At 37.2% G+C, this 144,179-nt stretch overlaps 9 protein-coding genes and 1 pseudogene across 12 annotated transcripts; 5 read left to right on the top strand and 5 right to left on the bottom strand.

Annotated features, from left to right (window-relative positions):
- Positions 1 to 5,693: 5,693 nt before the first annotated feature.
- LOC141816107 (uncharacterized) lies at positions 5,694 to 50,865 on the top strand. 3 transcript variants are annotated; one of them, XM_074703942.1, is made up of 23 exons: positions 5,694 to 5,830; positions 5,974 to 6,081; positions 6,167 to 6,940; positions 9,669 to 9,850; positions 9,934 to 10,005; positions 10,153 to 10,287; positions 17,729 to 17,847; positions 17,959 to 18,264; positions 18,344 to 18,431; positions 18,562 to 18,667; positions 18,746 to 18,859; positions 37,905 to 38,068; positions 38,284 to 38,404; positions 39,277 to 39,501; positions 39,578 to 39,768; positions 42,711 to 42,878; positions 42,954 to 43,059; positions 48,593 to 48,730; positions 48,831 to 48,995; positions 49,075 to 49,275; positions 49,777 to 49,971; positions 50,053 to 50,124; positions 50,237 to 50,865. In XM_074703942.1, the coding sequence occupies exons 2-23, from the start codon at positions 6,034 to 6,036 to the stop codon at positions 50,387 to 50,389; spliced, it is 3,843 nt and encodes a 1,280-aa protein (XP_074560043.1). In that variant the 5' UTR covers positions 5,694 to 5,830; positions 5,974 to 6,033; the 3' UTR covers positions 50,390 to 50,865. The 3 variants fall into 3 exon arrangements, with proteins under 3 accessions (XP_074560043.1, XP_074560042.1, XP_074560041.1); XM_074703941.1 differs by having other exon boundaries at positions 5,694 to 5,813; positions 18,562 to 18,859; XM_074703940.1 differs by having other exon boundaries at positions 18,562 to 18,859.
- Positions 50,866 to 51,383: 518 nt separating this feature from the next.
- On the top strand, positions 51,384 to 57,038 carry LOC141816113 (uncharacterized). Its single transcript, XM_074703950.1, has 6 exons — positions 51,384 to 51,644; positions 52,075 to 52,116; positions 52,198 to 52,313; positions 52,558 to 52,663; positions 52,829 to 52,882; positions 56,620 to 57,038. The coding sequence occupies exons 1-6, from the start codon at positions 51,384 to 51,386 to the stop codon at positions 56,785 to 56,787; spliced, it is 747 nt and encodes a 248-aa protein (XP_074560051.1). The 3' UTR covers positions 56,788 to 57,038.
- Positions 57,039 to 61,572: 4,534 nt separating this feature from the next.
- Positions 61,573 to 70,699, top strand: LOC141816112 (MADS-box transcription factor 22-like). The gene is made up of 8 exons (XM_074703949.1): positions 61,573 to 61,911; positions 69,134 to 69,212; positions 69,396 to 69,454; positions 69,547 to 69,646; positions 69,721 to 69,762; positions 70,085 to 70,126; positions 70,193 to 70,356; positions 70,449 to 70,699. Exons 1-8 carry the CDS (start codon positions 61,730 to 61,732, stop codon positions 70,462 to 70,464), a joined length of 684 nt encoding a protein of 227 aa, XP_074560050.1. The 5' UTR covers positions 61,573 to 61,729; the 3' UTR covers positions 70,465 to 70,699.
- A 964-nt stretch (positions 70,700 to 71,663) lies between these two features.
- LOC141816111 (uncharacterized) lies at positions 71,664 to 74,898 on the bottom strand. The gene is made up of 11 exons (XM_074703948.1): positions 74,882 to 74,898; positions 74,677 to 74,803; positions 74,154 to 74,264; positions 73,946 to 74,062; positions 73,388 to 73,828; positions 72,906 to 73,297; positions 72,723 to 72,822; positions 72,454 to 72,513; positions 72,259 to 72,342; positions 72,067 to 72,186; positions 71,664 to 71,966 (listed from the first exon to the last, which is right to left on the bottom strand). Exons 1-11 carry the CDS (start codon positions 74,896 to 74,898, stop codon positions 71,664 to 71,666), a joined length of 1,872 nt encoding a protein of 623 aa, XP_074560049.1.
- A 17,180-nt stretch (positions 74,899 to 92,078) lies between these two features.
- LOC141816108 (presequence protease 2, chloroplastic/mitochondrial-like) lies at positions 92,079 to 103,439 on the top strand. The gene is made up of 19 exons (XM_074703943.1): positions 92,079 to 92,341; positions 93,252 to 93,432; positions 93,818 to 93,992; positions 94,066 to 94,198; positions 94,305 to 94,375; positions 95,274 to 95,357; positions 97,670 to 97,760; positions 98,237 to 98,757; positions 98,858 to 99,022; positions 99,088 to 99,306; positions 99,620 to 99,747; positions 99,856 to 100,045; positions 100,149 to 100,232; positions 100,465 to 100,562; positions 100,833 to 101,097; positions 101,182 to 101,344; positions 101,436 to 101,616; positions 102,774 to 102,845; positions 102,934 to 103,439. The coding sequence occupies exons 1-19, from the start codon at positions 92,089 to 92,091 to the stop codon at positions 103,073 to 103,075; spliced, it is 3,216 nt and encodes a 1,071-aa protein (XP_074560044.1). The 5' UTR covers positions 92,079 to 92,088; the 3' UTR covers positions 103,076 to 103,439.
- A 2,614-nt stretch (positions 103,440 to 106,053) lies between these two features.
- Positions 106,054 to 106,879, bottom strand: LOC141816117 (uncharacterized). Its single transcript, XM_074703953.1, has 2 exons — positions 106,388 to 106,879; positions 106,054 to 106,320 (listed from the first exon to the last, which is right to left on the bottom strand). The coding sequence occupies exons 1-2, from the start codon at positions 106,859 to 106,861 to the stop codon at positions 106,312 to 106,314; spliced, it is 483 nt and encodes a 160-aa protein (XP_074560054.1). The 5' UTR covers positions 106,862 to 106,879; the 3' UTR covers positions 106,054 to 106,311.
- A 5,308-nt stretch (positions 106,880 to 112,187) lies between these two features.
- On the bottom strand, positions 112,188 to 117,249 carry LOC141816109 (multiple C2 domain and transmembrane region protein 7-like). Of its 2 annotated transcripts, XM_074703945.1 has the most exons (3): positions 117,168 to 117,249; positions 112,488 to 115,539; positions 112,188 to 112,405 (listed from the first exon to the last, which is right to left on the bottom strand). In XM_074703945.1, the coding sequence occupies exon 2, from the start codon at positions 115,504 to 115,506 to the stop codon at positions 112,492 to 112,494; it is 3,015 nt and encodes a 1,004-aa protein (XP_074560046.1). In that variant the 5' UTR covers positions 115,507 to 115,539; positions 117,168 to 117,249; the 3' UTR covers positions 112,188 to 112,405; positions 112,488 to 112,491. The 2 variants fall into 2 exon arrangements, with proteins under 2 accessions (XP_074560046.1, XP_074560047.1); XM_074703946.1 differs by lacking the exon at positions 117,168 to 117,249 and having other exon boundaries at positions 112,488 to 115,615.
- Positions 117,250 to 119,173: 1,924 nt separating this feature from the next.
- Positions 119,174 to 122,855, bottom strand: LOC141816110 (pre-mRNA cleavage factor Im 25 kDa subunit 2-like). Its single transcript, XM_074703947.1, has 7 exons — positions 122,737 to 122,855; positions 121,492 to 121,537; positions 121,234 to 121,327; positions 121,038 to 121,111; positions 119,867 to 119,953; positions 119,678 to 119,788; positions 119,174 to 119,245 (listed from the first exon to the last, which is right to left on the bottom strand). Exons 1-7 carry the CDS (start codon positions 122,853 to 122,855, stop codon positions 119,174 to 119,176), a joined length of 603 nt encoding a protein of 200 aa, XP_074560048.1.
- Positions 122,856 to 124,277: 1,422 nt separating this feature from the next.
- LOC141816105 (uncharacterized) lies at positions 124,278 to 125,284 on the bottom strand (annotated as a pseudogene).
- Positions 125,285 to 139,218: 13,934 nt separating this feature from the next.
- LOC141816116 (E3 ubiquitin-protein ligase AIRP2-like) lies at positions 139,219 to 141,303 on the top strand (the record flags this gene model as incomplete). The annotated part of the gene is made up of 4 exons (XM_074703952.1): positions 139,219 to 139,339; positions 140,645 to 140,795; positions 140,915 to 140,981; positions 141,069 to 141,303. Coding segments are annotated over exons 1-4 (533 nt in total), but the record flags the coding sequence as incomplete, so codon positions are not given.
- Between the last annotated feature and the right edge of the window lie 2,876 nt (positions 141,304 to 144,179).

The raw sequence follows: 144,179 nt of genomic DNA, 5'->3' as shown, positions 1-144,179 counted from the left end.
ATTGACCACTCACTTCAAGTTCAATACTCACTCATTTTCTAAGAAATAACAAACAATTCTCGTTTCTATAGAAATAAAGGATACTGGGCAATTCTCACCTTCGCTATAAAGCGACTAAGCTCGTGTATTAACACCAATTTCACACGATCAACACATGATATGCTTTTATGATACGTTAATCTTCTTTAGGAATGCTCAACGTGCATCACCTTTGTTCCGATCTAGTACCATAGATGATTAAGTTATCGGTCAATAAACATGCTGACATACATGCTCTCCGAAGTTAGTCGTCAGAAAGGATAAAAGAACTTGAAAAACACTCAAAAGAGAGTTAGAATGACACTAGGTGTGAATCCCGATAAATCACTCTGATGCTCAAGTTAGGATTTGTAATAGGGAGGATATTAAAGATTTGGAAAAATTAAGATTCTATGTGTGTATACTCGTGTCCATGGGTATGGACAATCTTTTTATATAGTTATTTTCTGAAACATCAAAACTCATTTAAAAATATTTCGAAATACGTGTCACCGCTCCAATATACATGTTCTAATTGTCCATATTTTTTGAGATATTTTTCTTATTCTCTGAGGGAAACAGCCTTAGAGTTTCATGATCTTAAGGATGAACCAACTTTACGTGCCCCGCCTAAAAGTGAATGATGAAAAATCCAAGACTAGGATGAAGTTGGTACATGAGACTAGGGTGAAACCGAGCAGAGATCGAGGTCGGGATCATAAGCTAAGATGAGGTCGGTGTATGAGATCCCGTAGACGTCGAGGTCAAGATACAAAACTAAGTAGAAGTCAAGATCGGGTTTTGAAGCTGAGATAAAGTCGGCGTATGAGATCCAGTAGACACCTAGATCGAAATCCGAGATTAAGCAGAGGTCGGGATCAGGAACCGAGGTTGAGATGAGGTCAGCGTATGAAATTCAGTAGACGTCGAGGTCGAGATCCAAGATTAAACAAAGGTCGAGATCGGGACCCGAGGCTGAGATGAGGTCGGCATATGAGATCCAGTAGACGCTAAGGTCGAGATCCGAGACTAAGCAAAGAGTCAAATGATCAAGAGATCTCAAGAGATGATGAGATGAGGTCAGCAGAGGTTGAGATATAGGTCGGTATATAAGATCCAATAGATGCCGAAGTCGAGATCCGAGACTAAGCAAAGGTCGAGATCGAGACTCGAGGTTGAGATGAGGTCAGTGTATGAGATCAAGTAGATGTCGAGGTCAAGATCTGAGACTAAGCAGAGGTTGAGATCGGGATCCGAGGCTGAGATGAGGTCGGTGTATGAGATCCAATAGACGCCGAAGTCGAGATCCGAGATTAAGCAGAGGTCGAGATCGGGACCTGAAGCTAAGATGAGGTTGGCTTATGAGATTCAATAAACGTCGAGGTCAAAATCCGAGATCAAGTAGAGACTCAAAATTGAAGTTGTCAATTGGCTACCCTTCAAATTTTATCATATCCTTCTTGATATAGCCTAATAGTTCAATGTAATTCCAAATCTAGGACCACGAAGCAGTTTTCAACTTTCACCGTATCAACCCCTGTAAATTGTCCCATCCGTCTTTAAGAATGCAAATACGGTAAAATAAGGGTTGAAAAAAAGTAGTAGAGAGGACCATTATCCACTGTACAATTTAGTTGAGACTTGTTTATGGATATTGATTTGCATTCTCCTTTAATATGAATGTAACAGTTGCAGAAAGAATAAATCCTAGTCAGTTCCATGTGCCATATTCCTCTCTGTCTCTCCATAGGGGAAAAAAAACAAGTTCTTTTTGTACAAATATCACTTTATCTGAGTGGAAAAGTACAGATAAATATTGATCTTTAGCTGTTAATTCCAGAAAATTAAGGTGAGTCAGAATAATTTAAAATTCAACCGGGCAAGACATTCGATCGATTTGATTCACGGAGTATCATAATTTAAAATTCAACCGGGGCAATAATAGATTTTAGATTTTATTGTAGAAGCTGTTGGGTGAATTATCCTAATCATTTTCAGATTTATCCGATGATTGAATTAGAGAGATCGTTAACTTTTGACTTGAATGAAATCATTATGTTATAATATTTAAAAATATATATTTATTATCTAATTTAATAGAACTATTTAAATTTTTATTAAGTTGATGTTAGTTAGAAATTATTTTTATTTTCGAGTTAACATTATTATTCTGTTAAATCTAGAGACAGATTCGATGCGTGACTAGTTTTCTCTGATTTTTTATAATTTTTTATTAGAATTAGTCACAATCAATTATATATTTAATGATGATTGAGACTTTATTTTTTTTTTAAACAAATAATGACAGATTCAAAGGAACATTATAAGCCAAATAATACTGATTCCACGTAAATCTAAGATCTCGAGTTAACAGTCAAGTTTGGCATGAGCTTAAAATGTTTAAAAAATAAATAAATATTAATAGATTCATGAAAGTACAATGATTGGAACAATATTAAATTGGTACTAATTCGGCACTTTTATACAGCTGGAAATTAATTTTGGTAAAAATAAATAACAGATAATTTGGATGGTAATATATAAAAAAAAATGATAATCCCAGATAGATCACTAAGTCGGTCGAGGAGGGCATTTTTGGAAATCTACAAAACTAGATATATATTTTGGTAAATAAAAAAAATTAAGACCCAATAGGTAATTTAGAGAATTGACATTTAGATCCATAGTTACTTAGTCGCAGGAATGAATTCCATATTGTCCATCTCCATCTTCAATCTCATACGGTTTAGAGGATCGGATATCCATCATCATCCTCATACATATCAAAGTATCGGATATCACCTATATTAATAATATTCTTCATTCTATCTAACTACCAATTTATTTTACTTCGATAATCAATTTTAAATGCTAACCATCAACACTTTATGTATATATAATAAAGTTATGCTAGTCAATGCACGATGCGTTGTCAATTTTTGTTGTTAAAATTTTAATTTACAGTTAAGTCATTTAAGATTTTTGTATTTTTTCAGTTGTATTTTGGATATCTTTTATAATTTACCCTTACTAAATTAAAAAATCCTTATATATTTTTTACAAGGGTTATAACTTATTAAGTACAAAAAATTTTTAAAATAAATGTCCAAAAATTTTGATTTATATCTGGGAAACCTTAAACCAGAAATATGTAAAATAAAAAGTATGTAAGGATGAAATGTGGATAAATTTTATCAAATTCCCTTCTATATCTCAACTTAAAAATTTCTATACTTATTATTTAGTCGGATTAAAAAACCTTTTGGTACTCTCCTCGATTCAAATCAAATATCAAATTTACTATCAAATTTGGAGGATTTTATTATCCCTACTTACATATCTAGTCCTCCTATTGATGAGTAAGTTTAGCCACAATGACAAAATAACAAAATTGGTGAGTAAGTTTAGCTACGCCCGACTTGATATACTTAATTCCACGAACAAATCTAAATTTGATTTGGTTGGTCAAACTAAGAGAATTGATCAAGCGATTAAGAATGGAGTATGCGAGTTAGAAGGATTGGTGTGGATTAAGACATTCAGGGTGAAGCGATCGATTGATTTGGATGGATTGATCAAATAGATCGAGTCGAATGAGTCAATTGAGCGATTAAGTGTTCAAATATATAAAGTCGGTCAATTTGATCTGGCTAGGTGGATTTGGCCTACAAGTGCAATGAATAAAACATATTGCTATATTTGATTGCGGAAAGTAATGCGGTTTCCACGTAGGCAGCCCTCGAAGGAGCAATAAGAAAAAACAATATCTAAAATCATATAATAATATTTATTGGCACCAAATTGAAGGTCACAAGAAGCAAAGGCCAAGGGTGGATGGGAACACAAGCAGTCCTCCTCGGAAACATTGCAAGGACATCACGTGCTTGCCCTGTTTCTCACGTTCTTAACAAAATGACCCATTCTCAATTCAATCCACCATTGCTATGGCTAAAAATTACAATAATATAGCCTCAAGGTTATAGCACGATGATAAAACCATCTGTCCCCAGGTATAACTAAATTGGTTACGACAGAACATACTTGTAGAAAAAAGATAAGAGTTGGAATCTTGACGAAGCCGAGCAACACCTTCTTCTGTCGTGACCAACTGTGCTGAGGGGCGATGTAAGGTCGAGAAAGTAAAAGATGATAAAAGGTGGGGGCACATATGACTTTAAATTTTATATAGGACATATTATATCTAAAGAGCTTAAAAATTTGATGATGATGTGCCATTTATCAAGATTGAAAATTTTATGATGTCGTGTCATTTGTCAAAATCTATGTGTTTCTCGATTTATCTTGATGATCAACAGAAAATTTTCATGAAACCTGATCAATCACCTTGAGAATTAATCGGATCGTAAAAATTGGATATTTAGATTGTAAAAATTTATAATAATGACCACATGGTGATACAACAGTAAGACATTTAATAGATTAATTATGTATTTACAGTTTAAATTCTAACTACGAAACAGTGTAAGATATTTTTTTTCGGTGGAATAAAGCATCTAGGACGGTAACTGTTGAACGAGGAGTCACTCGTATGTATGTTCAAATTTATTCGAAATCAAATTATTTGAGCTGGTATATATACATAAATTATATAAAAAAATCACAATAATAATGTCAACCGTCAGATGAAAATATCTATCTTAATACTTTTATATGGAAATTAATTGAGTAGAAATAAAAAACAATCACTTTCCTTTAATAACAATAATTATCAAGGACTTAATGATAAAACAAATAACTCATGTAGTGAGGATTTGATTTTTATATTAGATACTTCGGATGCCTATGATACTCAAATTATTAATGATGTGATAATAATAATAAATAATAAAATAAATAATTCATGTAGTGAGGACTTATTTTTATTTTGATACTTCAGATATCTATGATACTTAAATTATTAACAATAAATATCTATACTTTTTGAATTTATTTTGACAGTCGAAATTAACATAATCATAAAAAACTAAATATATGTAATAATAATAATAATAAAAATAATAATAGTCACGGGCAATTATCCCGAAGTCTCGTGATTAGTTAAAATTCCGTGGGCAGTTTCGTCATTATCTAAAATTTCAAAGTCGAGACGCAGCAGAGGAAGTGGGCGGTGGGCCACGCCGGACTCCTCCACAACGTGACCGGAGAATAATAATTCGGTGCACTCTCCCGTCCGAAGACAGATCTTGCAGTCCCTATCATCCGCATCCACGTGTCCGGATGAATCGCGACTAACGGTCGGATTTTAAAATATTCCATTACGGCCGCCGAAAGCCCCAGATCACCGCTTTTCCCTACCGTCCGTACCCCCGTTCGTAACATTTTGAATTATCAACCACAAGTTAGGTACCCTTTTGGGTCTATGGTAAATGGTCAGGGAAAAAACAAAATCAATTTTGTCACCGGTTCAAAAACACAGCCGTTACCCGTTAGTCTGCCTCCCTAATCACGCACTCACTTATGGTAATTAGGGGCCCCACTGAGGGTGGTAAAAACTCGAGGAGCCTGAGGCGGTGGGTAAATTTTTCTTTTTAAAACCCAAATTAGTAAAAAGGAAAAAAAAAGGAATGGCAACAAAATTGAAAATGTCAGATAAATCGTAGAAGAGACACTGCGCTCTCTATTCCTCTTCTTCGTCTTCTTCCTTCCGCCTGCCCTATTTCTCGTCGCTCCGCGTTCGAAATCCTCGCCTTCGGCCATCGGCCTTTGCTTTCTACTTTCTCGCCGCATTGGGAGAGTTTCGTGTTCACGCACTCTGCGATCTCGAACTTTCTCCGGTAGCAGTTTGTTCTTGGTAAAAAGTCCTGCTTTAATTCGAAATATATGATTTTTAGGGATAGACGTTCGAAAATTTCTTGGCGTCCACGGTACCGACCGATTTGCTTATTTCGTTCTTTACTTTTTCTGAGTTGTAACGAGTTCATCTTGTTTCTGCAGATCTTTTTTTGGTGCAGGTGAGGAGAGCGTCCTGTTCAGTGATCGGAGGCCGTGGTGGCCATGTTCACCGAAGGGCTCGACCCGCACGCTCTCCGATGGGTTCGTGAGGTCAGGATTGACTACGGTCTTTCTTTCCCTGTGATTTTCTCATCTTTGATGGAATTTTTTTTGCTCGTTCTGATGCTTCTTGTAGGGCCATCCTTCGGCGACAAGCGTGCATCCCCGGATGGATCACTTCGGCAACTTCCGAGACAGTGGAAGAGGGCTTGGGATACCCCCACCGGAGAAATTCCGGAGTGGTCACCTTCCGCCCGGCAGCATTCCTATGTCTCACGCTATCCCGACTAGGGTAGATAGTCAGTCGGGTTCTGATATGGATGAAACCTCCGATACTGAAGCAGAGATCTATGGGATGCGCCATTCTGTTGATTCGTCTCCAGTGGATGAAGTCTCTGGCAGGAGAGTCCCCAACGGAACATTCCGTCCATCTGCCTTTAGCAACCGGTATACAGGTCTTGGTTCTTCACAGAATTACTACTCTAGTGATGGGTACTCAGACATCAGCTCGTCAGTAGACACCACTAGGAAGCAGCCACAGCAGACAAGGAAGCCGATTCAGTCAGAGTACATGAAAGAGGAGGATGAGGAAGACGGACTTTCAGACTCTGGTCGGAGCTCAGAGTTTTCCAGTCAGGTAGAAAGGCACAATGCTGGTGCTACTGTTCCTTTGAGAAGTGGCTATGTTTCTGAGAGCTATTCATGCAATGTGCCCCAGAGACCAATTGCAATTGAAAATGCTAATGCTGGGAAAGTTGGTAGGCATTCAAAATTCAACTACACTCACAATGCTCCCTCCATTGAGGGGGTCAGTGTGTCTTCTGATAAGCTTGATCCGTCCCCACGGACTGTTTATCATTCAAAGGGCTATTCAAAACATGTTCCATTGGTGGTGGATCCTACAGAAAAGGTTTTAGACTCTATCTTAGTGCTTTTATGTCTTTTAGTTATGATATTAGAATCACTGATGTTGTCCTCATTCAACTTCTCTGATCTGTTAACAAAGGCTTAATATAACCAATTATCTCATTTGCCATTATGGAGATGCTATGGTACATTAAAATACTTGGTCTTATGAACTGTAGCAGGTTATTTACATTATGCCTATGATTTTATTACATTGGCAAGAAAATCCAAGCTAAAGAAACATCGAATAAATAAGCAAAATGGTTGTCAAAATCTTCAGTACAAGTTGACAAATCAGTTATTGTATTAGAAGTTCTTATGTTCAAGTAAAACTAAATTAGCTTGATAAAATTTGAACTTTTGTACCTAATTTCATCTCTCACTTAATAGCAATCACTACCAACTCTCACAATCCATATATGTGGATGTGAATCAATTTGCTCTAACAAAAGCTTTGGCAATTCATTTCCATTTAAACATTATTTGTAGTTGAGATGTTGTTTCATGTTATATATAAAATAGTGTTTTCTAATATATAAAGGGTAGTCCGGTGCACGAAGCCAGTGCGGAGTCCTGGAGAATGGTATATTGTATGCAGCTTTACTCTACATTACAAGAGACTATTTCTGCGACTCAAACCCGTGACCACCAAGTCAAATGGCAGCAACTTTACCGTTGCATCAAGACTCCCCTTCTCTCCAAGGAAATCATTTTTTGGGAAATATTTCTCAAATCTTTTTCCAATGAGTTTTTATCCATCCTTTTTCAATGCTATGTAGCTTGGGTGTGGGTGTTGCATCAAAAGGAAATAAGATGACATAAAGATGATCTCGGTTTCACTTTATGCTCGTTCTCTTTAAAGGAAATAGAGCCAGTAGAGGGAGAAAAGGAATAGGAAATCTTTTTTCAGCTTTTCTCAATTTTGCTTTTGTTTTCTTTGGGCACACCATTTGCATGGTATGTAGCTCAAATCTGGTTCTAAAAATTTGTTTTTTTAGGTCTATTTTTGATTTATTTTTAAATCAATCCTCTTTCCATTCTTTAGAGGAAATTGTCAAAGGAAAACTCTATTTCTCTCCTTCCTTCCAAGGAAATCATTTCTTGGGTAATATTTCTCAATCCTTTTTCCAATGAGATCCATCCTCTTTCTTTTCCTAACTATTTTATTAGTTTATTCAATATAGGAAACAAAGCTTAAAAATTTAACATGAATGTTAATTGAACTATTTCAACAGATCCCAGTGTTTTGTTGTCCTATTAATCGATTGGCATGTTGTAATGGGTCTTAATGACTTCTCTGACCTCTTTTCTCCCATATCTGCATTGCTACAGTGGGATTAGCAAATTGCCTTTAGCTTGCTATCCGTTCATTCGTCCAATTCAATATCATATGATTATTTAAAACATAGCATCTACATTAATATCGTCAAGCCATGTTAGATTGCCAATCTCAACTATTTGGGTTGGCTATCCTTCATTGATCTCTATGCAACAATATCTCACTACTAATATTCAAATATTTTAAATCATTTTTAGTTATATTAAGTAGATTTTTATTTGCTCTCCAGCTAAGCTTGGACATCCCAGCACTAATTGATTCAACTTGATGGTTATAAGATTTATTAGTCATCTTTGAACATGCTGCTCAATACGTTAATATATATATATTTCATTTGACTGTCTATTTGAGATATATCTAATTGCTCCTGAACTATGAGATTCTTTGATTAGAATCTTAAGTCTTGGGAATTTAATTTTTTCTTTTTAGAAATCTGCTAATGGCTTGATAACTTTTATAAATAGCCATCTATTTATTTAATACGCTTAAACAAATAAATTTTTCTTGGGAAAACATCAGGTAACATGAGTGTTTGTGAACTGGATCTTCAACCTCTTAATTTTAGAACTTGTGATTTTAAAAGAAACCTGGAACAGAATTGTGTAATTTTAAAGTGCTATTGAAAACCAAAATATATGGTACTAATGTGTTGATTTAGTGTTTGAAACAATCTCTTATGAAAAAGTAGGTCTTCACTTTGAATCCACTAATAGCAATTTTTTTTACTAATTCATCTTTTTATTCAATGGTTGGTACTAATAAAAGTATATATAATATGGTCTGTGAATTGGTTCGTCCAATTGAACCATCAAACCAGTAACCTTACCAGTTCATTATCTGTTTGAATTCTAAGAAACATAGTGTTGCTTAAAGTTTCCAATCATCTCTCTCCAAAAACAGGAATTGGAGTTTAAGAGTTGTTGAGATATCATTACTATTGCGGAATGAAAATTTCTTGTTTCTGGAATATGCTCCAATTCCAAAAATAATGGTGGTACTGATTGATGGTCCTCATTCTGGTGTGATATGACAATTTAGGATCAAAAGTCCTATGCATGAAGAAGGCATTTTCCCCGTTTGTCATCTATTGCATGCACCACTCACACTACAGCTGTGACTTCTATTGATTTGTTTATCAATGTATGTGCATGCAGGCTGGTCTCTGACCATCCAAGTGCTCCGCCTGGTCAATTCCAATAATATGAATGATTCATACTAAGTTCTTTAAAATACTGGTGGTACTGATTGATGGTTCTCATTCTAGTGTATGACAATATAGGTTCAAAGTTCTATGCAGATGAGGTCATTTTTTTTTCCTTTCATAATCTATTCACACACCATTCACAACAGGTGTGATATCTATTGATTTGTTTGTTAATGAATATGCATGCAGGCTGGTCTTTCTGACCATCCAAGTGCTCCTCCTATTCATGGATATGACAAGGATATGACTGATGATGCTTCAGAGCAAATTACTGGTGTGAGATCTCCTGCTAAATTAAATGGCTCAATTTTAATGAGAGAGTCAATGTTACCTGCCAATGCAAGAATCAATCAGTCTGAGACAACCACCAGGTTAGTTGAAATGTTTTTACATAATAAAGCAGATCTAATTTGCTACCTATGTTATGTATTCTAACAACCAGCTTATCACAAAGGAACTGTCCAAATACTGAAGCTGCTAGATCCTCTAGTTTGTTGCCAGCTCGTCTTCCAACTTTTCATGCAAGGTAATAGCTGTTTCAATACAATCACTATTGATTTTTTTGGTGTTTCATATTTAATGATATTTTTGCAACTGGCAATTTGTTTAAATTGATAATACATCAAAACTGAATTCTTGGATGATTGTTTGACCTTCATGAAACTGATGCTAGTGCTCAAGGTCCCTGGTTTTCTGTAATTGCTTATGATGCTTGTGTTCGGCTATGCCTTCACTCATGGGCTAGAGGTTGCATGGAAGCTCCCATTTTCTTGGACAATGAATGTGCTCTTCTACGAGAAGCATTTAGGTGAGTCTTCTACAATTTTTAGTTATCTGAAGATATTCTGTTCTGATTATGTAAAAGGTTCTGAAATGAAGTTCAGCGAGCTTCATTAATTTTGAATGATAATGGGATATTTCAGATTCTGCTTTAAGTAATCTTGTTTTGGCACTCCGTTCTGAATATTTTATTGGGTTGAACTATTTTTCACCATGTGCATCTTGATTGATTGTGAAGTATATTGGCTTGTACCTTATTTGATTCTTTTAAAAACCATATTTTTTTTTATCATTGATTATATTTTTAGTGCAATTTGTTATAAGGGTAAGGCTGTAGTACAACAGATTGGTATTTACAGAAGATACTAGCTTAGGATTAGACAAATGGTCATTTGTGTGTTAGAAGTAATTTGCATTTCAGGGGGCAAGCCAATATTAACAACAAAATGAGATAGAAGGGCAACTAGGTTCACCATCATACTTAAAGCAATGTTCTGCTTATTATATGACCTACTTTTAATAGTTATCGTTTAATAGGGACTAAATGAATTCACTTAGCTTGTCACACTCCGGGGTCTAATTTCCATTTAGTCGGAATGTACCCCACTTGGTGGCAATGTGATAAAAGAGAACCAAGAGCCATGTAATTAATTACTAACTCTAGATAAAAGGGAACCAACTATGCTCACCATCATACTTAAAAGAGCATTCTACTTAATAATAACTCATGCCATCCATTGTATGACTTCCTTTTAATAATTATCATCAGAATCATTGCTTTTTGATAGGGACTAAATTAATTCATTTAGCTTGTCATGCCCCGGGGTATAATTTTTTACATATGAGGAAGGTACCCCACTTGGTGATAGTGTGATTAAAAGGAACCAAGAGCCATGTAATCAATTATTAACTTTAGATAATCAAGAAGTTAAGCAAACTTTATATATTTATATTTTTTCTAGAAATACAATGAAATTGTACACAGTGCAAAAACATCATATTTAAAAAGATACAACAAAATAAAAACCAAAAGGAATCAATATACTGAAAAGACTAGGTCTTTTGTAATAAACATTTAAGAAATAAGAAATCATGATTTGGTCAAATGATTGCAATAGGTAAATTTGCAATAAAGTCCTCTTAGTTCACACTGTAGATAACTTGGTGTCTGTGAGACACAGAAGACCATGATTATCAGTCCCCTGTGAATTATAAACTAAGGCTCACAACCAAGATGGTGTTGGACAACCCATCGGGAACGGTTGTAGTGTAATTCGGTTACTGTCTGTCTTGACTGTAGAATTACACTAGTGCACTTTGTGTGCATTGAGTAGGACCATTGAGGTTGTTCAATTTACTCTGACTCACAAATTGAACAAGACCTCTGTTATTAGGAATTATGCACTCTTAATCCCGATGTAATAAATGGGCACCTATAGGTAGTAATTATTGCTTTGATTTACCAAAGGGTGAGATCTTTGCGTCAGATCAATTATTCCCGGTAAGTTGGGTGATGTTGCTATCTATACGGTGTGCCATTAATTACAGAAGGAATCCGTGTCCCAGTAGGGTTGATGATGTCCCCTTGGATAGCTCATAAGGATTGTCAAGTCAAAATCTTGCAAGTGGACTTGGTCCGACTGACAATGAAGGTTGAGTGGTACTATTCAAGGTCCTAGATGTCGATTATTGAGTTGTCAGTGAACTCAGATAATTGACGGACATACGATATCTTAAACACGGGGAGCAATGCATAATATAATAAGAAGGAACCCAAAATGTAATTTGGGGATTAGATTGGTAGTGCAATAATGATCCTCTAGTGGAATGGATCGTTATTGATGGATGTAGGTGTGTATTCGGGGCTGAATACGGGATCCGAAATCCATCAGAAGGCCAGATCTAATACCTCCTCGAGGTCCCCGCTGTAGCCTAAAGTCATCTTCAAAAGGATGCAATCAATCGGATGAGATTAGTTCTCAGCCGTCGGATGAGATTGAATCTCGACCGTTGGATGAGATTGGTTCTCAACCGTAGGATGAGTTAATGGATGAGATCAACTTGTATCCGTGGGATTAGATCAAGTTGCATCCATTGGATCGAAATAAATAAAGAGGAATAAAAGAGAATAGATTAGAACCGTTGGATGTGATTAAGTCGTCTCCGATGGACGAGATCTATCCGGTTCGGTTTTAATTCTCTTTGGAAGGAAGAACCGGTTCACGAGGTGAACCAGAGATGGTTCATGTGAACCACACGCCCAAGAGATTAATCATGGCCATTGGATCGAAGAGATCAAGTTAAATTAAAAGAGATTATAACGTAGCCGTTAGATGAGATTAAGTTGCATCCGATGGATGAGATCTCTTCGGCTTAAGTTATATTCTTTTAATTATGGAAATAATTCTTTTAATTAATTCATGGAAATAATTCCTTTAATGGCCGGCCATAATTAGATAAAGATGGAAATAATTATTTTTGTTATTTCCATAAAGATCTAACGGCTAGAAACCAAGCAAGCTAATCTAGAGGCCTAGATTTAAGAAATTTTTATAATTGGAAATAATTCATGGAATTAATTCTAATTTAAATTATTTCTTAATGGCTAAGAAAGGGGTGCTTGGTCTTGGGCACAAAACTATAAAAGGGGGCTTAGAGGTGGGCGGCACAAAAAACAACAAGAACAAGGAGAAGAGAAGAGCCGGCCGGCGCCCTAGCTTCCTCATGCCCTAGCCGCCGCCCCACCTCCTCCTTCTTCCTCCTCTTTTGTTTTCCCTCTTCCACCGCCCCTCTCCTTCTTCCCTAGAGGTGGCCGAACCTCTCCTCTCAAGGTGGTGGCCGGTCCTAGCAAAAGGGAAGAGACAAGGAAAGTTGCTGCGAGAAGAAGAGAAGGAGATCCTGTTCATCATCCAGAAGGTTTGCAGTTCCTTTGTTCCTGGAGGATCGTTGTCCACCCAACGTCCAGGAAGAAGACAGGAATACAGCGGAAGGCAGCGAGGTCGACAAAGGTTCTGGTAAATTAATTTTATTTCCGCAGTTTTAATTTACTAGAACAATTTAGTAAACCGTAGATAATAATTAGGAATCGGCGATCCTGAAAGGATCAATTGATATTGTCTTCCTCATAGACTTTGTCAATTGATCCAAAGGCGGGATCAAAGTTTTTTTGTTCTGTGGGGTTCTATGCTCTTCGGGGCGGATAGAATCCGGATCGCAGAACGGAGATCCAGATCGCCAACATACCACAAATGTTTTATTCTAGGTTTACATCTTATCGGTTAGTCTAAGCAACAACCAATAACAACAACCAAGCCTTTATCCCATTAAGTGGGGCTGAATCGGTTAGTCTAAACAGTTAAAATAAATTCACTTTTTATTATAAGTTATGCAAATTTACTATATATTAGCATATGATCTCTAGGTATGAGGTAAACGACATAAAGATATAGATATCAACATCTAAGTCAACAAATATCATGAAAGGTATCTAATGATAGGTATCAATTGAAAAGTAATTTAGAGCAATTATTTTGATGTCGATTACAATAGGAAACCCTAATGAACATGAACGAATATCAATTATTTAACCCCCTATTTTATTTTATTTTAAAAACTTATTTCACTATTTTTAAGTGTTGTTTTAATCTTTTCTTCAAAAACAATTATAAAAGCACATATACACATTTTTTCTATTTATTCATTCACAATAAAATGTGTGTAGAACTCAAAGGATAGATTTACACACTTGTATTTGCAACAAAAAGCTCTGAGTGTCTGTGCTTCACTCGAATATGTATATACAAATATGATATGAAAATAACTCAAAAAACACAAGATAAATCTCTAATAATAATAATGACATTAAATCTAAAAATTATCTAAAATTCCAAGTCGATGGATCAAATCTTGATCTTGTTGCCATGATTTAATCTCAATTTCTAAACGAGACTCCTAACCCGTATCAAATAATAATTTATGTTTCCATCCTAAAGTAGATACCTAACCTAAATTAGAAATATAATAAATAAAATATTTACCTTTTTCCTCAATCCATGAAACAAGGTAGGCAATGAAAAACCTAAGTCAATCAAACCCTAAACAACATGTCGTAGTTAGTTCGAAATAATAAATCTTCCCAATTTCGACTATATAGTTACTCACCATTCTAGATGATGAGCACCAAGAAAGAGAAAAATTAGAGAGACAAAGGGAGAAAGGGGATTGGGAGTGGAGGGTTGCCGACAGTTATTGCCAGCACATGTGCATGGCAGAGATGCATCAGTGGCAATGCACAAAGGAGATGAGCAAAATCGTTGGTGTGTTGGCATCTCACAGTAAAACAAAAGAAGGAAAAAGAAAGTTGCCAGCAGAGGATAGAGGAGATGCTGATGCTGAAAGAAGAAAAAGAATAAAAGGAGGAGAAGGAGATGGCAACGGGAGGGAAGAAGAGTGCATGTCAGGTTGGGAAAATGTTGTGAATGGGAAGAAGAGGAACGACAGAAGTGTGAGTGAGAATGAGAGCCATGTGGGCGAGGGAGATGTGAGAGCAAGTAATCTCTAACTCCTAAAAAATTTCCTAATTTATTGTTGGTTCAGCCATAAATTGGCCAAAAGAATTCTAAATCGACCTTAGTTCGAATCCTCTCATCCTGAACCCAATTTCAAATTGACTTCAACTCAATGGCCAAATTCTATTTTGCGGGTTGGTTCAATTTATTTACTGTTTAAAGTGTTTATAAAAAAACTTAAGACATGGAAAATTATAAAATTTGGCATTTGACATAGTAGAGAAACTCATGAAACAGACGTATTTTTTCCTCTGAACTCATGAAAATGACATCTGAAAATCTTAAGCAAATTCCTCTCATAGGACTCTTCAGCATTCATAAAATTGCAGGATGCAACTCTTTGAACGCTAAAAATTGATTGGCTGAACTGTATATGATGACATTTGGGGGGAAAAGTCTAAAGTAGGAAGATGCAAGATGTAATTGCTTCCATGCATTTGTCAGATAATGGGAAAAACTTAGGCTCTGTTTTCTAGGGGCAGAGGAAATAAGGTGGAAAGAAATGCAGTAACTGGGAATAAAATCTTGGAAAACCACTGAAAATATTCTCTTTCACGTATCTCCTGTTGAGGGAAAAAGTTTACTTAGAAAAAAAAATTCAAATGCTTCCTATGAAGTGAGAAAAACCAAAATTTGGCATCACTTTCCCCAAATTGGCGATCCATAATTCTTTTGGAGAGTTGGTGAAGCCTGAAATGCTCCCCCCTTGCATGAGGAGAATATTCGGAGGGATGGTTAGTGTTGAATTGTAGCACGGTAAATGGGCAATTCCATTTGCTGAAGGTTGGTTGACGTTGATGTTGCAAGGTTAGTCGAAGCCTTTTGTTCCGGTTAGAGGGGATATGGATTGGGAAAATGGAAATCAGGGTGTTTGAGAAGGGAATGGTTTTTACCTATTGCTTCTGAGGGAATCCGCAAGGGGAAAAGGAGTGCTCCAAAGTGAAGAAAAGAATCTTGCACTTACTATTGGTGTCAAAAATGTTAATTCTATCTTCTGGTAGTTCTCTCAGTCATCTACAGAAAATAGAGTACCAGTCTGAAAAAAAGAATTGTCATGGTGCTTCAAATAGTTTAGGACATCATATATATACATTTTTAAAATAAAAACCATCTTTAAAGGGAATTATAACTTACAAATCGTTGGTTGCCTTTTGCGTGAAGCTAAATTAGATTGACTTTGTCAAAGAACAACCAACAAATAACCTGCATCCCCAAACAATAACATTCTAACAAAGAACATGGAGAAACAGCCAGAAATGCATCTTGTGATGACAAATGACAAATTCAAATTGAGGTCATGTCTAATCAAATATCAAATGGACAGGAAACTTTATCGTTAAAGATACATGGAGAAACAGCTAGAAATGGATTCTGTGATGACAAATCCAAATTGTAGCCATTTCTAATCAAATATCAAATAGACAGAAAACTCGCATGATTTTGGGTTTACGATCTCCTGATAAGAAATATGAGATAATGATGTGAAGATTGAGATCCTACTTAGGACAAGAAAATTTTAAAGTTTATGATCATAGGTTTAGAGTGTAGGATCATAAGATCCATCATTTTAATTTAAAATATTCTATAATTATATTTGACATTTATAATTCATCATATTCACTAAATGTATCATTATGAACATTTTAAATGGTAGCATTCCAATAATATGAAGCATAGATAAAATTATTTTGATAGTAAATATATGAAAATACAATGGAATTCATGCTCTATATTTATGTAGCAAGTAGCATTTTTTTAAAATTTTAATCTATAAAATTTCTAGTTGAATATGTATAGATTCTATGCGGTCATGGTTTATGGGATTGAGATTCTATGGAGGAATGGTAAGCAAACATAGAATCAAATTGTAGGTTTGTAAGTTTCTAGGTCAATTCATGTCCTACTTAGGATCAGTTAAGACAATTTGGATCGTAAGATTCTATGGCTCAGCTGACTACCATGGTCTTGCTGGTAAATATATACATTCTTTGACCATATTATGTGAAAATCAACTCCATGATTGCAAAAAGGGATTTTGGCACAACAAACGTGGAGCAGGATGAATGGGCTTAAGATGAGTTTTTTTTTCTTCTTACAAATGGCAAGAGGTGGGACACATGGAAACTTTGCTTGAGGTTTTCAAGGCGGTGAGTCCAATTGCTTTCTTGAGATTCAGTGACAAAAGTCAAGAATGAATGAACACACACAACAGAACAGGCATGGGGAGCATAATAATCCTTAATCAAATGGGTATTATATTAGTTGGTATTAAGCTTATCTGTAATTTGTTCTAATAACTTGATGGAACTTAATTTGGATCTAGTTCAATGCATATTGAACTACAATTTACCCCGCACACCCCATGTTTCTGATTTCATTTGTTAGGGACCCATTTAGGCCTTAATTGAAATCAAGAGGTCCAAATTATGGCCTAAGTTCACTCAAAAACAAGCTAAACGCAGTCCCACTCATGCTGATTTTTGCAGTGTTTTCATGTGCCAATACATAAATAATATAGTTCCGGTTTGACACCTTAAATGGTTCCAAAATTGAAATTTTAAACATTGGAATATTGCCTCACATAGAGTTCATTGGATTATAAGATCATGAAGCCAATTCCAAAATCTTGGGACTAACACGGTTCAATGATGATGATGATCAAAACTACACAAATCACTTGAATTGACATTGTAATCATGGAGGAATGCTTAATTTTTAGCTATTATCTGAACCATAAAACAATATGTTATAGAAAATTACTCATTTGGATAACACAAATTTTAAATTGTAAGTTGAAAAAAGATTTAAATAAAACTTTTTTTTATATTGATAGATGATCCAGCTGATTAAATTCAGTTTTCACTAAACGTAGTTTATGCTTCTTTTTACACATTTGTACAGTGTGCGTCAAGTTTTATTACAATCGGAGGAGGAACTTCTAGCAAAAAGATCATCGGAGCTTGTTTGCGAAGGTGCTGGTCCAAAGCCTAAAAAGATCATAGGCAAGATGAAGGTCCAAGGTGTGTGTTGTTCTTTATGCTTCATATGCAACTTTAAGTTTTTATTCCTTTCTATCATGTGTAAATTTTTTTATGGTGTTTGTACATATTCATTCTATGTTTTTTATGCAGTTCGCAAGGTCAGAATGGCGTTAGATATGCCCTCTGGATGCAGTTTTTCATCATTGAGACAACCAATGGTAAATCTGGAGTCACTTCGGTTCCGTATGTTGAATCTGCAATCAACTCTCTCATCAGGATGGGAATCACTTCGCAAAGTTCGTGTGTTGCCCAATCTACCAGCAAATAGTTCTTTCTCAAGGCACAGTTTGGCTTACATGCATGCCAGTGCTCAGTATGTCAAACAAGTGTCTGGATTGCTTAAAATTGGAGTTAGCACTTTGCGTAGTAGTAGTTCATCATATGAAGCAACTCAAGGTTTGTGTTTTAAGTTTAAATTAAAAGTTAACAGGTGAAATAAAAATAATATCAACTCATCCGGTGTTAGTATCCTCAGAGACATATTCTTGCCAGTTAAAACTAAAAAGTTCACCTGAAGATGATCATATTAGGATGCAGCCTGGATCCGGTGAAACACACGTCTTGTATGTACTCCTTTCTGATTAAGATGTATTTTGTACTAAAAGATTACTGATGAGCGCATGCATGAAAGTTATTCCCACTACACTAAAAGATTGCATAGATGTCCTAATTTATTTTCCTGCTTATGTACAGCTTTCCTGATAGCTTAGGCGATGATTTGATCATTGATGTCTATGATTCCAAAGGCAAATCTTGTGGTCGAGTAGTAGTACAAGTGGCCTGTATCGCAGATGATCCTGTACATGACACTGTTCATGTTCATTTTATCAGTTTTAACATGATTTTCATATTGAACCTTGAATTTTGTTTCATGCAGAGTGATAAACTTCGATGGTGGCCTATCTATCATGAACCGGAGCATGAACTTGTTGGACGAGTACAACTATACATAAGTTACACAACTAATCCTGATGAAAACAATGGCTTGAAGGTATGAAAGCTATATCATCTTTTGTGCTCCACGATGATCATCCTTTTTACTGTCAAACGATACTTAATTATTGTTACTAAAATAACAAAAGATTTCTTATCTTCTTTACAAAATACAAGACCCTATTTATATACTGATTTAGGGTCCTATATTCTAGGAAATATATTTATAGCTAATACTTCCTCTCAAGTTGGAGTATAGATATTAATCATGCCCAACTTGTTACAAAGATAATCAACTCGGATCCCATTTAAAGCTTTTGTGAAGATGTCTCCTAATTGTTCTCCAATTTTTACATATCCTGTAGTGATCAAGTCTTGCTGAATTTTCTGATGAACAAAATGACAATCAATTTCAATGTCCTTAGTCCGCTCATGAAACACAGGATTTGATGCAATATGAATAGTAGCTTGATTATCACAAAATAGTTTTGCTGGTACTGAAATTTTAAGTCTTACTTCAGTCAACAATTAATATATCCACATTATTTCACACGTAGACTGTGCCATAATTTTATATTCTGATTTTGCACTAGATCGTGATATAATTTTTTGCTTTTTACTTTTCCATGATACTAAATTTCCTCTAACAAAAATACAATAACTTGAAGTAGACTTTCTATCCATTTTAGAACCTGCCCAATCTGCATCTGAAAAACATTCAATATGAGTGTGCTTATGATTTTTATATACAATACCTCGTCCAAGTGCGCCCTTCAAGTAATACAAAATTTGCTCTAACGCTGTCCAATAATGAACTGTTGGAGATGACATATACTGACTAATAACACTAACCGAATATGCAATATCTGGACGAGTCAAGGTAAGATAATTCAACTTGCCAACTAACCTTTGATATCTCTTTGGATGTTTAAATAATTCTCCATCTACTGTAAGGTCCACGTTCTGAGTTATCGGAGTACTCCAAGGTTTTGCCCCTAATTTTTCTGTCTCAGTTAATAAGTCAAGAACATATTTCCTCTGAGATAGAAATATACCATTTTTACTCCTCATAACTTCAACACCTAAAAAATGCTTTAGCACCTCTAAATCTTTTGTATGAAACTGAGTGAGAATGAAAGATTTGAGAGATGAAATTCTCGTAGTATCACTTCTAGTGATAACAATATCATCCACATACACAACTAACAGAATAACACCAGCTCTTGACTGTTTGTAGAATACAGAATGATCAGATTTACTTTTCTTCATACCAAACTTTTCAACAACCTGATTAAAATTTTCAACCAAGCACGAGGACTTTGTTTCAAACCATACAGAGATTTTCGAAGATGACAAACGCCTCATCTCCCCCTGAGTAATAAAACCAGGAGGTTGCTCCATATACACCTCTTGAAGATCACCATGAAGAAAAATATTTTTGATATCAAGTTGATGTAAAGGCTAATGATGAGTAGCAGTCAGAGAAATAAATAATCAAACATATGTAAACTTTGCAGCAGGAGAAAAAGTATCAGAATAATCTACACCATAAGTTTGAGCATAACCCTTAGCAACAAGGCGAGCTTTTAGTCTGGCAACTGACCCATCTGGATTGACTTTAATAGTGAATATCCATTTGCATCCAATAGTTTATTTTCCTGGAGGTAGAGCAACCAAGTCCCAAGTATCATTATCATCCAAGGCTTTCATTTCCTCTAGCATTGCATCTCTCTAACCGGGATGAGATAAGGCCTCACGGACAGTTTTAGGAACAGAAACTGAGTCATGTGAAGCAATAAAAGAGTAGGAAGAAGACGACAAGCCATTATTAGAAACAAACGAAGAGATAAGATAAGTACATTGGCGTTTACCTTTACGTAATGCAATAGGAAGATCATCTTTCGGAGTTGGATTTGATGACGAAGTAGTAGGTATAGGACATGAATCAAGAGGTTGACGCCTGGAGTATACTTGAATAATAGGAGGCTTTACAAGAGCCGGTTCTGAGACAGATGTGAAGGATGTGACAGAATATATCAACAAATCATCATCTTTCCTTTGAGAAGTCGGGATATGTGAGGATGAGAAATAAGGTGTATCTTCTATGAAAGTAACATCAATTGAAATAAGATATTTATTAATACTAGGACAATAAAACCTATAACCTTTTTGAAGATGACAATAATTAAGGAAAATACACTTCAAAGATTTGGGATCTAATTTAGTGACATATGGACGAACATCTTGAACAAAACAAGTGCTACCAAATATCCTAGGATTAACAGGAAACGACTTATTAGGAAATAAAATTTTGTAAAGAATCTCACCATGAAGAACAGAGGATGACATATGGTTAATAAGAAAACATGCAGTAGAAACTGCATCTATCCAAAAAGACTTGGGAACATTCATTTGAAATAAAAGAGCTCGTGCAATTTCAAGAAAATGTCTATTCTTACATTCAGCCACACCATTTTGGGATGAAGTATCAATACAAGAGGTTTCATGAAGCATACCATTCTGACTCGTATAAGATTGAAATAGACTGGACGTATATTCCTTGGCATTATCACTTCGTAAAGTACGGATGAACATATTGAATTGAGTTTTAATTTCCGCACAAAAAACACAAAATAGAGAAAATAACTCAAAATAATATTTCATTAAATATAACCAAGTTACACGAGAATAATCATCCACCAAAGTGATAAAATACCTAAAATCAGGTTTAAACAGAATAGGACAAGGACCCCAAATATCAGAATCAACTAACTCAAAAGGAATAATAACACGTTTATTTATCCTTGAACTTGAACTAAGGCGGTGATGCTTTGCAAATTGACATGACTCACAATTTAATAAAGGCACGCTACTATATTGTGGACAAAGCTTCTTGAGCAATGGAAGGGATGGATGTCCTTACTTACAATGAGCCTCAAAAGGAGAATTTACACCTGAACAAACGAGAGATCTTGGGGCAGGTGAATCAAGAATGTAGAGACCTCCATTTTCATATCCTTTACCAATAGTCTTCTTCGTCAAAAGATCCTGAAATAAATAATGATCGGGAAAGAATGAAATGCAACAGTTAAGATTGTGAGTTAATTGACTAACAGAGAGCAAATTAAAGGATAAATTCAGTAAATGTAAGACAGAGGATAAAAAAAGCAAAGGAGTAGGATTGACAGTGCCAGACCCATGAAAAGACCCATTAGCTAAGGTAACAATAGGAGTGTTGGATTTGTGCGTGAAAGTAGAAAAGAGACTAGAATTAGCTATCATATGCTTCGTGGCACCAAAATCCATGACCCACTTAGAGGATGAGGAAACAAGGCATGCATTGTGGTTACCTGAATCAGCAATAACAGTGATAGAGGAAGATGAAGACTTAAGTGATTCTTGATATTGAGAGAACTTGGCAAATTCATCTGTAGAGATAAGCACTGATTTATCAGAGGGATCTTTAGTGGATGCAATATGAGCCAGATGTTTTTGTTGATTTTTATACTGAAGTTTTCTGCACTCAAACTTTATATGATTTGACTTACGACAATAGTTACATATAATACCACTAGAATTTGATGTCCGAGTTTCAAAGTCTTGTGAGTCTCCTCCTTTGTTTTTATTGTGAATAGTTGATTTTTTTGACACATAATTATTATTGCGACTCACTAAAGCACCACTAGGTGGAACAGGTGTGGTATTTTTTGTATGAAGAATGCGGTTGAACATTTCTTGTAACGAGGAGACCTCAGAACTAGGTAAAATTTGTGATTTAGTAGATTCGAAGTCAGGTGATATGCCAGCAAGGAAGTTTATGATAGCCATCTGCTCCCGTTGACGTTGTTGAATATTCACATCAGGACTAAAGGGTAGCAACATATTAAGCTCCTCATATATCTTTTTGAAAGCCATAAAATAATTAATCAGAGGTTGATCTTGTTTTTTCACACGGTAAAAAGCTTTGCAAACCTCATACATACTGGTGAGATTTCCTTTTCCAGATTACAAAAAGTCTAGATAATCCATCAATTCTTTAACGAATTCACAGTGATTAATTAAATCAATTACCTCATTATCAATATAATTCCGAATTTGAAGGAATAAGCGAGCATCTTGTCTAAACCATATATGTTTTGAATCATCTTGTGGCGGATCATCAGTCAAATGCCCATCTTTGTCAATATTTCGTAGATGAAGACGGACAGTTTTACTCCAATCTAAATAGTTCGAATCATTTAATTTATAATCCGTAATTTTAGACACCACAGGTACCATATCCATCATGATAGAAGGTTTATTTTCAGCCATAAGATTTTATTCACAAAAGAAACTAAATAACTCTGATCTTTATTGAAGGAAGTCCAAAGATACGCAGCTCCCAAAGACCGAACAAACTCACAGAGGAAGAGATTTACCTTACTGCTGTGAGACGAAGAAGAATTCCAAAGAAGAAGCTTACTGCTGTGAGACGAAACATAGGGAAGGGAAAAGAGGCTGTCTGGGAGTTCCAGCGAAGGACGACAACTAAAATTCAACCTGCGGCGTGGGACGACGTCGTGAACCCTAAACCTGGAAGAAGGACGACTGTTGGGAGTGCTAGCGAAGGTTTTGATGGCTATATTACGGCTTCGGGCGAAGGAAGGTTTTGATAGGATTCTGAACTGTGAATGGAAGCAGAATCCTATTTCAACACAAACAACAAAGCGACAGATCTATGGGTCCCAGACGATAACACCTCGAACGCAACACTAAATCGAAATCGCCAATTGCGAGAAAGGATCACCGTGCGCCAGCCAAGTGGACGGAGTTTCTCGATGGGAGGCGGCGCCGTCGAGAGGAGGAAGAGAGCTAGCGGCAGAACCGAGCGGAACACAGTGGTGGAATTGGGCGGAGCACAACGGCGGAACTGCGGTCGGCTAGAGGGGCGCGGCGCGGGGAGGAAGACGAAGACCTTCAGTGCCGTGCGGAGAGGATGAACAGGGCTCTTCGTGCGAGAGAAAAGCCTAACTTCACGCTAGGGCTTTTCTCGTGAGGATGCTCGCGTGAGGAAGAAGTCGGCATCGGGAAAAAAAACTCTAATTTCTTGGCTCTGATACCATGTTACTAAAATAACAAAAGATTTTTTATCTCCTTTACAAGATATAAGACCCTATTTATATACAGATTTAGGGTCCTATATTCTAGGAAATATATTTATAGCTAATAATTATCAACATCCTCTTCAATTTACTTGAACTATGAAGATCAAACGATCATGTTTAGATGCATTCTTATATGTTACTCAGAAAATATCTTATCTGTTTCCTTCTTAATTCTATGCTGCATAATTAATTCTTCAGCTTTTTAATTTGGTGCTCTTTGGATTGCCAAACCATTCTAATGTAAGAGAATAGCATAACGCCAGAGAGCTGGAACTGTATTCACTCAACAAGGATCAAAAATACTATCCCAACACTGACTCTTAGCTCCTTGTCGGTTTTCTTTGAATTTTCATTTGTTTGTGTATAAATTGTGCGACATATAATTTCACTGCTTTCATATTCCTTCCTATCTTAAAACTTTTATTTTCATGCATTGTAGGCAATACTAATCCATGAAAGTTTTTAAAATTTTTTCAGACATATCAATCATTGACCCTATGTTTACTTCATACAACGGATGAAGAAAAGAAAGGAATCCCTAGGGAAAATAAATCCCCAGGGAGGAGAAAGGAAATCTCTGCACCCGCGCAGAGTAAACGGAGGACTCGCATTCCACAGGGACCTCGCCGCCGCCACCATCGATGGGTGCTGGAGCTCAGCACCCACGCAGCACCGACCGAGATCTACTTCGTCATGGAGTACGTCCGTGGCGGGAAGCTTTTCTCCCGCGTCTCCAAGGGTCGGCTCCGCGAGGACGTCGCCCGTCGATGCTTCCAGCAGCTCGTCTTCCACCGCGACTTGAAGCCAGAGAACCTGCTCGTCGACGAGAATGGCGACCTCAAGGTCTCCGACTTCGGACTCTCCGCGGTCGCGGAGCAGAGCCGCGTCGGGGACGCCCTGCTCCACACCTTCTGTGGCACGCCGGTGGCAGAAGAGAAGAAGAATCGGGTGCGCCGACGGCAGAGGAGGAGAAGAATCGGGTGAGGAGGAGAAGAATCGGGTGCGCCGGTGGCAGAGGAGAAGAAGAGAAGAAACGGGTGCGCCTGCGGCAGAGGAGGAGAAGAATCGGGTGCGCCGGCGGCAGAGGAGAAGAAGAGGAGAATTGGGTGGGTGCGCTCTCGCGAAAGGCGGAAAGAATTTTTATTTTTATTTTTCGTCCGTCCGTCGCGTTCCGCCCGATTTCGGGGTGACAGATTTTGGGGAGAAAATGATCCGCTGATGGATAAAATTTCCATCCTTTCTTAAAAAGTTATAAAAGTAAACAATGGATGGATACATACTGAGGAAAGTTTTCCACTGATTTACTTTCCGCCCTCCCAAGTAAACAGGGCATGAATGTAGTGCTTTAGGAGTTAAATCATTCACATGCTTATTGTTATAGCAATATTTCTCTGTGCTACACCAATATCTTATTAAAGCAATATATTAGCTTACGCTTCTATATTAAAAATCTAATACTGCTCTCTTTGTCTTATATATGAAAGGAGTTAATGGATGTCTGACCTTGTAGTTCTTTTTCCACTTTACGGAATGCTGTATTTCTCATGTTGCTCCATTATCGCTTCAACTTAATATTTGAATTTAATATTCTACTCCCATTCATTTTGGCTGCGTTTGGAAATGAGGGACACGAGAGACAGTGACAGAAATACAAAAATACAGAAGACAGTATAGACAGTGACAGAATATAAATTGTATCTGTCTCATGTTTGGTAATACAAAATACAAAAACAAAATCTCTCACTTAAAAGACTAAATTACTCTTCCTAACCCTATACCTAAAACAAAACTTTACCATCGTCTATTCGTCATCTTCCGCGTCCCTTCTCTCCTTCGTCCTCCGTCCTCCGCCTTCTTCCCTCCGCACCGCCTCGCCTTCAAGCTTCGATCGCCTCCTTCGCACCGCCCCCGCCCCGCTTTCGATCGTGTCCTCCGCACCACCTTCAAACTTCGATCGCGTCCTCCGCACCGCCTTCAAGCTTCAACGATCGCACATCTGCAGTCTACACCGCCGTGAGCGAGGCGGCAAAAGCGACGGCGACGCGGCCGGCGGCTCCGCTCCGGTGGCCCTCCGCATCATGCACCGCAGCCTCACATTTGCCCCATCTTCCCCTGCCGAGTGCTATTGCCGCAGTCGGTTTTCAGTTTGGTGATTTTTAGGTATCTTAGATTTTTTCTTTCTTTCTGCTTGGTCATTGCTAATCATCCTCAGTGCATCCTCATTGCTAATCATCCTCAGTGCATCTTTATTCCATTCTACATCAATAGAAAGTATTTTAGATTTTTAGGTATCTTAGATTTTTAGGCATCTTAATTTTTAGTTTCTTGCTTGCTTTTGCTGCACTTGTTTCTCGGCGATATTGCCTTTATTAGCATATATATTGGTTGGTGATGTATTGATCCTTACTGCTCAAGTTTTTGAGGCAAATGATTAGCTAAACAACAGTAATATGGAACACAAGGTAAGTTTTATATTGCGCATGTATTATAATTCACCTTCAATTGGTGAGTATCCTGTTTTGAAGCATGATTCTTTGTTGAGGTGTGACAACTGACAAGTGGTAATGGTTTTAAACTTTCTGAAGCGGTGGGGCAGTTCATGGCTTCCAAGTATGTCTTCAACTTTCTTCCTTCTCATCGAATTTTTTGGACTGATCGGCGAGTTGCAGATCAACGGACTTCATTGTTGTCGATGAGTTGCAGTTGCAGATCTTCAACTTCGTTGGTGTCCAGGAGTTCATGGAGGTGTGGTTGTGGGGACCAGCCGATTCTACTCAAATCTAATAGCAACGCAAATCCAGGGAGAAGATTTTGGAGGTGCCCTAACTGAAATGTAAGTTGTTTCTTCCATCGCACCAAAGTGGAATCCATTTTTAGCTCTTCAACCAAATTGCTTGGTAGCGTTTATGTTTGTGATCGTTGCAGACCTCGAATAGCTGTAATTTCTTTAACTGGGTCGACAAGAAAGAAAAATCAGACACTATTACAGTTGATATATCTCATTCAGCCATTGCATCAGATGTGTTACACGAAGAATCGAGACGAAAGATCATGAAACTAAAGAAAAAGCTAGATGCTAAGAGGAGGAAATCAAATGGTCTTGTGCTGGCTACTGTGGTTTCATGGGCAGTGACTGTTTTTACTCTTCTGTATTGTATTAGTGGTAGGGGTTAATATTCTGTCGATAGGCAAGCTTTTGATATATGTATTAGTAGTAGGGGTTACCAATGTGGTTAGACAACTGATGCTGATGCAAAATGATAATATCTGTTTTTGATAATAGCAACAAACAGGCATCAAACAAATTATAGTTTGCCGTTTGTCTAACCACAGTACAAAAGCATTGCCGTTTGTCAAATTATCAAAAACAGATATTATCATTTTGCATCAGCATCAGTTGTCTAACCACATTTAACCCCTACTACTAATACATATATCAAAAGCTTGCCTATCGACAGAATATTAACCCCTACCACTAATACAATACAGAAGAGTAAAAACAGTCACTGCCCATGAAACCACAGTAGCCAGCACAAGACCATTTGATTTCCTCCTCTCAGCATCTAGCTTTTTCTTTAGTTTCATGATCTTTCGTCTCGATTCTTCGTGTAACACATCTGATGCAATGGCTGAATGAGATATATCAGCTGTAATAGTGTCTGATTTTTCTTTCTTGTCGGCCCAGTTAAAGAAATTACAGCTATTCGAGGTCTGCAACGATCACAAACATAAACGCTACCAAGCAATTTGGTTGAAGAGCTAAAAATGGATTCCACTTTGGTGCGATGGAAGAAACAACTTACATTCCAGTTAGGGCACCTCCAAAATCTTCTCCCTGGATTTGCGTTGCTATTAGATTTGAGTAGAATCGGCTGGTCCCCACAACCACACCTCCATGAACTCCTGGACACCAACGAAGTTGAAGATCTGCAACTGCAACTCATCGACAACAATGAAGTCCGTTGATCTGCAACTCGCCGATCAGTCCAAAAAATTCGGTGAGAAGGAAGAAAGTTGAAGACATACCTAGAAGCCATGAACTGCCCCACCGCTTCAGAAAGTTTAAAACCATTACCACTTGTCAGTTGTCACACCTCAACAAAGAATTATGCTTCAAAACAGGATACTCACCAATTGAAGGTGAATTATAATACATGCGCAATATAAAGCTTACCTTGTGTTCCATATTACTGTTGTTTAGCTAATCATTTGCCTCAAAAACTTGAGCAGTAAGGATCAATACATCACCAACCAATATATATGCTAATAAAGGCAATATCGCCGAGAAACAAGTGCAGCAAAAGCAAGCAAGAAACTAAAAATTAAGATGCCTAAAAATCTAAGATACCTAAAAATCTAAAATACTTTCTATTGATGTAGAATGGAATAAAGATGCACTGAGGATGATTAGCAATGAGGATGCACTGAGGATGATTAGCAATGACCAAGCAGAAAGAAAGAAAAAATCTAAGATACCTAAAAATCACCAAACTGAAAATCGACTGCGGCAATAGCACTCGGCAGGGGAAGATGGGGCAAATGTGAGGCTGCGGTGCATGATGCGGAGGGCCACCGGAGCGGAGCCGCCGGCCGCGTCGCCGTTGCTTTTGCCGCCTCACTCACGACGGTGTAGACTGCAGATGTGCGATCGTTGAAGCTTGAAGGCGGTGCGGAGGACGCGATCGAAGCTTGAAGGTGGTGCGGAGGACACGATCGAAAGCGGGGCGGGGGCGGTGCGAAGGAGGCGATCGAAGCTTGAAGGCGAGGCGGTGCGGAGGGAAGAAGGCAGTGCGGAGGACGAAGGAGAGAAGGGACGCGGAAGATGACGAATAGACGATGGTAAAGTTTTGTTTTAGGTATAGGGTTAGGAAGGGTAATTTAGTCTTTTAAGTGAGAGATTTTGTTCTTGTATTTTGTATTACCAAACATGAGACAGATACAATTTATATTCTGTCACTGTCTATATTGTCTTCTGTATTTTTGTATTTCTGTCACTGTCTCTCGTGTCCCTCATTTCCAAACGCAGCCTTTAAGATCATGCTGTCGACCCTAACTGAGAGTATAATCTATGAGTACCCACTTTTATATCTGTGCTGTTTGTCATGGTGGGAGCTATCTGTTTTATGGAGTTACCTGCTGTTAAGATTGCATAAGTTGCTGATAATGCTTGGAAAGAACAAACACAACTGTTTTAAGATATTCCGACCAAGCTCTAAAATTCATCCTGTTCCAGAATTTTGATCCTTGGCCAGAATAGTATAATTTTGCCGTAGTGTTGTGGTGACATTTGACACTTCAGCAAACATCGAAGCATGCTGAGCCAAGCTGAATTTATATTTGTTACACACTTTAAATAGTCTTTCACTTATCTTTTTCTTATAAATAAAGCAGTAGCAATTAGACATACAATAAAATTAAAATTTTATTATATTATATCATACAGTCACACGACATACATCGGTAGTTGTTAATGCATGTTGTGATGGATTTAGATGACTTAACTTATTTAATATTCTTTTTCACATTTTTTTACTTTTAAAAAGATTAAATTAACTAGATAGTTGAATTTAAAATAATTTTTACTCAATTTTACTTCTATATGAGCGGAGATGGATTCATGTAAATTTTACTCCTATCATTTTCTTCCATTTGTTTAATTCTAAAAATTGCCAAAGTGGGACAAAGCTTGCTGAGTGTTGGCACAATGTGACTGATCGACACTGGTAGAACATTAGAAATTAGTAAATTAACCATCTTGATTAGTTTTGAGTTATAGTAATTTGCTAGAATGATACATTTCGATTGTGCTGCTTAGCATTGCATGATCTTCAGTCAGTGAAAGTGATGTATTTATCCTGCTAAATTATGCTAGCAGTCAGCCAACAACAGCAGTTGGGATAGAGATGCAACAGGAACTCATTTAGGAGACTAGGAGATTAAAGAACACATTTGCAAGAGTGAAAGTGACTGTAGAAATACTACTGATGTACAACTTACTGCACATAGTACCATGGTTAGCAAACTATTGTACACAAAACAAAACGTGTGTTTTTGAGGAAAATAATCTCTGCAGGTTCTTGATGGATACTTATGATAGATGTGAAATAGAATCAGTTAAAGGTTTTAAAAGGAAACGTGGATATTGATTGTCAGCATCATTAACAATCATGGCTAGTTTGGTGACACTTTACTTGACTGTCAGTAAATTGATTCTAAACTACATCCTAAATGATAACTACGGTTATATGCCGATTCCATTTTTTTCCATGATGGAAGTGATACCTGGAATCTTGTACAGTAGAACTAATACATATGAGTAGCATCTTTCAGCCAAGTAAATCCAATTGAAAGAATTGCTACCTGATGACTCTTATTTAACAAAGTGCTGCAATCTGGAATGTTTGGATGCAAATGAGCTTTCCTTATGATGGTGCTATTCACTTGATAGCAAATATGAACAAATACTGACATGAAGATGATCGAGCATGGTTGGCAAACATAGCTGATATATGGATTGGTTGAGTTGGATTCAGATCAAAGAATGTTGATCCAATTGGACGATTCTTGGATACCTTTATGGATTCTATGAATCTTAAAAAACAAATGATGAATTTATACAATTTTGTGATGTTTGGTGATAATCGACTGAGATATTAGAGAAATTGGTTAAATTAGAGCAAAATTGCTTGATTCAGACCAATATCTCTGATTCCCACTTGGTGCTAGCTGAAGTGGGAATGTTTGGGGTATATTCGGAAGAGTATCACTAGTGATTTAGAGAGAGAATGCATGAGGAGACCAATAGTTTGCTCTGCGAGGAAGATTGGTGTTGTATGGAGGTAGACTGGCCAACAATGTGCATCGTACAACCATGTGTGAGAGAAGATGACTATGTTTGCTTGTTCTTGCGCGCCGTGCATGAGGAAACAAATAGTTTGCTCTATGAGGAAGATCGGTGTTGTATGGAGGTAGATTGACCAACAATGTGCATCGTACAACTATGTGAGAGAAGATGACTATATTTACTTGTTCTTGAGCGTCTTCTAGGAGGAAGATGGCTGTAAGAGCGTTGTTGCAAGAAAGGAGTTTGTCTTCTTCATCTAGCACTCCTATATGATTAGAGAACAAATGGACTATGGTGGTCTCACATTGCCAAAGTAATTTAATTAACAATTAAATGTAATTAGTTATGAATTTTAATGATCATTAATAATTTAAAAATTGATTAATATTAATAAAGTTAATAATTATTAATATTTAATAGTTTGCTACTAGTTAATGAATTTAATAAACAGCTTAACTACTATCATTTAATTTAAAGAATTAAAATTATTTAAATTTGGTTTAAGTTTAATTAATATATTCATAATTCTAAAATTTCATTAAATAAATCAATTGAGTTTAAATAATTTACTAATTGAATTAAGTTATAGACTTTGAATTAATAAATTAAGTTTATGTATATAAAACAATATGGAATCTTGTTCTATTACAAGAGATAAGCCTCTATTTATACACGAATATAGGGACCTATTCTAGGAGAATTATTCTATAAAAAAAAGAAAAACAGAATATTTATCCCTAACAGAATATTTATTCCTAAATATTCTAACACTCCCCCTCAAGCTGTAGAATATAAATCATATGTACCCAGCTTGTTACATATATAGTCAATTCGAGGACCTCTCAGTGATTTGGTGAATCTATCTGCTAGTTAATCCTGTGAGCTAACAAAACTAGTAGATATTTTACTAGATATGACTTTTTCTCTGACAAAGTGACAGTCGACTTCAATATACTTTGTTCTCTTATGGAAAACTGGATTCAAAGCGATATGCATGGTGGTTTGATTGTCATATATAAGTGATATTTGTGTAACCTCTCCAAATCTTAGCTCTTGAAACAATTGTTTGAGCCATATAAGCTCTTGACTGGCTATGACCATAGCTCGATATTCTGTCTCTGTACTGGATCTTACCACAACATTTTACTTTTTGCTTTTCCAAGAAATAAGGTTATCTCCGATAAATATACAAAAACCAGAAGTAGATTTCCTATCAATGGGAGATCCTGCCCAATCTGCATCAGAATAGCCTACGACTCGAGTATGTCCTTTGTCTCCGTACAAAAGACCCTTTCCTGGAGCACCTCTGATACATTGGATAATACGTGTCACAGTATCCCAATGTTCCTTACATGGAGAGTTGAGAAACTGACTTATTACACTTACTGCAAAAGAGATATCCGGACGAGTAATAGTAAAGTAGCTTAATCTCCCTACTAATCGTCTGTATCGTTCAGGATCTGGAAGAGGCTCCCCTTGATTTGGCATGAGCTTGACATTAGGATCCATAGGTGTGTCAACTGTTTTTGAGTTTAACATGCCTGTTTCTTCTAGAATATCCATTGCATACTTTCTTTGGGATATAATAATCCCATCTTTGGATTATGCTACCTTTATCCCTAAAAAATATTTAAGTTTGTCGAGATCTTTTGTCTGAAAATGTTTGAAAAGTTACTGTTTCACCTGTGAAATTTCAAGATGATCACTACCTGTGATAACAATATCATCAACATAAGCTACTAAGTAGATGCAACTAGTAGATGAGTGACGATAAAAGACAGAATGGTCAGCCTCACTCCGAGTCATGCCAAACTGTTGAATTACAGTACTAAATCTACCGAACCATGCTCTGGGAGACTGTTTGAGGCCATATAAAGATTTTCGCAGACGACATACAAGACCAGAAGACTCCCCCTGAGCAACAAAATATGGAGGTTGCTCCATGTAGACTTCCTCGAGCAGGTCACCATGTAAGAAAGTATTTTTGATGTCCAATTGATAAAGAGATCAATGTCGAATTGCAGCAATGGACAAGAATAAGCGCACAGAGGACAGCTTGGCAACAGGACAAAAGTATCTCCATAATCCAATTCGAAGATCTGAGTATATCCTTTAGCAACGAGGCGAGCCTTAAGTCAGTCAACTTTTCCGTCTGGACCAACCTTCACTGTATATACCCATCGACAATGGACAACTGACTTCCCTGGCGGTAGAGGAACGAGGTCCCAAGTCCCACTGCTCTGTAAGGCACACATTTCATCGAGCATAGCCTGTTTCCATCCTGGATGGGCAAAGACATCACCTGCAGTCTTCGGAAGAGAAACAGATGACAAGGAGGAAAGACAAGCAAAATAGGAAGGAGAAACACGATGATAACTCAAAGAAACATAATGAGGAGAAGGATTACGAGTGGAACACACACCTTTCCGAAGTGCAATGGGAATATCAGACTCAGGAGATGGGACCGGAGGACGAGGTGAAAGACTTGGCTCCAAAGATGTATCCATGGCAGTGTCAGTGGTGGTCGGCGGCAAAGCAGGACAAGGACGACGCTGATAAACCTGCAATGGAGATGTCTCCGAAGGCGACAGAGACTCCTTTGGAGGATAAAAGATAGCCATTAGTGCAAGCGTAGAAGGAGAAAACTCGGACGGAGATCCGTTATGCCCAAAAAATGGAATCAAATCAAAGAACGTGACATCAACAGAGATGAAGTACCGATGGAGAGTAGAGGAATAACACTTGTATCCTTTTTGAGACCGTGGGTATCCAAGGAAGACACACTTATGAGATCGGGGAGAGAGTTTATCAATGCCAGGATCGAGAGCATGAGCAAAACATATAGAACCAAAGACCTTAGGTGGTAAAGGATGAAGAGATTAATGAGGATAAAGAATATGATGAGGTATTTGACCTTGTAGAGTGGAGGAAGGCATGCGATTGATGAGATAACACGCAGTAAGTACATCGTCACCTCAAAATAGAAGAGGAACATGAGAATGAAGAAGAAGAGTCCGGGTGGTCTCAAGAAGATGACGATTTTTGCGTTCAGCAACTCCATTCTGTTGAGGGGTATAAGGACAAGACGTCCGATGCAACACCATGAGACGCTAAGAAGGTCTGAAATGGAGTAGATAGATACTCACGTGCATTATCACTCTGTAAGGTTCGAAGAGAAATATCAAATTGAGTTTTAATTTCATAGAAAAAAGATTGAAAAAGAGAAAACAACTCCGAACGATCCTTCATCAAATATAACCAAGTGCAACGGGAAAAATCGTCTATAAATGTAACAAAGTATCGTGACCCCAATGTAGAAGAAACATGACTAGGACCCCAAATATCGGAATGAACCAAAGCAAAAGGTGACGTAGCCCGACTCACAGTGCGAGGAGAAAAAGAACTACTAACATGCTTTTCCTAATTGACATGATTCACAAGATAAAGAATTTAAATGAGAAAGACCAGGATGTAATTGTTTCAACTTATCAAGACTTGGATGTCCCAACTGAGCATGAATAAGAAGGGGAGATGTCGCCGCCGAACCAACAAGAGAGGACTGCTGAAGCCGATATAGGCTATGAGACTCATATCCGAAGTCAATCATCCTTCCCGTACTCCGGTCTTGTAAGGAAACAGAAGATTTAGTAAACGAGATAACACAGTCAAGAGACCGAGTAAGCTGACTAATTGATAATAAATTAAAGGAGCACCAGGAACATAAAGAACATTATGAATAGAAAGAGATGAAGAATGATGAACAATACCGACACCCTGAGACTGAATTTGAGAACCATTTGTCATGGTGACAAAGGGTAAATAACCAGAAGTAGAGAGAGAAGAAAAAAGTGATCTATTACTAGTTATATGATCGGTGGCCCCGGAATTAAGAACCCAAGAACTTGAAGAGCGAGATATGCCAGCAAAGGAATTACCAGTGAGTGCAACGGCAACAGGGGAATCAGAGACCTTTCGATCCTCATACCATTTCAGAAAGTCGTTATAGGAAGGCGGTGGAGTCGGATTTGAGGGAGCAACAGAACTCTGAACGATCTGCGTAGCACAGGAAGGTCGGCCATGTAGACTCCAATATTTATCAATCATGTGTCCTGATCGGTGACAATGATCACACCAAGGGCGTCCGAAAGCCTGTTTCGCCATCTAAAGCATTCATGCGTTGCTCGCTCTCTTTTGTATTTGCTCCTGGCGGCACTGTGGTTGCCTGCGATTGCTATGTCGCGATGAGGAAAACGTGCGACGAGGAAGGCGGATGATAGAGGTGCCACCTGAAGGATCATCTCTGTTGATTCGAAATTGACAGCCGAAAGCAGTGAGCCGAGAGGAGAAGTTGCCGATGGAAGAGGGATCGTGAGAGAAGAAGTCGCGATCCGGTTGATAAAAACGGCGAACAGAAACACACGCGAGGAAAAGGCGTGGCGAACAGAGAGAGAAGGAAGAGGATTGGTTCGGGCGGATAACCCTAAACCTAACCCTCTAAACCTAACCTCACTCTGATACCATGTAAAATAATATGGAATCTTACTTTATTACAAGAGATAAGCCCCTATTTATACATGAATATAGGGACTTATTTTAGGAGAATTATTCTATAAAGAAAAACAAAATATTTATCCCTAACAGAATATTTATCCTTAACAGAATTTTTATCCCTAAATATTCTAACACTCTCCCTCAAGCTGGAGAATATAAATCATATGTAGCCAGCTTGTTACATATATAGTCAATTTGAGGATCTCTTAGTGACTTGGTGAATATATCTGCTAGTTGATCCTGTGAGTTAACAAAACTAGTAGATATTTCACCAGATATAACTTTTTCTCTGACAAAGTGACAGTCGACTTCAATAGTGACAAAAGGTAAATAACCAGAAGTAGAGAAAGAATAAAAAAAAGATTTATTACCAGTGATATGATTGGTGGCCCCGGAATCAAAAACCAAGGACTCGAAGAGTGAGATATGCCAGTAAAGGAATTACCAGTTAGTGCAACGGCAGCAGGGGAATCGGAAGTCTTTCGATCCTTATACCATTTCAGAAAGTCGTCATAGGAAGGCGGTGGGGTCGGATCTGGTGGCAACTGTGAAGTGGAAGCTGAAGGAGCAACAGAACTCTGGATGATCTATGCAGCACGGGGAGGTCGACCATGTAGACTCCAACATTTATCAATTGTGTGTCCTGGTCGGTGGCAATGATCACACCAAGGACGTCCTTTGCCACCCTTATGAGGTAAAGGTCTGTTTTTGTTCTGAGAAACCAAAGCCGATGAGTCAACAGAAATGGAAGGAGGTACCGTCAAGATTTTGACAGGGACACGAAGGAGAGTCGCCCAGGTACTGTCCATGGTGGCCTCTGTGGGGCTACCCAGGATATGATCACGAACATGGGAATATTTTGTGGGTAGATCATATAAAGCAAGAGACATAAAAAAATTTCTTCTGATTTTCAAGCTCTGCAATAGGAGTGGCCGCAGGTGGGAGCAATTCATTAAAGTCACAAAGAAGGCGAGAGACTGAACCTAGATAAGTTGACATAGAATCCTTAATCTGATGGGTACTGAGAATGGTCATGAGATCTTCACAAACTTGATAGAGTCACCGAGAAGTATTTGTAAAGAGTTGTTGAGCCTGCGTCCAAACAACTTTGCAGGTCTTGTGAGTGCGGAAGACATCCTTAAGAGATGGATGGATGGTGGCTCGAATAATACACCACAAATGAGCATCAACCTTTTTTCATAAAGGATGATCGACAACTTGAATATCCTCTTCGTTTGGGTGAGATGTGTCTCATAACTCTGTCCAACAAGCCAAAGTTCAATATGAGAGCTCCAAAAGGAATAATTCTTACCATCCAATAGTTCGGAAGAGAGCAATGCAGTGATGTGGTTGGTAAAAATTGAGATATTCGACTTCGGAGTGCTGGAGGCAGCCATGCAGCGACACCAAAGAGGAGAAGAAGTCGCCGGTGGAAGAGAGATCGCGAGAGAAGAAGTCGCGATTTGGTCGAGAAGCGGAAGAGGGATCATGGGAGAAGAAGTAGAGATTCGGTCGGTAAAGACGGCGAACAAAAACGCACGCAAGGAAAACGTGTGGCGAACAGAGAGAGAAGGAAGAGGATTGGTTCGGGCGGATAACCCTAAACCTAATCTCGCTCTGATACCATATAAAACAATATGGAATTTTGTTCTATTACAAGAGATAAACCCCTATTTATACACGAATATAGGGACCTATTCTAGGAGAATTATTCTATAAAAAAAGAAAAACAGAATCTTTATCCCTAATAGAATATTTATTCCTAAATATTCTAACAATGTATTTTATTAAACTAGCTAAATTAAATCAGATTTTAAATTAATTAATCTAACTACCGTTGAATCAATTTAAATTGAATTTTATATCTAATATAAACAAATTACTTTAATTGAATTATACAAAATTGATTTTAATCGGATTTGAAAATTGATTTAATTGAAAAGAACTAAAATTAATTAAATTGATCTAAACAAAGACTTTGTAATCTGTAATACGATTATTTAATCAAATATAGAATCCACGTTTTTTTTATTTTTAAAAATACTTTTTGTTGTATCATTCAGTAAATATTATTATTTTGATTTTTGATTTTTTATATCGATTCTGATCTTACCAATCCCACTTATGTTTTTGAAATTTTTGACACATACCACCTATGTGATTGAGAGGTGATAGTAGTACATCAAAGATAATAGAGGGAGGTCTCATTTCTAACTGTTTGCTTGACTTGGAAGGGGACAATAAACACCTTTTAATAATGGAACTTTTACTGATCATTTAAAATAGAGGGAGATACTTGGAAGGTCATGCATATGGCCAAAGGCTGATGTTTCAGTTAGTAGATAATAAGATGCAAAGTGATGATTTACATGCATATATTGTGGTAATAGATGTATAAATATAATTCAATGTGCTTATGTCTGCTTTGGTGAGAATCTGCAGAGTGCTAAATAATTAGGCTTTGATTTATCCACATCCGCCACATTATTTCAGTGAAATTCTTATTTGCATGTGTTTATTTCCTCCAGTTACCAATTGTGATGGATTTGACATGTATTTTGCAGTGTGGTTCTGTTGCAGAAACAGTCGCATATGATGTTGTCCTTGAAGTTGCAATGAAAGTCCAACACTTCCGTCAAAGGAGTTTACTGTTGCATGGATCGTGGAAATGGTTACTGACAGAATTTGCCTCCTACTATGGGGTTTCAGATTCCTACACAAAATTAAGGTACTTGATAGAAAAGCTGTTGTAGAAAAAAAAACATGCATCTTGACTTTACATTATTAGTGTTTCATGCTGGCACATTTATTGCTTGTTCTCTTGAGGAAAGCTACATAGTTCTTATGAAATTTTTAATTGGTTGAAGGTATTATTATTATTTAGGATTCCATGTGGTGGTCCATTATGATCAACCATGCTTAACTGGGATTGAATTGTATCAGGTACCTTTCTTATATTATGGATGTAGCAACTCCTACAGCTGACTGTCTCAGTTTGGTTCATGATCTTCTGCTACCTGTAATTTTGAAGAGCCGCAATAAGAACTCACTAAGCCATCAAGAGGTACTTTATTTTGTTTTGTTATTAATCAATTTATTTATTTTTGCCTTAAGATTTCATTGTTTCCTATTATAGTATCTTTAATTCCATAGCAGGAACTTTTCCTTCAAAAAAGGAGAAAAGCAGGAACCATCTAGAAGTATATCGATTAGTTAGATGCATTGTTTTGTTATTAATCAATTTATTTATTTTTGCCTTGAGATTTCATTGTTTCCTATTATAGTATCTCTAATTCCATAGCAGGAACTTTTCCTTCAAAAAAGGAGAAAAGCAGGAACCATCTAGAAGTATTTCGATTAGTTAGATGCATTTACCAAATGCAAAATGATTTTCTTTTCTATATTGGTAAAGACTCCAACCTCATATGGATATAATAGGTACTTTTTTGTATTTTAAGCTACACTATCAAACACATACGTGTTCTAATAATGCTTTGGTAATTTTCACCATGGGATCTTATGATATTTTTTCAAAATAGGAAGATCAAATGGTCTGCTATGGTTTTCACATCACTTATAGTAACTTAAACATAATTAATTTATATCAACTTTGTTTCCAACCTATAGATCTATGTGAGCTGAAAAGGCACAAGTTGTAGTTGCCAGATAGTACATTCTCTTGACAAGATTACGAGTGAGATATTAGTTTTTTTTTTTTTAGAATAAGGGTTTTATGGCAATGTTTTCTGTGTTGTATTGACATCTTCCTTCTTTTTCTTCTTCAGACTACAAGTGTGATATTAGTTTGCTTAAAATTACGGTCATGGTACAATGTTTGCTGTGTTGTATAGGTGGCATCTTTTTTCTGATTAGTAGTTTCCAGAGCAATGATCATCAATGCTATGCGTGTTTCCTGACTTGTTGGAATTGTGTCAGAATCGTATTCTAGGTGAAATTGAGGAGCAGATTGAACAAATTCTTGCCATTGTATTTGAGAATTACAAGTCCCTTGATGAATCCCTACCCTCTGGAATATCAGAAGGTTTTAGGCATGCCACTGGATCTCCTGCACTTGCATTGGTACCCGCAATGAAACTATTCACTCTTCTTCATGATATCCTAACTCCAGAGGCTCAGCTGAAACTATGCAGTCATTTTCAGGTTTGTGATGTAGATTTTTTCAGTTGATACTTCGTCAGCTATATTAATTCTAATGATCTTTTATGATAATTTCTAGATTGCTGCTAAGAAGCGCTCAAGAAGACACTTGCTTGAGACTGATGAGTATGTAGCAAACAACAGCGAAGCAAATAGGATGGATGCTGTTGGTTTTGCTAATGCTTATCAGAAAATGAGGACACTATGCTTCAACATACGGAATGAAATTTTTACTGACATTGAAATTCATAATCAGCATGTGCTTCCAAGGTGGGTATCTTTCCCATTCTTGTACTCGTATATTTGCCCCTTTAACATCTGTGACTTAATCATCTTAGTTGTCAAGATTTTTTTTTTTTAAAATGTAGTTTAACATACAATACCTACAATAAATCATGTAAAATACTTATACCAGAAGTTCGCTCGTGTCTTTTTCTTATGTCAAAGGAGGCCTTCAAGCCTATTTGTTTCTTATTAAATATTAAATGATTACATGTCTCTCATGATTTTTCCTTCCTACTAAAAATTGTCTCCACTCTGTGTTTCCGCTCTTGGAGTTTTTTTCTCCCTGCATTTTGTCCTCCATGCTATCCTAGACAACCAAAATGCATCTTACTTTCTCCTCTGGGATGGAATCTAACCTTGACTTCCCATTTTGGTCCTTCAATTGTTTGAACTCTTCTAAATTTCTTCTGCATATTGTTGGATAAGCTTTCTTTTCCTCATATTTCATACACATCTTTACTATCTCCGCTCAGTCTGATTTTCCCCCATTTGCTTGCCTTCTCCAGTCCTATACAAATGTCCATCCTATACAAATGTCCATCCCATCTTAGCATCGAGCATGATGGTTGGTTAAATGATTTTCTAGCAAATTCCTATGCAGACCACTGCAGTTCCATAGGGTGGGTTAAGTGCCACACCAACTTGCAATTTCCAGGTATGCTCATGTTTAGTATTCGGTTGATTGTTCACCATTTCCACTTTTGTCTGAAAACCATGATATCTCGTACCATAGGTTCTGACATGTTGTTTCTAACAGAGAACTCAAATCCACCTCCAGAATTCTTGCTACCTTCCTGGACAAGTTTTCCTTTATCCGCTCTTTGATACTCCTCAAATAATTCTTTTGTCCATTTCCTAAGTAGCTCAATCCTTATCGTCTTGCAGCCTTACAGTCACTTTATATATGCATGATGGTTTCCTCTAGCTCAGGGCACCTTGACAGCTTGCCAGAATGCTAATGTGTTTTCTACATCTTTCAGAGTTAGTAAGCCTTTGTTTGTTGCCAACCATAGGAAAAGCTCATATTCTTTGCAGTTCCTCCCATCTCCATACATCCAGATCTGCTCTGCTTCTCTTGGATGATATGGTCCCTTCTTCAACAAGTAATTTTATGCGTGATTGTGCTGCATCATCCTTTTGATGGATAAATTCATATCGTGAAAATTCCTGTTCAGAGTCATTCCTAATTTTGTTTGCAGCAATCTCCATCAGAACTGAACTTGGTAGCACAGCAGAAACTTCCCATTCCATGTTCCATCATCAATCACTAAATCTCCCACATTCCGTTCATCTTACCCGTCAAGAATTTCTGCAATATCCTCCAGTGGACCTGTTCTATTTAGCCACTGTCCTTCCAGAATCTGTCTCTGTCCAGTTTCTGTGCTCCATGCATATCCTCCCTCAATGCTACCCTAGATTTGGATTTTTATCTTATTTATCAAACTTGTCGGGAGTTTCATACTCATGTTCATCTTGCCAATACTATTTTACAATTTACATACTCGAATTGGTTGCTGAAGTCTAAAGGTTTCTTCTTCCATATAAATATATGTAAAATTGTCAAGTTCAACCATGTAGTGCAGAGAAATAAGGAGAAAAGTGGTCTCTTTTTATTGATTTTTTTTAATGCAACAAATTAACTGTTGCAGTGAGGAGCTAACAAGTTCATTTTTGGTTTTCTGAGAAAAGTCACCAAGACATGGGAACTGAACATCAGATTAGTTTAAGCTTCAGTTTTGTCAAAATTTTATTAACTTGTACTATTCTTTTTTCTGCTATGATTGGCTGGGTTATTGTAACACCAAAAGCTCAAACTGTTAGGAAAAAACTCTATTTGTATAAACTCAAGAGAAAGAATCAAGTAAATAAATAATAAGAAAATAAAATAAAAGACCTGATTATGCTTTTAAGATTTTAATTGTTCTACTTTTAATAGATTATATCATGCTTTAAAATCTCGAGCCGAACGATACAGTTTCAGTACTGTATCGTGCCGTGTCGATATAATTTGGATTTTTTAAAATATAAAATATATTAACTAAAAATAAAAAAATTTAATCTAAGTATTTAAAAATAAAAAATAAAATAATTTTTTAAATAAATAAATAAAATATATTAAATTAATGGGGCAATTTTATTAGGTTTTAATTTTTCCTATTTAAATTATTCTAATTATAGCTAAGAGTTCATTAAAATTATTAATTTAAGTTATTTAATTAAATCTAAGTTAAAAATCTTATGCGCTGCTATGAATGCGGGCACGTGCGGCTAGTGCGACGCGTCCAAACTCGTCGTCGGGCCCGGGTGACGCGTCCGAATATGTTGCCGGTTCTGTGCGATGCCTGTTGATGCGTTGTCGGTCCCATGCGACGCTTGCGGACGCGTAGCTAGTCCCATGTGATGTTTGTGGACGGACGCGTCACCATTCCCGTGTGACGCTTCTTGACGCGTTCGGACATGTCCTGGTGTGCTGGCACCACTTGTGTCGGTGCTGGTCCACCGGCGGAACGAGATGTTTTGCTTGTATTGGACGACACGACTCGAAATTTTAATCTCTGGATTATACTTTTAATAACTTAACCGATAGGTATATTTATGATCACACAAGACATCATGACAGTTTAACAGTTCAAAATTTTTAATATCTAATATCAATTAATAGCATCCACAAGATATTTTAACTGACAGTTCCTGAAATGAATGCCTCTTGGCGTATAGTTTGTGGGTTCTCATTTGCTTTTCTTTACATTGATGCTAATACTATACCTTCTGCCTCTTAGCGTATAGTTTGTGGGATCTGTTCTCATTTGCTTTTCTTTACATTGATGCTAATACTATACCTTCTGCCTCTTAGCGTATAGTTTGTGGGATCTGTTCTCATTTGCTTTTCTTTACATTGATGCTAATACTATACCTCCTTATTGCAGCTTTTTAGATCTACCAAATCTATCTGCATCCATTTATACTGTTGAACTCTCTACTAGACTGCGGTCATTCCTTGTTGCTTGTCCACCCGGTGGCCCTTCACAACCCGTGGCAGACCTTGTAATTGCTACTGCAGACTTCCAGAAAGACTTGACAAGCTGGAATATCTGGTAAGCAGTGTGTCGAGCTATTCATTTTTATAATCTTCCCTTCTTGATACATTTTAATTATTTCTTGCTACTTAGTCCTGTCAAAGGAGGTGTTGATGCAAAGGAGTTATTCCACTTGTATATTATCTTATGGATTCAGGATAAGCGCCTTGCATTACTTGAGTCCTGCAAATTAGATAAGGTGCCTAGTATATTTGAAGCTTCTGTCACATTTTTTATCTTTTTTTTTCCTTTCTTTTTCTCCTAAAAGTATGTCCTGTTCATATTGCATTTTTTTTTCTATTGCTAAAGTAATTGTGAGAAGTTCACCTTAAATTTCATTTACATTATCTGTTCCTTTGGTGATTTATGGAGCACATAGCAACAAAAAAAGCCTAAAATTACTTGGTTAGTAGAAATTCATTGTTAGTGGATACTTATTGTCTGATGCCTATATATCTAAACCTATTGTACCACATCTGCAGTTCGCTATATTTGCAATTGTTGACTGTTTTCTTGGTTTATTTCATATTGCAATTGATAGAAACTAGTAAGAGTATTGGGGTTAATTTTGTTAGTATGCAGTGGGTGTGATTAAACATTAGTATTTTAGGTTTATGGTTGTATCTGGAATTCATATATACTTGGTTATCTAATTAAGGAATAGATTATTCCATTTCTCCAAATTGTACATGGTATCTGAGTTGTCATTTTAGAATTATGGTTTTAATAGTATTCTTCTAAGGCCGACAACCTCCCCTCATCCATTTCTCTCTCTTTGTGCTGATTGGGATCTCCCAATTCACCATGAACCCTATTTTTGCCTCACGCTGCATTGCCTTGAAATCTCCAGAAACTGACCCATGATCGCTTCTCTTTCACTGCCATTGCCAAAGTCAAAGCCTAAGCTTGCTTTATCCCCAAAGATATGCATTTCGTGTTTCCCTTGTAGATTTCAACAAAACCAATCAAGGTACAAGCTATACCTAACGAGATAGAAAAGAATCAACCTTCATCTTTGTCTATCAATCCCATGGATGTGGTTATTGTCCATCCTTGCTTGAGATTTCGGTTTGCAGTCAATATGGATGTGCCATTCTTGTGAATTTTGCCGCTGGATTGGCCGCTGAGAGATCCTCCTAGAGCAATTTGAATTCCTAGGACATCCCTCCCTCTAGCGATCTGATTCCTCGGCAATTTCAGTCGTGGAATGCATTGCAGTTGGAGTCAGCCCACTTTCAAGATGTCTTTGGAGGCGTGTTGATTCATTTGCATCTTTGATTCTCCTGTTAGCATTGCTGGGTAAGTTGTGATTCTCCTCGTGAGAAATTGCTACCATCGTTAAGAAGACATTCATTGACAGTACTTCCTCCCCTCCTTTGGCCTGACTGCAACCATTTCCTTGACCCTTTGCTAGTGATTCCTCCCAATTCAACATCTAGACACTGGAAGAACCAGTTGATACTGTTGCCCCCATGACAATTCCACCTTCTGAGCTCTCTCAACTGCTGGATTCATGTCAATCTTATCATTTCACCAATGGCTTCTCCTAGTCTCTACCCCAGTCAAGCAGTGACCGTGTCCATCATGTGGCTCTGCTAGGTTTTCCCACCGAATCATGCAACCTACATTGTTATCCATTGCATCTCTGTTGTGTTGCAACCATGCCACTACGGGTACTGCATCTAGTTACTTTTTGTGTCCACCGGCGCCTCAAGCGTGGTAATGTGGCAACTATCTCATGTGAGAGCAGCACTGCTACTTTAGCGACATGAAAGTTTCTTCCTCTATCCACAAATCTTGTGGCAATGCCTCATTCTTTAGCGGATGCTTCTCTTTCAGTTCTAATCTAGTAAAGCAGCAACGACCTTTTTGATTCTCGATTCAATTCATGTAGTAATTTCCTTTTGTTTCTTCTTTCCAGCAAAATCTTTATTTTTTTAGTGCTTCTTTCTTTTACTTTCCACACTCATCTTCAAGTAGTGTTTCACATTGTAAAAGGGAGTCTTAAACCTCCATCTTCCTTTTGTTTTGTTCTCTCTTACTCTAGGATATTCTATATTCCACTTTTATGTTCGTGTGCTACTGATGCTTGCATAGACCCTTAGGCCCCATTCAGTGTTTTCTTCTCCTTTCTTCAATCTACTGCATATTGTGCTGATGTGCCAGGGAAGAAGCCTACTTGTGAGATTTGTCACATAGGATCTCATTTTATTCTATCCTATTTACTTGCTGTATATGCACTATCCTATTCTCATGTTGCTAACATTTAACAAAGAGTCAAAATATGCTTTCTAGGGCTCTCGTTGAGTGATTTCCTCTTCTTCTACCTTCAATCTATTATATGTTGTTGAAGCAGGGAGTAGCCTGCTCGATTGATTGTCACTTAGGATCTCATTTTATTTCATCCTATTTGCATGCACACACATATGCATCACCTAAAAGCCAATGAAGATTGGAACTCAGAAAATATCCTATCCTTATGTTGCTTAAATCAATGCATCACCTACGCTCCAAGGCTCAACATCTAAGCTCTTTAATGCTTTTTATATTTTCTTTTAGCTATTGCATGTTGATATAATTTGTTGATTGTCTACTGGTCTGACAAGGATTTGTGCATGCATGCTCCAACTATCCCCGAAGCCTTATTGATCGAGATCAAAGTAATTACTGGCTATGCACTACATTAATTACATAAATTTTGTTTGCTTGTGTGTGAATATAATGTTATTATTATTATTCTTGTGTAATATATGTTTTACTTATGAGGGTTTCTCTAGTTCATGTAACAAATTAGACATTGATACTATCTATGCTCTAACTTAAAGGATAGGGTTAAAGTATTACATTTAATAGGTTATTATGTACATGGTTTAGTCTGACACTAGTATTTGAGGTTTTTGAATTATATCTAGAGTCCTATGTATAACCTGTTAATAATTCTTATTAAACCAATGGATTATTCTTGATCTCCAACTAGCTAAGCTGGGTGAAAATTATCTTTGACTTTGTTCATAACTACTGCTTTACCATAGGTGGGATTGGGATAGATGAACACCCTCGTATAACGAGTGAGATATGTAAAAGAAGAGGATAAGCAACAAAACAAGAAAAAAAGAAACTAAAAAGAACAAACTCCAACAAAGAGAGACATTCTATTTTGTGTTTAGGCAAGATTATTCACATTCACTTAGAAAAAGCTTCTGACAAAGTTTTGAGCAAACTTATATGGGAGAATTTCTAGAAAAGGAAGATATTACGTAGCATATATTGAAAAAAATAAGGATATGTATGATAATATAACAATAAAAGTGAAGATTTTAGACGGATTAACCAAAGCATTTCCTATAAAAATTGTATTATGTCAAAGATCAATTTTAAGTTCATATTTTTTACACTAGTTATGGATACAACTCGTTGGATTCATTCAAGACATTTTACTATGGTGCAGGTTATTTGCAGATGATATTGTTTTGGTTGATATGACACGTAAAGGAGTAAATGTTAAGTTTGAATCTTGGAGGGAGATATTAAAAGTTAAAGGTTTTAGGTTTAGTATAATAAAGATAAAATGTATGAAATTTAAGTTATAGTAGTAGACATAATAAGACAATTGTTAAGAGATGACGAGTTCTTTACTGCTGAGAGTTTTAAGTACCGAGGATCATTTTTGCAAAAGGATAGAGGAGTTGATAGAGATGTTTTACATAAGATACAAATAGAATTATTAAAAAAGGTGTGTGTTCTTTGTAATTGTAAGGTACTTCTAAAGGTTAAAAAGAAGTTTTACAAAACGACGATTAGAACTGCTAATATTATATAAAGCTGAATGTTGAGTTATAAAGTGAGCGCACGAGCAAAAGATGTGAGTTGCATAGATGAAGATGTTACGGTGGATGTCTAGATGTACGAGGATAGACAGGATAAGAAATGAAAACTTTAGAAGGAAAGTGAGGGTTGCACCTATTGAGAAAAACTCTGAAAGACGCATTTAAGATGATATGAATATGTACTTATGCGACTAATAAATATCGCAATTAGGTGATGTGAGACCATGACAAATATGATTATATGAACATTGAAGAGGGAGAGAAAAGAGGACTTGATTAGCAACGATAAAATAAGATAAAATTTATTTAAATATAGATGAGGATATAGTAGTGGATCAAACCCAATGGTGTAGGAGGATCCATATAAGTAACCTCACTTAGTGGGATAAAGTATTGTTATTGTAATTTTCGTTAGAAGTGAACTACTACTTGTACCACTTTTAGAATAGTGGGAAAGTGATTAGAACAATCAGGATAAAGTATTGTTATTGTAATTTTCGTTAGAAGTGAACTACTACTTGTACCACTTTTAGAATAGTGGGAAAGTGATTAGAACAATCTAAGGTTTGAATCTAGAAGTTTTAATAGAGGAAGAGTAGATGAATCGAGTGCTTTAGAACTGAAATTTAAGTAGTAAGGTGAATAGAACGGTTATTTGACTTCAACCCATAAATATTTTGAAAAGGATGAAGAACAAAATAGAGTGGGGAGATTTGACACATCCATTGAGTTGATGAATTAGATGTATCTTGAAGAATGTGCCATGTGAAGGAGATCCACGACAGATGGTTATAAGTGGACTTGAGAGAGATTGGTAGGTTGGGGTGGTGTGGGGTGAGGCAGTGGGGGTTGTTTAACTTTTTGCATTGCATCTTTTTCAAACACATTATTAGTCATTGTTTGTAGGGGAATGGTAAATGCGGATGTTAGTCTGTCAAAAGACTTAATCCTTGTGAGAAAATAGACCAAGTGTTTTGTTAGCACAGTCATGAAAGTGATAAAGGGTTTAAAAGGATGAACAGCTAAAGAATGGGAACTTTGAAGAATCCAACTTTGGTAGATGCTAGGCGAAGGAATATAAAGGTCATTGTCATTGAATTTGCTCAAGTGTTGCAAGTCCCTCTGCTCCAGATAAGTTATAAATGGAATTGAGCGTAATTAGACCATCAAGGGTGATTGTCTGGACCAGTGTTACTCCTAACAGTCAGATAGTTTAAAGGATAAATGGCTAAAGCAAGTGAGGAGATTTAAATCATCCATGGAGTTTGTGACTGAACAGGATATGCCATGACTGCATTAGCAGGGAAGAATCTCATAAAAGGATGCTTGAGCTATTATAAGGAAATGTTGATATCTTGTAGTAGAGGAAAGATAAAGGTGATTGTCGTTGACCCATTTGTTGCGTTGGAAGCTGATACAAATGCCAACTTTGTAGGGGTTACTGCGAGTTGGATGCCATGCCATGTGAGTGAATAATGACCTTGCCTATCTTGAACAGATTAAAACATTTACATCCTGCATGTCGTGTCCATTTTGATTTTTGGATGCATCAAAGATTTGATTGGGTGACTAATTATGCATGTAGCCTAACATGTTCCCCTAACATGTTCCCTAGTAAAGCTAACTTAAAATTAGTGTTTGAATCATGGAAACCAAAGGAAGACAATGTAAACTAAAGATGAAATTTCTATGTTGTACAAAGTTGTTCATCTGTTTAGAAAGTTAATAAGGTTTGCTATGGGTGTTAACTGAAACAATTGGCCATGGCTCACAAAGTACTTGCATGTAGCAGATACTTTCTACTATGGATCAAAGAATCATAATGTAATAGATTCCTAATCTCCAATCTGTATTTGTTCATTTTCTGTTTAAAATTTTTTGTTTATTCATCTGATTGATTGCCAGGTAAAATGGTCTGGTGTTCGGACGCAGTATATGACCACTCCTTTTGTGGATGACATGTATGATCGATTGAAAGACACACTGATTGAGTATGATGTTATTGTCTGTCGCTGGCCAGAATATACTTTTGTTCTTGAAAATGTAGGTCTCACAATTTTTCAATTTTTAACTTGTGTTAATCTGAATTGCTACTTGAAAATTCTGTTGCAGTCTGACTTCTTTTGTCTCTCCAATTACAAAGGCTATTGCAGATATTGAGAAGGCAGTAATTGAAGCTTTGGAAAAACAGTATGCAGATGTTTTGGCTCCATTGAAGGAGAGTTTGACGCCTAAGAAATTTGGCCTGAAATATGTTCAGAAATTTGCTAAAAGAAATTCAGGCCTCCCATATTCTGTCCCTGATGACGTGAGTTCTCTTGAGACGCATCAAAAGTTCCTTAAAATAGTCTACTTTATAGAATGTTTTCTTATACATTACATTACAGTTAGGAATTCTGTTAAATACCATGAAAAGATTACTTGAAGTCTTGCGACCCAAGATAGAAATGCAGTTGAAATCTTGGGGTTCTTGTATACCTGATGGTGGGAATGCAGCTCCTGGTGAACGGCTTAGCGAAGTAACTGTGACGTTGAGAGCCAAGTTTAGAAATTATCAACAGGCAGTAGTAGAAAAACTTGTGGAGAATGTAAGCTCTCTCTCTCTCTCTCCCTTTTTATTTATGTACCATTTTTTTCATAATCATTGCGAGATGTTGGTGCTTAGAATTTATCTTTGCTGTGAAACTTGGACAAAATCATGTTACTACATTGTCTAAAATTTGCTTTAAGTTAAAATTGATGGTTGGAACCACTTGATAGAATTTACAGGGCTGGAGATTGTATCAACTAGGAAAAGCTTAATGAAATTCAATAATTAATAATCTTTAAGGCAGAACATCTGTGAAAGTGTTTCCAAACGCCAATAATACTTATACCCAAGAGAACCATTTCTTGTGGCTCAGGTAATTTTATTTTGTGAAATGGACTCGATAATATTTCATCTCTAGGTGACATCTAGGAATCATCTTTCTTTTTTAAAAAAGTAGGTCACGCATATTAGACCATTATCATTGTCTTTTGTTGTTCTCTGATTCTGAAATAATAGAGAACACCTTGTCTCCATTTATGTTACTTATTTGGTTGTTCAGACTCGAGCACAAAGCACCACAAAACTCAAGAAGATCATTCAAGATTCCAAAGATGCTGCAATGGAATCTGATATCCGTAGTAGAATGCAACCCTTGAGGGACCTTCTGATCCAGACTATTAATGATCTCCATAAAGTATTTGAGGTGCACGTTTTTGTAGCAGTGTGCCGAGGCTTTTGGAATAGGATGGGCCAGGTAAAATTTTATGCATCCCATTTTTTTATTTTTACTTTTGCTTACTGATTGGTAACTGTAAATATGCTATTCGAGGAACAGGACGTTCTCAAATTCCTGGAGAACCGAAGGGAAAATAGGGCATTATATAAAGGTGCACGAGTAACAATTGCAGTAAGTAACTTGGTTCTAAAAATTTTCAGCATCTTCATAATTAGCATCGCTGAGCATTAAAATTGTTCTCAAATTTTTACCTTATATGATTGTGATGATTCGACTTGTGCAGGTTCTGGACGATACATTTGCATCGCAGATGCAACAATTACTCGGCAATGTTCTCCAAGAGAAGGAATTGGAGCCTCCCAGATCCATTATGGAGGTGCGTTCCGTGCTTTGTAAGGATGCACCAGTTCAGAAGGATTCAAGCTTTTACTATTAGGCTGTATATATCCAGCAAGTATAGTGAGCAAGTCGTAACTTTTCCGAGTATTCTCAAGCAAATGTCAGCAGAAAAGCGTCAAGCTTTGAATAACTTAAAGATGTTGCAGCAGCAAGAGAGAAAAAGGATGCTTCACCTTACAGTTTTGAATGTTTATATTACATACATGCACAAACACATCAAGAAAGCTCCAAGAAGGCTATGATCTGCTTCCAATTCTGTATCAGGTTTCTTAGGGAGAAAAGAAACGAAGAGATTTTAGTAGGTTGTATCAGTAAGCAGCTACGTCGCCATGATAGTTTTCTAGTACTCTTAACAGTCCTACAATCTGCTCGAGTATTCCATCTTATTCATCAGTAATTATAGTGCATATTGTCGTCCATCCTTTATATAATTTGCTAAATGAAGATAGTGTTCATTTGCTTATTTGATGTTGTATTATTTTGCATACGAAAAGGCTGCTCTCTATTATATTAATCTGGAGATGTTTGATCTGATTTTATAGAAATTTTTTATCAATTATCAGGATAAATTTGGAAGTGCTGTATTACTGCATTGATAATTTCTATAGTTCTTTCCATCTCTATTATTCACTCTTGCAAAGACGCAACTATTTGAATTCAATTGAGAAAGGTTATCAAATTAGTATTTCTTTTAGAGAGTATTATGACATGGTGGAATATATAGTGATCCAAGTTTAATAGTTTTAGAATTTCATTAATATTAAAATATATACTTTTTACTTTTGTTATTAAAATATTTTTTAAATTAATAATTAATTTGAGTGATTTAGGTGGTAATTGAAAAAAATAAGATATATATATATATATTAATTTTTAAAAAGATATTTTAATTATAAAAATAAAAATATTGAGGTGCAATTTGCGATTAATAATAGGGCTGGAGTTTTGTGTAAACATAAACATTTGGGTGGGTTATTTGATAATTTGCCGAATTTATACGGGGCCTCCTTCTGGCAAGGCTGGATCGGAATATGGCAGTGAGGGTGCATCCGCCTTGCATTCGCTTCGCCTCGTCGCTCGTAAACTCGTCGAAATCGCAGGGAGTTGCGACGCCTATCCACGGCGGAGTAGGCGGAGGGATGTCCACCGCCGGATTCATGTCGTCGGCGCCGTCTCCGTATACCACTTTGAGCGCGCGCGCGAGCTGCGAGCGAGAGATCAAGAAGAGCAAGTTCATCGCCATCGCCACCCGCGTCTCCGACGACCGCTCCGCCCAATCCTTCCTTTCCGAGGTCCCCTTAACTCGATTCCCTGCTTCTGCTTATTTCCTTATTAGTATCTCTTTCATAGAGGCTTAATTTCATATTTGCCTGACGATTAGGGTTCGTTTATTTCTCTATGTTTTTGTGGTGAACTAGGCAATTATTATTTCTATTTTTGCCTTTTCCATTAATATGTCAAGAAAAATTCGACCTTTGCTGTGCTATCGTTTGGATGCAACCCTTCTCAATTGTAATATGTTCATCGGGAATTGAGTGAGAAAATTGGTAGGGAACATCATACTACATAATTGCGGAGTGGTGCTTATGTTCCATTGTTTTGTTGAGTAGGGCATGAAGAACGTAAATCGCGTAAATGATTGTGTTGTGATTTTCATTATCGACCGTCTGTCTTTATTTTTGGCCTTTTTTCAGTATTCATAAGTTATTACTATCAAAATAGGTTCGAGATCCAAGAGCTACACATAACTGCTGGGCGTACAAGGTGACTACTTCGCACCCGTTTTCTCCTAGTAAAGCTTTTATATTCTTAGTGACTTTCTTATTGAGTGGGCATGTAGTGTAGCTTGGAGACCAATATCGAAGCAATGATGATGGAGAGCCATCTGGAACAGCTGGAAAACCAATATATTCTGCCATAGAGTCCTCTGGGCTTGATAGGGTGATGGTGGTTGTTATTAGGTAATTTTTCTGTGAAGCTCACTTCAGATTCTAGCGATAAAAAGCTCTTTCCAGTACAAAGTTTGGCTGAATTGATTGATGGCACTGAAACTTTGACATTCGTTTGTAGTGTCAACAGAAAATGGGAGCTTTTTCATTGGATACCTAATTTTTCGATATGGACATTTAACTTTCAACCAAACATTTTACATAGTCTATCTCAGAGTATGTGTGGCTCTAACAATGTTTATTGAATTACTTCTAGACATTTTGGTGGTATAAAGTTGGGAACTGGAGGATTGGTTAGGGCCTATGGAGGAGTTGCTTCAGAGTGTCTCAAGGGTGCTGCAACATGTCTTGTGAAACCAAAAGTAGTTTCTATTACCTTATACTTCTTTTGATTTTTTTCTTTCTATTTGATTATTTTGTTGACAATATGTTTCCTACAATCAATGGAGAAATTATATTTTAACATCTTATATACAGAACCTTATACTCTGAACACGATTGTTGAACAAGTTGTTGCCTCTGTTCAGGCTCGAATTGGTATGGAGGTGCCGTTTGAATTGTTGGGAGCAGTGTACCATCAGGTTCTACCTGTTTCTTTATTCTGTTTAACAGTGAAATTTTTATTCTTAAATGTAAATATATGCATATTCTAACTATAGGAAAAGCAATGCAGATTTTGAAAGGGCTTATATCCTATTGTTGTAATACTTTGGTTTGATCTTACTCCTTTGTTGCAGTTTTCCTGAGTTGCAAGAACATAATCTAGGATTGCAGGATACATTAGGATGTAATTTTGAATTATTTGATGGAAATTCACATTAATTCGGTCCCATTGGCTCCATTAGCAGAGTGGTTGGGACAAAAATGTAGGATACATTTTACACCCCTCCCTGCCTTAGTTTTTTCTCACTTATCCAACAAAAAATACACTATATTTTTTTATTAGTTTATATCTAAATTTTTCATATGTTTACATTTATGTTGTCTCACTTTGACCTTACTTTGCCCCATAATGAGGTGGAATGCAATTAATGACCTCAAATAGTTAATGATTCAAGTCCATACTAGTTTAATAGCCTCAGATATTTGAGGATACTAATAATCTTACATAGAGCTCACTAGTGGGATAAAGTTCATGACCTCAAACAATTTAGGCATATAATTAGTTGTTTGTGTATGCTTGATGGTATTAAGCATGATCCCACTAATCTATTAAAGTTACCTAGTCTAAACGATAAGGTTTCTCACTTTTCTGCCAAGTGTTATAGACTTGTTGTTCTTGTGGCAGATTTATTCTGAATTTGCTCGACATGTAGCCATCTGGCAGGTGCTGCTTATCTCTTTTGAGAGAAAGAGAATCATAGAATTAATATTTTTTTTTACATTATCTGAGTAACATGGACTTAAACTTTACTATTCTAGGAGTCTCCATGAAGTCATAGGATGCAAAAATTTGCACTTCCATAAGTTTGATTTTCTGCAATCCTGCTCAAGAATTTGTGATACCAATAGAGAATTTCTGTATTCTAGTTATATTTTGATGGCCTGATAATTGTAAGAATCCTGTTTGCAAGAAACTGCCGAATGTACTTCTGAATGCACCATTTTAGACTCGGGTTACCATCCTTTTCTAGGTGAGGAGAGCTAATGCCTTTCAATTAAAGACTAGTATGTGGTCTTTAGATTAATGATTAGACTCTCAATGAGCACTAGAACTTTGAGAAGTTTTAGAATTAGATATCACAAATTGAAGTCTTCTAACTTGATTTTAATTGTCAAGGCAGTTAACAATTTGAAATGACTTAGTTCATATATGCCTAAAATTGTTTGAATAAATCACACTAGTTGAACTTCTTGTTTGAAATGGGCTAGGCATTCCTAGGGAATTTTTTGCTGCAATCTTTTTGCTGAAGGATGATAGGTACTTGCAATTACCATACTACCTTAGACCGCATCCACTTAATTAAGTATGTATCTAACATACTCACATATGTTTAAACATCAATACTTGTACCCATCTGTTTAACTAAACTGGATCTCAATGCGTAGCCAAACCTGCCATAATTAGGTTGGGTAGTTCATGGATACCCAATGATGGGTACTTGAATTTCTCACAACAATTAAATTATGGAATGAAATGACAAATAACAAATATAATAGAACATAAACACAACTAATGCTATCACCAAATACTAATTAAATAATCAAAATATCACAAATACAACTTTCAGAGCAAGAAATCACAAATATTATCTGCATTCCCTCTAAATAAACACCAATTTAACTAAAGGTGATCATTGAACGGTTTAGACTTAGCATATTCTAAAAGGTTTAAGCTTTTCTTTTCTTGTCGAGGCCTAACCCTGGCCCAAAATTATTTTGTCCTAGTAATGCAAGTAAGGAATGAAAGAAACATAAAATTTAAAATTTGAATTTGTAATTGTCCTATTTTAGATGTTGGTATTTTCTAATTTGATGGTAGTTAATGAGTATCTTTTTATTTGCTAAGGGTTTATTGAGATTATTATTATTCTTAATTAGTGGTGTTTAAAGAGTTGTCATCTCTATGTAATTATGAAACTTTTGATTGATAAAATTCTCTTTTAATTTTTTGCATTAGATTTCTATTTTGTAGCGGAGTTTTTTTTCTCTGTGTGAGATAGTTATCCTTTTCCTTCATTAATTTTGTTCCAAATTTTTGTCTGATACATAGTTTCGGTGTTGCATCAATCGGAATTTCTTTCTTGATTCAGCATTTGATACTTTGTCATCATTACACCGTCTATCAGCCTTCAGTACCGCCGACTTCTCCATCAAATTCCTTGACGCCCTACTATATAAAAAACCCAGAAAAATCGCTCATTCTCCATTTCCTCACTGCACACCTTCTCCTCTGCCGATGCCTTATGTTGCTGCAGAACCCAAGCTGTTTGGCCACCGCTCATATTCCCTAACTGCACAACATCCAAGCAGCACCACCATGAGTCTGTGCCACTCCATTGCATTCTACTTCCAAGAGTTATGTTGCACCTATGTGATCAACATACGATAGCTTATGTTGCTGCAGAACCCAAGCTGTTTAGCCACTGCTCACATTCCCCAACTGCACAACATCCAAGCAGTACCACCATGGGCCTGCACCACCACATTGCATTCTACTTCCTAGAGCTATTGTGGCACCTATGTGGTCGACCACTTCATCCTCACCGCACTGATCTGATTGCCTCACCCGCAATACTGCAATTTGTTCACACCCCTCGGAGACCCATGGACGGATACCCTGCTTGCCCGAACAAAACAACAGTGTTACCCTCATAATCGCTTCTTTGTGTTGTTGGTCTGTGCATGCCTGACTCCATTTGGCTCCCATGTAAGGGCCTTGTGTCGTCTGCACAAGGACTCAAGTAGAACTCGCCACTGCAGACTGAGCCTAGCGTTCACCTTCACCACTGTGTTAAGAACCAATAGATCCTCCTCTAGCAACTCCTCACCACTGCGATTCACCAAGAAATAGGTGATTCTCTCATTCACTCTATCATTGCCACTTGACCAGCAACGAACACTGCCAGCCCAACCTCCTGCTGTGCTCTGGATGCTGTAGGCCACAATGTCTCGTCTCCAATGATCTCTACTTGAGAATAGGTATCGAGTCCAATGGATTTCCTCCTTTGACCACCATCCATTCACTCCTAATCTGGCACTGCCATAGGCTTTCTAGCTGCCAGTGACAACTCCTTCAGCGCACAACACCCTCCCAAGCCTCACCCAACACTCCGTTTATTGATGTTCACAACCCAGCGGAAGGGATGCAACTTCCATAAGGGAGAAGAGGGGAAACTGGATCCCAAAACCTGTTCCAATTTGATTAATTTGGGATGTTATGAAAATAAAATAAAATAATAGTAACAAAAACCTATCAACAGCAGAGAAGGGAAAAGCAATCCATGCATATTAAAGACTTTAAACTGACCATATGGAGGATTAGCATGGACATCCTTATAATTTCTTTTCTTCTTGTTTGCCACATCACATGTAGTGTGGAGATTCAATTAGGCTATTTGTACATGGGTTTGCCTTTCCTTTGCTTCCTTCCTAAATTCTAACAGTTTGAGCTATTAGAGTAGTTATTTAGTGTTTGCAAACATATTTGGTCAATCAATTCCACACTAGATAGTTCCTTTTTTTTTCTTCTAGAAAATGGAGTTTTACTTGGATCATGCCATTGTGTAGCATGGTATTGCACCCTGCCGTTGCGACATTATTTTTCCTCTCGTCTCTCTCTAATCCTTCTCTTTGTTGATCGAATTGTCCGTTACAGCTGCAACATTTTCAAGCTGAGGACATCAAACAAGACTACGAAACTGGCAATGATGGCACAACCATGGTTACCTTCAAAGTAGAGTATGGCAACATCGACGCCTTAGAGGATGCAATCAATTCCACCTGCAGCAGGAAGATTCACTTCTACAAACAAACGTTAGCTTGAATCCCAACTAATTTGTGAAATATGGGTTCTCTTTTGGCATACACTCAGACGTTAATTCATCAAGCTGGGCTAAGTGCGATAAAGATTTTGCAGAAGGAAGACCGTAGTCTTTGTTAGAAGAGTAAAATTTTTTGTTTCCTTACTGTTGATGGATGGGTCTGAAGTCAAACGAGGGTTACAAAGATCATAAAATCATATGAAACTTTATGTATGAAGTATAATTATTTATGCATATTCTTTATGTTGCTTTTCACTCCTTGTTATGCATGAAGCATAATTATTTGGATGGTTGCTTGGCACGGTCCGCAAGCTCAGATGTTTTTATAATCTAAGTATTTTATTTTTTCAATTCGATTAATTCTGAGATGGAGATATTTGATTGGGGATTATTATTGATAATTTTAATTATTTATCAAAATTATCATAATCTTGTTTGATTCATATTATATCGATTTTCAAGTAATATAGTATCACCGCCACATCAATAAATTATAATATAATGAAAATGTGATTATCTTGACAGTCTAATGTATTTTATGATTTTGAAAGTTAATTTTTTTTTTTATGATTATTTTTTGATTTTAAAATTAAATTAATTAAAATGTATTGAAGAGTTAATTAATTAAATAAATTTTAATTTAAAAGATAATTTATTTTAAATTTTAAAAAAATTAATGAATTATATTTATTAATTTAATAAATTATTTTATTAAATTTAATAAATTATTTTATTAAAATATATATAAATTTATTTTAAAATTTAAACAAATTTAATAAATTATATTTATTAATTTATTAATTTATTTTATTAATATATATATATTTATTTTAAATTTTAAAAAATAAAATTAATGAATATTTATTAATTTAATAAATTATTTTATTAAAATATTTAAATTTATTTTAAATTTAAAATATTATAAATTTATTTTATTTATTTTTTTAAATAAATTATATTTATTTCATTAATATTGTTAATATTATCATCATTATTAATTTAATTTTAATTTATTTTAAAAATAAATTAAATAAAATATTAAATTGATTATATTTTATTTTCTTCACATAAATAAGTTGAACCAAATAACATTAAATTATCTTTTATATCCATAATCTTGATTATGTAATTATTTGGTAATCATATAATTAAGATTTAAGATAAATTTAAAAGCATATATGATTGATTTGATTTTATAAAAAAATTTCATCAATTATTAGAATCAATTTAAAAATACATGCGGCTTCGTGTCCAATCATCATTCAATGACTGTACCATTGAGCATTCAATCGTCACTGTGCCATTGTCTGGGGCTTTAAATATCATGCCCTCTTCTGGCGAAGCCAGATAATATCCTCTTACGTCGTGACTAATTGTAGTTTCTCAATTTACTTCCTCACATATGGTCGGGGTAGATGCCCTTGAGATATGGATTCCACCTTTTTACATAAGAAAATAAAAGGGGCTTTAAAATGGGTAAAAGTCGAATTTCGATGAAGCTGAAGTAATATTTTTTTTGTAGTAATCAATTATAACTTTTTGATTTACTTTCTCATAAATAATCTTAAAATTAATCATGTGAAATTGTTGAGACGAGTGGATTTTATCTTGTTGTTGAAGAAGAAGGAGGAGGAGGAGGAGGAGGAGGAGGAGGAGGGGCTTTTAGATGCTTTACCGTTTGTTGTTTCAATCTCATTTATAATAAATATTAAAAATTTAACAAATATGAGCTAAAAAAAAAAAAAGGAGAGGAGTTCTGAAGCATTAAGAACATTATAATAAGATTCTATTTTTTTTATAAACTAATTTAGAGATACAAGAGCTAATTTTATTTTATATTCATTCAAAAAGTAAATGAAGTCATTGAGTGGAGCTAATTTTTTATTCTGCCAAGAATAAAAAAAATGTGATCATTTAGTTAAAGTTGGTCATGTAACAATTTTAATCAAAATTGCTAAATTTTAAAATAATAATGTAATAATTTTAAATAAAACTACTAACTGATCATTTTTTATTGATAGGCCATTTGAAAGCATAAATAAAGGACATTTATCTTTTCAAAAGATTTTTTTAATATTTTGATAATTTTGAATTGTTTAGTCACTACAAGAGTAACTCCAATAGTCTTTTGTAATGTTATTTAGGTTTATTTTTTAGAAAATAATTATTTAATAATTTAGCCAAAATTATTATACAGGATTGTCAAAATTATCATAGTTTTTTATTTCTATTTTATATCACTTTTATTCTTTATTATTTTTTTACAAAAACCTAATATTAAGATTTACTTTTAATAATTTTAAAATTTATTATTTTAAAAAAATCTATATTTAAATTTATAATTTCTTTAGAAAATTATAAATTACCTATTAACTTCTAAAAATTTATATCATTTTCTTCGTATTACTTATTTATTAAATTTTTTACATTTTATAATATTATTTTTATATTTTATAATCATTTTTGAAATTTTATATCTTAAAAAATTTATAAAATTCATATAATGATTTTTTAAATACATTATTTCTATATATCTTTAAAATTTATAACTTATATAATAATTATGTCACTCTATTTAGACCTACAAACTAGATGCCTTAAACCGATGCAATGCTAAAGGAGAGTGAATAATTTCATTCGTCGATTAAGTTGCACAGCGAAAACTTTAAATGAAATCGACAACACAAATACAATATTAAGATTTTACTTGATTTACAGCCTCCCAAAATTACTATTCCAAGGTCTAGTCCTAACACTTTACCGCTATTAAATCTTTTACTTCTGGTAGAAAAATCTTTTACAATCCTTGTTCTTACAAATAATATAATAAAAATGCAAAGGCAAATATAATGAAAGTAAACTACTTTATAAAAAAAACTTACTTTTATCGTTTTCTTATTTCTTTGGATTGCTTCTTGTTGGTTTAGAAATGCAATAATACTCTTTTCCAAACCTTCAAAAATCGATGACAAAAATCTTTTCAAAATCCTTCTTTTATAACCTTTAGGTTAAAATTGATTTTCGTTTATTAGTCGATTGTTCACTACTATCAGTCGATTACTCTACTGAATTCGACCGTTGTACTTGTAAAATGGTTCTTACCAATTTTGATTTGACCATAAACACTCAACTATTACTGTTCATTAGTTGATTAATGCCCAAAAAGTCGAGTGTTGCAACCAACTTAGAAAATTTTTATTTGCTACTACAATGCTATCAGTCAACTGCTCAAACTCATTAATCAATTGATGAGCAACTAGTCAAGTTTTGAACTTTCTATTCACTCGAATAGTGATATTAGTCGACTGATCAACTCAATTAATAGGGATCAATTGAGTGGATCAATCAATTCCCTAACTTTCTGTTTGCTGTAGTAACAATCGACTATTACTGTAGTAGAAACAGTCGAGTCGATTAAAGGAACTCCTATTAATATTATGTTTGTTATAATAACAATCGATTGTCACTATTCATCAATCGTCTATTACTATAGCAGAATTATTATAGCGATATTACTGTAGCATAGTTAATGTTCATAGTTGATTGATACACGGTTCATAATGTTGAAAACTCTTTAAACCTCAATTTCTATCAATTCAATTGATACATCTGTTTCAACTTTACTTTAAATTTTAACCTTTGATTTAGGCCTCGGACTAAAGTCCAAGTAATATAATTAGTTTTAACCTTGCCTAATATTTTATGAACTTCAACCTACCAGGATTTGTTTGCCCAACATTTGATCAACTTTGACCTACTGAGATTTCTCATTGTCTAGCATCCAATCAACCTTGACCTGTCAAACTCGTTACTTGACATTCAGTTAACCTTGATTTGATCAGAAATTTATTATTGTTTAGTATCTGACCAATCTTGATCTATCAAGCTTCCTGACTCGCGTTCTAACATCTAATCCTCCATGACTTATTAGGATTTCCCTCATTGTTAAATATCTGATCAATTTTGACTCATTTAGATTTTATCCTTATTTTAACTCTCTATTGAATTTTAAATCTAAATAGATTAACTATGGATTTTTTCTTTTGTTAATTCCCTGTTAAATTTCAGATTGTCAAATCAATTATAATTCATTTAGATTTTTTCATCGTCAAATATTCATTTAATCTTAGCCTACTTAAATTCTCACTTAATCAACTAATATATTGATAAATATCAAAATTTAATTCAGTCCATTCGAATGTGACCAACTCGAATTAAATTTATTTAATTTTAATGCGAAGTAATTGCATTAATAATGATATCTTTTATAATAATAATATTTTAAAAAATATAAAATACTATGAATGATGTAATAATAATAATAATAATAATATCTTGTGAGATACGAACTGCAGTCACCTCTGTCGGATCTGATTCAAATCCAATTAAGGTGCCAACTAGCTGCTCCGTAGCTACTTCCCGTCGCAGCTTTCCGCGTGGACCGTCGTAGCCGCCGTGGGCTCCACCACACGTACGGACGCAGAAAAAAAAAAGACAGTCCACAGTCTTTTGCGCACGTTATTGTACGCTGCACAACCATGGCGATTGGTGTCCCTCGATTTAATTCCCTCCCGCCACTCCGCACGCAAACTCCATCCACCCCCTTTCATCTCCCCTCTCGCGGGCCCCACCGCACGCCATCTTCACCCGCGTATGACATGTACCTACTATTGCCATTGGTGCGGACTAACGCACGCACGCACGGAAGTGGAGAGCGATGATGGAGTATAGGAGATGGAAGTCTTACCATAAAAAGCCTCAATCCACCTCTGCTTCTTCTCCTCCTGCGCGGTCATCTTTCTCTTTCTCTCTCTCTTTATCTTTCTCTTGTGTTCGGAAACCTGGATTCTTCTTTGCTAAAAAGGGTAATAGAGATAGATTTGGTGTTGGATTCTATCTGAGGCGGCAAGGTCGGGTGTTTGCAGGGCGAGCTAGCGATCGATCATGGTGCGGGAGAAGATACAGATACGGAAGATCGACAACACGGCGGCGCGGCAGGTGACGTTCTCCAAGCGGCGGCGGGGGCTGTTCAAGAAGGCGGCGGAGCTCTCGGTGCTCTGCGACGCCGACGTGGCGCTCATCGTCTTCTCCTCCACGGGCAAACTCTTCGAGTTCTGCAGCTCCAGGTCGGTAATTAGTTAATTATTTCCAACAGCTTCGTCTAGATCTACTTCAAATCCCACTACTTTATCTGGAAAAGATCTAAGCTGAGCTGTACTGTAGATTCGGTCGTTCCATCTTTGGCAAAAACCTAAATATTTGCGTATCCATTTCTTTTTGTTGTTGTTATTTTGGGATAATTTGTAGTTCATTTGTTTGTTGGAGATCAAACAGAGTCTGATTAATTCACTATTGCAATAATGTTTAAAGAAATAAACAACGGTATTAATTTCTCACATTTTATGTTAAATAAATAAATTTATGCTTGTTTTATACACAAATTCTCTCGGCTATCCTTAAACATGATCAGTCTTTAAAATATTTAATTATAAGATCCAGTTATTCTACTCTAAACTTTTATGTTAATGAAATGACACATGATAATCACACAAAAGTACTAGAAGTTGCTATCATAATCTCATCGATTTCTTGTTCAATCGTCTAACTAAATCATCACTTAGGGCTAGCTGTAAGGTTTCTTGCCCAAGTTTTGCATTGGTTTATTAATTTTTTGCGACGATAATTCAAATCTAAAGTTAATAAGCACAATTTCAGCATTTGGTTGAGTGAAATATCACTTTTAAAACATAAAGTTTATCTGTAATTAATAATAAACAAATGCTGCTAAATAACTTTAAGTGACAAAATTGTGATAAAGTGAGGATACTATAAAATAGATTTCTATGAATGACAACTAATTTTTCACTAATGTCACATCTAATGACATCTAATAAACTATTTTTAACCACATAGTTACTTATGTCAACAAATCTAATGTTACATCATCATCTTGTTTCCCTCTTATGATCAAAATTATGTTTATAGCTGATATATATCATTATAAACAAAATTCCCAATATGCTTAATTCATCATTAAACTAACTTTTGCTCTTGGCCAAAACTTCAACTTTTGATTTATAGCCTCAAATTAAATAGGATATTCTATAAGTGTGTGCTTGTGATAACATTTTTTTCTTCACTTTTTCATGCATCTACTTTTCCTATATAAACTTTTCGATTCTTTAAAATAAACAGACCCTTAAGGACAGTTGCAAATGAGAAAAAAGGATTAAGAAAATGTAATTCTCAATTAATTTTCTTATCCTTAATCGCGCTAACATGTTCAAATGTTAGTGAAAGAACTATTTTATTGAACTGATTTTGGGTTTGTTGCTAATTAAATTTATCTTTACTTTTTATATTTTAACAAATCTATCACACACTTTCAAGATTATCAATCTATCATAGACTACAAGAATTTGTGATAATTAATCTATATATTAATCGCTAATTCTCCATCCGTGTCTATTAAACTATTAAATTGATAAAATGTCAAATTGCCATATATATCATCAACTTATACATTTCAGCTGGCCTCTTCGATTAAAAAGATTATTAATTATATGTTTTATCCAAAAACAATCTAATGGGCATATGTTTATCTTGGCTCCTTTGAGCATTGATCTTGCAAAATAGAAAAACTCTCTTTAGTTTATCCATGCTCCCGAACCTAATTAATTGCAATGGTCTTATTGTTGCATCTATCACGGAGCCTCTAGTAGCCCACCTTCTATTATCCTACATTGCTTGATGTGTTCTTTACTAAGTACGAGAGTGATAACACCACCTCCACATCAAGTGTTGTCAATCGTGTCAACTTTGTAGCTTGTTGATCATCGTTCACCTCTTGAGAAGTGCTCAGAACCACTGCCAAAAGAGATAGTGTGGTATAGGGTTGGCCAAGCTAAGTGCTAGACTTGCTCCATCATTGGCAGTTCCAACGAGCCGATGTAATGGTGTTAATGGATCATCCTCGGGCCAACTATGACAAATGTCAATTTAAACTATGTTAAGCATGACTTGAATTAGTCAAGTGTAGCCCATAACAAGCTTGGAGTCTCATTGGGCCTTTTTAAAATATTTAATCTTTAAATTATTGTAAATTACTAAAAATAGTAAAATAATTATTTAAAAATAAAAAAATGTTATATTCTAATATATTTTTATCAATAAGTAATTTAATATTTTTTTTATATAAAACAAACTATAAAGCATGGATTTTCATTGTCTAAGAGTAATAATTGGACATTTTGATCTTGTTTATGGCAATTAGGTTAGTGGCTTTAGGTTTGATGGTGAATAGGTCGAGTAAGAGGCAGATGATGATTAGTTTGGCACCACACTCGTGTACTTATCCATGTTCATGATTGTTAGTGATGACAAGAAGAGTTTGCAATTAAAATGAGAATGTTCATATCTTTGGGTTTGAAACCAACTTTAGTGATAAGGTCATTAATTAATGGAAGAGAAGACGATGAACTTGACCATGCCATTGACAACCACTACAGAGGCAACGTCAAAGTTGTGGTCGTTGGCCAACAAGAGGGAGGTCAATTCATCGAGGTTGAAGCACTTGAGGATTCTTGATTCGAGTGGTGGGTGTTCTCAAGCATGGTGAAGGGGGGCATGATAATTCTACCAGTAAAGGTCCATTGCGTCCTACCAAAAAATTGACAAGCATTATTCAAAGGATTAGGCATGAAATAACAATGGTGTTTTAGTTTTAGCGATCAAAGGAGATGGTATTAGGGGGAGTTTTGGGTAACTTATGAATAAATTTTTGATTAATATAATTATTTAATCAATGATTTGGTATCTAACATGGATAAGTTGATGATGTGCAATTTAACATGTTATCGAATCGATGGTGGATGAATGGAAAACAAAAATTAGAGGATGATAGATTTGTTATAAATTCTCATATTATGTCACGGATCGATATGACATTTTTAAAAAAATACACAATAGATCATATTTTAGAAGCTTATGATAATTCTAAAAGAACATGATATATAGATTTAATTATCATTCTAACTTAACAAATATTAAATGCCTCATTATTATTATTAAAAATCATTTTTGTCATTTTCAAAATATCAACTATTATTTAATTATTTATGGCTAATCACTTTTTATTTTAAATATTTGATTTAATTTTTTTATCATTATTTTAATAAAATCTATCAACTATATATACTTACAAATTTTCTTTGAAATTTTCTTATACATTACAAACAAGTCTCACCCAACTTAAACAAAAAAATAAAATAAAATAAAATTTTAAATAAAAATGAACTAATTGAATTTAAATCCATCAAAATTTAAACATAGGAAACAAATAGATACGCGAGAAGATCCTTGAATAGACTAGGGTTTTATATAGTATCAAGACATATTGTTTAGTATAGATACTTGAATAGACTGTATGACCATTCTATAGATGTTTGATGATGAATGTTTGCATTTACTTGGCTTGATATCAGACGACTAAGTGAGTTTGAGGTCATCATTTTTTTTAGTTAGCACCAAGTATCCAGTCCTTCGGGCCGACTAATCCTGGGGGTGACCGAACTAGGTCGATCATCATGTTCATAGGTTTGATTGCTTCCTAATTAGGTGACACTTGATTGTTTCAACTCTATTCAAACTTATGTATAAGGTTGGACATGTTGATCAACTCCAAGTATGGATACTCTTAGCTAGTCCTCATGTTGGCTTTAATATTTGATAGTTTTCTCGATTAATTCTAGCAAATTCATGTTACAAACCTTCTTTTTCGAAAAGGCTACATCTCATTTTATCAACTAATTATCAATCTCTTTGATAACTTTTATACAGTGGAACTTAAGCACTTGCGGAATTTACTTGATCGACCCGTCTAGTGTAACCAACTCAATTGCACCAAAGAAACACTAGACAATGATTTGGATTATCACACGACATCATCAACAAGCGGATGATTATAATAACAACAGTAACATAATGTACAAACTAGTTAAACTACATTAAAATCTATAACAAAATATCTCTTAAAATATAAAGTATAAAATAACAATTCATAGTAAACCAATGAAAAAAAGAGCATCACACTAAATTTTAATCCCAATGGTAGTGATGTCTCATAGCAATACAAATAGTCGTTCAGCTTATACTCGCTTCGGGTTAATTAGGTAACAAATGAAGAAAGGTGAATGTAATGCATTGTCTCCCAAATCTATCTGTCAATACATAAATATAAAATTGAACATCGCGAATCCCTAATCCACTTATATAAACACATGCTCAAACACAAAGTTATGTGGATCACATAAATTAACTCAAAGATTGCATTGCTTAAAGTCAAAATTCTATGGTCTCTCATAAAATTCAACAAGACTAATGTTCACGAACTTGTAGTATCTCTAATCATACAATCTTCTATTAGCTAACATTTAACCATTACAGATGATAAACCAGTGACATTGCTGATGATATGCCATAAGGTACTAGCAAATTCCATAACCACCATGAACTCCACTACCTCTTAAGTCAAATGATTTCCAATTAAGCTTAGACAACCTTAATTATCATGTACTTGACAACTTTTTTGAAGTTATGTGATATGTTGATTAGGTATTAGAGGCCCGACATACACTTTTTGATGTCTGAACACGTGCAAGAACCAATCGATAACATACATATAGTTCTGATCTCTATGCATAACCACAAATACACCCTCATTATTATACCAACATAATTGCTTATTCTCTACCTCTAAAACTTCGAAGGATCATCCTAACATCAAAGTTCAATAATGGCGCATTGGCTCAACATTTAGGACATATCATCGCGTGATTATGAACAAGTCCACCAATTGTCTTGGTGTACTTAGGCAATTGCTATTTCATATCCCTTATACATATCACCCAAGCTCTATTTAGGAGTGAAGTTCTTCATTGATCAATCATGATAACATGAGTGTCAACAAAACAATGTAACCAAACACATAATTCTTAACATGCCAAACTCAAGGATAAACTTTAACCTATAGTGTTTGGGTGTACACCATCTGCATGGTTAAAAAGAAGCACACAACTCGCCTACCATTTCGCTCCTTACATATCAACACCAGACCTCCCCCTCTAATTCTTTTGCCGCATGACAAGTACAAAGTGCACAAACACGGTTATAACACTTCATATAGTTATATTAGGAATGCTTTTCCCCAAGTGACTCAAAATCAATGTGACACACAATACACCATCACACTTCCCTATCAGATAGCATCCTTGTTTCGAAAGGGTGTTTCAAAAGGGAGAACAAATTGCATTTTTATAAGTGCCTTTTGATTTATTAGATACTCAGTCTCAAGTTTTGTAAGATCCTAGCCCAATTTTTGCCACCTTTCCAGCCCCAGAGAGTATGACAGCTGAAGCCAGAGCCGGCTCAAGGCATAGGCCATTAAGGCCTATGCCTAGGGCCCCAATTTTATTGGGGCCCATTATTATTAAAAAAAATTATTTTAATAAAATTTTTTTAATATCAATTGAACAGTGAGTTCGTTTCGTGAGACCGCGGTGCTTCGATTTCTGCAAGACCACATCACGCCTGCATGGCTATGCATGAGAATTTGATGCTGCTTCGTGCATTTGATGCATTGCTCATACCTGCACGCCTGCATGTATGAAAAGTTGTTGCACGCATAAGAATTAATGCATGACTAAATTGATATTTGATGCATAATTATAAAAATAACGATAAAATTAATTAATTTTATATTAATTATAATCATTCTATTATTATAAAAATATAAAATTTTATTTATATGTCAATACAAGCAATTTCCTTTTCTTTCGTCTCATTTTATATCTTCATTCTCTTAAAAGCTAACAAATCAATACTGTATGCTCTTTAATTTTCTTTCTTCATCGGCGATTTTCTAAAAGACATCTTTCTCCTCAAGGCTCAGTCCTCCTTCACACGGTAAATGATTGCAAATGAAATGAATATAGAATCAAAATTTCGTGGAAAATGTGTAATTAGAAGAAATAAACGATTTGATGAAAATACAAGTAATGAGGTGAAACTTTCACTTGAAGAATCTTTTAAAATTAATTATTTTAATTATATTATTAATCATACTATTTATTCACTTCAAAGTAGGTTTGAACAATTTAAAATATATGAAGATAATTTTAATCTTTTATATGATGTAGAAAACTTAAAATTACTTGATGATAATGTTTTAAAAATAAAATATTTAAATCTTGAAAATTTTTTAATACATAACATGTTATTTGATATTGATGGTTTAGATTTATTTTTATAATTAAAAGTTTTAAAAAAATAATAAATCTAGAATTAAAAATCGCAATTGAGGTATTGAACCTTATAAAAAAAATAAATTATTTTCCTAATGCATGGATAACTTATAGAATATTATTAACTATACCTGTCAGTGTAGCTTTAACATAAAAAAAAAATTAAAACTAAAATTAATAAATTTTTATTTACCTTTAACAATGTCTCAAGAAAGATTAAATAATCTAGTAATTTTATCAATTGAAAAAAATTTATTAACAAAACTTAAATATAAAAATTTAACTAATAATTTTACATCTCAAAAAACTAAAAAACTAAATTTTATACAAAAATTTATTTTTAAATTAATAGCTAGAAAATTAAATTTTATATAAAAATCTATTTTTAAATTAATACTTTATTTTTTAAAAAAAATTAAATCCGTCATCCCAAATCCGAATGAAAAAGGATGAGAAAAAATTTTATTTTTTTAAAAAATGTATTAAAGGTCTAAAAAAATTTTTTGCCTAGGGCCTCATGAAACCTTGAGACGGCCTGAAGCCGAGCTAGCATTTTGACCTTCAAAGATGAAGAGCAAGCCGAGCTGCAAGGTTTTCATTCTGGAAGATGATTGAGCAACGAGAATTCCCTATCGGGTTAAACCAGCCATAAACAATAGTATTAAAGATTTTTAGTGAATTCCCTATGTGCCAAGTTCTGGAAAAGGATTTAAGGATTGTAGTCCAACCAGGCAAGGCTGCTGCACAATAGAAGAAGAGATGCTCTGACGATTAGTGATGGTGTTTCTTTTCCGTTTGTTAGAGATTGTAGCAATGTGATTTGAGGCGGTCATGGCCCTAGGCATTCTCATCGAACCATATAAATATGCTTCTTCATTTCTTGTTGTGATTTTGTTTTTACTATTCCATTTCTCCCCTTGTTCTGTGTGTTCTTTCGTTAATTCTTAAAAAGTGCGGATACATAGCAAAATTTTCAATTCCTAAAGATGAAATGTATACTTTTTTCACACTTTCGTCTAACAGTTATAATTCCTTATTGATTTTGAAGCATGAAGCAAATCCTTGAGAAGCATAGCGCACACTCGAAGAACCTTGAGAAGCAAGATCAACCCTCCCTCGACTTAAATGTAAGCAAACTAATTATTCCACAATTGTAAGAATCAAAACATCGTCAATTGGAGGAACCATAAATTTCAGACATCCGCCTAATAAACTATACAAATGGAATGTGATTTCAATTTCATAACTACTTACTAGAGACTCAATTCCAATCGCCAATCAATCAACATTGTTTTTGCCTCTTTGCTCAGTTGGACAACAACAAGGCAAGTCTGAAAAAACAAGTTACAGAAGCAAGCCTCCAACTAAGGTTCTCTTTCTATATTATGCAAGATTTGTTGTATTTATTCATTTATTTTGACCTTTTCTTCCCTTAACTATGTTAATTATGCATAAGAGTAGGCAGATGAGAGGTGAGGCACTTGAAAGTCTAACTGTAGAGGAGCTACAGCAGTTGGAGAAAAAACTTGAAGCTGGATTAAGCCGCGTGTTAGGCAGAAAGGTAGAGTACTAATTCTGCTGAAGATGTCAGTTTAGTATGTAATTTTTCTTTATTTCATTAATGTTATTTCTCAGGATGCACACTTCACTGAGCAAATTAACACTCTTCAGGAGAAGGTAATAGATATATTATCATTGCAACTTGCAATATTGATTGTCACTGCAAATGATTATTATTAGTTCATCCATTTATGAATTTCTGAATTGTTGTTGAGATTCACTGACCTTTTCTGCTCACATTGATGGTGAAGTTATAATCAGTTGTTCAGGTAGCTCACGAGGAGGAACTAGACATTTGTTGCGAGATCACTGGAAATAAGGACTCGTATTTATGTTAGGCTCAAAGTGATCTCGATGTTTTGAGTTGTTATATTGAGTAACACAGAAAAATAAGTGAAGTCATTGTGCGAAACACTGACCTCATAATCTGTGTGTGCAGGCACTGAGATTGGCAAAGGAGAACTTGAAGCTTAGAGAAAATGTAGGTGGCCCTTATTTCTCCACTGTTGCTTCAATTCCCTTCAAGTGATTGAATTTGGAATTGCAGGTTTTAGAGATTACTGGCATGGGAAAGGAGCAAGCAGTGGGAGATAGAGAGAATGTGGCTAATGAAGATGGACAGACCTCCGAATCAGTGACTAATGCATCTTCGCACTCGGGAGGAGGTCCGCCAGAATGCGATGATAGTTCAGACACATCTCTCAAACTTGGGTAGATATGATACTAAACCAAAGCACTTCATTCATAGTTGCTCCAAACTAACTGATATTCTGTTACTGCGTGTGTTGTTGTGGCATGTATAGGCTGCCTTACTGCTAGTCGGAAGAAAGCTTATGAGCAGCCGTGGATGGAAGAGCAGGGCCATCTTATTTTGGATAGTAACGAATGCAGTAAGGAGCATACTGTAACTGTAAAATAATGCAGACACTTCAGAGGTGAAGTAACTCGTGCACATGTTCGTTGAACTTTTGAACTCATGATCATGCCTGTCTTTATGATGTGTCACTGACAGATTTGATCTTGGAGGATGAAAATATGAATGTATTTGTATTTATGAGAGTGTCATCACTGTTGTTTGAGCTTGTCTATGGATCCTGTTGTTCAGTTTCTGAGAATACTGATTTAAACTAGAGAGTTCGGGGAGTTTGAGTTGAGCAAACATCAAGCACCTAAACCATCAGTTAATATTGAAGTAACTTTGAATTAGAAACTAAATCTTCTGATAAGGCACTGCAACTTAAGTCACTGCAAAGCTTGGTCCACCTGAAAAGGTCTGAATCACAAACTATAGAGAAGTTAAAATCTGCTTTGTCGACATTAGAACACACTCCTGACAATCGATGCTTTAATTCTGTCCAACTTTTTTAAAGTTGGGACACTTTAAGCACTCTTGGTAGTATTTCATTGTATTAGAAGGCTTGAAGCTTCTGCCTTTTGAAGAGGGGACCAGGAAGTTGATAAAAGAAATGGTTTGGCTTTCAAGTGTTCTCTAATTTATTTACATAGTAAACAAAAACAAAGATCTGCAGCGCCCCACAATCATCTATTCCTTGGTTCCCCCTACTTGGCTAGCATTTTTTTACTTTCAGCTTTTGTTCTTGACAGTAATGAGTTTTCAGATTTCACAGGTCGATTTGTGATCCTGTTATCATTGATAGATGGCAATGAGCTTGCGATCATAGCGCGACTAATGCTCGGAGAGTGCACATCATTCATCTCGACACAATTCAGAGAAGAACAAAAGCTATACATGTTTTGCATACAGGCCATTTTCTTTGCAAGAGAAACCATAGGTACAAACTCAACTTTATGAACATAGTTAAAACTCACTGATCATTTTTGAACCACCCTCTATGCACACCCAATATGGTCATGCATTGAGAAACCGAAATAACGACCCGCCGAAATATCACAAAATACAAAAGCTTATTGGAAACCAAATTCATAATTCTTATTGTAGTTACATGAGCAAACCTTGGCTTTTGTGGTCCTGCATTGTTGTATGAGCTGAGGAAGATTTATGGGGCAAAGATGTATCTGAATCTGAACTCATATGGAAGAACTTGAATCGGCTGTGGAAACGAACTTCTTCTGGCCGCTTCGAGGCACTTTACTGCTTCACTCCTCAACTCATTTGGCAATTGCAGGCAGATCCAATCCATTAGTGACTCTATGTCTTTCGCAAAGTCACATAGATACCAGTCAAGAAGCTTAGGAATTGCCAGTTTGTTTGGTGTGGATATACCGACGGCTGCTTGTAGGTAATCCCTTTTGGCCTTCTCCAACTCTTTCTCTATTTGAGCTCCTGTGTACACTCTTACCTGAAAAGGGATAAATCTCTTAACCTTCTTTGTAACCATTTGTGCAAATTTTGCTATTCCAGTACAGTATGATTTCAAAAACCTGTTTCTGTACACTTACAGCGGGAGATGACCAACTTCCACATGAAAGTGCATAAGTAACCAAGGGCTCAGGCCATTCCAAGCCAAAGACGCCGCCGCACATTGCGATGCTATCACTTTTAGATCCCTTGGGTGCTACCTTCAAGCATTTGAGGAGTATATTTCAGCAAAAGGAACCTCACTCCACAAGAATTAGTAACTAATTACCTACATGTTTTGACTGATAAGGCAGCCTCAATATGAAATGTTCAATTGTCATTGCACTGACCAAGTGACCACCCACATTGATCATAGCCTGGAGACAATATGAAGATGCACAACTTTTCAGCAAGGAAAAGATTTATAACTCAACTGCTCGTTGCGTTCGATAAAGAAGAAGTTATACGAAAAATGGGGAACATTATACCTTCACCATCAGAGCAACAATCATTTCAGGACTAGCTGGAATGCCATGCTCCAGAAATGCCTGGAATTACATGAAAACAAACAAGAGCTGTAAGTAGATCACAAGAAAGATAGTAGTTCTGGATTGCTTGGTTCTCGTTCGATAGATCCAAGTTATGCGACTGCTTGAGTTTACATTGTAACAAAAATGAAACAATAGAAAAGTGTACTAGAACTAGGAGTTGTGATGATTTAAATTGCTTCAAAGATAAACTAGATTCTTATCCTTACATTCATCATGCATGAGTTGTAAATGTTAATCCAAAACGCGATCTTCTGATGATGTGTGAGACCGGTTAAATCCACTGATGCAAGTTCCCTCAGCAAACGTCTGCAGTTCAAGGATGGGAAACAATTGCCAGAAGTCCCGGGCAGTACAATAACGAGAAACAAAGTTACAAACACAAAGCTCACTTTAGTCTCCAGCTACGAAATGAACAACCCGTAAGGAGGTTCGGAAAATTTGAGCTCGGTTCAACTGTTCGGAAATATTTATAAGGACCGATGTCCCTTTTCCCAAATTCTTCACATATACCATAAGGGTCTAGACAGTCTGTTTCTTCCGAATTACTACAAGAAGCTGATACTGTAAATGCCTCTAGTAGCTCTTTCTTATTCCTCGGGGAGCTACTTCGCGAAGAGATGCTAATCAGGCACTTCAAGATGTCTTCAGATAGTTTATTTGGGCCACTTGCTTCAGGTAAATTTGCTTCATTTGGATCATTATACTCATTCAATTTTGCTTCATTTGAAGAGTTCAGGAAGTTCTTTCCAATTCTTTCACTATCCATTGAATCGAACCGTGGCTGAAGTGAAGTAACAAAGAACTTAAATTACACATACATAAGCTAAAATAAAACTTTCAAAAGCAAGGATTTGACAAAGCTATCTATCACCTTTGCATCAGCCTGCTTGTTTCCATTCGCAACTAGTCTCATCTTTGAAACTCTCTTAACAGGAGATTGCTTACCATTGCTATGAAAATTTGTGTTCATCTGATTCTCTTTTCCATTCTGGTTTCCAGCAATGGCCAAAGATGGGCTCATCTTCTTTGGTGGAAGTTTACCATTGACAAGACGATTACCGCAAGCCACATTTCGGTCTACATTTGAAGAATCTGACTGTTTCGCGGCCACCGGATCTTCTGAACATGCTGAATCTGAAGTTTTTGAGTTTTCAGAAAGGGAGCAAATATCAGATCCCAATTCCTTGCTTCTTTTGCAAGATGAGATGTATATAGCTTCCTGGTAGAGGCCTTGCCGAAAAGTGATTACTTGTTCTTCAAGACGAACCACCTCTTCCTCCAAAACAGCTACTTCAGCCAGAAGTTCCAGTGTCTTGTGACAAAAGCAAAGAATTTGAAACCAGCGTCAAATCTTCTGTGCATTGTAAATCTAAAAAATAAATGTTTATGATGAGAAAATCTACGAGAGTTGAAGATGAAAGATTACTACATGCGAAGGCAGATAAGGTGGGAGGCGAGGAAGAGCACCCAGAGGCCTGGTGAAAGCCCTCTCCAGAGCTCTGTGAATGTTCTCTTCATTCCTCAACTTCTTCTTCAGCTTATCCACCTGAAAACGCGATCAATTTAACGAAATCGAATCACGAACAAGTGAAGCAAAGAATGGCAGGAGCAGCAGATTCTTTGATAAGGGATGATACATCTTGCTGCAGAGCAATCTTCCTCTGCCGTCTAGATTGGCATTTGCCATGGCCGTTCTCGATGACGGTCGATCGATTCGCCTGCATGTCAGTCTTCTCCTTGTCGAATCCCTTCACGGAGCAAGATTCATAAGAACAAAATTACACTTGTTGGCAAACAATTCAACGCAAGAAATAGGCATCCATTTGAAGTACGAGCCTTTCTTTTTCCGTTTTTACCAAGGAAATCTGCGAGCCCATTCCTAATTCTGATCGAGGACCGCCATTTCTCCTCAAATTGGTGGAAGAAAGAAACCATGGATTTCAAAAGATTTATAGAGATAATCAAAAGCTAACCTCGAAAACACAATCCAGCTCGAATCCGTATGCATCGACATCTAAAAGAAAGGATTCATCTTTCGTTTCAGGGAAAAAAAGATTCACTAGCCTAGAGAGAACCAGAGAGGCTCTCGTTCGCAGTAAAGCAGCCAACTTTCCGAGGCAAAGAGCAAGGCGTTTGGATAAAACAGCGAATGGAGCTTACTTTATCGCGCCTCGGCTTCGGGGAAGCTTTTATGGCCTGCGATGGCGCCCACGCCTTGGAATTCATCGCACCCAACTCCGCCTCTCTTTCTCCCTCCTCTCGGCTGCTCGTATGGCGACAATGCTCACTGCGAACAGAGAAGGCGCAATAAACTACAGGAAACCGAGGCATTTCCAAAAGGGGGAGCATTAAACAATGTTTGGACCTGGAGATTGAGGTCATTTGCGTAAGGGTGCGGCAATGCCCAACCGGGCGAGGGAAAGGCAGCAGGAACAGTGGCCTGAGATTCCATTAGAAGAAACTGCGAGTGTGAGGAAGTTGGAGAAGGCGATGAAGCGAGGGAGCGGCCTCACTTAAAGCTAAGTGGCGTCTTCTTTTGAGCTCTAAAGAAGATGGTGGGCTTCGTGAGGAAACGGGAGATGGTTCGCTCTCTGTCTCTTGTGGGTCAAGGTAAGTTCTTTAGCTCACAGCGACGCAGAGGACCGCGAGGATCAACCATGGACGACAATAAACACACAAAATTCACGTAAAGATGAATCTATATCACGAGGAACTGCAAATGCAAGGTGCTGCACCAAGCGAAGAGGCCAGGAAGGTGGCCGCAGGCCTGCAGTGACAGTCTTCATTTGAAAATTTTACATGGATGATGATGAATTCCCATACGATGAATGTCTCATCAGCCATTCCCCCAAAACTAAAACACTGAAGCACACTTAAATCCTTCTCCCACAACAACACCACCACCAATGGATCCACACTTACCAATTGGTTGCGATGTAAATCGATGGGACTTGTTGGCTCTCAAAGCATGCATTATACCCCCACCATTCAAGTCACTTTGGCTGCATGCACATGCCAATCAGAAGCCCCCACAAGCTTTGCTAAAGGCTGCAAAGGGCCTTTTGAGTGATGATGTGCCATGGAGTTGAGGATGTTTACAATCGAAACAAACAATCTTTCGAGCTTAAGCTTGTTCTTGTCAGCTCATCCTAGATTTGCCAAACGAAGTTATGAAAGATTTGACAAATGCAACTTCTCCTCTGTTTGGCATGCCATTTTTCACATTCTTGCCCGAGAACATCAACACATGGTGCTGCCATGTACAACCAAGCCATGCAGCTTCTCTCGTAATATAGAATGTTTAATTCCCAGTGGACAAACCAAAACCGCATTAGTAAAGTTGCTGATCGTCCTGACCTAAACGACAAGGCTTGAGGACCTCCATGAGAATTCTTTTTGGCAGAAGGAAAAAGAGAGAGTTGTGGTGCACATTAAATAATGTAGTTGTATTATACTTAGAATTGGAAGGTGGTGTCTCTTTCTAGCCAAAGGAAGACAGCCTCATTGTTCATCATAAACACAGATGGGAAGCTTGAAGAATTGAAATCTTTTGCACAAGAGGTAGCTGCTACATGCCAAGAGGTCCCCTGCAATGGATGGACCACCAAATTGATTGGTGTGCTTCTTTTTTTTTCCTTATTTATATATACGGCTAGGGTCGATTTTTCCCTACTGATGAACTAATTCTCCAATGGAACTGAAGCTATATCAGCCCTCAAATTTGTTCAGTAAACCAGAAGAGTTGGCAAGAAATTGTATGTTACGATATTTATTCATTTTGGGTGTTCCGGTCTGGGTCTGAATACGAGAGTTGACAAAAGAGTCTGGGTCTGGGTCTGGATCAAATCCTTGATAGATCATGTACAGTTGACTTTTATAATAAATCGGTAATATTTCTGTAATGGAGAGTCGGCTAAAAGAGTCAACAACTTTTAGAAGACTCACTAAAAAGTTAGAAGGGAGTCATGGCGCATTTTGAAGTTGCCCCTCCAATCAGTTCAAATCAGAATATGTATGGGGGTGTTTGGTTGGGGGTTAAGAAAATGAACAGAGAATATGAGAATATTTACCGCCACATAGCAAATGAGTTATAGTAAAGATTTTTCTATGTATTTTTTCTTTCTTTTTAAAACTAAGTCAAGAAATCTAATTAAAATTAAATTATTTAATTCAATAAATTTTAATTTAAATATTTATAAATTAAAAAATAATTTATTTTAAATTTAAAAAAATTAATAAATTATATTTATTAATTTAATGAATTATTTTATTAAAATAATTATTTTAATAAATTATTTTATTAAAAATATATTTTTTAAATTAAAAAAAATAAAATTAACAAATTATATTTATTAATTTAATAAATTATTTTATTAAAATAATTATTTTTAATAAATTATTTTATTAAAATAAAATTATCATATTATCTTTATTAATTTAATAAATTATTTTATTAAAATAATCATTTTAATAAATTATTTTATTAAAATAAATATAAATTTATTTTAAATTTAAAAATATAAAATTAAGAAATTAATTTATTAATTTAATGTCAAATTATACATTTACTGGTTAACAAATGTGACTTTTTCTTTAACTCATAAGAGATTTTCTTTCTTAAAAGAAGTTTTGACAGTCATGTGACTTTTTCTTTAACCTTTTTTCTCAAATTTTAACAGCCATAACCTTTCGGAAGGATCGAGTCCCTTAGATACTTAATTATGACTTTAAATACGTAACCAATAATTATCTCTTTGCCTCATATCATATAGTCATATGTATAAGTGTATGTAACTGGTACAATTTTTCATGATTGATACAGTATATAATATATAATTGTATTGATAGCTTAACTGTTTAATTGACACAATATTGAGTCTTCCTTGAATAAAATATTTTTGAATTTGGCTAAGCTTTTTTCAAAAGTTAATTTTGAGTCTTTTCTTACCTTGAATTTTTATTATAGAGACAATCTGACTTCTTTATGTAACAAAATTAAGTTATAAAAAGATGATCTAATTTTTTTCTACAATGGATCTGAATCATAAAGAGATGATATGATATAACTTTTTTCTATAACGGATTTGAGTCATGGGGAAATCATCCAACTTCTTTCTGCAACGAATTTGAGTCATAGGGAGACGATTCGACTTCTTTCTGTAACGGATCTGAATCATGGGGAGAGAGGATCCAATTTCTTTCTGCTTTAAATACTATAATGTATAATATTCTTTGACCAAATCAAAATTTATCTTTACAGAATCATTAGGTATTCACTTTTATGCTATTCGAGATCAAATCAAAAATAATAGGGGGAAAAAACAAAAAAAAATCTAATTTGTCTTATATGTGTCCTTTATTTTATCCACGCACTCCTAGCACAGGTTAGAGGTGCATGCCTTTCCTACCTAATAATAGGTACTTTTTAACTATGGTACCAAAAAGCTTTTTTTTTCTCTCTGAGTGTTACGATTTGAAAACTATATACATAATAAAATTTTCGACTATAATCATATTATAATGTTAATATCTTTGAGCCAATTAAATACATAATAAGTAACATTACAAATTAGTGCATCAATCTAATATCTCACTTATTTATCTAAGTGTCTTAGTATACAATTGGAGTCTAACATCCTAAATTTGCTAGGTGATCATTCCAATTTAAGCATCATCTAAATAATAACAATAATGTGAAATGTAATTACATAAGTTGATCATGTATGAGCCAACATGTATATGGGCATAAAATCAATTGTAGTTCCTAAAACCTAAGTGTGCATAATGCACATCCCAAGCTCACACCTTAATGTGCTAAATTTAGCTTTAGGAAGAGGTTTAATGAATATGTTGAGATTCGAGAAGACGTTTAGTGAATATATTAATAAGAAGATTTAGTGAATTTTAATAATTTTGATAACATAACTAAGTATTGTATCTTCTCTTGCCGTATGATTTCTAATGAAGATATTTTACCTCTATATGTTTAGTCATAGAGTGATGCATGAGTCCCCACGGACTGGCTTAGATGGTTCCTATATGCGTGAGAATTGTTATAATAAGATCTAGGAGTCGATCCTTGAATTTATCTCCTTTCTATATCACTTGGAACAGTACTGGAGGGGGCCTTGATGTAAGGGTATCACCTTTTGCCACAATAGAGTGATGCATGAGATTCTTAGTTAAGCCAACACATTTTTATTATTTAGTTTAACATTTTCAAATGTCTATCATCAATGACAATTGTATGACTCATCCTCCCATGACCATGTACTCAATTTTGATGGAGAATAGTGGAATATAATATTGTTATTGGCTACTCCAACTCGCAAAGTAGAAATAAAAAATTGGCATCCTCTACTAGTACTCGTCCTATCAATTTGCACCCTGTATAATTTGAATTGGAGTGACCTATTAGGTTGAATGAGCCAATCTTTGGATACCAAACCCCACACTAAGAGTGCCTTTGAGAAAATTCAAGATCCTCTTAATCACTATTAAAGAACACTCTTTAGGGCATGATTAGTACCTAACACATTCCTATAGTAAACAGAATATTGAGTATATGAAATATGTGTCACCCATTATTAATGTTATAATAAAAAAAATCATGAGAGCAATCCTGGTATATATGTAATCATTTTGGTAGTTGTTATACCATACTTGATAGGCAATATCATACTTGAATTCTTGCTTAACTAGATCTAGGAGGCTTTCGTTTAAAGGTAGAGCTGATTACACGAACAACACCTGTCACGCCCCGGGGGTGTCATTTCCCGCACATCGGGAGGTACCCCTTCGGTGACAATAAAATAAAAGAGACATAAAGAACCATTTAAACAGATCAACTATATATACATCATAATCTTCATAGACAATAAAACTATACAAATAAATCGACATGTGAAACAAACGTAAATACAGCAAAACAAAAATAAAACAAATCAGAAATCCACACGTCAAGATCTCTGAGCAACTCTAAAGAAAGTTGAATCAAATATAGTATCAAAAGTGTGTCTGCGTCTGCAAAATTGGAGGCCAAAGAATGCAGACAGTTAGTCAATGGCTAAATGGATAATCAGAAAAGATGTGCATAAATTTAATCTTATTTAAGAAGCCAAACAAATAGAGTAGATCACAATTTCTTATTTTAACTTTAAGTTCTTCTTAGAGTTCTTCGTTTATACATAATATATATATGAATCATTATCTTCAGTTATCATTATCTGGAATCAGGTAATATTTTCATATATGAATTTGGTATCTCAACTTAATTATCATTTATTATCATCAATTCTGATAACTTCTCAATTCTTGTTATTTAGTCAAAAGATATATAAATCATCAACAATATAATCATGGGTAAATATCATAATCCTGTGGGTATCAACATGTATATCTGTATCAATGATATAAATCAACTAAAAAGTGAACTACTAGAGCCAATATCATCAGAGTGTAATAATGTCATACATATAGGCTAACAGCCTCCTCAGAGTATACCGTCGCATACGTTATCTAACGTACGGGCTAAAAGCCCTCACCGGTGAAAGACATGATAAACACTGACCGCGGGCCACCACGCTACCACAACAACATGTGGGCGGTCAGGTGCTCTAGACCGAGGGTTACATCACACCACCACTACTCAAGTATACGATCTAGTATCTGGTATAAAGCTCTGGTATAAAACTAGGCTCCTAGTTATCACTTTTTAATATTTTCTATTCTTATCTTTATATTTTTTTTATCACAATTGTTACTTTCTCAATTAGTAACTTCTCGATTAGTCTGAACGACTAACTCGAGTCAACTTTTAATATAAATTTTATTCATTAATTAAGGTATCATTGTAAGATTTGCAAGTAAAGGGCAAGTATCAATAAGATGCAATATCAACAATATAGAATATAAAAGATCAAACAATTTAAAGACAGGTATCAACAGAATAATAAGTCAGAACATCCATTTAATTTTTAAAACACCTTTTTCCCATCTTAATCCCCAAATGAACCCATGTGTGAACAGAAAATAAATCAATTATTTATCCTCCAATGATTTAATTATTTTAACCCTATTTCACTATTTTAAATATCATTTTAATCCCTTTTCTTTTGAAAAATAGTTATATAAGTATACATAATCCATTTAATATATTTGTTCATGCACAAGGAAATATAGGAGTCAAAGACAGAATGTACCCACGTTTTATGTATATCAAAAGCTTCGAGTGTCAGCAGATCACCGTGCTCCACTCGAACCAGTATCTACACATAATATCAAAAACAACTCAAATAATTAAAATATTATCCAATAAGAATAATAACAACAAATCTGAACATTATCTAACATTATCTACAACGTCGATGGATCATTATTTTTGATCTTGCTATCTTATACCATCTAATATTCCTACATGAGTCCTCCATTCCAATCTCAATAACCATCCTAATTACAAACCGATTAACAAAAAGTATACCTCCTACGGATGATTGTGGTTGCCGAAAAAGAGGGTAGCAATGTGCCCTAGGAGAGGGCAGTAACTAGGGTTTTTTTCTCTTCGCTGGCAACTTCAATAAGCTCCGACAATGACCTCAACCAACTGCGACAAACATTGCAGCGACATCGGACAAGGGTATACGAGCATAAAGGGTTTCCTTCTCTTGTTGTTGGGAGAGGACAACAGCCAGGGTTGCTTTTCCCCCCTTTATGTTGACGGCTTCTACTAGCTTCAACGAGCTCAGACGAACTTTGGCAGTTGCTGCCAAGAAGAAGAGACAGTAAGGGAGAAGAAAGGCGGCTGTTGGCTGGGAATAAAATAACAAAATACTGCTCTTGCTCTTTGATGGAGAAGAGGAAGGAGGAGGAGTGGGTTGTTGTTGCTGGAGAAAAAGGAGGAGAAAACAAGGGCTCTTGTGATTGCGATGAAGAAGGGGAGAGGGTTGCTGCTTTCCTTTTTCTTTTCTGCCGTTGGAGAAGAGAAGAAGAAGGAGAGAAGCAATGGAGGAGAAGAAAGAAAGAAAGAAGAAAAGAAAATGGAGAAGGGGTGGGCGGCGAATGGCGAGGTGGTGTTGGTGTTGAAAATCACAACACTCCTGATCCTGTACTATAGAAAATGGAGAAGGGGTGGGTGAGGTGGTGTTTATTTCATATTGTATTATAGTTTTATTGATTCTGTACGTGTTATTCACAGTATTAATCGAATTGTGAATAACCATTGGCGAGGGGATTCATGACATATACAAGCACTCCTGATCCCACCAAAGAGTTGTGGTGGAATGAATTTAAGGTAAACTATCCACTTTATTTTATATATGATATTACTGCTAAATATATAATAAATTATTTATTTTTCCTTTCAGCGGGTGTTCACTTGGACCCTAACGATGAAATGGAAATTAGAAGAATTTTTAAGAAAAAAATATGGTGATCACATCCGTCATGTGCTTAATCATGCTAAAACAAGGGGAAAAACCATCATGCATTACTGAGGAGAATTGGGTTAGGATCTGTCAGTTTTGGGAAACTGAAGAGAGCAGAAGGAGGAGTCACCAGAATAAGCTTAATCAAGCTTATAATTCTGGTGACTTATTTGCGACATATGCGGACGGCTCAATCAATATTGATGAGCATACACGCAAATTGATAATTTTTCAACTACTTCAATTTTAATTTATTTCAACTTATTTTATTATTTCTAACTATGATTTTTTAGGCTAAGAAAATGGTGCGAGAGTCATATTTTATAGATACTTTTACTCGCACATTTCAAAAAAAAGACAAAAGTTGGAGCGGGGACAAAGCTAAAGTAATTAAGGTTTAGATGTGTATCTAAATATTTTTATATGTGTTTCTCAAATATTACAACATATTAATATTTCTTTTGATAATACAGGAAAAATATGATGAGCTCGAGCTAGCACAACAAAATTCAAGTACTAGCTCTGAAAATGATGGATCTAAGCTTTCTGTTGGGAATGATCTGAGTCTATGGCTGGAGGCCAGTGGAGGATCCAAAGGTGGTGAAAGAATATTGGGTATGAGTTCTTTGAATAGAACCCATAAAGTTGTTGGTACATCTTCTACCACCTCTCCAGCTGTAACGACACAAATCCATAATTTGACTAAAAAGGTTAGCCACTTAAAAGGTTTGTTAATGCAACGAGATCAAGAAATGAGGCAAAGAGATTAGGAAATTAATGAATTGCGTCGACAACAAAACCTGATCATGCAACATCTTTAGTTACATTCCGCTCCTCGTGATGATGACACGATGATGGTGGTGGTTCCTCATGAGTTTTTTTATGTATGAATTTTTTTTACAATCAGTATTTTTAATATTTATCATTTTATTAGATTTTAAGTTATTAATTTATACATTTTTTATTAATATTGTTAATTTTTTTAAAACAGGATTTGTGAAACAAAATCAGAAGAAGAGGTAAGTCTTTACATATTTAGTTTATAAGTTTTAGTTTTAATTTTCAAAATGATACTTTTTCTTTCTTTATTTTTTATGCAGGACAAGAAAAGATATTGACGGAGAAGGAAGCAGAGTATCCGAAGAGCAAAAACGAAGACGATGATTTTATTGTATCTTTTTCTTGTCCTTACACTTCTTTATATTACTTGTATTGTATGGATATGGATTTATATGACTGGATGTAGTGGATTGATTGTATCACGTTGATATTGATTCGGTATCATGCATTTAGTAGATTTGTTGTATGGATATGTTATATGTAAAATTTTGATATAGATTGTGTAATTGTGATTATGATATATATAAGATTTGATTTGCATTGGATGAATGTGGCATAATGAATGTGGAATGATTAGTATTTATTTAGTATGTTTAATTTGATAGGTTATATGTATAATTTGAATCGATCCGATCGGATCGATATTTTGTATCTACAGGATAATTCATAAAAAAAAATTAATTTTGTGACGAAAATGAGTCGTCAATTGACGAAATTTTGTAACAAATCCAATTTCATCACCAATCTATCGTAACTTACTGTTTATCGATATTTTATGAAAAAATTGATTTTCATCGCAAAGTTCATTGTCGATTGGCGACGAAACAATTTTCGTTTTTCGTCGCCAATCGACGACGAAAGACAATTTCAACGACAAATTTCCCAACAAAAAATTATTTTCGTCACTAAAATTTGCGATAAAACATAGAAATTTTGTCGCAAATATTGGCGATGACTTTATAGCAACGAAATTTTTTCGTTGCAAATCTTTTTACGATGATTTTTTTAAATTTATCGTAAAATTTATCACTAAATCAACTTTTTTTTATATATGAATTGAATATTTTTATTTAATCTTTGTGACTTGATTTGAATGAGCGGGAGATACATGCAATTGGATGACAACTGCACCTTGTAGTTGCATAAAAACTTCCCATTAGTGAAAGCCGTTTTGTTTTTAACATTATATATATGTTCAAGGAGAAAAAAGAAAAACATGGATAAAGAGGAATTTGGCTAGCTCGTCACTATAAGGAGCTATTCATTGTCATCGTCCTTTAGACAACAGACACAAACTACAAAACATCAATCGATAGGGAGTTTATCTTTTTCATTTTGAAATCTAGAGAGCAACTGTTGATGCATTAATTACAATAGCAACGACATAGGAAATATCTCAAGCTTATCCCATGGCTGAGAAAAAGAGTTAGATTAATTTTGAACTATTGAACCTCTTAGACACTAATCTTTTTCCTTCTTAAACTTAACTATATATTGCTAGAATTTGACAAGGGAATTAACAGCACCTCGGCCTATTCGGTCGGCCTCATTCTCTACTAGAATAAATTAAGCTCTTTAAAGGCATATATAAATAACTTCTACAACCTACAAGTCTTGATTTCTCGGCTTCATTTTAGTTTCTTTTGATTTGAAACCCATTGTAAACTCGTTTCTAATTCTACCAAGCAAGCCCTATCAACAGTTGTTACAATCTAATTAACCATAACAATCTGAAATAAAGACCTGATGTTTATAGCTGTTCTATAGTTTTAAAATAAGGAGTAGCTAGGAAACATTGAAGACTGGAGTTTGAGCAACCTTTGACTGAGCCAACAGTTTGAACACACATATATAATACATTGTTCTTTGTCATCTTTTTCCTTGAAAAAAGAAATATATATATTTTTTAATGTGAAGGTCTGTACATGTTGAGATCTAGACAGGGAAGAGGATGTGCAGTAGGTGTTCAAATTAATTAAAGGCATGTGATTAAGTTGTGATAGATGCTATTAATTAATTAATCAATAAAAAATGTCAGTGTTATGCAGACATCCATCTTCTTTTTTCTATTTATTATATAATTGATTCTTCACTAACTAACACTCAACCTTTTAATTACTTCAAAGAATTTTTTCCCTACATCTTGAGAAATGAGACCCTACACCAACCTGCAGCCTAATGATGTTATATATACATATAGCTTAATGAGTTTATAATATGTATAAGAATCATTAAGATTAATTAGTAGATTAATTAACATATTGGAGCAGCTGCAGATGTGCAAGGGCTCTTTCATGGCATAAGAAAATCATAGATATAATTTAACCTGAGAAAGGCGCAAGGGATGAAAAAGGAAATTATATGGTTCATGTCATTTTACATAATCTTGTCATCAAGTTACTTCTTGATCTCAAACTAAGTTTAATCAATTAAATTAGTCATATCAGTTTGATTTTAATAATTAATTCTATCACAACTGGGTTTGATTCATCAATGCTCTTAGAGTTTTTAATAACTCTTAAAATGTTAAAAAAGTAATAATATATCTATAGATGTAGTTTCAGTTCAATGTACTGCCCAACACAAGGAATCATAATAATGAACTTTATGATATTTAAGGGGAAAAGGACCATTTAGTTACTGTATGATTATGTGATAACATGGAGATGATCAGCAAAAGTGCTGTGCAGTGAGAAGGGTAGTGAAAAGGTGTGTGGAAAACTTTCCCTGGGCATGCAAATGATGCATGGCAGTGGCAGTGGCAGTGGAAGGCCTTAAATTCTTTGCTCTTGAACAACAGTACTGCATGTGTTTGTGTGAGGGCTGAGGATTCACCTGTGAGACTCATGCATGCAATGCTTGCATGCTCAAAACTTTTCTTTTCTTTGTTTGACATGCATGCTTTGCACATGCAGATGTTGGGTGCTTGTCACTACTGTTTATGTTTAGATGTGTTTTAATTTGTCGACTAATCAATAGGAATCAATGAACTAAGCAAGCATGACTGATCTGCCGTATAATTTTGATAGGAAAAGTTAGAGCTTTAGTTGTTTTGAGCATATTTAATCAAACAGTATTCAGTTAATTATATAAAGATTAGGACAAATAAGTCATACTGAGTATCCTTCTTGAATTTATAATTAAGTTTGCTTAATTTGTCTAGCCCACTTGAATTAAGGGTTCACGGAGCTAATCTTTTTCTATTGTTATTGCAACACATTCTCTCCATTTTATCAGTTGTCTTCATCCTCCTCAAGCTCTCTTTCGCGGCATGTCATTTGCGTGGTTTATGACCTATTCGTAGCCAAATTTGACAATGAAGTAGTTCGCCGGAGAAGCAAAGATCAAGTTTGTTAGCAACTTTACAATCCACATGCAACCTATAGCTAGCGGTCTTGTGATGACCAAGGCAACCATAACATAACTTTTTATTTTAAATTGCAGCATTTTTAATTAAGATCATCACAAAAGAGCAATTTAGGATGGTATTTTGAGAACCCAAGAACAACAACCTAAGTCGTATGTTGGCTTCGACAACCGACTCACAACACACGTGTTGATCTACTCGTGAAAGGAATGTAGGGTCTCTTAAGGTGATTCGATGTGATTTGAGACATGAACAAGCTAAGTGGAGGTTTTTTGTGCATGATCAAACATACAACAACCAAAAATGGAAAATCATTTATCGATTGTAGCTTGATCATGAAATAGGAAGTAGATTAAAAATTATAGTGTATGTATTTGCTTATTTCTATAAATTAATTTAATGCATGATTGTTAGAAAGTAAATAATAATATAATTATGTCTTTATTAGGAAAATATTAGGTATAAATTCTTTGAGATTTAAATTACATCTTTGTTAGAAGAAAATTTATTATAATCTCATAGTTACTTCTATTGGTTGATAATATCCTTTAACTTGCTTGTCCTCCTTATGTTCTAGTAGTCATCTCCTCATTGATACTTTGTTAGAAAGTATTGAATAACTCAAAACTTAATTAAGGAACATAAGGAATCCTAAGGTACTCCCTACAAAGAAATTTATAATATCATGGAAACCGTAGATGACAAATCAATATAAATGTCTATGTTAAAGCAATCACATATAGATGAATAATACGAGAGAGCTTTGGTTTGGTACACATAGGAATATTCGCATCCCTTAATTGAATTAATAAGGAAAGGACTATACCTCTTGTGTATAAAGTTTCAGGTATATGATTTATAAAAAATTATGAGATTATTTATGCTAAATTAAGAATATAATAAATATTGAAAATTATAGAGCACTTGACTCCGTATACAAAAAGGACCCTTGAGTCTTTTTGCATGTTCATAGGCTTCAACCAAATTGACATGATTTTTTTTTGCACTGGTGGATTGTAATTTGTTCATCCTATTTTTATATGAAATATCATTTTCGGATGGAATATATAGGTCATTCATCCTAGTCATGTATGTATATATGCATATACATGATATATTTTATTACGAGTGAATTGTAGATCATTCACTCTTATATATGATGCATCATTCTCGGTGGGTTGCGAGGTCGCTCACTCTTATCTTACAATTATTTATGATGTGTTTTCATATCAATTGGATTGCGGGTTGTTCACTTTTACTTATACAACACATTCCTGATGGGTGGTGATCTGGTCTGAGATCAAGGGATGGAATGACTCAACAAAGTAACCACGATCAAGTACTTTCAACTGACTGAATATCAGTTAGGTCAATCTTCATTCAAATCTATCTCTGGCAGGTCAGGCTTCCTTCAAGTTGGTCTCTTGCGGGTCGGGCTTCAATAGACTGACTTCTTTTAGGTTGGCTTTCAGAACACTGAGTAGCAAGAAGGTCCTTTGAACAAAGGTTTGAAAAGACTCCAGAAAGAGGTTAAAAGGGGGACTAAGATGAACTTTGGCAAAGTCCTTCCAATGCTTAAGTCAGACTTTGGAGAAAAGATAGAGAGAACAAATAGAGAAAAATAAAGAGAATACAGAGTTATGAATTGATTATTTTGGTGCTGTAACTGGTTACCTTTAAATAGAAAGTGAAAGGATGATCATGATTCCCCAAAAGGCACACATCTTCCTTTCATTGTCGAGAGACACCTTTCTTAGTGATCAACGCTTCAACAACCGTGTCCCTTGGCAATAGGTGCTTCAGCAAAGACCGAGTCAAATTGTCAAATCGAATCAGAGTTTCTATTTGGGTGGACCAAACTTGAATACTACTCGACAAAATTGACTTGAGATCTTCTATCAAGAGCCGACTTAACTTGAAGTCGGTTTGATCAGACTCCGAGCTCGACTTAAGTTTGTTTGATCGGCCCCGAGCTCAACTTAAGTTTGTTTGAGCTCCGGCTTTGAATTTATAATTTCTAGTTCAATTTGACTTTTGACTTGACTATGTCATGTGGTGCTTAATTTTCTTATCATATCAAGTGGATTGTGGGCAGTTCACCCACTTAATAAATTATATTGAGTTTTTTCAAATATAGTAAGATTATAATGTGTGTAATGTTGAAAAAAAAGAAACTAATAAAAATTGATGAAATTAATTAAGAAATGAATAATAATCACTTAATAAATTATTGATTTTGATACAACAATGAATACAGAGGCTCTCCCTCATACATGGAAAGGAGCCTTTGAGTTGTGACAGTTAATTAATTCTTTTTAAAGGTGGAATTGAAAAGCTACAACTGATCACTGTGAGGAGAAAGATATTACTACAACGGAGGATTTCGTTGACTTTGTCAAATTTGATCCTTATCCACTTCGATAAATCTATCACATAACCAACTCAACGTCATTGTAATTTGTGATGGATGAAGTGGCTATTGTAGACCGCCATAGTTGATGTCCTATACGTTCATACTGGGTTTGCTCTGATGCTCTCCTATATCACTGAGCCTGATGAGAGTTTCATGATCATATTTCTTTGGCTTCAGCAATACTCTTTCCAGATGCATGAACATGAACATGGATGATTATACTCAAATCACTTGTGATCACTGTCTCCGATCACTAGCTCGTCGCCACTGTTTTCAGGATTACTTAACTTGGAGATTTCAGAAGCACGTACGTACAGTGGCTTTAATTTCTTGCAGTACTGCAAGCTGCAAAGCAAAGCAAAGCAAACGATCGATCATGTGCCAAAAGATGTCCGACTTCAACTTTTCCCTGTCCGTCACTCGAGCGTGACTGGCCTTTGGCAGTACAGCTCTGCCTCCCTCCTTTTTGTCTTGTAGCTCTCTCCGTCTCCATTCTGCCTCTGCTCGCTTCCAATCTGCTGCATGATTTAAAATTAGAGTGCAGCAGGAGAGGAGAGGACTGACCTGAAGGTTTAGCTAGCAGACGATCGAGAGCTAGCTAGCTAGCGCCTGTTTCCGACCGACATCAGGAAGTGGATTCCGACAAAAGTCCAGGATGTAGAAACTGTGCAGAATCTTTGCTGCTCTGCTCCATTAGATCTTCGCTGTCCCTATGCTTAATTATATTTCTTTCAGTGTAGGGTAGTAACTGATGAAGTTGTGATTTTCTGCACCATTAATAATGAATGATCTAGTCCAGCTCAGAAACCAATTGGGAAGGGAAGGGGATGATGAAAGGATCTTTCGTTGCAATAACTGGACTTGCTCATTTAATTTATTTTTCACAGTCATCTTCCTCGTTTCTGATCAAGTTTTGTAGCTAGTGTATGAATCAACTGCACTGGTTTAGCCTAATATTCTTAATTCACTATCATCAAGGTCATATAGATCATCAAAATTCATCTAAGGTTTTGTTTAGGAAATTGGAAAACGCAAGTGAGGCCCACTATCCATATAAATCATATATATATATATTCACCTAATACTTTATTCGGGAGGAGATGAAGAAAGGAGAAGAGATGATAATAAGGGGAAAGGTGAATTTTGACTCTTGTTTAGGATGGAATGAGTTAAAGATGGAAAGGAGGAAAAGAAAGAGAAAGGTAAAACTTTTCAGTTTATTTTTTCATACTCATGCATTATTAGAATTTCTTACCCTCTCATTTAGGGTGTAAGGAAGGGAAAAGGAGAGTCCCCGGGGTAATGGTGCAATGGTAGGACATCCGGATTGTAACTTAGGGACCCGCAGTTCGATCCCTAGCTACGGTGTATTTGCAGGAATTTTTCTCCAAATGGGGAACCCAATCAAAGGATGCTGGGCATCTAGATTGCCCGCCGTATGCGCTTCCCGATTTACCCTGGTGGTCGGTGGGAAACTTCCGTGGGACCGAGCCGACCACCCCAGAGATGTGGCTACTGGGATTATCAAGGAAGGGAAAGGAGAGCCCCCGGGGCATAGCTGAGTTGGTTACAACGCAGCAGACTTGCAGAAGAGGGCAAGAGTTCGAATCCTGGTGAAGCCAGGCAATACCCTCCTGCGTCATGACCAACTGCAGTTTCTTGATTTACCTCCTCACAGATGGTCGTGGGGGCGATCGTATGGAGCCGCTAAGGTGGCGGATTCCACCTTTTGCAGAAAAGGAAGGGAAAGGAGAACTAAAAAATATTTTATTTTAATTTTATCCATATTTTAAGATATTAATTCTCAAATTAACTCATCTATTTAGATATCTCATCTTTGCATCGTCATTTCTCACAGAATGCGCGTCGTCATTGTCCAGTGTCTAACCGCTTGCACTCTATGACGTCGGCATCGTCCTTCACTGTAAATCTTTTCGAGGATAAGATTTAAGAGGACAGAGACAAATAATCTTAATCTTCCTTTTCTCTTTCTCCAAAGACAGAGATTTATCTAAAGAGCATGTGTTGTCTATTTTAAAATTTTTTATATTCTGAACTTTTACATACAATATTGACAGAATTTTATAATCCTTCTACATACGTTGTCTTTTGTAAGAAGTGAGAATATTTTTATAATTTTATATATTTAATCTTTATTTCCCTTCCTTTCTTCTCAAACAAGTAAATACATATTACGTTAATGAACCTTCCATCCTTTGTAAACAAAGAGAACATAAATATTTTACTTTCCTTTCCCTTGCCTTCCTTTCTCTTCCCTTCCATTAATAAATCTTCTCTCACCCCATCCAACTAGAGCATAAATCTCTCACTTGCTTGTCTACAGAATCTAGCTAATCCTCCAAATATGGTCATTAATTAACATGGGTTCTCTCAAGATCACTCACCCCTCACTTCTAGTTGTTTGTTGTGCTTCTTCGCCTTCGCTCCTTGTCATTCTAATCGCCGCAACAAGATTTTCTCAAGCTCTCTGTGTGTTTGAGTTGTTATTTGAGGGAGGCACCTTAAAACATAAAGAAACTATCAAAAGTTAATGCAAAATGCTTAGAGGGCTTTAGGGTTCTGTAAACGAATCAAACTGAATCAAATTTTATATTGTTCAAGCTTGATTGATAATAAAATCAAGTTGAATCAAATGTAAAATTAACCAAGTTCAAGTTTAACTTAGTTTCTTTTCTTAGCTTAGGCTTGGTTCAAATTTGACGAATGAAGCTCTTAATTTGGTCTTATTTAACCGTTTAAAATATTTATTCTCGATTGTTTAGTGAGTTTGCTTGTTTACATTATGAGCATTATTTAGGGATTTGATAGTGTAATTATCTTTCTTAACTATTTTTATATATGAAACTTTATATTTTGATGATGAATTTATGTGAATTTTATATTATACTTAGACCAAATCTTAAATCCTAAAAAAATTAAAATCTAGTAAAAGAAAACTTATAATTTAAGAGTGACAATATTCATTCATTAAAATCCATCATCTTTCCTTTATAAGATTATAATGTATTTCACAAACAATGGTCTTACACAATATTTAAATTTTGTTGGTCCTTCAATATTTTAACATAAGGTGGAATTTGTCACCCTAGCAATCTTACACGGTCGATCTCATGACTATGAAGAGGTAAATCAAGAAGTTGCAGTTGACCACTACGGAGAAGGGCATTACCTCGACTTCGTCGAGATTCGACCCTTGTCTATTTCAGTAAGTCTGTCCCGCAATAACCAACTCAATCATGATCCGAGGGCAAAAAAAAAAAAAAGTCATGGTATTTACTTTGAGCAATTAAATCTCAATTTTATTTATTTATAAAAATTTAGATTTAGTTAAAATAAAATAATTTTGTGGAGAGAATTGCAAATATGTTTGGTAGTGTTGAGCCCACATGAACCTTTCAAGCCCACGGCCCACACTCCAAAATATCAACGCTACACAATCGCCTATTTATCTTCAAGCTCCATGTCTTGGCCTTCTCTCCAAGAAATCAAAGGCAAGGGCGGCGGGCGTCATGGAGGGGGTCGCGCTGCTCCGCTCCTTGTCATGCTCCGCCACTGTGTGCAAGCGACTTCTCTTCTCGCCGCGCTCCTCGTCCCGCCTCTTCTCCTCCAACCTCCGCAGGCCCCGGCGGCCGCAGCAGTTCCGCCCCCTGCCCTGTGCCGGCTCTTCGCTTTGGCGGCCGCGCCTCGCGCCGCCGCTTCGCCTGGGGCGGGGCTTTCCTATCAGTTCCATCCGCGCAGTCTCTACCTCCCCCGTCGAGAGAGGTATGGATAAGAGGAACGGAGCATGGCGGGCGTTTCTCTCCTTCTTTCTCGTTCCAGTTTTAAAGAATTGATTTTGATTTTAGTTTTACAGTGCGGGAACCCTTTTATTATTTTTATTGACGCAAAGTTGAATTTTTGCTTGATTTTTCTAGCGGATTTCTTTTGTTTCCAGAGATTTATTTATCAATGCTTTGACATTTTTTTTCCCTTTTGGTTAATAGTATGTTTACCTAATATGTTGATCTTGGCTTTGTTTCACTAGTCGGTTGTAGCTTCCATTTGATTTCCATCAATTTCAGTTTCTTTAGGTTGATGGCGTATGATGGATCAAGTTAAATCAGAAAATTGAACATCGGTATTAGATAGTGCATTAGAGGTGCATATTCACTTGTCTGTGGAAACTGTAGTTGTAAAAAGGGTCACAAATGCTATCTACTTCATTTATCACTACTGATTTAAGGCTCTGTTTATTTATGCAAACTATCATATTTAATTTTTTTGTCCTTTTAATTGGATATTATTTTGGTTTCACATTTTGTCAAAGAATTTGTAAGACCCAATTTTGGTTAGGTATTTTGTAGTTGAATAACAATATTAGAAAGCAAAATAATTGAGATAAATTATGCCTAAAATCCTGCTGAAGTATTGAGGGATTTTAGCACATTAAATTTAAATTTCTTTGTTGTTTATATATGAAATCATTTTCCAGTTTTTCTATCAATTTCTAGTATGTGCATGCAAATGTTAAGTTTGTCCTTCACTTGTTCAATATCTTGTTGAGTTCTCAGTGCTTTTTGCAATGTTACCACTATATTCTATACATACAAATGAGGCTATTATTTTAATTTCTTGTTGTATGTGTTGTAAGTTGAAGTAAATTTCTTATGTCCATTAATTTTCTTGTTTTCAGAATCGGATAGAAGGAATGATTTTGCTGAGAAACTTGGATTTGAAATAATATCTGAACAGACGATAGATGAATGCAAATCTACAGCTGTACTGTATAGGCACAGGAAGACAGGTGCAGAAATTATGTCTGTGTCAAATGATGATGAGAATAAAGTTTTTGGCATTATTTTCCGAACTCCTCCGTGAGTACACTATATCCACCTTTTTTTATCATGTATTCATGTAATATCTGGAAGTTTTGTAAATACCCTACTTCTATAGATGCATAACCCTGCACAGATACTACCTAGGATGACATTAGTCTGTTTCCTTCACTGAATAAATAATTATTGTATCAAGATAATATAAGTTTATCGTGTTCTTATTTTTTGCTTTCTCATTGTCACTTTATGTTTTTTGCTTTTTTTGTTACCCAACTTGGTTACTTACAAGACACCTCTAATTTCAATTAAGCTACTTTCAGGATTTATTCTGTTTGACATTTTGCATTGAAATGATTGAACGAGATTGTAACATGTGATGATTCGGTGAAACAACAAATTCATTGTGTTTTTCTTTTATTGGCAGTAATGATTCAACTGGCATACCTCACATACTTGAACATAGTGTGCTGTGTGGGTCGAGAAAGTACCCTCTGAAAGAACCCTTTGTTGAGTTGCTGAAAGGTAGTTTGCATACATTTCTAAATGCATTTACCTATCCAGATCGTACATGTTATCCAGTAGCTTCAACAAATACAAAGGTAAGTATAAAGCATCTTGTGTATACATATGTGTAACAAGACTATACATTTCTCTGATTGAAATTCTTATCAGGACTTCTACAATTTGGTTGATGTGTACTTGGATGCTGTTTTCTTTCCTAAATGCGTTGAGGACTTTCAAACATTTCAACAGGAAGGCTGGCATTATGAACTTAACCATCCTGAAGAAGATATCTCATATAAAGGTTGTTTTTTGTTCTTATTATTTCCAAATTAAAATGTTTCTCAAGTAAACTTTCTTTTCGTTACTGATGGAACTTCTAATGATTAGCACTCAACATGTTACTTCAGGTGTTGTCTTCAATGAGATGAAAGGAGTTTATTCCCAGCCTGATAATATATTAGGCAGGGTAACTCAACAGGCAAGTTTTTTTGTTCTTTATCAACCTTGCAAAATAAGAAATTACACTCACAATTATTCTCTCAAATATCTCCTATTATTATTATTATTCATTATTATGATATTCGCCATATAAAACTAAATCAGGGCGTCTCTTGTCGAAACCACCAAGGTGGCTACCTTTTAAAACAATGTAATATAATTATTTTTTAAATATTAGATAATGTTGATGTTATCTATAAGTTAATTATAAAAATTTGTGAGGAAAAAGATGAAGAAAAAGAAAGAAGATAAGACAACATCACTTCAATACATGTTGACCTGAGTTGTATCATGGCAAGTAGTGTCGAGTGTTAGCATGACTCAATACTCATCGACATGATTGATACTAGCGACATTGGTTTGTGTCACGTAGTATTGAGTTTCGGTTTATTGGAACAGTATGTTTTGGTTGTCTGTTATAAGATTTTAGTTTATTCAATTTTTTATTTTGTCACTAGAACCAAGTGAGCATTGGAGAAAAACTCCCAAGCAAAAAGTCAGTTGGTTTAATCCCTGAATTGACTAGTTTGCAAATACTAATCTTTGTGGAATAATTACTAATTTAAGTAATGCATAAGCATAAACTAGAAAATTCAAGAGAAAATGTGCTTACTGTTGTTTTCTTATTGTACTCATCAATATTTGAAGATTTACATAGATCCAACATAGATGTGAATTCAATAGTCATTTCTTCAAACCTTCAAATTTATGTATTTTGTTTGATCTTGTTTCTTGATTTTTTATTTTATTTTCATCTTTCTCTGCTTTGCATTCTTTTGTAAATATGCCTTTTGGCTGATTGCACCTTAAAGTCACCTTAAATTCATCGATCAGTAAAGTTAGGATGCCTAATAGACATTCTGTAATGAAATGTTCAGGCCCTTTTCCCTGAAAATACCTATGGTGTTGATAGTGGAGGTGATCCAAAGGTCATTCCGAAACTTACATTTGAAGAATTCAAGGTTTGTATCTTAGAGCACTTCAAAATATTCTGCGATATCTTAATTAGTTGAGTACTTCATTTCTGCTAACATGTTTAAGTGTATTTATTTGACCATTATAATTATGACCTCTACTGGCTAGTTGTACTGCAGATGTTTGCCAATGTTTAATGGTTTTCAGCATATATACTTTCTTTTGACTGGTTAGGAGCACTGCTACTTCTCATTGTACCACCTGGTATTTGCTATAGAAACTAGGGTCATGATTTTTACCTTAATTGCATTAATTGATTTCAAGGCTGAATCTGTTTGATTCACTTATCTGGGCACCATAGTCCTTGATTAAATGAAAATGGTTCAGTTAATGGTTTAGGAAAAGGTAATGATATGAGATCACACAAGGACTACAGTTATTGAGGAGTACTAGAATTAGTTGCACTTAAAGTGTAACTGAATCTAATTTTTACAAGAGAGAATAGTCCTTTGTACTCATACTAAGAAACATAAAACATTCAATCCCATTATTCATTTCTCTTTTTTTTGAGGTAAGATTAGTTACAATTTACAAGTATTGATGCTTGTAATGCTCATTGTAGTTGTGGTTTTGTTAAAGATGTTAAAGACAAAGGATAAATATGCAAACAAGCAATTGCTGGACGTAAGTTCATATCCCAGGTTGGTACTCAATTCATGTGTTAAGGGACTTCATGTTAGAATTTGTTTGATGACTCTGGATATTTTAACCATGCATTAATTATCCTAGAAGCTACTTCTATTACAGAGATATTGGTGGTGTTCTTACCTGTTGACAACAGGGGTGTCATGTCACTGATGCCATTTTTTTTCTGGAGAGATTCAAAGAAACCAACTTTTCTGTGAAACAGACTCATATCTACTGTTGTTGAAGTTATTTGTATATATTGCTGAATGTGAGTATAATATGATGTATGGACTAAGGTTGTTAGAATCATGGTTTTAACTGGCAATCGGTATCAGTTGGCTAACTGATACTGATATTGTGTCGACACTAGTGTATGCCACTGATTCACTATGTCACCCATGCTGATACACAGTTTCATTAGCACCGTGAGTCAGAGCCTACTTTGTCTGGCGCCATTTAGAGCTAGCTGAGATAAGAAGTTCTCTTCTTGTTGCTCATTCTTTGATTTCATCAGCTGGTCACAAGGAGGGAAAGAGGGGAAGCTCCAAGTAAAGAACTTACAACAAGTCAATCACAAAGAGAAGTAATGTTGCCTCCACGGGTGTGGTGCAGTGGTAAAACACTCAAAGGGAAAATACGAATTCTAGTGGAGATGATTTTGAAGGTCGGCCTCTGAGTGTGCATAAGTTGTACTTTGGATTTACCGGTAGGGGAACTAGGAAAGAAGGTCATCTACGTCCAGAATTAGTTAGGCGAATCCCAGACACATGGATTGTCAAAAAATAAAGAGAAGTGATGTTGAAGTCAGATTTAGATGTAATTATATTTGGATCCTTGGCATATTCCAATTCCAATTGTGCTGGTCTAAGTCCAACTTACATTAGTTTATTGAGACACATTTACTGATATGTAGAAAAATCAAATTTCCTGGGGGCTTTATTTAATTTGGTTCTCAGAAACTTATGGGGATAATAATCCCACTAGGATGCTAGAAAAACTAATGTTCTCATCCAATGCATGCATAGAGCTCAATGGAGGGAAAATATTCATGTAGCAATCACATGTAGCTTAGACAAAGACTATTGTGTGCTTTCGTTGTTTATCCTAAAATATTTTTTAGAATCTTGCTTATAGCATTTAATATTTTTGGCTAATCTTTTTAGATTTTCTTTGGTTGGTACTCAACCTGATTTTGATTCTTTGGTATTTCAATAATGGATACTATTTCTTAGATCTTAGACTTTTAGTAGGTTGTCCTTGTCTCTTTCAACAGTTACCTACATTGGACTCATTAGTTGTGTTTTGTGAAGAAAGTATCTACCTATCTTGCCCTTTATTTTCTTTGTGATATGTCTTGATGTTTGACCTTCATATGAGCATTTGTTTCTTTGTAATCTATATTTTAGATTCTATTTGTTGTAGAAATTATTCTTGTGCTGCATAATTGCACAATCATTTATCTCAACATGTTTATCTACTTTCTGTTCTAATTAATATAACTAGTGTACTTACATCCTTTGTTTGATATCACTAAAGTTTCGAATGAACTTTTAGGAAAATAGAAAATGACATGTAGAGAAATCAGTACACATGCGTTTCAAACAGTTATATTCATTAACCTTTTCTAAATGATTATTGGCAAAAATATAACATTCTACCATTTCTATTTCAGGATTTCCATCGTAAATATTACCACCCGAGCAATGCTAGGATATGGTTTTATGGGGATGATGATCCAAATGAGCGACTACGGTTCTTAAGTGGTATGCTTTATTTTCCAAATTAATTTTGCTGTTTCTGTTTATTATTCTGTCAATATGCTCTTGTAAATTGGTTCTGTGAACTTGGGAATATTTTCTTGTCTGAAGATCTTAGACACAGTTTGCATTCACAATGACTTTTCTACTTACTGTATATTCTCTGGAACATTTGGATTTTTCTTACTATTTTATTTCATTGAACCTTTTTGCTAGGTGAAGATATTCATTTATTAGAGATTAAGTTTGAAACAATCTTTCTCGTTACATAACAATCTTATTAAGAACACTTCTTCCATGAATTCAGAACTTTCAATCAAATTTATATATTGTAACTAATAATAATTCTAGTTGTCAGGTTTTTCTGACTTAGTTATAGTTGGACCTTTCTAATGGAAGGTGAAATCATTATGACACTGGTAAACTAGCACATCAATGCTTAGTATTGCACACATTTAACCTATTTTTATATCTAAATGCAGAGTATCTTGATCAATTTGAATCAAGTTCTGCCCCTAATGAATCAAAAATTTTACCACAAAAGCTGTTCAAGGAGCCATTGAGGATTGTTGAGAAGTATCCAGCTGGTGATGGTGGTGATCTCAAGAAGAAACACATGGTCTGCGTTAACTGGCTGCTCTCTGAAAAGCCCTTAGACTTGGAGACAGAGCTTGCACTTGGTTTTTTGGATCACCTTTTGTTGGGAACACCAGCTTCTCCACTAAGAAAGATTCTGTTAGAAAGTGGCTTGGGAGATGCTATTGTTGGTGGTGGAATTGAAGATGAGCTTCTTCAGCCTCAGTTCAGCATTGGACTAAAAGGTGTCTCTCAGGATGATATCCATAAGGTCGAGGAATTGGTTATAGAAACACTAAAGAATCTGACAGTGGAAGGTTTCGCGTCTGAAGCTATTGAAGCATCCATGAACACAATTGAGTTCTCACTTAGGGAGAACAACACAGGTTCATTCCCAAGAGGCTTATCTCTGATGCTTCGCTCCATTGTATGAATTTCTGTTGTTATACTATTTTTATTGAAAAAAAATAAATTACAATGGTTGTTGTTCCATGTCAACCTTACCTTCAGAATATTCTATCCTTTAGGGTAAGTGGATATATGATTTGGATCCCTTTGAACCTCTGAGATATGAGAAGCCACTGCAATCTTTAAAAGCACGTATAGCAGAACAAGGATCAAAAGCTGTCTTTTCCCCACTCTTAGAGAAATTCATCTTAAATAATCCTCATCGTGTCACGGTTGAGATGCAGGTATTTGTACAATCTTATATTTGGTACTTCTTGGTGATGCCATTTTAAGGAATTATCATTTGCAGCCTGATCCAGATAAAGCTTCTCGTGATGAAGCAGATGAGAAAGAAACCCTTAAGAAAGTTAAAGCCAGCATGACAGAAGAAGATCTTGCTGAGCTTGCACGGGCTACACAAGAGCTACGATTAAAACAAGAGACTCCTGATCCACCAGAAGCTTTAAGATCTGTTCCAAGTTTATCCTTACATGATATTCCCAAGAAACCTATTAACATTCCAACTGAAGTAAGTCTTTACATCTTTATTTTCACCTTCAATATATGCTTGGCATGAGTAAAAATCATCCCTTAATCCTATGTCACCTCCCACAATATTCAGTCTACCTCAGTTCCATGGTTAATGTTTATCAGAAGTACAAGTGCCTTCACTTGTAATGGAATTGGTTCCTGCTTAGGAATATCTAATATGGTTTCTACTAGAGTCTGATCATGATTGTGAGATGATGGACAGTAAACTTTTGATTAACAGATTTTTCTAGTTTGAATTTTTGTTCTGAGTGAGCACCAGTTGTTACAGTATATAACACAATTCATTATAGATTGGAGAAATCAATGGGGTAAAGGTTTTGCAGCATGACCTTTTCACAAATGACGTTCTCTATTCAGAAATTGTGTTTGATCTGAATTACCTAAAAAAAGAACTTCTTCAGCTTGTCCCATTATTCTGGTGAGTGAAACCATTTGATCAAAATTTGCACAACAATCTCCATGTCTTGTTATTTTTTGGAATCTTTTGTTTCTTCAGAAAAATTTTAACTCAAATCTTCTTTTCCAGTCAGTCTTTGTTAGAAATGGGCACCAAAGATATGGACTTTGTGCAACTAAATCAACTGATTGGGAGAAAGACTGGAGGAATTTCAGTTTATCCTTTTACATCTTCTGTGCGGGGAAGTGCTGATCCATGCACCCATCTTATTGTCCGGGGAAAAGCAATGGCAGCTAGGGTGGAAGATCTATTTAACCTGGTATTGTCATTTCCTTCGCCTCTACTGTTGCACTATAAAAACTTATTGTCTTCTAGGATATTCAGCACTCGTACTAGAACCTGACACTATTATTGGCCTACAGATCAATTGTGTTCTCCAGGATGTTCAGTTCACTGATCAACTACGCTTTAAGCAATTTGTTTCCCAAAGCAAAGCAAGAATGGAGGTAAACAATTTTTTTTGTTTTTTGTTTTGGATTTTTGTGCATGTGAGCACAGAAATTTTAAGATATGTCAGGACTGGTTCAGCCAGTTTGACAAGTACAACCTGTGAACTGCTGCCTCCACTAGTTCGTTTGCTGGTCCATGTTGGAAAACACTGGCAGATGCAGTTCACTTGGTGGTCTAAATTTTACAATACTGCTTGATATTAAAACTCCTTTATGTCATTGGTTCCAGAGCCAATTACGAGGCAGTGGTCATGGAATTGCAGCTAGAAGAATGGATGCTAAGCTAAATGTTGCAGGATGGATTTCTGAACAGATGGGTGGTGTCAGGTCTATTTATTTAATTTGGTTTCTTAAAACATTTTGTTCCAAAAAGCATCAAATTATGTCATTTCAGTATTCATTAATTTTTAATATATTTGCAGTAGTGTTTTTCTGACATCTGATATTGATGGAACATTTCTGAGTTAGGCTTACATTAAAGATATATTTGACATTGTGATTTACTATCTTTATTAGTATCCAGGAAAATAATCTATTACAATATCTATACTGAAACTTATATGGAATTTTAAAATTCTTTAATCTGAATTTCTCCAGTTATTTTGAGTTTATACAAAATCTTGAGAAGAGAGTTGATGAAGATTGGGAAGGAATTTCTTCTTCACTTGATGAGATTCGTAGGTCCTTGCTCAGTCGGGAAGGTTGCTTGATTAATGTCACTGCTGATGGAAAGAATTTGACAAACTCCATGAAATACCTGGATAAGTTTATTTGTTCACTACCAAATACTCGACCACTCAAGACTGACTCCTGGCAGTCTTTAATTTCTCCTGGAAATGAAGCCATTGTGATTCCTACCCAGGTGAAATTTTCGTCATCCAAAATACTTTCGACAAGTTTGAGCTCCTTATCCTTTTAGAAACTTTTCTCATCATATGCTCTGCAGGTAAATTATGTTGGGAAGGCTGGTAACATATATGAAACAGGGTATCAGCTCCATGGAAGTGCCTACGTCATCTCCAAGCACATTGGTAACACATGGTTATGGGATCGTGTACGAGTCAGTGGTGGTGCATATGGAGGCTTTTGTGATTTTGATACTCATTCAGGCAATCCTAAGTTTCTGTTCTTGCTAACTGATTTGAATTTGTTAGAAAAATATGAATTTTCTTTTTGACTTAATTTGGGGTTTTATAACAGGTGTATTTTCATATTTGTCCTATCGGGATCCAAATCTATTAAAAACTATAGATGTATATGATGGAACTGCCAACTTCCTTCGTGATCTGGAACTAGATGATGATACACTCACTAAGGCCATTATTGGTACCATTGGTGATGTGGACTCATACCAGCTTCCTGATGCAAAAGGATATACCAGGTATGCATGATGCCACTTCCAGTTCTTTATAACTACCTGTTTGGCTAGATTCAAGGTTCATTTACATTTCTCCAAATACTTAAACTATTCAGGATGAATAACCCTCTAAAAGTTTTCAATAAGCCATGATTTTCTTTTCTTGTAACCGCATACCTGTACCATAAAAGGGTATTTTGGAGACGACAGTCATCAGGAAAATTATTGGCAATTATGATTCAAAAGTATGTTATAGTACCCTCTAAAAGTATGTTATGGACATTTCAGAATTTCTGGAGTTTGAAGAGTGTATGCCATGTGTTCAATTTAAATTAGTTCTGGCTGGCTTAATGATTTTTCATCAAAATTCTAGATGGCCATGTATATCATACTCACTTTTACTTTCCTAGTCCGCTTTATTCTCATTTAGTGACTTACAATTTGGTCTTTAAGATAGTGACGTGGGTAAAATTTTCCATTGATTCTACCCACCATTATTATGACATACATTGTGAGTAGGGCTCAATTCCTGTGCCGCATGTACAACTGATAATAAGATAATATGTGCATGGTCAAGTGGGTCAATAGTCAAAAGTCCACCAAAAGAACAAACTAGATCCACTTGAACAAACCAAGCACTTGGAGCTCTTTCATTAGCTAGGCACTCACCTTGAGGCCACAGGGCCGTAGGCAACATTGGGTAGGAGGGGCCAACTACAATGTCAACCTTTTGAGAAATCTCAAGGCAACAAGCATTGCCTCTTGCTAATCACGAGCTTACTTTCCTCCTTTTTCCCTTTACCAGAAGTTATCTGCCTCTTCCCTTTACCAAGAGTTATCCACCTCTTTCCTTTATCGAGAATTGTCCATCTTTTCCCTATCACTTTAACTATAATCAGAGGAAAAATGTCACCTCAAATAACTTCATCCTGGCTGCTCCTGTTTCATCTGAATTAATGAACTGCTACTAATTCATCCGAATAAGATGAACTTGTGTAGCATATTTGGTACTGGATCTGATGTTATCTATTTTTATGCAAAGTTTATATTACTTGTTCAGATTTTTATTGATGTCTAGTATTTTTTTTTTGTTATGGTCCCAACATAATTTTGAGCTGTTAGTATTCTTGATGATTTTTAATGTAGAAGACATGGTATTAACTGGCATTTATTTCTTTCAGTCTACTACGATACTTACTGGGTGTGACAGATGAGGAACGCGAAATAAGGCGTGAAGAAATTTTATCAACCAGGTTCATTTGATGTTCTATCTAATTGTTTGTAGTTCAATTGTATGATTACGTTGGGACATGTGACTTAAGGTGTCTTTCTGCTATGCAGTCTAACACACTTCAAGGAATTCGCGGATGCCATTGAAGCAGTGAAGAACAAAGGTGTTGCAGTTGCTGTTGCATCCCCTGAAGATGTTGCAGCAGCAAATGAAGAGCGATCAGGGTTTTTCCAAGTTAAGAAGGCTCTCTGAAGAATTTCAACCATCATGGAGCTTGTTGGCTGCAGGTTTGTTTCAAAGAAACTGGAGGGTAGTGAGACTTCTAGCATTAGGAATTCATGATAGCATGTCTTTCATCTCCTTCCTGACACACTAGAGACCAACAATCTACAACATTGAGAACAACACTAGAGCATTAGTCTTGTTGCGAAAATATCCTAGATTTATTGAAAGGGTTTGTTGATTCCGAATCATACAGAAAATTTGTTAGAATCTCAGCTCTTTGCACTTTATCTTCCTGTTTAACTGTCATGTAATGCAACACTATCTCAGATACTACTTCCTCTTGCAAATCCTATCTCGACACTTTCTTTTACTACAAGTTATAATACTTATACATGCATGGATGATGGTTGCATTTAACTGCACAATTTCTATTCTTTATTCTATTCTTGCACACTTGTTTATGGGCAAATCAATACCATCAAGTAAGATTATTGAGATGTCACTCAATTTATTAGCTGTCAATCTCCCATGGGGTCTCTATCTGATACATCCATCATTCTCCTTGTGGAACTTGTTTGAATAACCCACATGCCGATGATTAGTTGATCCTCCAACGTGTATCATCTGTTTTCTTGCAGACACTGTTACATGTTACTATAAACAAGGTACTTGATATTTCAGCCATATCTTCTGCAGTAGTCAATCTCCAGAAATACACAGATGTAAGAAAATGAAACCTCCACTAGCTATCATTATCTCCTAATCACTTGGCTTTAGTTGGAAAGTGATTGAAAGGAGGCTAACAAGTGAAATGATTTGGACTTTTTATGTGTGTCAAGTTCAAATCAAGAGGGTGTCACTGAATAGGATTGTGTCCGAATGGGCACAGATATGTAACTCGCTAGTAGTTTCTTTAGCCTTGTCAAGTCTCGAATACTTACAAGGATCTTATTTGTGCTCCACTGAGTAATCCAACAACCTTTAGTTTATATACACAAAACTATGGTAGAATTCATTGGACCTAAACTACCAATCTGTGGACAACTTAAAGGATGGCAACTGCCTTTACTAGGTGGCTAGGTAAGAGAGTCACTGCCTAGCAAAGATAGCAATTTTCCTCCCTAGGTGGTTCGACATGAGGGGGTGACATCGAGTAAAGTGTGTGCGAGGGAAGTAATTCATTGTCATCAATGTGCACGCAAGGATGATCACTGCTCTTAACCAATATATACATGAGGCTAGATTATTTGTGGTTCTTAGTTAAAAAGAAACCCTAGTGAGGGTAGTAACTATCCTTGTGAAGTGGTTAGATGTGAAGGATAACTCACTAGTTGGATAGATGGGAGAACAGCAATATGAGAGTGATTGGCTGAATTTGGCATGAATATAGAAAAGGTGCATAGAAGTTAGAGGTTGTCACTGTCAAAGATTAGAGAGATCAAGGATGGAGTTACAGGGTTTCAATAGGGGCGAGCGGTCACGATAAGAGATAGCAACCGAGATCAGGCTTGGTAGTGAAACTTTTGAAGTCCGACAACACAGACACTAAATTTTGTGATACTATTTCTATTGCAATTTTTTCCTTCTCTTTTGATGAAAATACTGATAAAAATTGCCTTGGGTTTCATTATTCCTGTAAATTCAGAGTGAACCACAGTTGCAAATGTACCAAAGACAGTGATTGTGACCCTCAACTGTTTGAATCAACATCTCAAGAACTGACGCAGCTTCCTGATCCAAGAAAAATTATTCAGATTGGTTGTACACCAGGCTGATTGCAATCACTCATCACACTGCAATTAATCATCCATGGCCACTGTTGGAGTTGGACCAAATGCTGCTAATGGAATAATGCAACCAACCCTGAATAAATGATCGTATTGCTAATTATTAAAAACTACACCTGGTTCTGGTCTCTGCCATTCATGCAGTCAACCTGGAAGCTCTGGATCTTAATGGGCACGCACACCTGAATCCATTGCAGATTACAACTCATTGTCAAAAGCATGAAGAACAACCACTGTAGGGTTACAAGAGCCAAGGGCTTCTTATTCTGAGAGTTCCACCACAACAACAACATTATCGAGTTGTTCACATCAGGGCATGCAGGATAATTATTGAATCACATGATTAAACATAATATATGTTTTTCATTGTGTTCATGAAGTTTGGATGAAAGTTGATCAGTGTATGTGACTGGAGATATTTTTCTGAAGAATAATTGTGGTGTACTAAGATGTAGAGAAAGAGTAGGGACCTTGTTGACTTGACACAGGATATGCACAGTGCAGAAGTAGATAGAAGAGAAAGAGTGATCTCTTAGAAACCACCAAATTAAAGATGGTTCCTTCTAATCATTCATCTAAATAGTTGATGGCAAAGGAAATGCCCCAATGCAGGTGATGCACAGGCAGTGATGTGGATTGATGTTTGTGTGGCCTAAGAAAGCATACTTGGGAGAGATTCATATGGATAGTCGTAGACAACTCATCAAGTAGCTGAGTAAAGCCTAGTCAAATGTTAAAAGTCAGAACAGAGTTTTTCCTCTAACATGGTTGCCTACATGACATCCACCTCTTCCAACCTAGTGGTTCGGACACAAGAAGCTTGGTTCCAAGTTGTGAATTTGCCCAACCAGTAAAGACCCAACTTACAGAAAATTTTGGAGATTTCGCGTACAATTCTTTCAATAGCATGCATTCATGATGTTTGTGTAGCAAAAGGTGATAATGTTCATCCCAGACGCATCTTCACGGTCCGCTTTAAGTCTGTGAAAGAGTAGTAAATCACGATATTGAATGGTCTCTTAGACACATTCATGATGTTAAGAGTTTCATTGAAGTCATTTGTTGAATTTGGTTCTGTCATGGTTAAAGGCTGTCTTAAAACAGAACCTCATCATCTGCACAGATCTGATGAGCTATTTCCCAGATGCAAATTACATTCTGTACAGAAATCTTGAACAAAGAAAAAGAAGAAGAAGAAGAAGAAGAAGAAAGAAGCCCAAAAAAAAAAAGGACAGAGGACCTGGTTGAAATTAAAGTACAAGTAATTACTAGGCACAGTAGACAGATGGATGAATCCGACCAAACACTGCACGAGCTCTTCGATTGGTCAGCTCCAGTTCCCCCTCCACTCGCAAAAAAACAGGAGTCGACTGTCTGCATTCGAATCATCAACGCACCACCCAGCTCGACTTATTAGAGCCACACCATCAAGAACAGGAACAGGAACAAGAACAACAAGCGGCGGTGTTCGTGCTCTCATGAAGCCTGTCAAATGGAAGATTCAGTGAGTCGGTTGAATTGGAGTGGAAAGGAGTTTGGAGAGCTGGTAAACCTGTGTGGGCTTGAGTTGTTGTTGTTGTTGATCTTCGATCTTGTCGTTCTGCTTCTTCCCCGGCGCCGGCAGCGGCACGGCCGAGAAGCCGCAGTGGGGTTTCTTGAGCCCCAGGAGCTCCTTCCACTTGATGGCGGAGCCCCTCATCGGCCTCCCGGCCGGCGACAGGAGCAGCTCCTCCCTCAGCGTGGTGGTCCCCCGCTGCTGCCTCTGCCCGCTGTCCTTGAGTGGCAGCAGCCGGCCCTTGAAGAACAGCTGGTCAGCGTCGATCGTCGCCGACTCCCCACCGGCAGCGAACTCAAAGTTCGCATCCGCCGGAGGGGGGCGCTGCGCGCCCCCCGCCACCGCCGGCGGCTCCACCGCGAAGTCACTCGAGAAGGAGACTCGGGGACTCATCGGCGGCGGCGCAGCCCCTGCCGGCACTCCTCGGAGCGCCTGCCGGTCGGCGCCGAGCTGCATGTTGATGCATGCCATCCCCGGCTCGGAGTCAATTGGCTGCAGAAGAGAAGAGAAGAGAAGAGAAGAGAGCTCTCTCTGTGCTGCTGCTCGGCATTAATGCTCTGTCTATATATAAAGAGAGCATTTCGATTTCGATTTGCATCAAATTAAAAATGCCTAATCGGTGTTGCATGGCACATGCAAGTGTTGAACGGGCTCAGGGTGGCATCTAGCTAGATCTGGCCACCTCAGCTGCCGCAATCTAATGGCGGATGCCAAGGTCCGTGCTGTACAAAACGGGGTTGGGTTGGATTGGGTTGGGTTGGATTGGGTTGGGTTAAAGGCGGCGGCGAGCTCGCAGTCACTGCGGGGAGGTCGCCGCCATTGGGGCCGGGGTGGGCCCACGCGTGCGGTCAAACGAGTAAGGTGTCGGTGGGAGATGGTTGAGTTAATTACATGTGCTGTCAGGTTTGAGCTTCACTAGTCGGCACAGCTAGTGATAGTCAATGGTAAAAATGATATTTTTGTTGGTCTCTGAATGATTCTCCGTAGATTCGAAAGCGATTCATCAAATTTATTAAAATTGATGATCGATCGCAATTAAGAAAGTCGATCGGAAACCAATCGCGATCAATAATCAAACTCAATAGTGACTTGTGTGCAAATTAAGTAAATAATAGTCACACCTCCATCGTAGGGATGTTTGTTTACCTTCTTAAGCCTTACTTATAATGAACAAAAAAAGTTTGAGTCCGCCTAACTCAAAGGAGTTTGACCAAAAATTTGTTGATTATTGAATATTGAAAATAATTTTTTAAAATCTTGATTCGACAAAAGAATACCAAGAATTAGGAAAGTAAATTCGTCGTTATCAAAGAAGGAGACGACGGAAATATTATTAATCAATAAAATGGCCTCAAAATAGTTAAACAGATATTTAAGACCTAAAATCTTAACCTTTAAAAGACAATAATACCCTTGAATTCTAGATCTGAAAATTAATAATAATAATAATAATAATTTAGAGCCTCTGAAAAAATCCTAAATGATGTTTTTTGGGACTTAAAATTGGCCTGTTACAAACAAGCTTCGATTTGACCATAAGAATTTTTTATTTTTTGATACTCGAATCAAAAGTTATGACAAAATTTACATTTACTTTAGTGTTCTACATCAAGTTTACTTACAAAAGTAGATCAGCTCAGTCATATCTTACTAAGTCTGCCTTACATTTCCTAAGTTGGCTTTTGCAAAATCCTAAGATGTGTGTCTATGATCTAGATGACTTACTTTCATTCTAAAGCTACCTAAACCCTCTTAAGTTGACTTTCTAATTAGCATCGATCGCCTCTTAAACTAAGTCAATTTAGCTCAAAGATTATTAAGTAAGCTCTTTGGATAGGAACTCATACCTAGAAACTAATTGTCTGATAGAGCTAGCTCCATTCATAATTTGTACATAGATCTGATATCTGTAGTCATGTGTTCCTCAAACTGTTCTTCCTCTCTCTCTTCTTTTTGTGTGTGTGTTTTTCTTTAACAAACTAATTAAACCAATAGCATTATTTCAGTGACGACGGCATGCATGCATCAGTAATTAACTAACTGACAGGCAACAGAACAGAATTGGCACAGAGATTCGATTCATCCAAAGAGGTAGCTAGCTAGCATTAGCATTAGCATTGATCTGAAGAATTAATCAGTACACCAAGTGAGCGAGAGCTTGAATCAGAAATGATTGGTCTGACTGCCATCAACATGCACAGTATAGTTGTTGGAGAAGATGACAGTGATGATGATGATGAGTAGATGAGGATCGGAGGTTGCTGCTTGCATGCTTTAAGGAAAGGACTGAGTGCTCTTTCCTTGACCGGTCTTTGGCCTGTTTCTTCTAATAAATTAGGGGGGGTGCATGTGAGCTGGCCATGTCGAGGGCTTTGATAAGATCACGTGATCCCCAGAGTTTCCTCCCTCTGTTTCCCTCGCCAGGACAATGTTTATGCTTTATGCCTCTCTTCCTTCACTCGAAGCCAGCCACTGTGTAGTGTTTTCGATGGAGGTTTCTGTTTTTTTTTCAATTTTTATTTATATTTTGTCTTGTTTAGGGTTTGGGCTGAATCTGTACGTGGATGGAGGTGGCATGCAGGGAGCTAGCTCCATGTGAGCAGGCACATGAAGCTTCACTCTCTCCCCAGCTTTCCTTACTACTTTACTGTCCCATGTGAGGGTAATAGTTTTATAAGCAAAGCGCATTTGGATAACTAGCTTTGGGTTAAGAGAATGCTTCGTCGAATTTGCATCTTCTTTATACGGTGCAATGCTTGAAAACTTGATCTGGTTGAGATCTCAACCAAGGGATGAGTTGACTCTTCAATGTATTTGTGAAGGGGCGGAGGCAGGTTTCCACGAGAGGGGACCACATTTTAAATATTTAATAATTAATTATTAATTTTAAAATAAATATATTAAAATATTAGTAATTTATTTCAAAAAACAAAAAGCTGGGAGGGGGGGGGGGGGGGGGGGGGGGGGGGTGGTGGCCCCTACCTGCTCCCGTCGTGGCTCCGCCCCTGTTTGTGATCGAGCTCTTTCGGTAGATCAGACACATGCGAAATCAGCTTCAATAAACTCTTGTTAGGTTGGTGTTATGGGGGGGGCCTTACCCTGGTAAAGAAAATCAAAACTCAGCCTATTGGGAAGGGACATGTCGGACGGAAGAAATAGAAGTGGCCTCCACATGACTTGTAGATCAACTGACCTAGAGACCAACCAACTGACTTGAAGATTGATTGACCTGGAGACCTCCCAACTGACTCGAAGTACTGACTCGAACTGACTTGATTACCCTCCTTGAGACTTGGACCTCCAATGACTATGCCACTTCGCCCCAATGCTCGTCCCCCTAGCTAGCAAGACCCTCTAACATTCGGCATGGGCAAGGGCGGTATGTGGTTTGGCATATCAAGCAAGGGTCATATAATATACAGTCTGACATGACAGAGTACGTACCATGATCTACGATTAATACAATATGACGCTTCACAGTGTGGAAGATATATAGAGGAGGGGGTGTTTCCTACATCTATCTATGCTTATCTCCTGTTCTTCTTCTTCCTAACCTCCTCTGGTCGGTGATCTAATTTGTGCATCGGAGTGGCTAAGCTAAGACACCTCTGACCTCCATTCTAACTCCCTTTCTTTCTTTCTTAAGTTTCACAGGCTCCCCAGTCGATCTAGCTCTCCTGGGACCTTCAGCGATTCTATCAACATAGAGACCATTTCTTAGGGGACTCATCTTACGGCGATCTCAAACAGGAACAATCAATTTCTAAATTTTTATCAGGTAGGCTTGTATCTGGTTGACCTCTGTCAAATCGATCTCTATCGGATCGACTGTTACAATATGAAAAGCAAGAACTCCGACAATGACAACAAGATTAGAAAAAGAGTTAGAAGGAGATTAAGATAAACCTTGTCAAGATCTTTCTGATGTTGAAGTCCTCATAAAAAAATTAAAGGAAGAAATAGCAAAGGAGTACTAGAAATAGTATATGATGTTGTCCTCATTACCTTTATATAGGAAATGCAATTAGGTGGTCAAGATTTTCAAAAGACCATACCTCTTTCTCCATTAAATTTGTAACCGCTATTAATTAACTACCATGTCGTATCCGAGTTCAAGAGCGGCTTGAATTTAATTTGGATGTGACTCGGATCAACTCGATTTGAGCTCGACTGCATGACTTGACGAGTTCAATCAGGTCAATCTTGGTTTGACTTGGACTCATCGTGAGAATTGAGGTGGACTTAGCTTGTTGTTGACTGATCGAAAACTAATATCATTTTAAGCCTAGAAAAAGAGCTCTTTAGAGCCATAAAAGAGTTGGACATGGTCAATGGTCTCTAGCTAGCCAGCTTAGCTTCATTTGAGAGGTCTATTATTATTGTTATTATTTGTTTTTTGTCTTGGGGAATCTTTGTGATTAATGGGGCAGCATTGAATTGAATAATTGTACCAGTGTTAGGCAAGAAAGGAACCCTAAAGCCATGGTGCTTCTTTCAGTAATCATAAGTAGCATTCATGGGACCCAAGAAATTGAAAGGAAAGCTAATGCCTTTTGTTTTATAATCTAAGTTGAATCTAGGGTGACATGGTAAAGAAGAAGAAGAACCCATGATTTGGTTTGATCCATAAATTTACGAATTTAAATTTGATATATCATGCGAAAAATGAATTACGCTAATTACCCTAAAGTGATCAAATAGTTCGAGAGGACTAAGGGAATCAACATAATTGAATAATGAAACTCCATTGCCTTTTGTTTGAAGACAAGTGATCATTATTTATATTTGGAAGGTAGACGACTTGTCAACAGTGATATCCACTTTTTCCTCTTGTCATGGATAGAAGAAAGTTCAACAACCTAGTCACATACCACACACACATACCATGAGTGGTAAAGGTGGGTTCAACCATGTCAATGATGAACACAAAATGTATAGTCAAGTCGTCTATTTGCCGTCGAATTGAGCCCTACAAAGGAGTTGGCAAATCTTTATCAAGACGGGGCAGCAATGAATTGAGTTGGACCAGTGTTAGATGAGTAAGGAGCCCCAAAGCAAAGTTAACATTGTCTCTTTTGCTCCTCAGAGGCACTCGTGGGACCGAAGAGATACGAAAGCAATGTTTCATACACAACATGATCTAGGGTAGGGTGGCTGCCATATAGAACAGCTAGCAGTACATTATTGATACTATCCCACTACTTCAAAGTTCATTAACTATTCCACCATTTCAGTTCAATTCATAGAATATGATAAAATCAAACAAATTTGTTGAGTGCAAAGAGTCGACTGACTGATGATCACAAAGAATAGATTGTTATTGTTAAAAGAATAAGCTTCTATTTGAGCAGAACATCTCGAGAACATGACTATATCAGTTCAATCAGATATAGAAATTTCGACAGAGTGGTACTTTAAATCTTCTACAGACTTAGAAATTAACACTTTCATATATCACTCATGTTTTACAGTCATAGATTTGATCAAAGAAAGTTTTGCAGGAGAACCAGAAGGCACAGAAGCTGATTCAAGTTAGATTGTTCCTTCAAGTTTTTGCACAACTTGAAAGTTTGTCAATTTATCACTATCTTTTAATATTTCCATTTATGTTTATGTGTTTATGCACTACAATTTATTTGTTAAACAATGTTTTTAACTGTTATGACTCTTGTGATCTAAGTTGCCATAGTTCAATGTGCCATGACTGTTGTTTAGCATCTCAATGACACAATCCATTAATCAGCCATAACACAACACATAACAACTCAATTCCTCAATGGAAGCCATAGGCCTCAGCTCACTCGAAATATAGAATTATAATAGAACTTTAGTTGCATCACAAACAAAGATATGGTCTCAAACATTATTATCACCCTAATAACAAAGTTAAGTACATTACAACTGCATTAAACTCGATGTCGAGATGGCATGGTAGTCTCAAGACTCATCGTCCTGGTCGAGATGGTAGTAGATAAGTTTTGATGGTTGTTGGTGGTGATCGCCTACTATTAAAGACTGGAACATAAGAAAACGGGGAAGTACATAAAAGATACATAATAGATGAAATCATCGCACTTAGAATCAAACTTGCATGTACCTAGTTAGAGCATACTGTCTGTCCTTGCCGGCAACCTCCTGAAGAAATTTATTGGTGCAGAAGGCATCCTATATCGGAACCTTGGGTGCCTCATCACATAGAAGCCAGCTAAGGCAGCCAACACCTGCAATGGAGTCACATAAAACACAAGTGCAGCCATCAAGCAGAACACCACAAATATCGCAGTGGCCCGGGGATCTCTCCAACTAAGCAATGACTGGATCCTCTCCCCTTGAGTCGCTAAATCTCCAACCACAGTTTGTATCCTTCCAGCAATACTCCTTAGTCGTTCATACCTCATACGAACAATTTCTGCGCTCCTGCTGGTAGGGAAGGTATCAAACTCCTCATCGAGCTCATCTGGGTTCACAGCTTCTGCATGTGAAATTTTTGTGTTCATGTGCGGAGGATAACGAGGACGATAGCGGTAGTTCCAAATGCCAATCAGGAACATATACAGAAAAAGTGTAGGAAGTATCAGTTCTGGGAAGCAGACTAGCATTAAAAACAGAATGTGCACCAGGACTGTGGTGATGGGGTTCCTCCATGCACAAACATCACCGAACCATTTGTTCACCGCAATAACACCTGAGAAAACTGACATAAGCCTGAAGAAATTAGCCTTGCTTCGACGCATACTCCATAGATGGGAGTCGACATCAGACATGTACTCAACAACTTCCTTTCTGAGGGGAGGCTCCATTCTGCTAAGCCGTGCAGCCACTATTTGAACAGCTTGGTGCCGCAGCATATCTTGTTGCATCATAGGTAGAGGCCGTATGTAATGCATCTTAGGCAGCAAAGGTTTTGAGTATATGTACATCATGTTAATCAATGAAGTAGACGAGAACCGTATAGCAAGGTGGAGTTCGCCCATCTTCTTGACACCAGAAGGGTGTAAAACTAGAAGAGGGTATGCATGTGTATACACACGGGCTGTTTCAAGGGTTGAAAGACGTATGCGAACTTTGCCAATCTTAGCATCTTTGTTGCCGTTAGGACCCTTCTCTCCTAGTTGGCAATTGTCAAAGACACCAACTGTAAGAACTGTATCTGGATCAAAAACATCCCATGTGTACTGCTCATTGTATCTTGGAGATAGGCCGTTTATGATGGTGCGAGACCGCACCCATTTCTGGCCATATTTGGCTACACAATAGGTATCTGATGTCCCCTTTCCTTCTCGTGTCTTCATAGGATGAAGCCCTTCTGCTTTAAGTATCCCCAGCTCAAGCAACCCAATTGGTGGCTTCCAAAGCTGCTTTGCTGTTGGTCTAAGGTCGCTACTATAATTGGTGGACTCATCGAGCACATGATATCCTCCATCCAGACACACACGGAGGTGAATCCGGCTAGAAAATTTATCCTTCTTGATCTGATCAACATCAACTGCGACTGGCCTTTCAAGATTGAACCACCGACCATGAACAATGCGGTCATCAGCTCGCTTCTCTATTAATCCTAAAGGAATAACAACACGCCCAATCACCTCATCTTTATTTGGCGCCACACGGTCTTCTACAGAAAGAATGAGGTGATCCTCAAAAGGTTCAGCAGCCACAAACATGTGGTCTTCATTCCAGAAAGCATTAGATGTTCGTGCCTGAACTGTTTTCGTTCTCAATACCTGATTTCCGAGTTGTGCCTTGACATAAACATCAGGAAAGCGGGTCTTATCAGCAATTATAACATCTTGTGCCTCAACAATGTTGACCCGAACATACCACAGCCTAGGTGCATGATATACTTTCGACTTGATGTGAGAGCCAACAGCAGAGGCGCCAGCAGGTGCAACCGCATCAGAGTGCCATGCATCAGGAAATGATTCATCAGCCTGGGTTCCTATCCAAACTGCAAGCATGAGTTCACCCTTTGTTTTCTTCCCTTTCTTGTCCTCAAGCCTGTACCACTCCGGAGCCAATGGACTATCTGGTGGGACACGTATAGGAACATCATTTAAATCAAGGTGTACCAACCCAACAAAGTCATCTTTGAGCAGGTCTTTGTCTCTGACCACAACTTCAAGAATTGATGCCTGCATCCTCTCTCTAGCAAATGCAAAAACTTCATTCCATTGTGGCTTCTGGTTCTTCTCAAAATGTTTTGTGATTCCCTTGTAATTACCTACTCTCACTTCAACATAAGGATCAAGGCTTCCAGTAACATCCATGGTCGGTAAATCTCGTGCCTTCACAACACGAACAAAAAGATATTGCATTTGTTCTACAAGATCATATGTACTAGAAGGCTTCTCCGCACGAATAACACGGCCTCCAACAATCTGACCCCCACCTAGGAAAGGGTTAGTTTCTTTCAGAGCAAAATCAACTGGTTGTTGTGAGGATGGTCCTGAGTACATCCTAACGATTCTGGGAGGTGGAGGCACAGGTTTCATAGGATCTGTCACATACCTAACTGGTTCACTGATTGGAGCAGATGAGTGGTGCTCATGGACCTCTTTCGGGATACTATGAACGGTATGCCTTGATTCATGTTTGTTTTCTGGAGGTAGGTTTGTATGTGTAATCGGAACTTGAGAAGGAACTTCATGAGCTAAGCTTGGAGAAACATTACTTGGATAAGGATCGGTAGCTGGGAGGGAATTAGAAGCTTTTATAGAGGGGTCATCGGTGAGGAATACTTTAAGTCCAAGTTCTCCTTTAACGCGTGAAAATATACCACGTTTTTCCAATGGAAAGTGGAGTACAACAGCATCAGCAAGGAGGACAAAAGAGGTTCCAGCAATGCGAACCTTGCCAAGGAATGACCTGGAATGTGTGGCTTTGTTCATGCTGTACACAAAAGCTTCAAGAGCAAGTTCAGGGAGAAATGCAGGATCTGCAATGTTGAAGTAGAAGCACTCATTCCATACAGGATTAAGATCTTTTTCCTTAATTGTTGTGCGAAACTTTTGACCATCAAAATGAAGCTCCACACATGGATTGGAAGAACCTTGCCCGTCCTTAGGCATAAGGTCATGGGCACTTACAACTTCCACACCCAATTTATAATTGCTCATTTTTATGAGAGCTTGCTGTCCTTTATGAGAGATCTACATATAATTGAAAAAGTCAATTTGATTCAAGTGATTAATTTTGGAAACTGTGTAGTGTGACCAGTTATTATCGTACTGAACAAACCTAAGAAAAAGAAACTGAAAATCCATCATATGAAGGCACAAGTTGTGAACAATAACAAGAAATTAGAAAGGTCATCCTGGATGAGTCTAACAGGAAATTAAGACTACAAGTAGACTTGATGGAAAATAAGTCATCTCAGTGGAATTGCAAGTTCTAACGATAATAAAGATTAAAAGTGATATTTAGAGTGAGGATTGTCTCTCTGATGAATACACTGTCAAGCCATTGTAGAAATCAAAGAGACACTCTTACAGTATACTGAGGACAAAAAACACATGGTTTATCATAACACAAAATCATATGAAACTTAAAAGAAAATATAGCATGCAGAAGAGTGGGAATTTTGTGAAATATTTTCCAGCATAATTATTTAGTAGACAATAGTGAATCCTTAGAGCTTAGAGTTAAAATAATAATGCTAGCCTGAAGCTTATTTGAGAAAGAGCAACTTGTATATAGTTATCTGAAATCTAGCTTCAAAACGGAATGCAAAATAAGTAAAATCAAAGTTTATAGAAAGTCATAGACATGTCTCTGGATCAGAAGATAGTAGATGCTTTGAAAAAAGATTATCTGCAATAACGTTGATAAAAATTAATCTTCCCACCATTAACTCTTCGGATCCAATGTAAAGCAGTCATTAGTAAAATAACATGGATATCATAAACAAGATAAAAGAACAGTGAAAGCTTATGCATTCATGGAAGGACAAAGGAGATATATTTAACATCCTCGGTGCAACCAATTTGCAAAAGAAAGCTCTAAAATAACACATATCAGAGATAAATTAAATTTGCTTTAATAGTTTGCATAGTTTGTCGCTCTCACTACATATCTACTCTTTCTTACCAATGTGCTTTCTTTAAAAAATGACTAGTGATAAGCTTTGCGAGTTGGCATACTTTATCACAATCACTACATATCTATTCTTGTTCACCAATATGTTTTCCTTTCAAAAATGACAGTTGAATTCACAATAAGAGATCAGAGGTGAAACAGGCGGAGACACTCGGTGTTTATGATACCAACCAAACTCTTTAACATTCTTTGGTGAAGAAATTCAAAAGAGAGACAGATTTTGTGCCCGTGAAATGAACTAAAAAAGTGATAAAGAAATAAGTGTATCTGTCCAATCTTGTAACTGAGGAAGGGCCAAGGCGCACACTTTTCTCCCAGTGATCAACAGATTTATTATCCAAAGAGAAAACCCCTAAAAATAACATGGGTGACAGAAATGTGAGCACTTGCACACGAACATCATCCGCTCAATCGACGCAATACACCATTCCTCACTCACACAGGAGCCTCAACTTCCCTTTCGTGCACTAACCAACACACCTCTCTCCAGATCTGCACACAAAACAAACCAAAACCCATTTTGCCCCCATGTCTCATCGCGGCCTTTGAACGAAACCACAATCAACAAAGCCAAAACAAAATCTCATTTTTTTCCTCAAGCAAATCACTTCAATAACGTAATGGAACCTAAAAGAGTGACCCAACACAATGAATCCGACACAAACCTCGAAAAAAAACTCACCTTCCGAGCTGAACCTTTCAATTCGCGCCGATCACGCCTTCAAAGGTCGGCCAGACCGAGATCTGGAGAACTTACAGCAACAAGCCCTAGCGCAGAGGGAGGGTCGGACGCAGTGGGACAATGCAGTACGAAACTTCGGGGCATTCCCGTGGGAAAGAAGAAAAGCTACCGTGCTCTTTCGCCTTCTTCCTCCTCCTGTTCTGATCTCCTCGGTGTGCTAAAAGCACGAGCTGTTCGTCGCAGCGACGACGTAGTCCATTTAACGGCACACGCCAATCTGATTTTTTATTGAATCAAATAAATAAATAAATGGTCAACTCTTACGTCCACTCAATGTAAATCACCCGCACGATCACCAGAGGCTTGGTTACTGTGGGTCCCGCATAAGTGAGTGATGTGAGTAAGAAATTGGGGGACACGTTGCTGGTTTGGTGCTTAAGTTAATGCGGCCTGTCGCACACTGACACGGACGGTGGAATTAATTGCTGCGATCTATCGTCGTAGTAGTAGTATGTAGCTTGATTTTAGATTGTTTTTAGTTTTTCGAAATATAACTTAATTCATTTGTAAAATATCTTAAATGCTTTCTAAATTAATTAAATTTTGTCATCCATGATACTTAAAGAAAAAATAATAATAAATTTCAGTTAGCCCCATTGACTATCTCTGGGATGATCGGCTGAGTCCCATGGAAGTTTTTCACCGACCACCAGGGTAAATCAGGAAGTGCACGCAGCGACCTGCCTGATCAGCTCAGTCCTTTGAAAGTTTTCCATCGGCCACTAGGGTAAATCGGGAAGTGCACGCAGCGGCCAGGCCAGACGCCCAGCATCCTGCAAATGCGTCATAGTTGGGGATCGAACCAATGGCCAGCCCAGACGCCCAGCATTCTGCAAATGCATTGTAGCTGGGGATAGAACCACAAGTGTCTGGGTGACAACCTGAATAACCTGGATGTCCACCGCGGCACTATTATCCCGGGGACAAAACTGTAGTGGATCGCATAGCACTTCAGTCAACAAATACATATTGCTAAAAAGATTCGAATTTGAGACCTCAAATAACACATGTCTCCATACTTACCACTTAGGATAAAACACTTCATCAAAATATTTTTACAATAAATATTATTGTAAGTTGCTTAATGGCCGAGTGGTTGGCCTAATCTATTAATATGGAAATAGTAAGTTGCTTCATGAATTTTAAATCGAAGTACAAATGTTTTTACAATAAATATTATTTTTTATTTTCCTTGTATTGATGATATTAATATATTTACTAGAGCAATTAGATTAATATTAAGTCATTTCTTCAATTGTTGAAGCTCTGGAAGACCATAATAACTCTATTGGGACTTCAGAGTAAAGTGGGTATTCAGAACTAAGATTTTTTTATTTTTAATAAATAAAATTTCTTACTGAATCCCGTGAAAAATACTTTAATAGCTTTCTTCCACTGTAAAATATAATTATTTGATTCTTCTATAAACCAACACAAAAGACAAACAAGCAAATACATCTTTAAGATAAAACACTTAGAAGATCAACTAAAAGGAAAGACTGTCTATTTATTATTTAAAATAAATATATAATTGTCCAATCAGGGCAGAGACAATATCAACATCTCTCTGAAAATTGTTTTGCACCCAACTACACAAAGTCTTGCAACATCACTACTGTCAGGAGCAAATTTCCCAACTGATACTAAGAGGAACTCACTCATCATCAGCTGTCCAATCAATTCGTATTCTTCCAAACGTGCCGCAAAGCAAAGCAAATGGTCGAGATACCATCATCAAGTTGAAGTGGTCTCGGATATATTTGACTTCCAACTGGACCTACAAGGAAAATTTTGACTGAGAAATGAAGAAAAGGCAAAAACTTTCATTCATGCATGCATAGGATTAAAATCACAGGTATTATCCATCACAATGATCAAAATGAATCGGCGTCAGTGATTTCCTGCTTGATAAGCAGCTTCAATATGACTGACTTAATCCACCAGTTTCATGATGTGACCATGTTGAACTGGAACCTTGACAGCTGTTGAGGAATTGAAGAAATGACAGTTCCGAATCTCTGCATCAAAACAATGATATTGCTTCAGATATGTAAGTCATAGTTTTCCTGTTGGAAAGACACGACTAATATATAGAAAATTTGTTATGGCTAATTGAATAGGTTCTACCCTGTTAATTAGCTCGAATGAAATCCTACTGCCAGAAACTTTGCCTATGGTTAGGAATTAGAAGTTTGCAATAAGGCAAAAGATTAAAAAAATTATCTAGACAGTAACACCAAATAGGCTTTTCAATGCACGTACATCAATATGCCAAAATAATCCTTACTTCAATTGGTAAACTTATCTAAAAGTTGTGCAAAGAGATTAGGATGAGCTTCAAAAAGGTTATTATCGATAAGTGGTATTTCTAATAAACATGTAATACAGAGATATCTTCATAGAATGGTGATAAACACTATACTTATATTGAGATATGAAGATGATGTTACCTTAAAATTGCCATATAGTTCAAATAATGGAACAGCAATCAATTTCAAGTTTTGGGGAATAGCAAAATACTCTCTTTCAGAGAGGTGAACAACGAAAAGCTTCTTGCATTCCTGGAAATAGAAGTTGTTTGGTTTAGTACGATATGACAATCTACAGATTTGGCCCCTGATCTGATCAACGCAACTTACCTTTGGCTTTGTAATGTGAGGAGGGCAGTATGGGTACATTACTCTCTCAAAGTTTGGCCTCCACCAAGTAGCAACACACTCCCCGATCTGCAAGTTGACAAACAGGTAAAGTAACATAAAACAAAAGTAACGCATCATAAAGCTTATTTGATTAAATTGAGCAGTACATAAAAACTGAGTTCGCAACAACATTTGACATTTGACATTTGACAGAAATCTTGTGTATGTTTCTTTAAAAATTAAGTGCATATATAAATTCTATCAAAAGATTAGGGTAAAGAAGGCTAACGGAGGGAAGAATACTAAAAACTCAGCTTCGAGCACGGAACCACATCAGTTGATCATCAAAAGAGAAGGGGGGAGGACCCAAATAACTATAGCCACTGCTAGTCTAGAAATAACAATATAATAACGATTTATATTACTTTATTTTTATGTATTTAATAAAGAAATAACAATATATTACTTGACTAGAGTGATACATTTCAATTAAGGTCCTTTCTGCTAGATAAAAGTTACAATGGAAACAATTACTTTTGCTACCTCTAATGGTATGGATGCTAGATTTGAAGGGTTATTTGCTCGTCTAGAAGTAAGCATTTGGTTTATAGTATAACATTCCCAGGAACGTTGCAGTAATATATTATTGTTGTGTTTGGTTTGACCATTTATTTAGATTGCCTAGCATCTTACATGGTGATGTGAAACAGGTAGCCACAAAATATCAAAATATGATTCATCACATTTTGTCGATGGTAATCTTACATTCCACCACTAGGGAATTTTGAAGTATATTTTCAATACAATTTATCGATTATATTAATATGAATTAAATCAATAATAATATATTTTAGAAAGTTATACTAATTTATTATAATATATTGATAACAATATTTATAGATCATACACTAATATTAGTTATGTTATATTTGGCAAATTTAAAAAAATAGTGAAATAATATTTGTTAAGCTAATATCCCTAAAGCACAAATATTGCAAAACAAAAAACTATTGATTTAACATCATATTCATATTAACGCATTCATTAAACTTATGTCAGTCTACTTTCTCCTTCAACAAATTCCCAAAAATGTAATTCGCGTGACAATAATTTAACAACCATAATGAGAGCATCTGTAATGAAGGCAAATCAAATAAATTAAATCAAACACCTGCCAATTTGGCTGAAAGGAAGCTGGACTTGGACCAAGTTTGCTTAACAGTTTTCGTTTCAAGCCCTCAATTTCTGAGAACAGACACAAGAACTTTGAATCGAGCATGTAAAGACTTTGGATATGCAATCAATAACAAATAGCTCAGAAATAATACGACATTAAGCACGACTACATCTAAAATGACATGGCCTACCATTTTCTCCAGGTTTCAAACGTCCACCAGGGAGTTTCCAGAAAGTATTTCCTATTCGAAATAGCAGTATATGTGGGTGGTTGTGCTCCTGAACCTAAAAGAACAAGAAAAAAGACAGTTTAATTAATGTGCAGAGAAATATACTATAACGAACAAAGGTTGATCAAGTGATGGACTATCATTACGATCAAATGAAAGGGTAAAAACAAGGGGAAACAAAAAGCCAATAAAATAATGGTACTACATATAGTTATCTACCAACAAAATCCCTGCGACACTCGTCCGCATGCCTTCTTTCATATAGCTGAAACAAACAAAAAGAAGCAATCAAAAATTGTAAATTATAAATATCCAAATTAAATCAATAATAAAGCTACAAGAGAATAAGAAAAGAAGATGTCACAGACTTTTCCAATACAATCAACAATCATAGTAAAAAATTCACCAACATTGTCAAGCTGTGTTTATCCTATTTGAATATTATTCCTTCATCAAACCAGATGCACAACTATATTAGTATAAATATTCAAATCATCTAAATTATTTTTAATACATTAACCCAAATTTTCTTGGCCTCCCTCAATCCCTTTATACACCAATCCATCTAATAGATTCAACTTTTATAACTATAGAACCCATTATTCGTATTGGAACATATCGATACCATCATAGACTATTTTCTTTTATTTAATCTTCTACCCAAACTATATTTAAATGCTTTTAGAGTGTTTTATCTAGCACGATCTAGGCACAAACACACCCCTTGGAAAACCATAGTAACTCCATCCCTTATTGTGACTGCATCTGCCGCCACTATCGCTACCCAACCTACCTATGAACCTGATCTCTTCTCCAGCATCCATAAGATCCGACCTTCAATCAATTCTTCCACACAGTAAAATATCACCAATGCAGAAACAATTGATTATTAAAAGAAATGCAAGATCTTTCCCACAAAGAGACAATAGATATCCCTTATTTCATTTACAATTGTCTTACTTAAAAGGACTGAGATCAAGAAGATTATTGCTTTTGAATTCTGCAAATTCCCTCAAAGATGAATTAGTAACTAGTAGACAGTCAGACCATGCCTAAGATCACATTAAATTTGGCGAAATTAAGAAACAAAAGATCTGCAGGAATAACCCAACATCGAGCTCTAACCAAAGGTCCTTTAACTCAGCCAAAGTGCATCGCACGACCTGATCACAGCTAGTTGCTGCTTTCATGCCATAGTTTCTCTTCCCATTTTTTCCAATTAGCCAGATAGAGACAAGTATACATGCTACCAATATCTATCAAAGAATTTGCAAGAAAAGAAAAAGGGGGAAATAAATAAATAGGCACATGAATAATTACCCATTTCGCATCTCCAAACCAGAATGAAGTTGAAAGATTCAAATTAGCGTTTAAGTGACGGGGAGACGGAAGAAAGCGAATCAGAATCCCTGTTGCGATCGCGGAAGGGAAACTGCAAGGGAACGGAGAAAGAAACGGACGTACTTGATCCTCATACGTTCGAAACGATCGGCGACGGACGTGTCCTTCTCCATCTTGGGCTCCTTCTCCCCGAAGTCGTAGTTGTCGAGAGGGTAAGTGTTTACCACCGGCGATGGCAGCATCTCTCTCGTCCTCACCTCTAGATCCTCCTCGACTTTGCTGCTCTCAACAACACCGCTCCTTTCCGCCGGAGACCACGGCAAGACGGCGACTGGTCGCCGTATGAAAGAACAGGGGCGCCCTCTTGTCTTCGCTGCAGCTGGATTAGGTCGGACTCCGGCGGGCAACGTTTTGGAGGGAGGGGCCGGTAATCGACGATCGGAATTCGAATTTAATCTGAAAATTCTACATCCAATAATTTAAAATATATAATATATTTTTATATTTTTTTATTTTTATTTAAATATTTTATCATTATCATATTAATATTTTATTAAACATCTTAATTTATAAAATAAAATTTAATTTAATTTTAAAAATCCTTAAACTCTAACTTCAAAAATAATGTAATCAATTTAAATTCGATTCGAATTTAATTCAATTTAAAATCCTAATTCTCAATTCGATAGGTATGATTCATTTTTGACATCCTTGATTGAACAAGATATAACAAAAATAAAATATATAAAAATTAATAAATTCTTAATTTAATTTATAAAAGGTTATATTATTTATAGACATATCATATTATAATTTTTAATTAATAAAATTCTCATTAACGAAATTTTTGTTAAAATATTGAAAAAAAATAAAATTATTTTTATTAAAACAAAATTTTAACCAACTGTTTAAAATAATATGAATATATATTTAAATATAAAATAAATATTTTAGTTAAAAGAGTTTGATAAATACATAAACGAGAAAGATAAAAAAATATCATAAAATTAATAAATATGATAAAACTTAAATTATCAAAAAAACACTTAACAATACCATATTTAATACAAAATTCTCTTACCCAAAATAACCCTAAAATAGTCAACTAGAACTTCACGGTTTAAATTTTTAATATTTTCTCCGAAATTGTTTGGATTAGATTTAAAAGAATCTAACCTGAGATAATTCCAAAAACAAATTTTCATTATATATATATATATATATATATTCGCCATGCCGTCCAGCCACCATCGGCCCTGGCATGATCAACGCGCCATTCGCCGGCGCGTCTATTGGCATCGGATTCTGATCAAATTGTGTCGGATTTCGGCCACAATGCGGTTGAAATCTGATGCCGACAGACTCGTCGACAAGCGACATATCGATCGTGCTCAGGCCGACGAGCGACGGTGGCCAAACGACACAGCGAGAGCGGCCGATAGCAACAGGGGTCGGGGGACGGAATACTGTGCATTCATATATTTGGATGGTCAGATCTGATGCACGATCGCATGATAGATGATGGATCACGTGTCGCGCACAGGCACGCACTAAAAAGTCGTGCAGAATATCAAAATCATATATACATAAATATATACTTAAATGTATTATCATTATTTTTATATAAAACAAGAACTTTCCCAGTGCTGTCATTAAAAGAACTGCTACATTTTGCAAAACAGGCGGAAGATTGAGCTGCAACATCCGAAACGCTTTAATCTTAGGAATATGGCCGGTTGATCGATACTCTGAAGCTCTATCTTCTACTTTAAGCAGATCTACCTTCCAACGAGCTTCTGCCATCGCTCTCCTCTCCTCTGCTTCCTTGTGGATCGTTGCGATCTTGTTCTTCATCTTCTCTGCACATTCTGCTTTCTTCTCCTCCAGTTTTTCCTGCTCGCACAAGAGTCTTCAACCATTATGTTACATCCGCTAAACTGAAATGCCAAAGAGAAAGGAAAAAAAACAATCTTTGTGAAGAACACATTTACCTGGATCTTCCTGAGATCTGCCTCAAGAGCTGCCTTCTTTGAGTTCTCCCAAGAAAGAATGGACGACATCTTCTTTTCAGTTCTATTCAACGCCAGACACAAAAACATCGACATTCTATAATCATGCTAACAGATAGAGTTTAAAGTCATTTCTTAGTTTATTTGTATTGACATATGAATACCTATGATCCTAACATCATAACATATTTGGATTCAAGTATGCAGCATAAAGTATAATCACAGATTGAGATCATATGACAACATGAATGATGCATGAGAATCTTACTTATTTTCCACTTTTGTCTTTTCATTTTCTTCCCAAGCCTTGATTAAGGATATCATCTTCTCATTTGCGACCAGTGCCAGGAGAACATCTGCAGATCACAAGCATAATTATCTTAATTTACAGTACACCATTAAATATCTGCAAATTAAGATCTCATTCACCACCTCTGTCGGCTGCATTTCCCTGGTTTTTCTTCAGTGGAGAAGAATCTACAGGTTCAGTGCATCAGAGAAATGTCAACCTTAAAAGAGTACGAAGACATTGAAAGAAGTGTAAATAAGGGATTGGATTCAGTAAAGGATATAGAGGTCTTACTCTCCGCTAGTGAGTCTGGCGGCTCCTCCACCTCCGGCGATGCCGCGGCGTTCGTCGTCGGGCCGTGCTTCTCCCTCATGTCGAATTCCGACGGCTCCGCCTTCGACTCCGACTGCAAAGCAAGCTGCCGACTTATCTCCTTCGCGACCCAGACTTTAAGAAAACTTGAGGGGCCAGCGGCGCGGAAGCAAGTGCCAGCTCCCATTTCGGCACACCTCACGCTGCGCACCGCCTTGGAGGGAATGAGAGCGGCCGAGGGGAGCCGAGCACATCACCGTCCCGCCAGTCCGCCACGTCTCTCGCATTTAATGCTTTACGTGCCGCAGAATCATACTGATACATATGGCGAGGATGACGTAACCTTTTAATTAGACGGAGCTCAACAGTAGTAAGGTCTAAACTAAAGTGTCAGCATAAATCAACACCATTTTGATCGCAACGGATCTAATCGATTAAGCAGTGTTCCGGGGATAATCCAATGGGCTCATCATGGTCGAACTCGAGTCTAAGTCTGGTCCCGCTCCCAAAGAACGCAACCGGTTGGATCCTCGAACTTGACGAATCAAGTCACTCAACATAGGTAACCACCCGAATGGCCTCCGTCTTGCCGAATTGCATTCGCCGAATAGCCATCCGGCTATCGACTTCGCCGAATCGGCCAGTTGGCCACCTCCCCAGTGAAGGACCTATTCGGCACTATCCCTAAGCCGAGTCCCTCATTCGGCTCTACCCTTAGCCGAGTCCTCTCATCCGGCAGCAGCCTGCCGAATCCTCCATCCGGCAGAAGCCTGCCGAAGCAGCCTGCCGAATCCTCCATCCGGCAGAAGCCTGCCGAATCCTCCATCCGGCAGCAGCCTGCCGAATCCTCCATCCGGCAGAAGCCTGCCGAATCCTCCATCCGGCAGAAGCCTGCCGAATCCTCCATCCGGCAGCAGCCTGCCGAATCCTCCTCACCAGGCTGCCGAATCCTCCATCCGGCAGAAGCCTCCGAATCCTCCATCCGGCAGAAGCCTGACTCCTCACCAGGCCGAATCCGAGTCCTCAGCCGACTCCTCAGCAGGCCGAATCCGAGTCCTCAGCCGACTCCTCAGCAGGCCGAAATCCGAGTCCTCAGCAGACTCCTCACCAGGCCGAATCCGAGTCCTCAGCAGACTCGCCTTACAGTGCCCTGGCATGTCCCATCATGTTCTCTGACTGGCCCACGCCCTTCATTTATTATCGCCGCCCTCTCTAACACCCACGTGGGCAATGACATGACGGCTACCTACCAGAGATGGGACTCTGACTATTGTGCTCGATTGTTCCTGACACCTCATTAATCATGATGGGACACCCTCTTAATGATGACGTGACAGGTACACGCTCATCTCTCCTTAAAAGACCACTCCCTCCTTGACAGGTAAAGTTTTTCCTCTTTTGCTCTCTCTTTTACACGCTCAAGTGCATTACTGTTCATCTTCTTCTTCCTCTCGTCATTGCTAACTTGAGCGTCGGAGTGGTCGCGCCGGGGCACCCCCTGGCCGTCCTACTGACGTTCCCTGTGTTCGCAGGCCATCCTCTGAAGCTGCTGCGGGTCTTCATCGGCTCCGGCGGAGTCTCCAGGCGACCGTTGAAGCTGCCATCGCCCCCAGCGCTCGCTACTGTTCACCAGCAGTCACTTCACCAGCTTCAGGACGGCGAGCTAAGGTCCGGTGACGTGTCCAGGAGCAGTTCTCAACCGGAACATAATTTGGCGCCGTCTGTGGGAACACATTTAGCCCGGATTTGAGATGCCGACGGACGAACCCCCTCAGCCTCGCCTCATCACCATGACGCAGGAGGAATTTGACCGCGCCGTGGCTGCCGCCGCCGCCGTTCTAGCAGTTTCCAGGCAACCACCTCAGGTACCAGCTGGCCCTTCGCGACCTCATTCTTTCTCCGGCGAAGCCCCGCCACCGCCAGCGCGCCAGTTGTTTGGGCCCACGGAAGCCCATCCTTCTCAGGCCCATCAGGCCCATCCTTCTCAGGCCCATCATTCTCAGGCCCAGCAAGACCCCGCCTATCAAACTCCAGCATATCGAGCTCCAGCCCCTCAGGCCTATCAGGCCCAAGCCCACCAGATTCCGGCCCATCAGGCCCAAGGTCAAGCCCAACCTCATCAGTACGAAGACTACGGAGGAATGTCTGTAGAGTCTGCAGCAGTACGAGCCACACCTCATCGCCGTTCGAAGGGAAAAGGTCCACATCCTGGTGAAGGCAGTAGCTCCAACAAATCTCCCTTCGCCCCGTGGATTCTGGAAGAAGAACTTCCACGTCACTTTCGTGCCCCTCAGCTTGCGGATTACACCGGAGCGACTGATCCAGAAGATCACCTGGGCAAATTTGAGAATGCAGCCACTCTGCATCAATATACTGACGCCATTAAATGCCGGGTGTTCCTTACCACTCTCGCCGGCGCAGCTGTCCGCTGGTTCAACCATCTACCGCCGGCTTCTGTATGCTCTTTTGATGATTTCAGAAGTTCCTTTTTAAGACAATTTGCCACCAGCCGGGCCTATAGGAAGACTGTCATGGATCTCTTCTCCGTCAAACAAAAGGCCAAGGAGTCGCTCAAGCAATATGTGCGCCGGTTCAATCAGGAAGCGAGGGAAGTCCCTGCGGCTCAATCGGAAGTCCTCGTCAGTGCCTTCTCTCAAGGGCTGATTGAGGGCGATTTCTTCCGGTCTCTCATCAAGAAGCCGCCCGAGAACTTTGATGCATTGCTGACTCGAGCCGACAAATACATACACGTAGAGGAGGCCCAGTCGGCTCGGCGCACTAACACTGATTCCCACCAGCATGGAGGTCCGAGCCAACAGTCGGCCCCAGCAGCCCGTACTGAACGCCGCCCACCACCTCAACCACTACGAAGACTGGAGCCGGAGCGCCAGGCCCGGCTAGAAGCAGGCGCCCGTGCTATACAAGCAGTAGACGCCCGACCAGCGCAATCTTCAGGGCCCTCGCGTTGGGTGCCCCGATTCTGCGCCTATCACCGGACTCGGAGTCATGACACTCGAGACTGCTATCAGTATGCCCGAGTCCTCCGAGAAGCAGAGGAACAGTGCACCAGGGAGGCTATCTCTGCCCCCCAGCCCCGAATAGAGACCACCAACCAGACAACTCCGTCATCCCCGTCGCCTTCTCCTCGAGCCGCCCACGAACGTCACCGCTCTCCGAGGGAACTAACTCCCCCCACTCGGCTGCTCCGATCGCCCTGAGACAACCATCCACATCGCTGCCGGATTGCCTGCTGGACTGAAGTTAGAGCTTGCCGTCTGCCTTCTCCGCAATCAAGATGTCTTCACCTAGGCTCCAACTGGCCTCACAGGAGTCTATCCTGCTGTTGCTGTCCATCGTCTCCATACCCTTCTGGGAGCTCCCATCAGGCAGAAGTGACGCACTTAGCGTCTCGGAGTACTGTACGTCCTGTGTATTTCTCGCACATATAGACACTATCAGGGCCTCCGCCAGATGTCAAGGCTTCTCAGCCATTTTTCAACCTCCCTTCGGCTCGGACATAGCCAAGGTCGAGCTCAATTTAGGTCTCGGACCTACGCCACCGACACAACTTAGGTCGCGGACCTGCGCCTTCGACAAACGCCTCCCTCTCATGGGGTCCAGCTTTACCAGCAATCACACTCCTGGTCCAAGACAAGGGAAATTTACAAAGCTGATCCAAATCGTCCATTCGGCCACTCCTCCGCCGAATCCTTCATTCGGCTATGCCTCCACCGAATCTCCATGCTGCAGCGCCTCCCCCGAACCCTTCACGCGGTTATGCCTTCGCCGAAGCCTTCATTCGGCAGCATCTCCGCCGAATCCTCCATGCGGCTTCACCTGCGCCGAATTCTTCAGTCGACTTCAACTTTGCCGAATCCTACCTTCGGCTTCGCCTTCGCCGGATCCTACATTCGGCTTCGCCTTCGCCGAATCCTACCTTCGGCTTCGCCTTCGCCGGATCCTCCATTCGGCTTCGCCTTCACCTACCAGGCCCCGGCCTACCCAGGCCCGGTCCTACATCAACGCTACGCATCTCAGACTGCAAGTACCATGGTAGGCCATGGAATGCTTTACTTCCTACACCATGGTACGTACTTTACTTCCCTAACTTGAATAACGGGAATACTTCCGCAGGTCCTCTCCACGCTAAGGCTTTTCAGCCATTCGACATCACTCTCCCGACTCGGACATAGTCGGGATCGAGCTGTCTCCACCGACATAATTAGGTCTCGGACCTACTCCATCAGCAATTGCCCTTCTCAGGGTTCATAGGTCTCGGACCTACATCCAAGGTCGAGCTCACCGACATCTCGGACCTACTCCATCAGGCTTCTCAGGACCTCCCTTCGGCTCGGACATAGCCAAGGTCGAGCTCAAATTAGGTCTCGGACCTACTCCATCAGCAATTGCCCTTCTCAGGGTTCAACCTCCCTTCGGCTCGGACATAGCCAAGGTCGAGCTAAATTAGGTCTCGGACCTACTCCATCAGCAATTGCCCTTTTCAGGGTTCAACCTCCCTTCGGCTCGGACATAGCCAAGGTCGAGCTCAATTCTGGTGGTCTCGGACCACTAGCTCCATCAGCAAATGTCCTTGTCAGGGCTCAACCTCCCCTCATAGTCAGGGTCGAGCTTACTCCCGGTGGTCACGGACCACTAGCGCCCGACACATCAAAGTCTGGTAAATTTCATAACACTTGCTATCTTTTCATGCTTAACTCCCCCGCGCTTCGCGCAGCCGGGGTCGAGCCGAATCGCGGAATCGGACCCGCTACAGCGTCTGTCACCGCCATCTACTACAATTCTCAAACTCCCCCGCGCTCCTGCAGCCGGGGTCGAGCTCGCCTTGGCAACCGAGTCGTACTACCGGCGTGGGGTCAACTCACGCGGTTCTCTTGTTAAGCGGTTTTCATCTAGGCTTTCAGCCATTCATCCCAGGCTTCTCAGCCCTTCATCTAGGCTTTCAGCCATTCGTCCGGGCTTCTCAGCCATCCAATCGGACTTCCTCTGCTCAGTCATTCGGCCACAGCAGCTCAGCTCTGCTCATTCGGCCACAGCAGCTCAGCTCTGCCATTCGGCCACAGCAGCTCTGCCCATGCCGCAAGGACACGCTCTACTCCATCGTCCGCAAGCACGGACACGCTCTACGGTCCGCAAGCACGGACACGCTCTACGCCGTCCGCAAGCACGGACACTCTACGCGTCCGCAAGCACGCAGAATCGTCCGCAAGCACGGACACGTCCGCTAGCACGGACACTCTCCGTATCGTCCGCAAGCACGGACACACTCTACGTATCGTCCGCAAGCACGGACACGCTCTACGTATCGTCCGCAAGCACGGACACGCTCTACGTATCGTCCGCAAGCACGGACACGCTCTACGTATCGTCCGCAAGCACGGACACACTACGCATCGTCCGCAAGCACGGACACTCTGCTCTCGTTCAAGCTCAGCGGCAGCTCAGCCCTGCCACACAGCAGCTCAGCTCTGCCCACTCAGCCACTCGGCCACTCGGCCACTCGGCCATTCACACTTCACATTTCCGAATCGTCCGCAAGCACGGACCTTCTCCGAATCGTCCGCAAGCACGGACACTTATTTCCGAATTCCGCAAGCCCGGACATACCGAATCGTCCGCAAGCACGGACATACTTTCGTTCCGCCGAATCGTCCGCAAGCCCGGACATACTCCGTTGCCGAATCGTCCGCAAGCCCGGACATACTCCGGACATACTTGCCGAATCGTCCGCAAGCCCGGACTCACTTCGTTGCCGAATCGTCCGCAAGCCCGGACTTACTCCGTTGCAGAATCGTCCGCAAGCCCGGACATACATTGTTCCTGAATCATCCGCGAGCCCGGACCGTCCGCCTTTCCGACATGTCCGCAAGCCCGGACCGTTCGAATCGTCCATACCCCCGAATCGTATGACACTCCGAGGCTTCTCAGCCACTCGCCGAGGCTGCTCAGCCACTCACCAAGGCTTCTCAGCCACTGATTCAAGGCTTCTCAGCCATTCTGCCAAGGCTTCTCAGCCATTCTTCAGGCTTCTCAGCCATTCTCCAAGGCTTCTCAGCCATTCTTCAAAGGCTTCTCAGCCACTCGGCCACTCGGCCATTCGGCCATTCGGCCATTCGGCCATTCATTCGGCCATTCGGCCACTCGGCCACTCGGCCACACGGCCAGTCGGCCACACGGCCAGTCGGCCGCTCTGTTCAGTCACTCGGCGACTTTGTCAGCCCGCCCACTCTGTCACTCGGCCAAGTCTCTCCGTCACCCATCCAGGTTTTGATCGGCTGAGTCTACGGACCCAACTCAGACTCGAGTCCAACTCAGTCTAGTCAGTCCGACTCACGCTCCCTTCGACTAGACTAGTGGGGAGGCTTATGTTCCGGGGATAATCCAATGGGCTCATCATGGTCGAACTCGAGTCTAAGTCTGGTCCCGCTCCCAAAGAACGCAACCGGTTGGATCCTCGAACTTGACGAATCAAGTCACTCAACATAGGTAACCACCCGAATGGCCTCCGTCTTGCCGAATTGCATTCGCCGAATAGCCATCCGGCTATCGACTTCGCCGAATCGGCCAGTTGGCCACCTCCCCAGTGAAGGACCTATTCGGCACTATCCCTAAGCCGAGTCCCTCATTCGGCTCTACCCTTAGCCGAGTCCTCTCATCCGGCAGCAGCCTGCCGAATCCTCCATCCGGCAGAAGCCTGCCGAATCCTCCATCCGGCAGAAGCCTGCCGAATCCTCCATCCGGCAGAAGCCTGCCGAATCCTCTTCCATCCGGCAGCAGCCTGCCGAATCCTCCATCCGGCAGAAGCCTGCCGAATCCTCCATCCGGCAGAAGCCTGTCGAATCCTCCATCCGGCAGCAGCCTGCCGAATCCTCCATCCGGCAGAAGCCTGCCGAATCCTCCATCCGGCAGCAGCCTCCATCCGTCCTGCCGAATCCTCCTCAGCAGGCCGAATCCGAGTCCGCAGTCCTCAGCCGAATCCGAGTCCTCAGCCAACTCCTCCATCAGGCCGAATCCGAGTCCTCAGCAGACTCCTCACCAGGCCGAATCCGAGTCCTCAGCAGACTCGCCTTACAGTGCCCTGGCATGTCCCATCATGTTCTCTGACTGGCCCACGCCCTTCATTTATTATCGCCGCCCTCTCTAAACACCCACGTGGGCAATGACATGACGGCTACCTACCAGAGATGGGACTCATGACTATTGTGCTCGATTGTTCCTGACACCTCATTAATCATGATGGGACACCCTCTTAATGGTGACGTGACAGGTACACGCTCATCTCTCCTTAAAAGACCACTCCCTCCTGACTGGTAAGTTTTTCCTCTCTCTTCTCTTTTACACGCTCAAGTGCATTACTGTTCATCTTCTTCCTCCGTCTCCATTGCTGACTTGAGCGTCGGAGTGGTCGCGCCGGGGCACCCCCTGGCCGTCCTACTGACGTTCCCTGTGATCACAGGCCATCCTTGAAGCTGCTGCGGGTCTTCATCGGCTCCGGCGGAGTCTCCGGCTACTTTGAAGCTCTCATCGCCCCCACCATCGGCCACTGTTCAGAGCCATCTACGAGCTGCAGCCCACGGCGAGCTAAGGTCCGGTGACGTGTCCAGGAGCAGTTCTCAACCGGAACACCCATATTGGGCCCTCACCTCGGGCCTTTGTCATGTTAGCATAGCACACCACCGCCCAAGGAAGGACATACCTTCTAGTGTCAAAGATTTGGTCCTTTCCGATACCTTCCCTTCTGCACAACCATACAGAGAGGGTGTACCGAATTTTTAGACGCGGTCTCCCCCGATACCCTCTATTCTACGTATAAGGCCAAGGGGAATATGCAAGTATTAGACCAGCTGGTGCCCTTCAATACCTCTTATCTACATATACAGCTAAAATAGAAGGGGAATCGACGGGAATTTCCTTTTGCGGCAGAAGGCTGCATGCAAAGGAGAAGACATCACCCTACCCTACGGAGAGAATCTCAATACAGATTATAAAAGGACCAGCTTATCACCATGTTTGAGGTTTGATCCCTGAAACTCTACAACTCTTACTAGTCGCTTTCGTTCTCATCTACATCATTTTTACTGGATCCTAACTTGAGTGTTGGAGTGGCTTGTCGAGATTCCTCGACACCAGTCTAAGCTCTCCTTTCAAGTGTGTTTCAGGTCTGACTTTGATTCAGCTCTTAGGTTCAACCTAGAGATTGGCCGCACCTGGTTCAGAGATCGTCTGCGCTGGATAGTTTGTTAATTGGTGATTTAATTATCCGTGGTATTTGACCGGAACATATATGATGACACCGCTGTATCAATGCAATGCGTGCCTTCTCCCAACTGATCATGAGATCGACAGTTTAAAACCATTAGAGTGACGGAATGATTAGTTGTGAAGGCTGCTTACAATTGATGAGCGATTGATAAATTTTCAAAGGCGCGTTTCAAATTTAAAAATGTCTGAAAGGCGTATCAAAATTTTATAAATTTTTTAAAAATGCATCAGTTTTATCCCTCCGACGGTTATTGATTTTTTTTCATTTATATATAATATATAATATTTTCTTTTTTCCCCTCTTTTATCTAAAATATTATTCCCCTCCTCTCTTTCTTTTAAAATTAAATTAAATTTTATTTAATTTTTAATCATCTAAATTTATTTATTTTTATTTTTAAAACTTTAATAAAAATTTTAGAAACATAAAAGAAATTTAATAAAATATTAAAAATATTTTTTCTATTTTTAATATCTAATTATAAAATAATAAAAAATTAAAATTAATAAAATTAATTTTTTATTAATAAAAATAATTTAAAAATAGAATAAAAATTTACTTTGATATTAGTTCAAAAATTAATACTACAGTTTAAATATAAAAATCATTATGATATTAATTTTTAAAGACTAACATTATAGTATTCTAAAAATTTTAATTTATTTTAGGCAATATTAAAAATATTTTAAAATAGTATATGAGAATTTATTTGAATTCAGATTCATCTAGAAGTTAGAATGAGTACAATTGAAACTTTTTAAATCCATAAATAAATTTTGATTGAAATTTATTGATGGATTTAGACGATTTGGATTTTTAAAATTTTATAATGAAATGGAAGCATAGAGTATGTAGAATATAAATATGGTGTCCAATTCTAATCTTAATATACGTAGGCGAAGTTATGATCGTATGTTAACTAGCACAACTATAGTGTTGGTTTCCAAAGACCAATACAAATGTGATGCTGGTCTTCTAAAACCAGCAACATAGTGTTGATTCTAATCATATACTATGATGTTAATTTTCAAGATCAACATTATTGTAGTGAAAATCAATACTATAGTATTATGAAAGTTTCAAATTATTTCGAGTATTGTTGGGAGAGTTTTAAAACATTAAACAAAGATTTATTTAGACTCAAGTTCATTTAATAAATTATAGAAGTTGAAATGAGTGCGATCAGAGCTCTATAAATCCATCAATGAGTTTTGGTCAAAACTGATTGATAGACCTAAGAGACTCAGATTTCTAAAAAGAAATGTGAGTGTATAGAAGGGAGATATTATGATAAATCTTAGTCCTGAGTCTCCTGCACAAAGTTATAGGCTTGTGTTAATTGACACAAAGTCTGAAACTTTGTAGACCCTTTGAGCAATGCTATGAATCCTTTACGATGATAACAAAGAGCACCCTTGGACTCTCGGGCACTACAGAAACTTAAATGAGTTGGAATGAGCCCAATTAGATCTCTTTAAATCCATCAATGGGGTTTGACAGAAATCCATTAATGGACCTAAGGGACTTGAATTTCTGAAAACTTGCAATGAGATGGGAGAGATTAGTGTGTAGGAGGTATATATGGTGTTCATGCTGATATTCCTATGATAAGTTATATGTATGTGTTAAATGTCTACTTTTGGAGAGCATAACTTTTGACTCGGGTATCAGAATGGGACGTTCTACGCACCAAATCGAAGCTTGTTCAGATATCTACATTTATTATGAGGGTGGAACCCCGTAACGAGCCATGTTTCAACCCTAAAAATATTGTTTAAGGCCATTTCAGAGATTCAAAAGAAATTTTATCTTTTTTTAATTAATTTTTAGCCATAACTTATCGTAGGGATGTCAGAACCAGTCATGAACACCATAAATATATTTTTTGTACTATTCTCTTCCATTTCATGGTAAATTTTTAGAAATCCAAAACTTCTAGGTCCATCAATGGGTTTTAACCAAAACATATTGATGGACCTAGAGAGCTATAATCGGATCCATTCCAAGTGCTACAGTTTCTAAAGTTCCTCGAAGTCTATATGTGCCCAAAGATATCAATTTGAAGTCATTAATAACAGTGATCAGAAGGTCTAAAACTTTAAGACAATTGACATATATATATAACTTTTCATAGGGATGTCAGAACCAGGATAGGACACCATACATAACTTCACAACACTACCCTCTTCAATTATATGTTAACTTTTCAGAAATCCAAGTCGTCTAAATCTATCAATGAGACTCTTATGGGTTTATTAGGTGAACATGAGTCTAAATAAACTCTTTTTTTATTATTTTAAGGTCCTCCCAATAATGTTTAAAATGATTTGAAACTTTTAAAATACTATGGTATTGATTTTTGAAGACCAACACCATGGTGGTATTGATTTTCAAAATCAACATCACAACATGTGATCAGAATCAACACTGTGGTGCTTATTTTTGAAGACCAACATCATTGTAGTGCCGATCTTCGAAAATCAACACCACAGTATGTGCTAGGATTGACACAACTCTTTTATTTCATTGTAAAATTTCATAAATCTAAATTTTTTGATCCATTAATGGATTTTGATCAAAACTTAGTGATGGACTTAGAGAGTTCTTATCGGGCTCATTCCAACTACTGTAGTTTTTTATAGTATTTTGGAGTTCAAGGGTGTCCTCCGTTATATCATCATAAATGATTCCTAACATTGCTTCAAAAGTTTAGAAAATTTCATACTTTATGTCAATTGACATAGGCATATAACTTTGTATAAAAGACTTAGGACCAGGATTTCTCACTATATTTTCTTTCTACACACTCACATCTTCCATCTCATTGTAAGTTTTCAGAAATCTGAATCCCCTATATCCATCAATAGATTTTATCAAAAATTCATTATGAATCTAGAGAGCTCCGATCATACTCATTCCAATTTTATGAGTTTATTAGATAAACCTGAGTCCAAATAAACCATCGTGTACTATTTTAAGGTCCTCAATAGTGCTCAAAATGATTTAAAACTTTCAAATCATTGTGATGCTTATCTTCGAAAACTAACACCACAATGATGTTGGTATTTAAGCCATGGTATTGATTTTTAAAGACCTGCACCAAAGTAATTTTTTATTTCATTTTTTAATTATTTTTATTAATAAAATCAACTTTATTAATTTTATTTTTATTCTTTTATAATTATATATAAAAAATAAAAAAATATTTTTATTAATTTTGTTTTATGTTTTTTAAAACTTTTATTAAGGTTATAAAAATAAATAAATTTAGAAGATTATCTATACTAATTAAAATTTTAATTTAACTTAAGCATAAAGGGAAGAGAGAAATATTATTGCATACAAATGAAAAAGAGAAAAAAAATTATATATTACATATAAATTAAAGAGAAAGAGAATGTCAAAAGTAATCAAAGCGTAAAATTGAAATTAAGTATATTTTTTGAAAAAAAATAAAATTTAAAAGGCATCATTTGAGAATTCGCCGATGGATAAGATGTTGTTGCAGGATTCTTAGAACAAGAACATAACGTCTAGCTTTTATCATCTCCCATTAAGATAGCAAGAAATCCACATTTAATCCATCAGAGACACACGTACGCTGTTGTTCTTCCTACTTCTTTGATTTGATTGCATCAGTGATCTCATATTTCAACAGAGGGAAATGTTAAACCCGTAAGAAGATCGCTGTATCATGTTATGTTTTTTACTGTATTTGTATGTAGTGTATCATTTCTCTAAATTAAAAAAAAAAAGTAAGATAGCTTCTCACGTGACATTCTAATTTTATTTATTATTCAAATATCATATGCTTATGTTATCGTTGTATGAATTTTAAATTTTAATTATTAAAAAAAAAGTACTCTATCATTTTCCACTACACTATGTCCTGAAGTGCTAATTATAATATAATGATCTTTGAGTGAGAGATTTTGAAGTATAATAAAGAATTTAATTTAATTTTATGTGTGTATATTATATGTGTATTGAAGTTCAATTGATATTGACGAAGAATGATAAATTTCAGAAATTTTTTATAGAAAATTTATTCTTATATACCTATGCAATTTAAAGCTAATTATATATGGGCCTACTTAAAAAGTTGCTCCTTCATCACTTAAAAAAATTTAATAATATATAGTCATATCATCCACACTATTATTATTATTATTATTATTATTTTTGATATTCCAAAATATATCCAAACTCTTATAGACTTGATTATTGCTATAGGTGAGAGGTCCTCCCTTTTAATTTGCCCACTCAGCACATCGAGAAGTGTTCGCGTTGAAAACTATCGATAATCGACCTCCACAATTGACTCATCGCTAGAGAGGCATGCTTCACTTTTGTACTAGAGTTGTGAGTTGCAAGCACAATTGCTCCGCTACACTAGATAATCATACTTTGTGCTATTTTTCATAGTTTTCCCACCAAATAGACCGCTACATTTAGGTAATTATACTTCGTGCTATTTCTCATAGTTTTTCCATCAAATAGAGCTGAGAATCGAAGTAGGATGCTCTTGAGAATCCAACAAATGTCTTGTTGCTGCCCCATGCTCGGAGGGCACAATAAGCATTGCCTTTTCCTTTCCTTTTTTTTTTTTGATAATTTAGATATCTAGTCATTCGAACCGACTAATCTTAATGGTAACTGATTCGATCTCAAGAAAATTTTCTGTCAATCATCAGAGATAAATAAAAAAACATGAATGATACGTTACTTCACAGTCAGTATTCTAAGATTATCTTTTCAGTAGACGAAATTAATCTATAGTGCGTTGTTGTTGAAAATTGATCCTTGAATATCTGATTAATTGCATAAGCACCTTATTTCAACAAAAGGTAGAATCCGCCACCTCAGCGGCCCAACACGGTCCGCTCCACGACCATCTGTGAGAAGGTAAATCGAGAATCTATAGTTGGCCATAACGGAGGAAGACATTGTTTCGATTTCGTCAAGATTCGATCCTTGTCCACTTCAACAAATCTGTCCCAACCAACTCAACTATGTCCCGAGAACTAAATAAGCACCTCACATACTATAGTCCCGGAGGCGCAATAAACATTATCTTGAAGCATAGGGAGGCATTTAGGTGGAACAATTAAATCAATCGAACATATATCAAGTTCAGAATACACTCTATTGAATTAGAGTTAATAAATTTGAACTCACTTTTATAGTTTAATTATTAGAACACCTACGTGCCTTAGAGAATCAAAATTCTCATTTTAATACTAACGGCAGTTGGAGGAGCATCATCGCCAAACCGCCAACCAACAAAATATGACAAATTAAGTATTTTATTTTAGTGTCTGGCTACAATGACAGTTTAATGAATTGATCCTTTTCGAGCGTTCGGATAGCTAGCGCAAGCAGCTTTATTTATACCCGACTCCGACGACGATAAAACCGCCCCCACCGAAACGTACTTGCTTTTTCCCAACGAATCAAAGCCGTTGCTTTCGATGGGACCCGACGATTAAATATTTCTTGTGCAACCCCCGCCTCTTTAGGGTGCGCGGGGAGGTCTACTTCGTCCACGTGTCGAACAGCTGACCCTCTTCTCGCTTGGTGCTCTTGCCGTTTACTCTCTTCGCTCTTCTAAAGCAACGGGAACAGCAAGTTGAGAGAGACAGGAGGAGGCGGAGCAGATTATTAGGGTTTGGTGGATCGAGAAATTAGGGGGCGGGGCGAGGCGGCGGAGTGAGTTGGGGACTTGATCGATCGTCTTGGATGATTTCGGGCGGAGATGGGCATCGTTCCCATGCGTAAATCCTTCAAGGACTCGCTCAAGGTGCTCGAAGCTGACATCCAGCATGCCAACTCAGTGTGAGTGGAATTCCTCCGCCGTCGTCCGATCTTGTGATCCCCATATTGTTCTCTTACTTCTGCTCCATGCGAGAATTGCTCTACGAATTGTTACTTTGGTTGTAATTTCATGGTGGGGCTGGTTTATGATTTTGTGATTTTTTTGACACTAGTAGATAATGCTGGTATGTCCTGGTTGTGTTTGCTTGTTCATTCTATGGGAGGTTGAGAATTACTAGGTGGATTTGAAATTTCTCTTTTACTTCATTCAGTTAAATGTGAAATTATTAAGCAAATAGTGGCTCCTACGACTCTATGCAATGGTCTTACGAGGGCTGCTTGTTTTTGTAGGATGAGCAGTTACAGGTGCCTTTTTATGTAACAAGTTAAATTTTGATAATCGTCAGCTTTGTAAAGTTTTTCTATCAGGCGAAGGTATTTAAACACCCACTTTACACATTGATCATCTGGTTGTTGAAAGCCCATTGCCGCAATTGACACAGTTTAATGAAGTGGAAGTTAATTCTTGTGCAGTTTTTGGTTTTAGTAATTCTCAGCCAGAATGAAGTGTTGCCGCATTGTACATGGAGGTTTTACCGAATGATATTCCTCAGATATTATCTAAGATGAGAATAACTAAAACTATGGAAATTACTGCCTATTTCTGCTTGCTTATGATGGGGGTCTCAGGGCATTTCTTTTCAAATGAGTGGTGGGATGGGATGGTGCTACTTTTTCCTACCTATACCAGCCAAATGTCCTTTTTTTTGTTTTTGTTATTTCCATCATTTGTTCCTACTTTATCCATTTGATCGGTTTGCTCTAGTCTCAAGTCAGTTTTGGCTGATACCCTTTTCAAATCATCCCAAGGTCATCTCTTTTTTTTCCCCTGATGTGGTTCTGTTCCTGACACTTGTTTATTTCTTTTCCCCCTCATTTACTTATGAAATGACATACATCGAGGTGCTTCTAGCTTATTGGTTTAATACCATAAAGTTTGAGCCTATGATGGCTAACTTTTATTTGAGTACCACTAGATATTATTGTCTGTTTGCTTCCTTCTTTGCTATCTCACTTTGCATGTGTAACTTGCAGTAATAGTAGTACCCAAGATCCAACATTTGTTATGTTTATTTGAGAAGTTTATTAATCCTTATCTAGTTTTGTTTTCTTTATAAATAGAAATTCTTATCTCAGTTGAAACTAAAAATTTAAAACCATAGTGAAATGCTTCTTAACCTAATCAGACCTCAAAAAAGAAAAAACTCATGGTTTAGTCTTGCTGTTGCCTTCACGTTACAATATCTAATGTTTGTTGAAGTGCAGGGCTTCAGATTTCCCAAGAGAATATGATGGTGCCTGTCTTCAGATGCGAATGTCATATAGTCCAACTGCACATTTGTTCCTTTTCCTTGTACAATGGACAGATTGTAGCTTTGCAGGGGCTCTTGGTCTTTTGAGAATTCTCATTTATAAGGTTGTCATATCCAGCTACTAGTTTTTATGTTATATCCAGCAGCGAAAACATATTGAATTTTCTCTCTGTTGTTTCTTCTTCCCTCATCTTTTTATGACCTCTCATTTTTCACTATGCAGGTTTATGTTGATGGAAAAACAACGATGTCTATCCAGGAAAGGAAAGCGAGTATCCAGGAGTTCTATGGTATGCATATTGTCTTATGTTCAAACGCATGTATCACTGAATATATCAGTATTCTTGATATGGCCTTTGAATTGTGTGAATATATAGGTGTGATTTTACCTTCTTTAATGCAACTACCCAAAGGCATAACTGATATGGAGGATAAAAGGCAAAAAGCCATTTGTATGGAAAGATATAGGAGAAGAGAAGATGAGGGCAAGCAGCAAATATCAGAAATAGAAGTTGAAAGAGAGGAAGAATGTGCTATCTGCATGGAGTCCAACAGCAAGGTTGTTTTGCCAAATTGTTGCCATGCTATGTGCAGGAAGTGCTATCATCAGTGGTATGTGTTTTTTTTTCCCTTCATCTTAGTTACATCCATGATAGTTCAAGTATTTAAAGTATGCAACAATCTGATTAATGCAACTAAGAATTTCATTATAATTGTTTTATGTGTTTGAAAGGTGATATTCTTGATAAATGCTAAGTCGAGACTTGGGATTCTTCCTTTCCCTTCTATTCTTCTCTTCTTTTTGACTGTTTAATCTCTACTCTTTATTTTTTTTTTCCTTCTACTAAGGAGGAATGCCATTCAAAAGTCATTGCTGCTTCTGTGATTTCAAGTACTGATCAATATTAGTTGACACAAAGTGTATCACTATGGGAATAGACATTTTCCATGAAGGTTTAGAACTATTTTAAATACAAGATGTCTAGGAGCATGCTTTGAAGAATGTTTGTTTATTCCTTGTTACTAGAGTCTATGGGAATCAAAGCTTCAAAATGATACAAGATATTTATTTTGTATTGATAAACTATGATGATTAGTCAAGATGTTTGTTATATATATATTTTATTCCTTGTTATAAAACTTTAATTTAATTGACTTTCTAATTGTGATACTCTTATAAATGGTGTGAGTTGGTCTTGGCATGCTTTGAAGAATGTCGATGCGTGGCGAGGTCAATATTACAAGGTATCAAAACCATATTATTTTGGTTCAACACAAATGATACTTTAATATTAGTTGCTCATGCTGCCATGGTTTCAAGTGTAGAAGTATTACTCGGTTACTGAAGTGTATTTTTATCATTCCGGTAATAGACATATACCAATACTACATTAGCATTAGTATCATTTTGTTGTCTATGCCAATGCAGTTGCAACAATATTGAGCGTGATAGATTCTAGTACTAGACAACAATTAGCCTTGGTAGAGTGTGCAATTAATTCGAGCTGCTCATGTTGTGGTACTTGATCAAGAGGTTAGTAAGTATAGCTGTTGTTGCGGTGCCGGAGGGGATTTGTTCATCGACGAGGGAGAAGAGAACCCCTAGGGTGTTGATCGGAGGAGGAGATGGGTCATACGCCTCGGAGGGTGTTGTCGGAGGGGATTTGTTGTCACCGACCACCATGGCAGGCACTCTGATGAGAAAATATCATATCTGCATGGATGAAGCTTTGGTTGAACATTTCAGGAAACGATCATAGTGATCATTGCTTTTTTCCTTCAACCTTCGTATCTTTGATCTCAACATCTTTTGCTCGTGTTCTCACAGACGATGCCAATTTATCGTGGTGTGAAAATCTCACCGTAGTAATGTGGCAATAGAAATTCACCTTGCAACCAAGAACGATGACATTGAAGCCTTTTCCTCACTTTCTGCGTGTCATAGTCGAATCCTGCATAGAGTAACAAACATCAAAGGGCTCGTCGGCAGTTGCCCTGACAAAACCACTTTGATTCCTAAGTTATCCTGGTGTTTCGATGAAAAAGGGACAAAAGTATAATTAGACAAGTTGTGTTCGAGAGAGAGCCCTTCTGAATGGAGCATATACCTCCTTTTTTATGAGTATCCGTGGAGATCATGGGGATATCATGGGAGAGTGGGGGAGATCATGGGAGAGTAGGGGTCATGCCACATGTCTTTTTGTGTTCGGGTGACCCAATTCTACTAATTCGACAACTCAACGCCTTGGTAAGTCGGAATGACTCAACTGATTGGGAAGTCGACTCGGCTTATCGGGAGACCGACTCAGTGAGTCGACGAATCAGGTCGGTTCGCCATGTGGAGTATATGTTGACTAAGTCCTGATCACGCCATTGGAACTTTTTATTGACCGGGTCCTACCACAGGGCTCCTATGTTGATCAAGTTAAGGGTTCACCACATGAACCCTTACTTACCTCTGCATCAGCCTCCATGCATATTTAAGCTAATTCTGAGCTTTTTGAAGGCTTGTTAGTATTGTTGATCCTCCAACGAGCTTGGCGGTTTTTGGGAAAGTGGTTTTGCAAATAACTAATAATGGAGTTGTGAGCAACTCAACAGAGTTCAATGATAGATCAATTGGTTTCAGCTCAGATTGACTTGTGGCCAGTTTCCTTATAGGCTTTTGCTCTAAAGTTCAGAAAGAGTTGAGCTTCAGGTGTAACCCTGTTCAATGGCGGAGCCAGAAAGTATAATCTATCCGGGCTAATATTGATTGATTGTTATCTACCCAGGTTGATCGTCCGTATAGGATCTAGTTGCCGGTGAAAATGCCTTGCCATTGCATGTTAAAAAAATGGGCCCAGGCTAAAGCCCGGGTAAAGCAATACTTGGCTCCGCCCTTGACCCTGTTGGCATCACAGATTTTAACTTTCGTAAGGGGTTTTGAGGTGATATGCATCTTACACCCCATAGAAGGTACTAGTCTTGTTTAGTTCGTTAACGATTCAGCTATTATTGACATGGAAGCATAGTTTGAAATATCGTACCATGCCGCGGAGGGTGCCACTGCACCCTCCACGATGTCGTTACTCTCTGCTTGAGGTCATTGTGAGGCCGTAGCACTTGCGGCAGCAGCATGATTTTTTTAAAATTAAAATTATTATTTTAAATTGATATTTTTTATATATAAATAAATTATTAATTATTATATAACTATTAATTATATATAATAGTTATAAATATAATATATTATTAATAATAGTTATAAAATATTAAAAATTATTTTAAAATTTTTAAAATTAATAAAATATTTTATAAAATAATTTAAAATTTTTTATATATATTGAAAATTGAATCTGAATTTAAAATAATCTAAAAATTTTCCAAAAAATAATTCATAAACATTTCAAATAAATTTTAAGAAATTAAAAAATTACAAATATATTCAAAAAATAATTTGAGACCTTCAAATAATTTTATAATTATCTTTGACCCTTTCAAATAAT

This window comes from Curcuma longa, unplaced genomic scaffold (genome assembly GCF_044706935.1).
Source record: "Curcuma longa cultivar G26 ecotype Majalengka, Jawa Barat unplaced genomic scaffold, ITB_CL_G26_1.1 contig_143, whole genome shotgun sequence".
NCBI lineage: Eukaryota > Viridiplantae > Streptophyta > Magnoliopsida > Zingiberales > Zingiberaceae > Curcuma > Curcuma longa.
Note: the sequence above shows the minus strand (reverse complement) of the source record. Positions and strands in the feature narration are given on the sequence as shown.

Excerpts from the sequence above, each read along its gene's own strand:
- LOC141816107 (XM_074703941.1), top strand. The coding sequence starts at position 6,034 with ATGTTCACCGAAGGGCTCGACCCGCACGCTCTCCGATGGGTTCGTGAG. Across the intron at positions 10,006-10,152 it reads CTTCCAACTTTTCATGCAAG|TGCTCAAGGTCCCTGGTTTT; the intron begins GTAATAGCTGTT and ends AACTGATGCTAG. Across the intron at positions 42,879-42,953 it reads TTGACAAGCTGGAATATCTG|TCCTGTCAAAGGAGGTGTTG; the intron begins GTAAGCAGTGTG and ends CTTGCTACTTAG.
- LOC141816113 (XM_074703950.1), top strand. The coding sequence starts at position 51,384 with ATGGCAGTGAGGGTGCATCCGCCTTGCATTCGCTTCGCCTCGTCGCTC. Across the intron at positions 51,645-52,074 it reads CCCAATCCTTCCTTTCCGAG|GTTCGAGATCCAAGAGCTAC; the intron begins GTCCCCTTAACT and ends CTATCAAAATAG. Across the intron at positions 52,883-56,619 it reads TGGGAGCAGTGTACCATCAG|CTGCAACATTTTCAAGCTGA; the intron begins GTTCTACCTGTT and ends TGTCCGTTACAG.
- LOC141816112 (XM_074703949.1), top strand. The coding sequence starts at position 61,730 with ATGGTGCGGGAGAAGATACAGATACGGAAGATCGACAACACGGCGGCG. Across the intron at positions 69,213-69,395 it reads AACCCTCCCTCGACTTAAAT|TTGGACAACAACAAGGCAAG; the intron begins GTAAGCAAACTA and ends CTCTTTGCTCAG. Across the intron at positions 69,763-70,084 it reads TTAACACTCTTCAGGAGAAG|GCACTGAGATTGGCAAAGGA; the intron begins GTAATAGATATA and ends CTGTGTGTGCAG.
- LOC141816111 (XM_074703948.1), bottom strand. Across the intron at positions 74,063-74,153 it reads AGATTGCTCTGCAGCAAGAT|GTGGATAAGCTGAAGAAGAA; the intron begins GTATCATCCCTT and ends TCGCGTTTTCAG. Across the intron at positions 73,298-73,387 it reads ACAAGCAGGCTGATGCAAAG|CCACGGTTCGATTCAATGGA; the intron begins GTGATAGATAGC and ends ACTTCACTTCAG.
- LOC141816108 (XM_074703943.1), top strand. The coding sequence starts at position 92,089 with ATGGAGGGGGTCGCGCTGCTCCGCTCCTTGTCATGCTCCGCCACTGTG. Across the intron at positions 100,233-100,464 it reads AAAGCAAAGCAAGAATGGAG|AGCCAATTACGAGGCAGTGG; the intron begins GTAAACAATTTT and ends CATTGGTTCCAG. Across the intron at positions 102,846-102,933 it reads GAAGAAATTTTATCAACCAG|TCTAACACACTTCAAGGAAT; the intron begins GTTCATTTGATG and ends TCTGCTATGCAG.
- LOC141816117 (XM_074703953.1), bottom strand. The coding sequence starts at position 106,861 with ATGGCATGCATCAACATGCAGCTCGGCGCCGACCGGCAGGCGCTCCGA.
- LOC141816109 (XM_074703945.1), bottom strand. The coding sequence starts at position 115,506 with ATGAGCAATTATAAATTGGGTGTGGAAGTTGTAAGTGCCCATGACCTT.
- LOC141816110 (XM_074703947.1), bottom strand. The coding sequence starts at position 122,855 with ATGCTGCCATCGCCGGTGGTAAACACTTACCCTCTCGACAACTACGAC. Across the intron at positions 121,112-121,233 it reads TTTGAAACCTGGAGAAAATG|AAATTGAGGGCTTGAAACGA; the intron begins GTAGGCCATGTC and ends GTCTGTTCTCAG. Across the intron at positions 119,789-119,866 it reads CTCACATTACAAAGCCAAAG|GAATGCAAGAAGCTTTTCGT; the intron begins GTAAGTTGCGTT and ends TTCTATTTCCAG.